The sequence below is a fragment of the Apium graveolens genome, chromosome 2, assembly GCF_009905375.1.
Source record: "Apium graveolens cultivar Ventura chromosome 2, ASM990537v1, whole genome shotgun sequence".
Taxonomy (NCBI): Eukaryota; Viridiplantae; Streptophyta; class Magnoliopsida; order Apiales; family Apiaceae; genus Apium; species Apium graveolens.
Window position 1 is genome coordinate 282,519,077 of NC_133648.1, and position 144,179 is coordinate 282,663,255.

At 36.2% G+C, this 144,179-nt stretch overlaps 1 protein-coding gene and 1 pseudogene across 3 annotated transcripts; one reads left to right on the plus strand and one right to left on the minus strand.

Annotated features, from left to right (window-relative positions):
* Window positions 1-26,388: 26,388 nt before the first annotated feature.
* LOC141701512 (systemin receptor SR160-like) lies at window positions 26,389-64,345 on the plus strand (annotated as a pseudogene).
* Window positions 64,346-64,820: 475 nt separating this feature from the next.
* LOC141708558 (LEC14B protein-like) lies at window positions 64,821-72,121 on the minus strand. 3 transcript variants are annotated; one of them, XM_074512238.1, is made up of 11 exons: window positions 71,956-72,121; window positions 71,408-71,478; window positions 70,731-71,246; window positions 70,374-70,493; window positions 69,853-69,930; window positions 68,704-68,880; window positions 67,928-68,005; window positions 67,537-67,712; window positions 66,044-66,202; window positions 65,600-65,660; window positions 64,821-65,209 (listed from the first exon to the last, which is right to left on the minus strand). In XM_074512238.1, the coding sequence occupies exons 3-11, from the start codon at window positions 71,121-71,123 to the stop codon at window positions 65,027-65,029; spliced, it is 1,425 nt and encodes a 474-aa protein (XP_074368339.1). In that variant the 5' UTR covers window positions 71,124-71,246; window positions 71,408-71,478; window positions 71,956-72,121; the 3' UTR covers window positions 64,821-65,026. The 3 variants fall into 3 exon arrangements, with proteins under 3 accessions (XP_074368339.1, XP_074368338.1, XP_074368340.1); XM_074512237.1 differs by lacking the exon at window positions 71,408-71,478; XM_074512239.1 differs by lacking the exon at window positions 71,408-71,478 and having other exon boundaries at window positions 71,926-72,121.
* Window positions 72,122-144,179: the final 72,058 nt, after the last annotated feature.

Sequence of the window (144,179 nt, forward strand, 5' to 3'; positions counted from 1 at the left end):
TTGCTAAAAAAATCCTTGTGGACTTGACCATAGTAACCGATGAAAAAGTCTCATCATAGTCTATACCATGAATTTGTTTGAAACTTTTTGCCACTAGTCGCGTCTTATAAGTCTGTACTTTACCATCCATGTCAGTTTTCTTTTTGAAAACCCACTTGCACTCTATAGGTTTTACCCCTTCGAGTGGATCAACTAAAGTCAATACTTTATTTTGATACATGGATTCCATCTCGGATTTTATGGCCTCTAGCCATTTCTTGGAGTCTGAACTGTTCATAGCATCTTGGTAGGTGAGAGGCTTATCATTATCCGTAAGCATCATATCACCATCTTGAGTCAAAAGAAATTCATAATTTCTCCCAGGCTCATGGTGAATCCTACTAGATCTACGAATAACCTGTGTTTCTTGGACATGATTACTTTCAACATTTTATTGTACATCCTAATCTTATTCCAACTCTAGTTCAATGTTATCATGTGGTTCTTGATCTTCATCGGGATGTATTATCCTCCCACTGATTTTCTTAAAAAGTAATTCTCCCTCAAGAAATACAGTGGCCCGAGCGGAAGGATTATAAAAAATATACCCTAGTCTCACTTGGGTATCCCACAAAATAGCATCTATCTAATTTTGGTCCAAGCTTGTCAGAGGCTAAACATTTTACAAACGCTACACGTCCCCAAATTTTCATAAATGACATACTATGACATTCATCACTCTATATCTCATACGGAGTATTTTGAACCGCTTTAGTCGGAACTTGTTAAGTGTATATACAGCCGTTTCTAGAACATAACCCTAGAAACTGAATGGAAGATCCGCTTGACTCATCATCGATCGCACTATGTCCAACAAGGTACGATTTCTCCTCTCAGAATCTCTATTCCATTGAGGTGTTCCAGAAGGAGTAAGTTATGATACACTATCACACTCCTTCAAGAAACTTTTGAAATCGAGGTTTAAGTATTCTCCTCCATGACCTGATCATAAAACTTTTATACGTTTCCCTTGTTTTCTTTTCTACTTCGGCCTTATATTCTTTGAACATTTCAAAAGAATCAGATTTGTTCTTCATAAGAACCACATATCCATATTTACTAAAATCATCAGTAAATGTTATGAAGTAGTATAAGCCCCCCCTTGCCATCATACGTATTCGACCATATACATCATTATGTATAAGTCATAATCGTTCGGTGGCCCTTTCACCTGATTAGGTAAAAGAAGCTTTAGTCATTTTTCCAATGAGACAAAGTTCGCATCTTCCGTATGATTCAAAATCAAACTTATACAAGTATCCATCTATATGTAACTCAGTTATGCGTTTCTCATTAATATGGATTAACGATAATGGTATAGGTAATGTTTGATTTGAGTCATCTTAGAACATATAAATTGTTAACTAATTGTGCAACATTAGAGGCCTTATCATTAAAATAGAATAAATAACTATTATTTGTTTAATTAAAATAAAAACCTTTCTTGTCCTGACAAGAAATTGATTTAATGTATCGCTTAAATGCGGCACGTAATAACAATTTATTAAGTTCTCAATCTCGCCTATATGGGCACAATTAGGTATCGAGTTCCTTCAACTAGAGCAAAAACTTTTGCTCTAATTCTAACCCGATACCTGAAGCTTGACCATTGCTAGTCTTCTTCTTTAGATATTCAAAACAAGCTCAACAATTTAACTTCCATTCATCCAGTTATTTCCACAGAAATGACAATCGTCTCCTTTAGCAACACCACTATCAGGCTTTAAAAGCCCTTTGGGATTGGACTTTGGTTTGACACCGAATAAGATCAAATCTTCACCTTGCCTATCCACTTTCCTTTCCCATTTGCATTCCATGTGTACATTATCAATATGGACGTAATTCATGCCTTTACCGTGTTATTTTCAGCATTTCTAAACATGCTTAACAACTCAGTAAGTGTTCTATCTATCTCATTCCTTTTGTTGTTAACAAACTGAGAATAGAAGTTGTTCAAAGATCGTTTGATCAAATCAAGCTGACTCTCTAGACCATTCTTGAAACCCAAAATATCATGGTACATATGCCTATCACCTTTAGAACATGTGATCCAACCGGATATGATTCTCCCATTAATGCAAAATTATGGTGCCTTATTATTGTCAAATCTTTCTGGCGAGCCTATTCTTCAAATATCTTTTGAAGGTGCTCAATCATATCATAAGCATAATTATGTTCTTGTTGCTTCTAAAGCTCCGTACTCATAATTACAAGCATGAGACATGAAACATCAGTTGCATAATTAATTTGCTTCTGGTAAGCATTTTGTTCTGCATATATTTCATTCTCAGCTTGAAGAAAAAAAGGAGGGGTTTGAGTGATATCCTTGAACCCGAGGACAATCCTCAAGTTCCCATGTCAATCGAGGAAATTATTTCATGTCAGCTTGTCCTTCTCAAGGACTATTACATAGAGAAGTTATTTGTGTTATTTGTCATTTGATATCTACAATATTAAAGTGCATAAAATGACTTAGTCTATAGATGATCATTAAATTATGTTCAAGTGATTATTCATATATATATATATACACAATATATATCTCCCACTATTTTTATCAAATCAATAGCCCTAACTATTAATTCAGAAAGAATATCTTCTATATCATTTCTAGTGAGCCAAGATCCATATTTCACCACACGTTAGGTCAGCTTTGGCTTATCTCCTAAAATATAATTATTTAGGTAGACAACATTTGTCAATTATATCAACTATATAACTCTTGGATAGCTTGGTGGAACAATATTTGTTCATATTTATCTAATAAATCTCGCCAAACTCTATGCCTCTAAGTTCACAATCCTATTGTGATAACTTAGTTAAGTCAAACCCAATAGTCAGAAAGTATCAATATACTTCAACACATCTCCCACGATAGATAGGAGTACTTCTCTTTGGCGAACCCACTCCTGGTCGATTTAGGGGTTAACGCATTGGACTCATTGGAAGGCATCTGATCAACTTAATATTAACTTTAAGGTTTTGTTAATTTTAAAACGATCATGATCCCATCATAAAGAGATTTCTAATTTTTCCTTGAATAAAATACTTCAAATCAATATTCGTCAATGGTTTGATTTCCAAGTAGTGAGGGAGTCACAACGGTCTCGTTAAAACCCACAACCTTACAAGTTCAATGAACTCGCTTTTGACAAAATCGCCCCATGTCAGAAATAAAGAAAATTTGTATTTTATTCTGTGTTTCATAAACACGAGAATCTCATAATCGTATGTTCATTTTAAAATCTTGAATCATTACAGATTTTATCTTGTTTAGCAAGCATGGCATGGGTGTCATATCTAATACATACATCATTAATCTAATTAAGCATGCATCTTTATAAACTACTCAACATATACATTCATCATATGCGCATATATATGTAAAGTGCAATAAATAAACGTGTTTGGTTATGGCTTCGTCCTATGTGATCTTTATCAAGCTAATGACAAAGATCTAGGTCAATCTAAGGTGGAAAATAAATACAGGATAACTATTTCATGTCTTCTTTCTTGTATTGCTTCCTTGGATGGTCTCCGTGTGGGATTACCCTTGATCTTCAAATCTTCATGTCTTCATGTACATTACAAGAATGAAATATGAAAACTAATCTAATGAACTTACAAGAAGAACTCGAGTTACAATCGAGATTTAATAATTACAAGATTAAACGACATGCAAGCCGTATTTGAAAAACCAAAACCATTAACCTAAGGTCATAAGCCATAACCATCCACCATGCTCAATTAACACAAAATAACATGTTAAAACACATAATCTGATCTTAAAATATCATACCCATCATGATCTAATCATAAAAACCAAATATTGAAAAAATCAGAAAATTCGAAATTAAATCTGATAACATTAAATCGCAGATTACAGGGCCTAAATGACGTCAAATGCCTTACAGATCAGTCGATGATAGCTTTATCTATCACTTACGTTCAGACGCTCGATTCCATATGAAATAGCGTATTTGTTCGCCAAAATCGGACACCAGACACAGATTTCAGCAAATCCGCTGCATCCGATTTAGAATCGTATCAAATACGATTCTTATAATAAGAAAAAACACAAAATATGTATATATCAGTATATATACAGATTATATAATCATCATATGATTATACAACTCTCATGAATATCATATATTCAAAACATATTTATACATACGCATATATAAGGATAACAACATGTAGAACATACAAAATCGCATACATAACAGTCATGGAATATTGTATACATGTTATCATCATAAAACCAGTAAACACATAAACGAATTAAACACTGTTTGCAAGTAGCTCTAATGTCATTGAAGGGTTTCAAGCAAATAAACACAACAGAAACAGTAATTAAAAATGTGAAAAAGCAAAATTTTCGAAACCCACCGCAGGATCCATGCGAAAAATAGATATTTAATCCGTAGATCAGATTGTTTACCTTAAGAAGCTTTACAAATTGGTTGACTAATGGAGATCCAAAGCTTGTTCATTCACCACGCATCCCGCTCGCGCGATCTACGCTCTATCGGTATCCACACGAATGCTTGAACTTAAGGATTGGATGTGTACTAGCACAAACTCGTTTCTTCTTACTCTCTCCATCTTCTCTCTTGGTGGCTAGGGTTTTTGTAAAAGTCTTGCACCCCCAAAAAATCAGCCACACAAGAGATATTATATAGAGAGTAGAAAAATGAATTATAACTCTTAACTAATTAGGAGTTATTATTAATTCAAAATTCCTATTTGTATTATAATTAAGTTTCGCTTAATTATTTAACAAATAAATTTCATAATTAATATTAGTAAATTCAAATATCAATTTTTATCTAATTAAGTCATACTTAATTAATATCATAAATAATTTGAATTACTTTAATATAATTTAAATCCAATTTAAATTAAATAATCCTTTAAGCATTCTTAGTGTGTAACCCTATAGGTTATTATTACGTTGGCAACGAATTTTAAATCTAATTTAAAATCGTAAATAATGAGCGGCATCTAGTAATACATCATTGCTACCCAAGTAATAATAATTGAATCGGTGATCGATTAAACCTGTTGTGAATAATGTACAATGTCATATAATCCCTTTAACCAAATTTATAGATTAAACTAGAGGCATGTAATGTGTCATCCTCATCATAGTTTAATCCAAGTTTCCTTGATCAATGAGTAGACTATCATATCAAATCAATGAGTAGGCATGTAATGTGTCATCCTCATCATAGTTTAATCCAAGGGAATAATTGATAGAACATAAACATCAATAATCCTAATGTCTTAAACTAAAACATCATAGTGTTGTCTCTAGGGCACAAACACTAACAATAAATTAGGGGAGATTGTTAGGAATATGTTGTGAAATTGATGATAAGTTAAACAAAACACCTTAGTAGATTTAACTTAGTGAATTTTGTAGCTCTCGATGTATGTTCCAATATAGTCCTGACGGATGAACTTTATAGTCCCGGCGGATGACAACTGAACATCCATCGAAAGTGTAGCTTATGTAACAATACGTATTGTAGCACATTTCTGCAAATAACATGTGTTAGTTGAGTAGATGCTGTAGGATTCTGTAAGTCATGATGACTACTAGATTGATGTACATAATAGGTTGGCTAATTGTAAATATATAAGATGTCTTGTAATTATGTACAAGTGAAATAGAGTCAAGTGGCAGAAAGACTCCCAACGGATAATCTACAAAGACTTCTGACGGATGATCACCAAAGTTCCCAACGGATGATCACCAAAGTTCCCAACGGATAATCAACATGACTCCCAAAGGATGACCAACATAGTCCTGACGGATAATCATATTGAAAATAGCTGTTGATAGTGACAACACAGTCACATGCGTCGGGTGTTTGCAAAAGGAATGTGGCAGCCTCTTAAGCATGATATTAGACTAGATTCATTTTGTTTTATTGTCTTGTCTTATTATCATGTAACTTGGTTATATATAAAGCAAGAGTAGCAAGTAGAACAAAGAACTAAGCAAACACATTTTTATAGAGATAGAAAAAGCTACATTTGTTGAGAATTTCTCTATAGTTTGTTTGTTCAACTTGTAAGCAGCTGTGTGATATTCAAAGCATCACAGAGTTCTCAATCTGATATATATATATATATCTCGTGGATACATTCAAATCCACCAGAAAGTTTTAAAGCTTTGTGTTTTATAACTTAGTGTTTTGATTTCTATTATTCTTCCAATCTGCATTACTGCATATCAAACACTGTTAAATATATTAAGTTAGAACATTTTAAAATCTTAAAAAGAAGGCAGAATTACATTCAATCCCCTTTCTGTAATTCTTGTTGTATTGTTTGGGAATAACACACTGTTTCAACATTTTTACGTATCATTTATACTAGATTATTGAAGAAAGAAATCAGATTGATTTAAACTTATCTTATCAGTTTACCTATTTTTAGTTTACAATATAATGCATCGTGGCGATGGTCATCGTAGTGATGAGAAAAGGTTCAATACATCCCTTCAGATTCATAAGCGGGATAGGTTGCATCAGAACGTTAATAATGGTAATTACTTTTCACATATTCATCGGTACCTTTGTTTGTTCTTAATGACATGTATGTTATGATGTTTGGTTATGTTGAACATGTATAATAGCAGTTCCGAAGTATAGTAATTGTGTTCATGGAAATGATCGTTTATTTTTTGATTTTGATATGAATCTTCCTGCCAATTCCATAAATGTTGATTCTCGGCCACATCCCTTTAACAAGAACATTACACAGTCTGGCAAGTGTTTATTTAATGTCTTATGTTTAATTTTTATATATTTGCATACGGTCCTTTAATTTGGTAATTTATGTACAGGTTTTATTTGTCCCAGCCGTGTTTCGGCCATCGACAGGTTTCTACATAATATAATGCTTAACATGCCAAATATGTCCAAGAACAAGGAGAATGTATCTCCAATTGATTGGTGTTCATGTTGGCTTATATATACATTTTGTTTGTATGAAACTCATGTTTGTATGACTTCATTTGTAGGTTCATTGCAGGAAAACCGCAGTAACAATTCATCTCCAAATGTACTCTAACTTAATAAACACAACACCAATACACGGTCTCCATTGCAGTGTGTTTCTAATAGTATGTTTCTCCATAATTGTTTAATCCTAATTATTGTTATAAGTTTTATTTACAGGATTACATTTTTTTTATATTAGACATTATCTCATGGTTTTTACATAATCGAATGTTTAACATGCCAAATATGTCCAAGGACAAAGAGAATGTATCTCCAATTGGTTGGTGTTCATGTTGGATTATATATATTTTTTGTTTGTATGAGTTTTGATGTTTGTATGACTTTATTTGTCCCAGCCGTGTTTCGGCCATCGACAGGTTTTTACATAACATAATGCTTAACCTGCCAAATATGTCCAAGGACAAGGACAATGTATCTCTAATTGATTGGTGTTCATGTTGGCTTATATATACATTTTGTTTGTATGAAACTCATGTTTGTATGACTTCATTTATAGGTTCATTGCAGGAAAACCGCAGTAACAATTCATCTCCAAATGTACTCTAACTTAATAAACACAACACCAATACACAGTCTCCGTTGCCGTGTGTTTAAAATAATATGTTTCTCCATAATTGTTTAATATGTTTCTCCATAATTGTTTAATCCTAATTATTGTTATAAGTTTTATTTACAGGATTATATTTTTTATTATATTAGACACTATCTCATGGTTTTTACATAATCGAATATTTAACATGCCAAATATGTCCAAGGACAAAGAGAATGTATCTCCAATTGGTTGGTGTTCATGTTAGATTATATATATTTTTTGTTTGTATGAGTTTTGATGTTTGTATGACTTTATTTGCAGGTTTATTGCAGGAAAACCGCAGTAACAACACATCTCCTAATGTCCTCCAACTTAATAAACACAACACTAATACACAGTCTCCGTTGTCATGTGTTTCTAATAGTATGTTTATCCACAATTGTTTAATCATAATTATTGTTATAGGTTTATTTACAGTATTACATTTATTTTATATTAGACACCCCGTTATCTCATGATCACGTAATTCGTGAAAATACTGTGCAAGTGGTATGAGTTATACTACATGTATTAAATTTGAAAAAAACTTTATTATGTCTTAAATTGTTTTTATCGGTTTTGATTGTTTAAATCATCCATTAGTAAAATATTTATATATTGCCAATACATTGCAAGTTGCACCAGTAAATAAAAGATGCAGAGTGCTCCGGAATGATACAAGTACACCGCCAAATGGTATTATTTTCTCGATTTTTATATACTATTATTACGTGTTTAAAAATATATTTGGACAATGTTTTTCAGCTCAGTTTAAATGTTTATTATTTTTATGTGTTTCAATGTTGAATTATAGTAAATATATCTAGAAATATTAGATCGAGGAGCCTTCTTTCCGATATATCTAATTCATATGCCAAGAGGTCAAGAGGTCCATCAATGAGTATATTTTTGGAAGATAAAATGAAAAATCTGCCGCAAGTTGGTACAATTGAACTCCCACATCCTATATTTTTAACGTTTTTATGTTTGTTCATCTTTCACAGCTAACGTTTTCATCATTTTACGACAGAAAATGCATCTAGTAATATTCGTTTTTGTAACCCTATTTCTGATTTATCTAATTCATCTGCTGAGAGGACCAGAGGCCCATCAATTAGCAAAATTTTGAAAAAAAAGTAAAGAGTCGACCACAATTAGGTACTCTATGACCAATTTATAAAGACCAAGAAAATTTGAATCGAATTCCATAAAGATATGACAATACATACATGTTATGGATTAAAAACTAATATATATAATTGCTGTATTTAGTACTAAGGAACGTGAGCTTCGAGGCTCGATTTGACTGCTCTTGTGTTTCGTGACTCAATCTGCCTTAACAAGATGCCTACGTACCTTGCTTATTTCCAAGGATCAAGTCAAAAAACGTAGTTCTGATTGGTGGGGGTGAGACCCCTTATATAGATGTTGGGAGTCCTTGAATTGGACTTGGTATAGGAGACTTGGTGGGTAATTCTCATAATTAGAATGGACTTTGGAGTCCTAGATAGTAGGAAACTGATTCCTTATCCTTTTAGGTCCCCTTGAGGCTAATCTATAAGGATTTATATCCTTATCGGGACTCTTCTCAATAGCTGATTTTTCCCTTATTAATTAATTACGAAATTAATTAATAATCAGGGCTTTTGGGCCTTCTTTATTTCATCGGGCCTGATCTGGTCCATCAGGCTTAACCTTTCTGGTCTGAGTATCATATATCTTTTTATTGGGCCTAGCAGCCCACACCTTGCAGTAAATAAATTATACTATCATAATTTATTTATCCCTATCATTTGCCCCCCAACTTTTGGGAAACATTGATTAGGTTTCGCAGAAGTTAAATCTATTCGTTCCCTTACAAGGTTTCGTTTTTCCGTAAAATGTGGAGCGACCTACACATTTACAATTATCTTAATTTCCAGGAATTTTTCCCTTAATTTCTGGGTTTTTCCCTAATTTTCTGGAACTTTTCCTTAATTTTCTGGATTTTTCCCTTAACTTCTGGGATTTATCCTTATTTTTCTGGATTTTTCCCTAATTTCTGGGATTTATCCTTATTTTTATGGATTTATTCCTTATTCCTGAAAATATTAGTATTTTTCATAAATTATTTAAGGAATTTCCTTATTTTTCCTGGATTTATTCCTTATTCCTCAAAATATTAGTATTTTTCAGAAATTATTTAAGGAATTTCCTTATTTTTCCTGGATTTATTCCTTATTCCTCAAAATATTAGTATTTTTCAGAAATTATTTAAGGAATTTCCTTATTTTTCCTGGATTTATTCCTTATTCCTGAAAATATTAGTATTTTTCAGAAATTATTTAAGGAATTTCCTTATTTTTCCTGGATTTATTCCTTATTCCTGAAAATATTAGTATTTTTCAGAAATTATTTAAGGAATTTCCTTATTTTTCCTGGATTTATTCCTTATTCCAGAAAATATTAGTATTTTTCAGAAATTATTTAAGGAATTTCCTTATTTTTCTGTAATTTTCCAAGAATTTTTCCTTCCCTTTTTCTTCTTTTTTCTTCCTTTTTTTTTATACAGATTTCGACCAGGAATTCATTCGACCAGGATCCTGGTCGAATTAACCTTCATATTGCCCTGGTCAACAGGGTTTCGAGCAGGATGTCTTCGACCTCAATTCCTGGTCGAATTTCGGCCATGATTTTCTCCCCCTTTTTCCTTTTTTTTTTTGGTCGACTAGGAATTTTCTCCCCTTTCGGTCAGGACTCTTGCTTTTTGACCAAATTAAGCTTCTTTTGTTGCCCAGGTCGACATAATTTCGACCTCAATGATTTCGATCAGGATTCCTTCGTGTTTCCTGGTCGAATGGGTCTCAATTCTGGTCGAATTAAGCCTCTTTTTCAACCTTGATCGACAGGATTTCGACCTCAGGAGCTTCGATCAGGATTTCTTTGTATTCTCTGGTCGAATTGATCCTGGTCCTAGTCGAATTAAGGCCTTTATTTACCCTGATCGACATGATTTCGAGCTCAAGCCATTCGAACAGGACTTCTTTGTGTTTTCTGGTCGAACAGGTCAGGAATATACACATAGATTTGGGCCCTTAAACCTGGGCTGATCTCTGGGCCTCCCACATCAATTATTTAGGCCCTTTCCTGGGCTTGGTTCTTATTGGGCTAATCTTTGGGCCTAGTACTTTCAACTAGGCTACCCCTTTTTCTTTTGGGCCTCATTCATGCCCCTCTTTTTACCTGGGCTTTTACTTCGGCCATCTTCACTTAGTTGGGCCTTTTTCTAGGCTTGTATTTTGTTCAACTGTGTTTTGTTTTAAGCCCAAGCTCCAAATTCTTCTGCATTTTTCTGGATTCTTCCAGATTCTTCAAAAAAACTCAAGTTTTCTTCTGATTTTTGCTAGAATTCTCTTGAATTTTCCAGGAATTCCCTGGATAATTCCAGAACCTTCCAACTTTTGGGCCCAAATGGGCTTTTTAAGGCCCATTATCCACTTTTTCTTCCTATATATAGGTGGGGGGAGTGTACATTCACTTCACACTCTTCACTCTTCACCCTTCATTTCATCTCAAACTTTCTCCCCTTCCTTTCTTCCCTTAACTTTTAGCATTTCCTTTCTCAAATCCCTTCCCTTAGTTTTCCAGCTTCAGGCTTTTTCTAGCTCATAAATGGCTGACAAGAGTTCCGAGAAGGCGGCAAAGATAGCCTCGGCTTCAAAACGAGGTAAGGATATCGTGATCCGTTCTTCATATATGTCTTTAATCGATATGATTAACACTAGGGGGGATGAATATCCCTCCACTGCACATCTCGATTCCTTTAATCATTGTAATACTTGGCACAACATAGATTTCAATAAACTAAATGCCCGTTATAACGTCCTTCCTCCTCTTAGATTAGTTCCAGTCTCTGGTGGTGACCGTACTTGCCACTGGAGACCCGACACTCTCTTCATTTACACAGATACCCTTAATGTTGGGCTTAGGTTTCCTTTCCACCCTTTTATTCCTCATCTTTTAGCTGATTTACAAATCAACCCGTGTCAGCTTCCTCCAAACGCCTGGAGGAACATTTTATGTTTTATGGTTTGCTGCCTTAGGGAGGGCTTTCCTCTTTCTGTAGCTGTTTTTAGGAAGGTCTTTCAGTGTTACAATAGCTCTTCCAGTATCTGTGGCTGGGTCTATGTCAAGCAAAGGCCCAAAAGTAAACATATCTTTAACAGCGCCTCTATTCCTGATAACAATCAAAATTGGAGGAATAGTTTCGTTGGGTTACGTTGGGAGAATGGTGACTGGGGCACACTTTTCCGATCTTCCTTCGGGAAGGTCAGTGATGGTAGCCTCAAATCCATTCACTTAACTCATGAGGAAACTATTATTTATAATGGTCTTACTCAGGATGATGGCACTACCACCAGCTGGACTCTTTTAGAGGAGTTCTCCCTCATTCACGTGGGACTATCCTCTGTTTCTCAACAGGGTATTTTTCTTCCCTTATCATCTTTATTTCGTTTCATGCATTATTAACATCACTTATTTTGTCTTTTGATTTGTTTTGCAGCTGCTAAGGAGATCAACGAGGACAACGTACCTCTCGTTGAAGAGACTGCTAGGATGAAAAAAGCCCGTCTTGCAGGCCTAGATACCCGAGGGAAGGCCACGGAGCCTAGTTTCTTGAGAAAACACAAGGAGCCTATGGGGGAGGCTTCAGCTGAAGTAGCTGAGGGCCACAACGCTCCCATCACTGCTTCTGTTCCTGCTGCTGCTGCTACAGGCGCCTTCCAGCCTCTCTGGGGATTTCGCCGAGGGGACACTGTGGTTGGATCCACGAAGCATGCATGGGATTGGTGCTACCATAGCGTGACTCCCAAGGACTTTACTGATGTGGTGGCCACCCCTGATCTTGAGAGGATTAAGCTCATGGGAGCTCAGTCTCTGGCTTCGGTATGCCTTCTCTTTTTTGAACTTATCTTTCGTTCTTGTAGCATTTTCTTGCCTTATACTTTGTTAATTGCTTTGTTTCAGTCTAACGCCTACTTTCAAGGCGCTGTGAGGCAAGCCGAGTCATGGAAGCGGGCTTCTGATAAGGCCGATAATGCCCTCAGGAGGCAACAGAAGAAGTATGCTACCCTGGAGAAGAAGCTCAAGCGCAAGGAGGAAGAACTCGGAGAGTCTAACGTCGAGCTGGTGGTACTTCGGGCGGAGAAGGATAAAGCTATAAACAACTATCTGGACTCGGAGGAGTTTGCCCAATCCATGAGGATTAGGGATTATTCAGTCTTTCCCGGGTTTTTTAGGACTGGTTGGGACACGGCCCTTGGGACCGTGAACGAGGCTTGTCCTGATATTAACCCGGCGGACTATGTCTGCCCTGATGACGAGGCTTTGCTGCAGAGGTTTCGTACCCGAGTAGTTGTCTCGGGTCATGTTCCTCAGGATCCACTCCTTCCTCCTCCCGAGTCTTCTTCCAGACCTGCTGATGACGATAGCTCTTCCTCCTCCTCCGAGACGACAGAGACATCCAGCGAGAGCGGAGAGGACGATGATATGGATGCCGAGGGTACTTCAGCTCCTTAGAGCTTTTTCAGCCCTGCGTGGCTTGTTTTATCCTATTTTTGAGACTTTATTTATCGAACTTTTGTAATATCTATCAGATCTATTTTATTTATCACCTTTCATGCTTGCATCCATGCATTTGGTTTTTATTTGTTAGGCCACAAACATACTTTGAAGAACTCATGAATTTCGTAAAATTGTCTGGGATTCGTCCCTTACACAAGTAATAAAACTAAAACATATAAATCCTAAGCAAGAAAAGCTTCAAGGTGCTTTTCAACCTACTCGCCATCCTAACGAGTGAGAATCGTATCTGGCTGCCCTACACATAGTAAACCTTCAGGTTTTGTGCATGCCAAGTTCTCGGGACTTCAAAACCATCCATAGTCTCTAGCTTGTAGGTTCCTCTACCTTGAACACTCTTGACTTTGTACGGCCCTTCCCAATTCGGGGCAAGCTTCCCTTTTTGTCCTACACCAGATGCTTCTATCTTCCTCAAGACTAGATCGCCTTGTTTAAAAAACCTTTCTTTAACCCTTAGGTTGTAGTAGAATGAAGCCTTTTTCTGATATTCTACTATCTTTGCATGTGCCGTATCTCGCACTTCATCGATCAGATCCAGGGCTAACCTCTGCCCTTCCTCATTTTCTTCTGCATTGAAAGCCTGAATCCTTGGAGAGGAATGTGATATCTCTACTGGAACTACTGCTTCTGCCCCATATGCCAACATGAAGGGAGTTGCTCCTGTCGTGACTCTACAGGTAGTCCTATAGGCCCATAATATGGGAAGTATCTCACTTTAATCCATCCAGGATTATTCGATTTGCTACTTCTGCTTGCCCATTAGCTTGTGGGTGAGCCACAGAGGTGAACCGTAACTCAATTTCATTTTCTTCACAATACTTCTTGAATTCCTCGTTGTTGAATTGTGTTCCATTGTCAGTGACGAGGATACGGGGAATTCCATATCGGCACATAATGTTTTCCCACAGGAATTGTACAACCTGCTTAGTTGTGATTTTGGCCAAGGGTTTGGCTTCAATCCACTTGGTGAAATAATCAATGGCTACAATTAGAAACTTCCTTTGTGTCGTGGCCATAGGGAAAGGCTCTAGAACGTCCATCCCCCACATAGCAAAGGGAATAAGCGAGTTGATAGAGGTCAGCATCTCGGGGGGTTGTCTAACAACTGGTGCATGCTTCTGACAGCGATCACACTTCTTCACATATTTTTTGGCATCAGCCATCATTTCTGGCCAATAGAAGCCTAAACGGGTTATCTTATGAGCCAAGGCCCTGCCCCCCAAGTGTTGTCCACAAATACCTTCATGCACTTCTTCAAGAGCCAAGCGTGCCTCATCGGGCCTGAGACACCTCAAGTAAGGAACCACGAAAGATCTTTTATACAGAATCCCATCTATCAAAGAGTACCTTAGTGCTCGAATAGTTAACTTCCGTGCTTCAGTTGCATCGCTTGGCAACCAACCGGTCTGAATGTGAGCCTTGATGGGATCAATCCATGATGTCCCCAAGCCTATGGGAGCCACTAGCTTAACATCTATGCTTCGTGTCTTCAAAACACGGAAGTACACACTTCCTGAACTTTCTTCAATCTCAGACGAAGCAAACTTTGATAACGCATTTGCCTTAACATTTTCTTCCCTTGGAATGTGTTCAATATGGCATTCATTAAATTGGGTCATCACAGCCCTTACTAGGCGTACATACTTAGCCATCGTATCATCCCTTGCCTCAAATTCTCCCTTTACCTGGGATATGATCAGCTTTGATTCTCCACGGACCTTTAAGTTTTTGACTCTAAGTGTCCCAGCTAGACCAAGGCCAGCTATCAGGGCTTCATATTCTGCCTCATTATTTGTGGTTGGAAAGTCTAGCTTCATAGCATACTCAATCAAGAACCCATCAGGGCTTTGCAAAACCAACCCTACTCCACTGGAGTTTGTTTTTGATGCTCCATCAAAATAGAGAACCCAATATTCTTTCTCATCCTTCTATTTGCCCCCATTATCGACTCCCTTGTCTTGAGGTATGGCATCTTCCTGCCCCCTGACTTCTTGGTTGGGTATAGTACATTCCACCATGAAGTCAGCTAGTGCCTGGGCTTTTATTGCCGTACGTGGCTTATACTTGAGATCGAACTCTCCCAGCTCTATTGCCCACTTAATCAATCTCCCACTTGCCTTGGGACTGTGAATGATATTTCTCAGTGGCTGATTTGTCAGCACTTCAATCTGATGAGCCTGAAAGTATGGACCCAGTTTTCTCGAAGCCATTACCAAGGCTAGAGCAAACTTCTCAATAGTTGAATAATTCAATTCAGCATCATGCAAAATTTTGCTGACATAGTATACGGGTTTCTGGACTTTCAGTTCCTCCTTAACCAACATCGCGCTCAAGGCGCTCTCTGAAACAGCCAAGTACAAGAATAAAACTTCACTCAGAACTGGCTTGGCCAACAACGGGGCCTGGCCCATATACTTCTTTAACTCTTCAAATGCCTTCTAATTTTCCTCACTCCATACAAAGTCTTTGATGTTCTTTAGTGACTTGAAGAATGACAAGCACTTATCTCCTGACTTGGAGATGAATCGTCCTAGCGCAGCAACCCTTCCTGTGAGCTTCTGAACATCCTTGATAGTTTTTGGTGGTTCCATGTCCAGGATCGCCTTTATTTTATCGGGGTTAGCCTCAATTCCCCTTTTTGAGACCATCAATCCCAAGAATTTTCCAGATCCTACTCCGAAAGCACACTTCGTAGGATTCAACATCATCTTGTGGTACCTCAGGACCTCAAAAGCTTTCCTCAAATGGGTTATGTGATCAGTCTTTACTAGACTCTTGACTAACATGTCATCAACATAGACTTCCATAGTCTTACCGATAAGATCCTTAAAAATTTTGTTTACCAACCTTTGATAGGTGGCTCCTGCATTCTTGAGACCAAACGCCATAACAAGATAACAATAAACACCAAAGTCAGTGATGAATGATACCTTTGGAATGTCATCCTTATGCATTTTGATCTGGTTGTATCCGCTAAATCCATCCATGAAACTCAGCATCTCATGTCCAGCAGTGGCATCAATCAAAGTATCAATCCTCGGCAACGGAAAACAGTCTTTGGGGCATGCATCATTTAGATCAGTGAAGTCTATACACATCCTCCACTTTCCATTAGCCTTCTTCACCATTACAGGGTTTGCTAACCACTCCGGAAATTGAATCTCCTCAATGAAACCAGGCTCTAAGAGCTTTTCTACTTCCTGTTTTATAGCCTCTTGTCTTTCCGGGGCAAAATTTCTTTTCTTTTGTTTCACTGTCTTCCGGCTTGGATCCACGTTCAACTTATGAGTAATCAGCCCCGAGTCTATGCCTGGCATATCAGCTACTGACCAAGCAAACACATCACTATTTTCTTGCAAAAATTTTACCAACTTCCCTCTAAGGGGCTCTTCCAATGTGGCTCCAATGAAAGTCATCCTTTCAGGATTCTCGGGGTCTAAAGGAACCGAAACCAATTCTTCTGCTGGCCTTCCTCTATTCTCATCATTTTCTTGAACATCCATATCTTCAATAGGAAGAACCTGCCCCCCGACTCCATCTGCCCTCAAAGAGGCCACATAACAGCTTCTAGCCATTTTTTGATCTCCTCTCTCTTCTCCAATCCCGTTTCGGGTGGGAAACTTCATGACTGAATGGTAGGAAGAGGGGACTGCCTTGAAGGCATGTATCCCTGTTCTCCCCATGATAGCATTATAAGTTGAACTAGCCTTTACCACCACGAAATCCAGCATCTGCGTTGCTTGCCTTGGCTCCGTACCTATGGTGGTCGGCAATTTGATTATCCCTTCCACAGGACATTCTACTCCAGCAAATCCATATATCGGCATGTCGGTTGGTGTCAATTGGGAGTCGTTATACCCCATCCTTAGAAAGGTGTCGTGGAGCAAGATATCCACAGAAGCACCATTATCCACAAGGACCCTCTTAACCGGGCTATTTCCTATTATCGGTGTTATGACCAGCGGGTCGTCATGGGGAAACTTCACACCCTCTAGGTCGGAATCATCAAAAGCCAATGTTACTTCTGTCCTGGCCCTCTTCGGGGCTTCTCCAACAATATGCATAACCTCCTTGGTGTATGCCTTTCTGGAATTTTTTGACAATCCAGCAGCAGTTGGACCTCCAAAGATCGTGTTTATCACAGGTCCTCGAGGACGTCGTGGTCCTCCAAAAATTGCATTTATAACCGGCCCTCTAGGTTGGGGATTCCGCCCCTGATCGTCTTAGTCCCTCCTACAATCTTCAAAGTTCTTCCTTCCATTATTGTTTCTGTCCCCTCCATCTCCAGTATACTTGTTCAACCTTCCTTTTCGAATCAAAAACTCAATTTCATCTTTCAATTGCCTACACTCATCGGTGTCATGGCCAACATCCTTGTGAAACCTGCAATACTTGCTCTTATCTAGCTTGGCGGGATCAGCCTTTAAGGGCTTAGGCCAGCGAATATCTCTATCTTTCTCAATCTCCATCAAAATCTGACTTCTAGGAGCACTCAGCTTAGCGTATTCAGTGAACTTTTGCCCAGGTCCTCCCTTCTTGGGGGTTGAATCAGGGTTTTGTTCGGTTCTAGGATATTTGTCCTTAGCGATATACTCCAGATCAGTTTTTTGTTTCTTACCTCCAGTGGGCTCATTACTTACTACGGTCTTCCTCATGCTTTCTTCAACCTTGATATACTTCCCTGCCCTCTCTTGGAGTTGCAACATGTTTTCAGGGGGACGTTTGGCCAAGGACATCTTGAAAAACTCATCCCTAGTTCCTTGTTGCAGTGCTATCATGGCTACCTTATCATCAAGGTCTGGGACTTTTAAAGCCTCCTTTGTAAAACGATTCAGGTAATCTCTCAAGGATTCCTTAGCTCCCTGCACAAGACTCATAAGAGATGCTGAACTTTTTTCATGGACTCTTCCACTGATGAATTGCTTAATAAAAGCCTGACTTAATTCTCTGAACGATCCAATAGAATTTGGGGGCAGGCGACTGTACCATCTTTGAGCCATACCCGACAGGGTTTGAGGGAAGGCCCGACACTTTATAGCATTATTCACGGGTTGCAGCAGCAGTGCATTAGAGAATGTCCTAACATGATTAGCGGGGTCTCCCGTGCCATCATAGGCTTTGATAGTGGGCATCTTGAATTTTCTTGAGATATGGGCATTCATTATCTCTTCTGTGAAGGGTGGAGTTGGATCATCAGGATCTCCAAGGGGAAGGAGATTGCTTGGATCAGTTCTTGGGACAGCAGCCCTTCTTCTTACCGGACCATCCAGGTCTATGACAGGAGGAAGATTTCTCCCCCTAGGAGGTATCTGGAGTCTGGTGGCCTGGTGAGCCTCCAAATCACGCCTCAGCCTTTGGATTTCAGCCTCATGAGCCCTGATCCTTTCCTGCACTTCTTGGGGATTCACCCCTGGGGTGCTTTGGGGGCGTTGCCTTCCATTGGCTATTGGCTCTTTTCCAGGACGCCTCCTTCTCAGGGCCACTTCATCATCCGAAGATTCGGAGTCTCTCTCAGTGTAAGGACCAGAAAATTCCCGATCCTCAGGGATAGGACCCAAACCTCATATATAGGGGGCGACTGCCCTCGTGCTTCGCTTCGCCCAGCATATCCGCTTCCTCCAACCTCAGGGTGAAGGGGCATCCCATAAGGAGGGTTAGTAGTAACAATAGTTGAATATTCATACCCGACGGGTCGAGAATTCACAGGTATATGTACTTGTTGAACTTGAGGATTCGTACCTTGAATAGCCGGGGGAGTTGTCCCTTGTAGCTGAGGTTGAGTTGCCCCTGTCTGGGCTTCCCCCTGAGTAGATGCATAAGTTGAATGGGGAGGAACCTCCACGGTTGACGAAATCACCTGGGTTGTCTCTGATGGTGTTCCTTCCTCTAGAGCTCTAATTGTTCTCCGTATTCTCGTCATGGTTGTTGTTGTGTCTTCCCACAGACGGCGCCAAATGTTATGGATTAAAAACTAATATATATAATTGCTGTATTTAGTACTAAGGAACGTGAGCTTCGAGGCTCGATTTGACTGCTCTTGTGTTTCGTGACTCAATCTGCCTTAACAAGATGCCTACGTACCTTGCTGATTGCCAAGGATCAAGTCAAAAAACATAGTTCTGATTGGTGGGGGTGAGACCCTTTATATAGATGTTGGGAGTCCTTGAATTGGACTTGGTATAGGAGACTTGGTGGGTAAGTCTCATAATTAGAATGGACTTTGGAGTCCTAGATAGTAGGAAACTGATTCCTTATCCTTTTAGGTCCCCTTGAGGCTAATCTATAAGGATTTATATCCTTATCGGGACTCTTCTCAATAGCTGATTTTTCCCTTATTAATTAATTACGAAATTAATTAATAATCAGGGCTTTTGGGCCTTCTTTATTTCATCGGGCCTGATCTGGTCCATCAGGCTTAACCTTTCTGGTCTGAGTATCATATATCTTTTTATTGGGCCTAGCAGCCCACACCTTGCAGTAAATAAATTATACTATCATAATTTATTTATCCCTATCAATACCAATTTACCTTTTATGTAAACACCATATATATTTGGACAAATAAAACAAATATGAACTTCTTTTAAATCCATTTTCTGCAGAAAATATTATCCAATGATTAATCTAACATATAAATATATATGCAACAACAACAACAAACAACTTACATCTTTGAAATTAGGTTTTCACATTGCAATACACAACACTCAAAAGGTGACCAATATGTCAATAAACTATTACAAAGACAATGAAATTATCAGTATTAGTAATAGTAATTAGTTATGTAATTCAACATATGTTTGTTTAGAAGATAGTTTAAAAATATAGGTTTTAATAGAGGCAAACAAGTTACATACTTTTATATTTTTAATTTTAAGTATACTAAAGATAATTTTTCTAATGTGATTAGTACTCATTTTTGTATGTAATATCAATAAATATTCAATTTTAGATGATCCAGTAAAAAGATCCCAAACCACGATTCCCGCTATACCAAATATGGAGCGACTTATGTATAATGTAAAGTAGACGTATATATCGTCCTTCATGCCCAATTTAAAAGTATATAATATAAAATATTAGACCTTTCTCCATTCTATCATATAATTTTTAAATATCAATTTAATTAATTTAGTTTACTGCACCTAATATATTGTCATAAACATTACAATAGTAGATGTTTTTTTGGAATCATAACACCAAATTGAGTAAACAATGACTCAATAATTATCTTGGCCCAATAATAGGTTTACATCTATATTTTGGCCCATTGCCAAATTATACCCCGTATAGATTAGAGACAAAAGACCCATCATATTATTCATCCGTACGCACATCTTTCCCCTTTTTTCTTTGCTATTCCAAAACCCTCATATTTTCAAACTCAACTGCAACATGTCTGGAGGTAAGTTCTTTACATCCATTTCAGGGTTTTAGGTTCTTGAACTTGCATTTATTTACCCGTATTAATTTGATCAATTTGCTAATGTATTTTAAGTTCTAAGTTTGATGTTTTTTGTTTTAATTATATGGCTCCTTATAAGGTCTTTGATATTTTACACACCCTATACATCACAGCGCAATGGCATTAGTTAGTCGCTCCTCTATCATCTATGTCGTTGATTAAGTATTACATATTATTATCATGTAATATATTATTTTTTAAGTATACCAAATCTTAAATTATGTTTTATTATCTCTACATAGATTGTTATGTCATTTGTGTAGTTAAAGATTTTATTGTTGAATATGTTTCTATATAAGTTATTACATTAATATTTTATCGCTATTGTTTGTTTCTTGAATTTGGATATTCTTAGTTACCTTTATTACACAGAGTGCTAATCAAAACTATTAGAATTACCACCAATTTCAGAGTCTTCACACCGTGTCATAGTATATATATTTATGCATTGTGACATTAACACACCATTTCATGTGAGTAGTCATATAAGTGGTTGTTCGAGTTGTATTAATGAATTAGATGGTTATAGATACTTTCTAAATTTCTGGTGTTTTTTCTATACTTTAGTTTTGATGGATATTTCCATTGTCCAAGTTCATTTACACTTTTTTACAATTAACTTATAACACTATCTATTTACATACACACCTAGCTTTTTTGCTTTGTCTCTCGAATCTCGACGTTAACAAGATATATGGTTAGTCCTACTTTTGAATTTTAGTTGTACCAGCAAAACAAGTAACTTGACCCATTTGTATATGTATTGAATTAATATGAAAAAATTACCATCTCACTCTGTCAACAAATACGGAGATCATGTGCTAGAGAACGTTACCCTCCAACTACCAAATGGGTATCAGTACTATGTTCGTTTCAACAGGGGTAGGAAGAGGTTTGATAATGTTGGTCTTTTCTACAGTGACTTTAATTCTGGGGAAGGTTTTCATCCACTAATTTATTATAGAGGTGACAGGTTCTTCACTATATTCATACCTGATCATTCGGGTATGGAGATTGACTATCCATCCGTCAAGAAGCTGCTACTTGCTCCAGTTTTGATAGAAGGTATGCAAGCCATAATACTGTATTACACATATCATTCATTTTTTGTAGAAAATCAATTTATTTACTTATTAAACCTTTGTTAATAAATGTATGCAGATATTATTGATGGGATTGGTAAGAAATTTATTGTTCACACTGGTGAGAGGCAAAAGCGATTCCCCGAAATAGTAAGCTCTAATACAGTGTGTTTATATAATCGTGTAATTGTCAAAGTGCACATTACGACATCTAAGCAAACAAAATAATAAAATATTTTCCAACAAGCCTTGTCTTCACCATTTGTTGATCATTTTTGACACATGATTAGAAGGAACAATTTTCTTACTCTTAACAACGGATATAAGTACAAGTTCACTTTTTCAGCAGCTGGAAAAAAGTTTATAAATCTCAGTAGAATATTTAGGCCCAAATACTGGAAAGCTGGTGAAACTTTCCTGTTTGAGCTCTCTCAGAAGTCTGAATTTTTTGTTTCCATTTTTTCAAGAATAAAAGTTGAAAAATCATTTTCTATGTCCTCTCCTATAAGCAATAAGTTTTGATTATTTAGTTATGTGATTATCGGTTGTTCGAAGGAACTTAAATGGATCTTATACTATTTTTTATTATAGTCAATGCAAGTTTAGGAGTTCATCATGTTGGCAATATGTGTTCTTTTGTTGCCATCCTGATTCCATCTAATATTGATATGAACTCTCACGGAGTAGTACTCTTCTTGAAATTCCAAATTCATAAAATGTAAACAAATTAGTTATATTTCACAATCATAACTCACATATTTATTTTTATAATGTACAGTATATCCACATTGGATTGTTCCAGAGAAACGTACTTGGAAGCATGTCAAGTATTTCATTCTAAAAATGAATAGACGGAAGTGGAAGGTTGGAATTGTCTCATCAACTTCCAAACCAAGATTCTCATCTGGGTGGGATAAGTTTATCAAGGAGAATAATTTTGCTGTGAATGACAAACTATGTTTTTTCATAATAGAGCATGATAACAATATTTCTTTTGTTGTTTAATATAAATGACTTTTTGGCGAAATCAGTTTGCGTCATTTACTTTAAAAACTTTTTCAGTACCATAACTTTGTAATGAACATAATTCTTAAAACCACCAATCTCCTTTTTAAATTATTATTTTTGTGCATATGTTTCTGTATTATTTATTCCAATAATATTATTATTATTCCAATAATTTTTTTTAGTATTTTTTAAAAAGTAGAGCTTTGATAATGTGGTAAAAGTAATATAAAAGCTCTGAAATTATGAAAATTTGAAATTATAAATAAAATAATGAGTTGATTCTCCAAATATTAAATATCGCGTGTATAGCGCGGGCACACGCCCTAGTTTATTTGAATTTGTGCAAATATATAGAATTGAATATAAACTATGCAATTTATAGATTAATTTATTAGTTAAAAATATAGAGGTTTACTTATAAAAAGTTTAAATTTCAATTAACTAATCATATATTTTGTATTTCATCATACTATAAATTTATTATAAATTGAATTCTTTTTTAAACATCAAATATTATTTTTATAAATATTGAATTGATATAGCGATTGTCTTTTGTAGGTATTAATCATTATTAATTAACTAGTTTATTTACTTCTGAATCAAATTAGATTAAAAGAGTAAAATTTTAGAATATACAAATAGTAATCAAATTAAAATTAAATAATTTAAGAATAAAATATAAACGAATAATATGAAAAGGCAAAAAAATTTATGATAATGAGTTAATATTAATAATATTCACTCGGTATGACAAAAGGTGGGAATTAGGAAACCCTCTTTTCCTAGTGTCCTGAAATGGACTTTTATCAGCAAGTCCCAAGTCCAATATATGACTATAAATAATAAAAGTTACTACATTGTGTTACTATACTTATCTTATAAATGCGTAAATGAATAATTAATAATATTTTTTTAAATTTAAAATAGTTATAGTTATAAATACCATATTACTAAATAACTATAAATAACTATAAACTAAATACAGGTTTCTTTACTTTAAATGACTTTGACTCTAAAATAAAATTGGTATTAAAGTTAAAATCTTATTTTAATATCAAAACATGTTTTTATCTCAAATTATAACAATAATTATAATTATCTTAATTTTGGCGTTGGACGTGCTCTTAAGGACATCGAACTCGTTGGAACTTGGTACGTGTATCTTACCAACGGATTTTGGAGGCAATTATATAAATATAATCACGTGATGTTTTTTTAATACGTGAATTTTCACCCCCAATGTTCCCAAAATACCAAAACTCTGCTAATTCGTCACTCCAAACCATCCACGTAGACTCGAACAACCGTTTGGCCCCATACCAATTTCAAATCTATTATATATATAATAAAGTAAGTGGGGCTGTGGGGGTTGAGATGATAATTTGTACTGATTCGATAAATACCTGATCCATACTGATCCAATCGGGTTTTACCGGACCCAAATATTTTGGGCTTGGATTCAGATTTAGGTTTAATTTTTAAACTCAAACCATTTTCGGGTCAGGTTTGGGTTTAAGGCCTACCATTTTGAACCCGACCCAAAAACCCGAAACTCATTCTGTTTCGACCTGAAACCGAAACTGATTCGAACCCGTGTTAATATATAAATAATATTTTATATTTTGAAAGTATTAATATAATATATTACTAATATCAGTACTACAAAATTATACTTTTTACAAACCATTGCATTAAAGTTTAATATTATTCGACTATTATCGTTAAACATATTTTGAGTAGCATGTTCGATACAATTATACTAAAGTCTAAAGGTCAAGATTGTTGTATTATTTCACCAACAATTTTATTCTTAGAAGTATGATTCATAGTCTTCTCTGAACGCTCTTATTAACCCCAAAAATTTCAATATCGCCTATGAGCACTTTACTCAAATCAGATCTTAGTAATTTTTCACTAAAGTTTGTGAAAATTAAGGTGCAATTTTGTAGAGACTATAAACCTGAACCCGAACCGAATCCGAACAAAACCCGATGGGTTCGGGTTTAGTGATTCGGATTTTTTTCGGTTTCGGGTTCGAAAAAAAACGGGTTCGGAATTGGATTTGCTAAACCCGTTTTGATCGACCCGATTGCCATCCTTAGGTGGGGGGTTGAGTGAGAAATTTAATCAAGGTTAAATGACTAGTATATTCTTCAAACTCTAAAATTATACTTAAGTCCTATCGTATTTGTGAAACTCTTATCCTATTTATTTCATATTTAATACTCATAAAAAGTCAAACTTTAAAATAATAATACATATTTATAAACATACATCCACACATATATTTATATATATGTTATTTTAAATTATATGTATCATTTAAAAAGTAATAAAATATAATTAAATATTAGAGATTTTTAAATTATTATAAATATAACATAATTTCGTTATATCAAATTTTTAAATAACATGACACAATTTCATATAAAATTAATTGTGGTTTAAGTAACTGACGAAAAGAAATCATCACTACCTAATTTAAATTACACTTACAAATTAATTTGAGTAATATTTTTTTTAATTATTTAATATGTAATATGACTATTCATGACAATTATGAAATATCAAATACTTGTTTACAAAATACATAATATAATTGTCACATCTTGTTTTAGGAAAAATTTCTTCCAATACAATATAAGAACATACCATACCATGTAATATCAAATATTTAGCGGCAATTTGACAATAATATAATCATATTTACACCATGCACGTATTTTAAACGAAATTCATATGACAGGCTCAAGGAACTTATACAACACAAATAACTTGTTTTGTAGTATTAAATCTTTTACAGTAAGTGGACAATAATATAACCATGCTGAGAAATTTTTTATGAATATTACACAAAAATAAGTTTGTAAGGTCACAATATTTATCACGAACTATAATTTCAAATACTTTAAATAAAAATTGAAATTAATAAAAAAATTATGTAATATTCTAGAGTATGCTCGTGCCTCGCACGTGTTATAGAGCTAATTTCTACTAAACCACCAAAAATAGTGCTAGATACATAAAAATTCATAAAAATATATATAAAATAATGTTATAAATAAGTTGATGTATTTTAATCGATATTATTTAGTAAATATATGGATCCATTTCAATAAAAATCTTATTACACGTCATTTTTGTATAAATTTTTATATTCTATATTGTGAATTCAGTATTTTTCAACCAATAATACAATAATAGTAAATCCTAAATAATGAAGATAGTACTGCTCCAATGCTCCTACACAACATCCCCACAACATAATTAGCAAAAACTCGAATACACGCATTCAACACAAATTCATCCCTTTTCTTACAAGCTACATTCAATACAGATTGCACCGGAAATACACGCATATATTACATAAGCATACAAATCTCATATCTTTGTGATGCTTCCGCTTCACCACCACCATTAAATCTTTCACAGTTTCCATTTACCCTCCACAAGAAACCCATCTTCACCAAATACCTTTACAATTTATATACATCATTCGTCATTTGTGTGTATATATATAAACTATACTTCTTGTTTATTGTACATCATCATCAAGAAACGAGAATGGCCAAACCCATAAACTTATACACATTATGTTTTCTTCTTCAAATATCAACTATATATCCAATGTTAGACCCCATTCATTTTCTTGCACTCCAATCAATCAAAAAAATCTCTACGCGATATTCTCGGCTCAAATTACTTCGCTTCTTGGGACTTCACCGGCAATCCATGTAACTTCGCGGGCGTATATTGTGACGACAACAGGGTCATTTCTCTAAATCTCGGTGACTACGTGCCGGATTGCCGGGACTCACCGGCCATCTTGATCCTGCCATCGAAAAACTCACTTCTCTAGCTAAATTCACAGTCGTTCCCGGAAGAATTGTCGGGATCATACACCCAACTTTTTCGGAGCTGAAGAAACTTCGGTTCCTAGGAGTTAGTTAGAATTTCATCTCTAGTGATATTCCGGCGGGTCTTGGTGAGCTCCGGTTGTTGAGGACTTTCGATTTGAGTTATAGGCTGGTGCACACAACTACAACAGTTTTTTGAAAAAACGCCTTTGGTCTAAAAGCTTCTGTTAGCAAAAGCATGTCCTCCCTTTTGGAAAAGCTGTTCTCAGCTTTTGCAGGATATAACTATCAGTTTCATCATCAAACTTTCTCAAAAAGATTATTTTTATATATTATATCTCAAAATATGCATAAATTAAAAAAATTATCAAACAATCATCTAATTTTCCTGACAGCACTTTTTCAACCAACATTTTTTCTCACAACACAACAATTTTCAACAACACTCCCAAACAGAGCCATAATTAGCTCACCGGAATTATACCCTGGTCGGACAGAAATTTTCCAGCATTGACCCAGTTCCTAGGTGTTACGTCCAGATTCCTTCGGATGGATGAACAGGCTTCGGCCTCCGTAAAACTGCCTTCGGCTGTGACCTGAAAGAGAAGAGAATGTGAGGAATTGTTCCCCCGATTCACCTCCGGTGTGAGAATAAGAATTTGGTTGTAAAGTGGGTGAATAAATACAAGAAAAGTAGAGTGTTCGAGAGAATGAGAATGTTCTTTTATTTCTTACTTTCCAAGGGGTTTTATACCCAGTTCTGTCATTAATGTTCTTCTGTTACTCATTGTTAATGGAGGAGTGAAAAGGGGGCTTTATGCCCCTTCTGTTTCCAACGGTTGGGAGGAGAGATGGGCCTTAGCCTGTGGCACTCCGTGAGCCTTCGGCTCATGAATCTGGTGGACCTTCATCCCAGTAGCATAATTATCATATGGGCTTTCGTTCGGTGGGCCTTATTGGGCCCATATCCATCATGTCCATGTCTTTCGGCTGGGCCTTCGGTCGGGCCGATAGACATCAGTTTTGGCCCATACTGGGGCGAAGAAACCCTAGGGCAACTGCTCCAACTTTGCCTCGATCTTTATTCGTACACGTGGCAAGTTTGTGGGTGCATTAATGTGACTGTTGTTGGCACGTCGTTTCATGGCTCAATCTCAGTCGTTGAATCGTAACCGTTTTAATCGGGGACGTCCATTTCGAAGCTTCCCAAATGTTGCCCATTTTGGCACCTAAATTCATTTTTGGGCGCCTATATAAGAGTCACAGTATATTTCATTTTTTCTTTATCATTTTTCGGCATCCAAACACAAACAACAACGATTCTTGTCGAGTTCTCCAATCACGGGCAGCAATAACTCCACATTCCCAGATCATCCCATTTCAGTCAAACAACATCTTCAAATCAGTAAGTCTCTTTTCCCATTTTTGTGCATTTTACACTTCCATGCAAGTTTAACAGTTTTGTTGTTTTTGCATGTAAGTCCAGAGGATCTTTCCTGGGATTTATATGTGTTTTGGGGTTGTTTCTTGGTCTATGGGATGTTTTCTGGGTAGTTAATAGGAGTTTTCTTGGGTTTTGTTTATTTAGGGGTGCCTAACGGGTTTAAAGATGGCATGTGAGGTGTTCTTTAGTCAAGAACTCTCTTCAGGGGGTTCTTGGCTATAGAACATCCTTCGGGAGCTGACCTAGGGTGTAGGTGTTTTGTCTGGAGTTTAAAGATGGAAGGCGAAGCATTTTTGGGGGCAAGAACTTCGGGAGCCGACTTCAGGCACTTTCTTTGTTCGCTCGGTTGTAGGACATGTACTCGGTCTTTCATCCCTTTTATGTTTCTTTTTGGTTTAATCCGAGTACATGGACTAATGTCTCTCTATTTCCGAATACATGGACATGGACCGAGCGAATCCTCTGATTGAGACTTGGGACCCGAGGTCAAATAGTTTGGCTGGGACATCTTCGATCCGTACAAAGAGGACGGGGCGAGATCTCTATGATTTCGTGGCGAACAACCGATCAGAATTGTCGAAGGAGTGGGTAGGTCAGATGTATTCTGACTTTTTCGTTCCCCGGGGCTTCTTCTGACTTTATGCTGCCAAGGAGAACGAACGGATTTATGACATCCCAGGAGCGCCGAAGGGATACGGCGACTGTGCAGTCGGGGTTTCAAAGGCGGCATTCAAATGCGGCTTCCGAGTACCGGTGTTAAAGATTCTGGGATAGATGGACCCCAACGGGTTCATCCACATTAACTATTTCTAGAATAGGTGCCTTCACGCCAGAATTTGTCCCTGCACTCGGTTATTCTGGTATCACTATGATTTCCGGAAGAATCTGAAGAGCCCAGGTTTCCACACCATCGTTCGTCGGGCTGGGAAAGCGGATTGGACGACCACCAATTCCAGCAACAAGACCACCCACACCCACTGGTGCTTCGTTAGCGGGCCCAATCTGGCTGACATGTCGGTGTGGCATGATGCCAACGCTTCACTTCTCCTTATGTCGAACTTGACGGATGAAGAGAGGGACAACTATACATCTTTGGTGGATGTTAATGTGGGAAAGCTCGGTCCCGAGGAGTTTCGAGACAGAGAATGGCTCATGAGTTTGTGGGGTGGGGGTAACAAACTCTTCCTTCATCTGTTTCCTTCCCTTATAGTTTTATTATACTTTTATCATTTGCATAGTTGTTTTCCTTTGTTCGTTCGTCATCTTATTGCTTCTGTCTTTCTTATTTACTTGGTATACTGTAGTATATGTTGAGACTGACTTTTCTTTTGTCTGTCATTTTTCAGTGTCTTTTAGAGAGGCCCTGATTTAGAGAAAGAAGGTCAGGGCGGCCGAGAAGAGAGCTGCAGAGGAGGCAGCGAAAGAGAAGGCTGTTGGGAAGAAAGCTACTCTGAACTCCTCCGAGGAGACAGAGGAGAGGCTCTAGTCGGAGAGGGTTTCACTGTTTCGTTGGGTCCTTCCTGCTTTGGAGGGCGGTGAGGGGGAGGAGCTGGAGTTTATGGGGGAAGGGGCCCCTCCCAAGAGGACCCGAAGCCTCAATGGGGTCATTCAGACGTACCTCCCTGGGTGGGGCGTTCTGACGTCCGACCTTATTGTCTATCCGGCTAGGCAGTCAACAAAGGAGGTGGCCTCGGACCTGTGCCACGGCCTTCAGCTCCCTGTCGACCTTCCTGCCTTTGCATCGGCCTCTCCGATCGAAGCTTGTACTGAGCTTATGTTCTTTCTTTCCCTAGTACGTAGTTAATTTACATTTATTCGTCTTTATCCTTCTGTTGGTTTCTCTTCTTTCATTTGACACTTTTGCCTTGTGTATTTTTTGCAGGCTGCTCCTTGAGCTGCGGCCGTGGAGGACAAAGTTAGGGACATGGAGACTCGGATGGCCGAGGTGAAGGAGCTGGATAGGAGGGCCACAATGGCCGAGGAGGAACTTGGAAGGGTGAAGACCCAGAACGAGGCGCTAGACGGCCAGGCTAAAGTGTTGAATGGTGACTGGACAAGGCTAGAAGGGGACCTTGACAGGGCGAACAGGAGGATCTCCCATTAAAATATTCAGCTGAAGAAGTCCCGAAAGGAACTCCGAAGATGAAGAAACAGCTTGACAGGATGGAGGAGCACTGCTTCCAGTTCGGAGCTGATTATGTCCTGGAGAAGGCTCATGGCCTGAATTAGGATTATAAGCAGTTGTTGGATGATAGCCTGGAGGATCCCATCGGTCGGCCAACGTTTAAAGCCCCTCATGTCTCCTCCGGAGAAGATGAAGAGATCTCGGATGAAGACCTTCAGTCTTAAGCTTTCAGCCCCAAGGTGCTTGATATGACTGAAGATGATCTTGTGGCGAAGTTTGTTGTTGGTGTTTCCATGGTCATACCCAAATCTTACCGTTGCTTCATACGTTCATCTTTTTTACTTGTAAATTTGTTTTTTGTAATTGATACTCTTGCCTTCGAGCTTTTATAATTTAACTATCCTTCGGGCTTTTATATTTTAATGCGTCTTTCATCTTTTATCAGCATTATTTTTATTGCATCTTAGAAAATTTCTGCACTTTATCGCATCTTCGGCTTAATCTTTTGCCTTAGCAATATTTAGAAATATTAATTTTGTTATCACATCTTCGGCTTAATCTTTTGCCTTAGCGATTTTAGTATTTTTACTCATGGCCTTGCTACTTCTTATATCCTTCTTCGGCCCCAAGTGTTAAAGGCTGAGGTCTAAGTTCGAAGAGAACCTCGGGCTGTTGGCACTACTAAGGGTGTTTGTTGGGTGAAGGAACAAGGATGATGGTCGTCTTCGGATTGCCCCTTGACCAGTGTTCCTTCATTCCTTCGGTCAACATTGGTACTTCACCATTGGTAAAAAGAAAGAAATATTAAGCCAAGAGGAGGATGGGCTTGTCTTCTTCGGGATCGCCCCTAGACAAGACCTTCATCGTTCTTCGGTTGTAAAAAAATATATGCATGATTTGAGGACAAAGGGTCCTGTCTTCTTTGGGATCGCCCCTAGATAGGGTCTGCTTCGTCCTTCTGTAGTATTATTTTTATTTGGATTATAAGGGAAGGACGAAGGAGAAAGTCTTTCTTCGGAATTTCCCCTAGAGATTCTTTATTCATCCTTGCCCGTGTGTTCATTATAAGTTAGATAATAGTATTGGAGTGAAGGAATTTTACTTTCAAGGGATTGCCCCTAGACTTTAATCCATTCACCCTTTATGTTAAATCAGACGTGTTGGCCGAAGGGTTTATCTTCTTCGGGATCGCCCCTAGATAATACTGCTTCGACCACTCAGTTTGAATTTTATTAAAAGAAATATGACAAAGAAGTGCATTTTTATTCATCCTTAAACTTTTACACTTTTCACATAAAGCTCAAAGGGAAGTACAAATTAACAATAACATAAATTTCTTACTGATAAAATTTCCGAAGACGACTGGCGTGCCAAGTGTTTTTGATTGCTTCGCCGATTAGTGATTCTAGTTTGTATGTTCCTGGACGAGCAACTTCGATCACTTTGTACGGTCCTTCACAATTCGGCTGGAGCTTCCCTTATTTTGCTGGCATGGATGCAACCAGCCCTCTTAGGACTAGGTCTCGTACTCTGAACGACCTCTTCTTGATGCTGGAGTCATAGTGTTGGGCTGCCTGTAGCAGATATTTCATGTTCCTTTGGTGGGCAGCCTCCCTTTCTTCTTCTAAGAGGTCCACGTTCGCCCTTAGTCCAAAGTTATTGGCCTCCATATTATATACCTCGGTTCTAGATGATTCCAGGCCAACTTCAACTGGAATCAGGGCATCTGTCCCGTAAGCCATCCTGAAAGGAGTTTCCCCTGTTGAAGACCTAGGGGTCGTGCAGTAAGCCCACAAGATCCAAGGTAGCTCTCCGGACCACCTTCCCTTAGCTTCGCCCAACCTCTTATTTATTCCTTGAAAGATTACTTTGTTCTCTGAATCTCTGTTCGATCCCGAAGTGGTATAGAAACTTTCGGAAGTTGTTTCCAACAAACTCAGTTACATTATTAGAAATGCAAATATTCGGAATCCCAAATCGGAGAATAATCTGCTCCAGGAAGAATTTCTTGGCTGCTTCCTCGGTTATAGCCGACAATGGTCGGGTTTCGATCCACTTGGTCATGTAGTCGATGACAATTATACAGTATTTTGCTTGTTTTGTGCTGGTTGGGAGAATTCCAACCATGTCGACAGCCCACATGGTGAAAGGGATAGGGCTGAGGATAGAAGTCATCTCTTCAGGGGGTTGTTTCGGAACCGTGGCGAAGAACTGACATCGTACGCACTTCTTGGCATATTCACTGGCATCGGCTTTCAAAGTTGGCCAAAAGATCGCTTGAGGAAGGATTTTGAAGGTGAGGGACCAACCAGCCAAATATTCTCTACAAATTCCTTCATGGACTACTTCAAGAGCTTGGTGTTGTTCTTTAGCATTCAAGCATCTGAGGAGGGGTTGGCTGACAGACCGGAGATACATTCTTCCATAAATGATAGTGTATCTTGATGCCCTGTATTTTACTTTTAGGGCTTCTCTTCGGTCTGGAGGTAGGTACCTTTCTCTAGAAAGTTTCTTAATGGAGTTATCCAATCGGCTCCTTAATGAATTTCAAGATATTTTTTCTTCTTGATTGAAGGCGTTTTGGCTTCGGTAAGGTATATAGAACTAGTGAGGCTCTGAGTCTCAGCCGAAGCTAGCCTGGAGAGGGCATCAACCCGTCCATTGTTCTCCCTACCAATCTGACTTAGCTCAAAAGTTTCAAATGACAAAGAAGCATCTTTTACCTTAGTGGCGTAAGCCTTCGTCTGAGGATCCCTTTGCTCGTATTCTCCTGATAAGTGCTTTACTACCAGCATGGAATCACTGAAGGCTCTCAGGTGCTTCGCCTCGAGACTTCGGGCCAACTCCATTCTTGCAAGGAGTGCTTCGTACTCTTATTCATTATTGGTGAGAGGAAAATCAAATCTTATAGCCTGGCATATCTCAAACCCTTTGGGGCTAGAAAGTATTAAGCCTGCCCCATATTTTTTCCTTGCGACTGATCCGTCTACAAAGGATTTCCATTTCCCGGGGGTCTGAATGAGCTGTTCTTCTGGGGTGAGATCTTGCGGCCTCGAAAACGTGTATTCGACCATGAAGTCAGCCAAGGCTTGAGCCTTAATCGTTGTCATGGGGACATATTCAAGATCAAACTCCCCAAGTTCGATGGACCAGGCTACCACTCTTCCTGAGGCTTCTGGCCTTGTCAAAATCTTCTTCAGAGGTTGATTGGTGACAACTTGAATCATTCAGTTTTGGAAGTAATGTCGCAATTTTCGGGAGGCCATAACCAACCCATATGCAATTTTTTTAGCGTTGGGGTATCTTGTTTCAGCATCCTTTAGGACATGAGACATATAGAACACAGGATGTTGATTACCTACATGATTTTTCATGAGAACTGCCCCTAGCATTTTGTCAAACACGGCCAGGTAAAGCTAAAGCGTCTCCTTCGGATCAGGCCTCATTAAGAGTGGTGCCTTAGTGAGGTATTCTTTCATTTCTTCAAACGCCTTTTGACATTCAGGCCCCCACTCAAAATTCTTTGACCCTTAAGTACGACGAAGAAAGGGAGCGCCTTATCGGCTGATCTGGAGATATAACGCCGAAGGGCGGCGAGTCGACCGGTCAGCTTTTGGATGTCTCTGATGCATCTAGGAGCTTCCATGTTAATGACTGCTTTGATCTTCTCAGGGTTCGCCTTTATCCCACGGGCGCTAACCATATAGCCCAGGAATTTGCCACTGGATACTTCGAAGGTACATTTGTTCGGATTGATCCTCATGTTGTTTCTTCGGAGCATCTTGAAGCACTCCTTTAAATCTTCAGCATGTTCTTGGAACAGTGACTTTACAATGAAGTCGTCCATATATGCCTCCATATTCCGACTGATCTATTCTTTAAACAGTTTGTTCACCATTTGTTGAAATGTGGCTCCAGCGTTTTTTAGTCCGAAGGGTATTTTAATATAAACATAAGTCCCTTTTGGAGTTATAAATGCTGTCTTGGGCATATCCTTATCATTTATGGCAATTTGATGATAGCCAGAAAAAGCATCAAGAAAACTAAGTACCTGTTAACCGACCATTGCGTCTATCAGGTTATCGATGCTAGGAAGGGGGTAGTGGTCCTTCGGACATGCCTTATTAAGGTCCGTGTAGTCCACACACATCCTCTACTTCCCGTTTGATTTTTTGACGACCACCACGTTGGCTAACTAGTCCGGGTATTCAATTTCCTCTATGAACTTGGCCTCTAACAGTTTTTCTACTTCGGCCTCTATTACCTTCTATCGTTCGACTACGAATGTTCTCTTCTTTTGTTTTACTGGTTTGGCCTCGGGCTGCACATTCAAGCAGTGCTTAGCCGTCTTGGGATCTAAACCAGGCATGTCTTCCGACCCCTAGGCGAACACATCATGGTACTGCCGAATCACAGCGGTTACCTTTTCCTTCAGATCCGGTTCCATGTTTTTCCCAATCCGAACCATTTTTCCCGAATATCTTGCATACAACTCTACTTCTTCGGTTTATGCCGCGGGCCCGACTATCAGACTTGAAAGATCTGCTCCAAACTTTTCCAACTTAATATTCAGTGTTTCTCAGCTTCCAATGAGCTCTGCTTCGGCCCTTTTTCTCTTTCCGGTTTCGTCCGGCTTCTCATAATCCTGGTCTTTCTCCAGGTCTTCCAACATTATAATTCAGGCAGTTTTTTGATCGCCTCTCATTTCTCCTACCCCTTTCTCAGTTGGAAACTTGAGCGCGAGGTGAGGTATAGACTCCACTGCTTCAAAGGTTGACAGGAATGGTCTTCCAAAAATGGCATTGTATGGGCTCTCAATTTGAACCACATAGAACTTCACAGGCTTTTCCACGGTATAAGGTAATTTACCCAGTAGAACGGGAAGAGTGGTTGTACCCTCCAAAGACTCAAATCCACAGTCAATATTAGACTGTTAAAGTTCCCATACTGAAACCATCTGAATATCCCATATGGAAGGTGAGGATGTCTATGTTTCTGGAAGCTACCGATCCAGAATACCTTGACAAAATCAATGAAAGATCACACAAGCCAACCAAACTCTCTGTTGTAGTTACAAGTGAACCAGCAAAGTCTGTACCAAAGGAGAAGAATGATTATACTGCTGAAGATATCTCATCAATTGCTAAGGATGCTAAGGTATGACACTTGCTGCATAGTGCCATTGATAATGTAATGTCAAATAGGGTAATCAACTGCAAGACTGCAAAGGAGATATGGGATGCCTTGGAGACAAGATGCCAGGGAACTGATTCAATTAAGAAAAACAGGAAGACTATTCACTCAAGAGTATGAACACTTTGACTCAAAGCCCAATGAGTCATTAACTGGTTTATATGACAGATTTGTTAAACTCTTGAATGATTTGTCACTAGTTGACAAGGAATATGATCTTGAAGATTCAAATCTTAAATTCCTGTTAGCTCTTCCTGAATGTTGGGATTTGAAGGCCACCACTATAAGAGACAACTATGCTCTTGAAGAAACAACTCTTGATGAAATTTATGGGATGCTCAAGACACATGAACTTGAGATGGAAAAAGAAGCAAGAGGAATGGAAGAAAGTCAAGGACAGTTGCTCTTAAGGCTGAGGAGGAATCCCCCAAAGCAGCTGCCTCAAGGAAAGGCAAGGGAAAAGCTCTCATCACAAAGTCTGATACTGAATCATCAAGTTCTGATACTAATGATGACTCAGAAACTGAAAGCTTACCTGAGATGGATCTTGATGAAGAGATGATGAAGCTGTGTGCTCTTATGGTGAAAGGAATCACAAGGATTGCATACAGGAAATTCAGAAAGGGAAAGAAGTCTTCCAGGAAAGGTGCAAGTTCTGATAAGAAGAGTTTCAGAAAATCTGAAGGCAAGGGAGGAAAGTATGACAGAGGAGAATACACAAATATCAAATGCTACAATTATGGTGAGAAAGGCCACATATCTCCTGATTGCAAGAAAGTGAGGAGTGACAAAGGCAAGGCTCTTGTCACAAAGAAGAAAAGCTGGACAGACACTTTAGATTCTGAAAGTGAGGTGAACTATGCCTTGATGGTAAATGTTGATAGCAGTTCTGATGCTGCTGAGTTAAAGGTACCTCAAATTACTTATGCCTTTCATACTGATGATATTAATGACTTAGAGAAGATATCTTAAAACCATGTTCATTAGTTATAGAGATCAAACTTTAACATGTGAAATATTAACTTCTGAAAATCTTGCTTATAAAAAGAGGAATCATTATTTAGAAAAAGAGTTAGTCATGTTCCATCAAACTCAAAAAGATAGAGATGATGCTTTCTATGTTAGGGATGAAGTACTTAAAATGAATGAATCTCTAAAAACTGAGTTAGAAAAGGAAAGAGAGATTATCAGGATTTGGACTAACTCTGGTAAAGCAACTCAGGATATTCTTAGTAGTGGAAACTGGAAAGAGAGCATAGGTTATGGAGATGATAAGAATGATAAGGGAACTGTAGAGATTGAGCCTATAGTTGTTAAACAAAAGCCAAAGGTAAATTCTGTTAAGTTTGTAGCTATAAAGTCTGATATTGATAAATCAGAAGTTAAAGAGAAATTAACTTCTGACAAACCAAAACAGGGTAAGCCAATTGAAGTAAACATAGGCTTAATGACAAAGAAGCAGCTTAAGCATAAGCTAAAGGATGTTAAGAATGTAAACAAGGTAAAGCCACCTAGGAAAAATAGGAATGGAAAGGAAGGTGTGAATGAAAGTAAAAATTATAAGCCTGTTCCTAATGCTCCTGAAAAAAATGGTATAACTGTAGAAATTCTAACCATCTGGCTTCTTTTTGCAAGAAAAATAAGAATATAAACTCCTTACCTTCAAAGTCAGGAGTTAAGAGTCAGTATGTTAGATATAGGCCACAAAATCCTTGTTTTTATTGTGGTAGTTTATGGCATTCAATTTATACTTGTAAGGAATATCATAGTTTGTACTATGATTATTATCAAATAAAACCTTCTTTAAAGAAAGTTAGCATTATTCCTTCTAATGTAAGTTCTGATGCAAAGTTTGATACTGTAAATGCTGATAAGAAAATTATTAACATAAATTCTGATGCTAAATCCGCTGCAAATGTTAACAAACTTAATAAGGCCAAAGGATCCAAGCAAGTCTGGGTCCTTAAAACTAATCATTAGTGGTCTATATGATTGCAGGGCAACAGGAAAAATATCCTAGTTTTGGACAGTGGATGTTCAGGACATATGACTGGAAATAAAGCCCTATTATCAGACTTTGTGGAGAAAACTGGCCCAAGTGTTTCTTATGGAGATGGTAACATAGGAAAAACTTTGGCATATGGCAATATCAATCTGGGGAATGTTATCATTGAAAAAGTAGCTCTAGTCTCAGGACTTAAACACAATTTGTTGAGTGTTAGTCAAATCTGTGACAGAAGTTATCATGTGGATTTCTTTGAAGAACACTGTGAAGTTGTAAGCAAATCTACAGGCAAAGTTGTTCTGAAAGGATACAGGCATGGTAACATTTATGAAGCCAAGCTTTCAATAAGTATTGATGGTTCTGCAATCTGTCTGATAAGTAGAGCATCAAATGAAGAAAGCTGGAATTGACACAAAAAACTCTCTCATTTAAATTTTAACAATATAAATGAACTAGTCAAGAAAGATCTTGTGAGAGGTTTTCCAAAATCAGTATTTGCTCCTGATGGCCTTTGTGATTCCTGTCAAAAGGCAAAATAAAGAAAATCTTCATTCAAGAGCAAGACTAAATCTTCAACTCTTGAGCCTTATCACCTACTACATGTTGATCAATTTTGTCCAGTGAATGTCATGTCTATTGCAAAGAAGAAATATGTTATGGTCATAGTGGATGAGTTCACCAGATACACATAGGTGTATTTCTTGCACACAAAAACTAAAACTGTATCTATTTTGATTGATCATGTCAAGAAACTGGATAAATTGGTCAAAGATTCTGTGAAGATCATAAGAAGTGATAATGGCACTGAGTTCAAGAATTTGATCATGGAAGAGTTCTGCAAAGACCAATGAATAAAGCAGGAATTTTCTGCTCTAGAACTCCACAACAAAATAGAGTTGTTGAAAGGAAGAATAGGACTCTTATTGAAGTTGCACGAACTATGCTTGATGAAGCAAAGTTACCAACCTACTTTTGGGCTGAAGCTGTTCAGACTGCTTGTTTTACTCAGAATGCAACACTCATTAACAAGCATGGAAAAACACCATATGAGATGGTGAAGAAAAAGAAGCCAAATCTGAATTATTTTCATGTATTTGGATACAAGTGTTTTGTTCTTAAGACTCATCCTGAACAGCTATCCAAATTTGATCTAAAAGCTGATGAAGGAATTTTTGTTGGATATCCACTTTCCACAAAAGCCTTCAGAGTCTACAATTTAAGAAAAAGGGTTGTCATGGAATCTATCAATGTCTCTTTTGATGATAAGAAGATTACAGGACTTGAAGATTTCAATAATCATGATTAGCTGAGATTTGAGAATGAAGTTTTAAATTCTGATACTATAAATCCTGACAGTCTAAATCCTGATACTGCAAACTCTGATGGATTAAACTCTGATGTTATTGAAAATGTGGTGACTATGCCAAAAGAAGTTGCACCTGTGCGGGGGGAGCATACTGAAGATACAACCACATCTCAAGAAGCATCAGAACCTACAACAGGCTCTTCAAGTTCTGATTCATCAAGTTCTGATGGGCCAAGTTCTGATAATTCTGGAAACTCAAGTGCTGATAATTCTGGAAACTCAAATTCTTAAGGATCCAACTCAGAGAGCATAATTTCAGGGGGAGCATCAGAAAATGTTGATGAAGACAGCATGGATCATGGGGGAGCATCCAGTTCTAGAGAAAATCTTCCATCTGCAAGGAAGTGGACTAAAGCATATACACCTGACTTAATTATTGGAAATTCTGATGCAGGTGTCAAAACTAGAACAGCTACATCAAATGAATGTCTTTATCACTCTTTTCTCTCTCAGACTGAACCAAAGAAAGTGGAAGAAGCTCTTCAAGATGCTGATTGGGTGCAAGCAATGCAGGTTGAGTTAAAAAAATTTGAAAGAAACAAAGTCTGGACCCTAGTGTCAAGACCAAAGAACAGATTTGTTGTTGGTACAAAGTGGGTGTTCAGAAACAAAACTGATAGTGATGGCATAATTACAAGGAATAAAGCAAGGCTGGTTGCAAAAGGATATTCTCAACAGGAGGGAATTGATTATGATGAAACATTTGCACCAGTTGCTAGATTGGAAGCCATAAGGATATTTTTGGCTTATGTTGCTCACAAAAAGTTTACAGTCTTTCAAATGGATATGAAAAGTGCTTTTCTCAATGGAGAATTGGAAGAGGAAGTATATGTTGAACAACCTCCGGGTTTTGTAGATGTAAAATTTCCTAATAATGTCTACAGACTTGACAAAGCACTTTATGGCCTTAAGCAAGCTCCAAGATCATGGTATGAGACACTAGCTCAGTTTCTTCTGGAAAGTGGATTTAACAGAGGGACTATTAATAAAACATTGTTTTATCTCAACCATGGCAAGGACTTACTTTTGGTGCAGATATATGTTAATGATATCAAATGCAGATATACTTTGTAAAAAGTTTGCCAAGCTAATGCAGTCAAGATATCAAATGAGTATGATGGGAGAACTCAGCTATTTTCTGGGCCTTCAAGTCAAGCAGAATGAAGAAGGAACTTTTATTTGTCAATCTAAGTACACCAGAAATTTGTTGAAGAAATTTGGAATGCAAGATTGTTCAAGGGCATCCACTCCTATGGCCACTGCAAAAAAATTGGATACGGATACTGGTACATCAGTAGATATTACTGATTACAGAGGTATGATTGGCTCATTACTCTATCTAACTGCAAGTAGACCTGATATCATGTATGCTACCTATCTTTGTGCAAGATTTCAAGCAGATCCAAGAGAACCTCACTTAACAGCTGTGAAAAGAATTTTCAAGTACCTTAAGGGTACAGCTGACCTGAGATTGTGGTATCCTAGAGAATCAGACTTTAAGCTAATAGGTTACTCAGATGCAGATTTTGCAGGATGCAAAATTGACTGGAAAAGCATAAGTGGAAGCTGCCAATTTCTTGGAGGCAGATTAGTTTCTTGGTTTAGCAAGAAACAGAAGTCAATTTCCACATCAACTGCAGAAGCAGAATACATTGTTGCAGGAAGCTGTTGTGCACAGATTCTTTGGATGAAGAATCAGTTACTGGATTATGGGTTAGAATTTTCTAAAATTCCTATTTACTATGATAATCAAAGTGTTATTGCTATGACAGGTAATCCAGTTCAACACTCACTGACAAAGCACATCAGCATTAGGTACCACTTCATAAGGGAACATGTGGATGAAGATACAGTGGAATTGCATTTTGTTCCAACAGATCAACAACTAGCAGATATCTTCACAAAACCACAGTGTGAAGCTACTTTTACAAGATTGGTAATGAACTTGGAATGGTTTCAGGTTCTTTCTCTAAATCTGCTTAGTTTATGTTCTGATATATCAGACTTTATGATCAGTATTTATAGATATTACTATCTTTGTGTATTTTGTGATTAATTAGAAATTTTCTGAGTGCTAATTATTTTTGATGTGAATTTCTAAACTCTGATAGTGATATGACTGTTTCTATGACTATTCAATCCAATAAGGATAACTGTGCTAGATGTTGACCTAGTAGTCTTTAATATACTAAAGATCCCATGTATGAAGTAGTTGTTTATATGGAAATCTTTTAACACAAGCAAATTCTGATATTGAGCTTAGTTAAAGTTTAATTTGTGTATCTTGTTACTAAGTCAAAAACTAGAATAGTGCTTCTTATCTATTAAGTCCTGATGTTGGTAAATCTGATGGATGTACTAAGTGTTGATAAGCCTCACTTATCAAAAGAAAAAAAAAAGAAATAAAAAAATCAGGTACTCCTTTAAGATCTAGAGTAAAAATGTGGAAGGGAAAACCCAAGTGCATTGCTGGTATAAAGTTATATGCATTAGAAAAGCAAAATAAAATTTTCTTGGTGACTTTTCACAATCTCTGATTACTGGAGAAATACTCTGATAATAGCATAAATTCTGATAAGCAGTCGTGACTCACTTACACTGAGAAGCCACTGTAAAATGGAATTTCAAAAGATGCATAAAATGAGCACAAAACAACTGAGGTGGACTCATGCATGAACTCATTCTATAGTAGACTTCAGAATAATGACATATTTTGAGCAAAGTTCTTAGTTATGCCTTATTTCTAAGATGTACTGAAGTGAATCAGACTTTAATCTTTATCTGATATTTAGCTTACTGCACACACATACACTCCATATGAATGATGACAATTACTGTGGTGATAAATGTTATTTTAGATGAACAGTTTCAGTGTCAGTTGCATAAATTCTGAGGACAAGTTCTGATGATTAAGTTCTGATGACCATATCAGTACTTGTGTGAAGAATTACAGGAATAAAACATTCACTTTTCGAGTTAAGGAGCCATGTTCTGATGACTGTTAAGTTCTGATATAAGTCTAAGTTCTGATATTAAATCCTGATTCTGTACTTGACTTATTTGTGGTTAAATCTGAAACAGTCATATTTAAAATCAGAATATGTTTGGGTGAGATATAAACAGTCAAAATAATTTGGGTTAGTGGTACTCGTATATACACAGTAATTTTTACTTGTTTCGTGTGCTCATTAACTCATGTTTTAAGCTTCTAATGGCTGTCAGAATTACTCATCGGTCTAGGGAGACGAGGCTTTACTTATTTTCGTTTCACATTCCCTACATCCCCTGGTCTTCCCTTGTCTATATAACTGACCGATAATCCTTCAGTAAAAACCAATTCTTTCTTCTCTCAAACAATGACTCAGTTTGGTTGGTTTTACTGCTATGGCTCAGACAAGGTGACTATCTGGAACAATGTAGTTCCAACTCGTTATCCTATCAACAACATTCCTTCTAATCTCTGGATTCAATTTCTAGAAATCATTAAAAATGATTTGTTGACTGTTCAAAGAGATCTTCATCTTCGTTCTCTTAGTCAGTAGGAGAGAATCATTCATCTTGCTATTCTTTTTATTGAAGATAGGAAGAAGAATTAATTGATATCCTCCTGTTTCTCTTCACTGTCAGCTTTGTCAGTCTTTTAGACTAGGACCAAGGCTGTTGATGTTAGGGATTCTAGACTAGGGCAATCTTGTAATTTTCTGCATGTAATTTAAGTTTCATGAAATGTATTCGTTTGACATATTAATGAAATTTTACTTTATTGCAAGATTTTGCCTCTGAGTCATTTCATATTCTGATTACCCTTTACATTCTGATAATAATCAAGTTGTGCTACTCACGTGGTAGTGTTTATTTGCTTGGTTTATTTTTGGTTATTCTTAAATGGGATTATTTTATCAGAAGAATTGTTTAAATGGGATTACTTGATTAATGGGATTACTTGGTTAGTGGGACGGTTTTTCTCCTTGAAAAACTGCATATGATAAGTAATGATTATTGAATACTTGTGCCCATTAATTATTTTTAACTGCTGCATGCCTGACAGGTGTCCAAAGACCTTTCATATTCGTCTTAACGGTTATCTTTTGCCATGTATAAGTAAAAGAGAGAAAAGATTGTAAAATCTTTTATTCACTTTTATACTCAATCTCTCTCTTTTTACTCTTATACTCTCACTATTTTCTGACGATTTATCATACAGGCATTTTCTCGAACACCTTTCAGACACTCAAATTTTTCACTGATTTCTCAATGGCACCTAAAGATATTATCTTCAATGGAGCAAAGTTTGTTCCTAATAACTATGATGCCATTCTTTCCACGTAAGAAGCTCCGTCAGAACTTCACTTTGTTCAGGACTTCTTAGCTAATAGTGAAATCGGATACGCTTTGACTCAACCATCAAGTTTTTCTGGATCACAAGTGCTGACATTCTGGAGAACAGGGGTTTATGATGATGGTGGTAAGCGTGGATCTCCTAGTATTGTCTTTACAGCAAATGAGGAGGATTATGTTGTTACTCCGACAGTGGTTCACAGGGCTCTCCATTTACCAGAAAATGTTCAATTTAGTGTTGTTGTTGAGGAACCACTGCTTCAAGAAATGATGGCTGATTTGGGCTATGACGAAAGTTTAGCAAAAAAGGGTCAACTCAAATGTGCAAACATGCGCCGAGAATGGAGTTTTTTCTTTGACTGCATCACAAAGGCATTTGGTAACAAATGTACAAATTTTGATGCCATTCCAATCTTGTCTCAACAAATTGGGTATGCTCTTCTCCATCAGTCTCATTTTGATTTTGCTAGAACTGTGCTATGCTTTATTGGTGACAGAATGAAAGAGGATAGGAATATTGTCTATTTCGCTAGATTCTGTCAATTAATTTATAGTCACTGTACAGAAGATGCACCTATCTTAGCCAGTGACCTGTTAGAATCCTTTAAGCTAGCCAAAAGGGCTTTTACTGATTTACTAAATGTTGATAACAAAAAGGCAATTTTGAGACCTCTTAGAATTCCCTTAGTTGTCAAACAAGCCCTGGTAAATGCTGATGCTGCCAAATACTCTGTAATTTATCCTGATGTACCACAACCACAACCACACCCTCAACCACAACCATCAGACCCTACTTCTATCCCTCCTCAAACACAAACATCAGAATATGCTCATTATCCATCTGCACATACTACAGTGCAGCCTTCTTCTGCTAGAGCAACAGCATCAAAATCTAAGAAAGTTTCATAGTAGAAAAGAAGGAGGATCATCTTGAGAGATGAATCAGATGATGAGGCACAGGTTCAACCTACAGAACCTGTTGTTCCTGCTGCTGAGAAAGTCTCTTCTCAGAAAGATACAGAGACTGGGAGTTCTAGGTCCCTTAAAAGGCCTAGAACAATTCATTCTGATGATGCAGCTCCTACAGTCTTTTCAAAAGCAAAAAGATTTAAAACATTAGCAAAAAGGCCTGCAGATTCTGGTAAAGGAATGGAAGCAACAGCTAAGGAAGGGGGTCAGGAATCTCTGATCTCACAAGACCCTGTTCAAGCTCACAATTCTCCATGTGCTGATCCAGACCTTCATGCAACTCATCACTCTCCACTTCATGTGTAATAACCCCCAAAATTTTGAACTTTTTGTAACCCTTGTGAATAGTGTTTTAGCTGAATGAGAAAACTTTTCATGCCACACTATGTAGGGGTTCTGATATGGATATTCTGAGATTTTATTAGTACTTTATATGGGATATAAGTGTATGTAAAGATCGTCAGAATCCAAATCCGAACACTTAGATTTTTCCCGAAAATCCAATAGATACGGAAAGAATTGAGTATAAGATAACAGGATAAAAGGATTTAAATTAAAGGATTATAATAGAGGATCATAAAAAGGAATATAATGTATTGAGAAAGGTTAAGGGAACCTAAGTAATGAGATCCCGGGTATGATCCTTCAAACGATAAATGAAAACGAAAGTTAAGCGAACCGTATAACAGATCAGCGGTCATTAGGCAAACAATTAGGAAGTTAATCAAAGGGATTAGAGAGGATGATGTCACCCAACCAATGAGAAGGGGACAAGGAGGGGAGGATGACATCATGAGGATGACACAAGCATGACATGGGAAGGAAGGAGGTGTGGTTGAATGAGAACCACACAAATTCAAGGGCAACAAGGTAATTGACTAAATCAAACACAAAAACAAGCCAACCAAGCCAAGCAAAATCATTTTCATCAAAATCAAAAAGAACCAAGGCTTGTTCTTGAAGAAGCTCTCGGCTTTTTACTATTCAAAAGAGCAAGAAATTCAAAATCAAAGATCCAAGCTTCCTAAATTGGTGAGTTAATTCCCTAATCATCTTCATGCTTAGTTAGGGCTATATCATGAGTTTAAGCCATAAATTCCTTCTCCATCTTCTTCATTTAATCAAAGAAGAAGACTATGAATAGTGTTTTCAAGTTTTTAACTTGAAGTTTTTCTTGTTTTCCTTGAAGATCCAAGCATTCCTAAGACTTCTCAAAGCTTCTTAAGGCTTCCTAGCTCCTCCCACCACTTCAAGGAAGGTATACCATCTCCAAACCCTAGATTCCTATGTATTATAAGATGATTTTGATTAGTAGGATGATATTGTAGCTTGATGTTGTGATTTAGAGTTTGGGATTTGAAATGGTATTGAATTGGAATGGTAAATGTTGTTGTTTTGATTAAAAGAACTTAAGAATGGTTAAAGTTAAGCTTAGGCATAAGTATGAATGTTATAATTGAATTGGTTGGGGTTGTTATGATGTGATAAGGATGGATGTTGGTTGTATGTTGGATTTGAGGTTGAATTGGGTTGGTTTTGAATGGTTTAAAATTGGGAAATCGCGTAAACATAACCGTCGTAACGTCCGATTTTCTTTAGACTGTTTTTGTGCATAACATTAGGACCCGAGAACCCCCTGCTAGATTATGACCATTGCCATGTTTAGATAGCTCATGTTACGAGCTTCGTTTTGATATGTAGTTCGTTCGATTCCGATGCACAGTTTAGGAGAAACGACCGTTTCAAGTAACGGCATTTCGCGAACGAAACTTTTCCCCTCGCCTTACTTTGAAACATAGGTTAAAGACCAAAAAGGGTTAATTAATGCATGAAACATTTATGGTAAGTGTGTTAGGCAATTGGTAAGACACTCGCGAAGGAATCGCCTTAGAACTCGTAAAGGTTAAATTACAAAAAATGGTGGAGCCGAGGGTACTCGAGTGACTTAAGAAAATCAGTAAGCGCAAAACAAGCGTTAGAGTCGAAGTTAGTTAAAGTATAGAGGTACAAGTGACTTTGGTTTAATTCCAACTTACTTGTTGTTTATAGGTTACCAGACTCGTCCCGAGCCATTCGTAACCCCAATTCGCTCAGGCAAGTTTTCTACCCGTTATACTGTTGTTGTGATGTAAATATATGTATATGCATTATCTTGTGATAAGTGCATGATTGTTATTAGCAAATTTTGCGATATATTGGAGCATGCTGATATGGTATATATGCATGTCTATTTCGTAATCTTGATATATATCTGTTGATTCAATTGATTCAGTTGATAATACATATGCTAGAGGATAGCGGTAATTTGCACATACCCTTAGTATAGGGACCCAAAGGTGAAAATATTTTCTAAAACCGGGAGTCGAGGATCCCGAGTAGGTTTTGTATATATGGTTATAAATATATATATATATATATATACTTATATATATATATGGTCATAGTTTTCAAAACTATTAATCGAATAAGGTTTATTCGATAACTTTAGCTTTATTTTATTATTGAATATTATTTCGAATATTATTCGAAGGCGTATGACTCCTTTTATTTTATTATCTGAATATTATTTGAATATTCATTCGAGGGCTTATGACTCAGTTTATATTATTTAATGAATATTATTTGAATATTCATTTGAGGATCTATGACTCCGATTATTTGCTGAGATATATTCTTTATTTTATTACAGAATAAGGTGTCGATAATCAAACTTATTTTTGATTATTCAAATAAAGATAGTACTTTCATATAAGTATATCTTTGGTTATTTAATACTCATTTCAAGTATAAGTTTTAATACTTCTACTTCAATTATTTTATAAAGATTATTCTTTATGGGAATATTATTGAAATAATAATATTCAGACATTTTCTAAATATTCTGGGGACTGATTTACTTCATTAAATCAGCTTCACTCCAAACATTCTTAAAAATGTTTTGCGAGTCTTCAAAATGATTTTTAAAAGTTAGAGCGGATCCCAAAACTCATTTTTTAAGATCCTCCTTTCGAAGGGGATTTAAATACTCGCTCAAAACCTGAGGGATCCGGCTCTGTGGTGTGTTTTATATTCGCAACGAGGTTGCTGTTTTGATAAATGAATTGATTACTTACCCAACACTCGGGAAGTAAAATTCTTGGAACAAGTTAATCCATTAACAGGCATCGCCTGGGAAATATCGGTGAGTTCTCCTTTCCAAATAGATACGACTTCTTGGTGGAGCCGTATCAACAAGTTTCTACTTGGGGAAAGTGGGGACGAGCTTTACGTTTCAGAGTCATGGATTTCATCTGAACTAGGAGTGGCATAAGTGGCCGAGTAGCGCCGGCCCAGCCTTATTATATTGGCCCAAATGGCCTGGAAGTTCCGCTAAGGCGGTCCATTCCTTAGGAGTTCAGTGTTCGGTTGACAAGTAAATCCGACAGGTTCTCCTCTACATGTAGAAAATGGTGGGGTTGTACTACTACGACTGATCATCGTAAGTGGTCTTCCTGGTGCGGCAAACTCCCGTAATGAGTTCATCATCCAACTGGATAATTTCTGCAACACTAACCAGAGCACTTCGATAGAAAGGCTACGGTTGGGCGATTGTTGAGTGTTGGCAGGGTCAAGTTTTCAAAATGATGTTTACATCAAATGAAGTATCTCGTAACTTCATTTTATTTTGATAATATTTTAAAGATTTAATCTATTCCAATCTTGTCTTATAGTCTCATCTATGTGATGAACTTTTGAAGCTAATTATAACTTGAACGGTGGTAGTTCAAGTAGTATTTGGGAAAGATATAAGTATATTGGGGTATCTTGTAACTTCATCTTTTAAACTTATATCTATTTAATAATTGTCTTATGAATGACAAAGATTTCCAGAAAAACGTTGAGACAAGGTTAGATATATGAGATCACCTTGCAACGATATTTTTTTTATATACAGTTTTACACTGGGACTTTGTGTATATTATGCATGGAAGAGGACTTCCAATATTTTGAAAAGTATATATGTATATATATATACTGAATATTTTGCGACTTCATCGCATTAAGATATCAACTTGGTTCATTTCTTTTGACCAAGACTTTCATGAGTACTAAGAGAAGGCTCATATACTATTAATCATTATACATATTATTTTGGTGGGCTTGCTGCTCACCCTTGCTTTCTTCTTTCATCACACAACAACAGATAGAAAGGATGAACAGGACCAAGCTCCCGATTCGCAAGCGATTAGGAGACGTTCCGCAGTTTTCTAGAAGCATTGATGCCGCCGTAGTTGAGGTAGGAGCTACCAATAGGCTAGGCTTTCAACTTCTAATGTACCAGATTATGTATATTTATGAATTGTAATAATGGCAAAGAAATGTAAATTTATTCAAAAAACCTTTTAAGGTGTATTGGCAGATAATTGTGGAATAAAATGACTTGTGGTTATTTTTGGATGTTCATCTCTGAGACTATAACGTGTGGTGTGTGTGTTTATTGTGGGGTCACAGTACAGAGTAGTTGAGTAATTGTTAAGATTGGGTGTTATTAAGGGAAATGGAACTCGTGACAACCCGGATCCCCGACCCCGGATTTGGGGGTGTTACAGAAATGGTATCAGAGCTAAGCGTTATAAACCTCAGAGATGATGTGACATTAAGATAATAAGTTCACTAAGATAATAAGAACTCTTGCCAAGTTCATAGTCGGGCTACCTGACGTAGCACTGACAGTTAAAAAAACCCTTACGGGAACCCTTATAAGTATCGTGATAGTAATATAGTTTGTTCTTCTATAGGGTAGCGGGGCACCAAACCTTGAGGTTCAGGAGCATCAGCATGAGGATGTTTTATTACAAGTTGGAGATCAAATTGTGAATCCGATGGAGTACCCTAATAAGGGACCGGATGAGGTTCAGATAGAGAATGTTGCGGTTGAGGATGCTATTTCGGGAAGGATTGTGGCTAAGGAGGATCTCATGGAGGATCCTGATGAGAATGAAGAAAGGACCGTTGAGGAACAGATGACCGTAGTCAGGGCGACTACCAGAGCAAGAATGGCCACGAGGGTGGCACTAGAGGATGAAGAGTTACCAAGGGCCCAAAGGTTAATGAGGGCAGAAGGAGTGGGGCCTTCCATGACCCCAATTATACCAGTATCAGACCCTCTTCCAGAGGCTCCTGTAGACACCCATGAGGTTCCACCAATTCCTGTTCCCTCCCCTGTACAGAGCCCAGCACATACTGAGGAAATCCCACCTTTATCCCCTGAACCATTGTCACCTGATACCGTGCTTGGTTATCCATTTGGATCTCCTGGGTCTGCACCACCTGCACCCCATGGACTGCTAGATGCTACCACACAGGCTTCTCTCATCGCTGATTATCATATGACTTTGGGTGGCCTGTCAGAGGCCCGGAATGTTAGGAGTGATCTGTTGGATCGACTTACTGCACCAAGGATTGAGGGTGGGATACTTCCGGCAGGATTAGCGTATAGCATGGAAAGGATTGAGGCTACCACCCGTGTTACAGCTAGAGGCCATCTTGAGGGTCAGGTTGATCCAGCTCTACTTGCGACTATCTTAGACCTCATCACCTCTGTGATGGAGCAGGTTAGGGATGTCGTGCGTGCTCGCATCTCTTAATCCATGGTAGTGTGCAGAGCCAGAGCAATCAAGCAAGGGTTTTATGTAGCACCGCTTTTGGAGGATTAGCCTAAGTTATGAATGATTAGTTTTAATGACGAGATGACTATCTATGGTAGTACTTTTGGGATAGGAGCGATAAGTTCATATGATGTAATCCTCTTTAATATGTTCAGTTGTTGTACCCTCGAACAAATGGTTATGTATATATTCGTTAATTTCAGTTCAGATCAGTTTGTTTGTGATAAATCATATTGTTAATTGCTCTATTAACACTTAAGAGAGTGTCATGAAGTTTATCGAACTTAAGAATTCATAATTTGCAATCGTGCAAGGACTAAACGAGGGGAAGACTTAAGCAAAGTAAGTAAGACAAATATCCGGAGATTCTCAAAATTTTCCAAGTAATATGCCCCCACAAGGAATAAGATGAAGGGCAAACCTTGAACGTGATAATCAGGGAGGTCGCAATTAAGATATAAAGAACCCGGAATATAATAAAGTGGAAAATGAAGATTTTAAATTAAAAGATGACTCCAATTATGGGGAGTAGGAAGAGATATTTAGACTAAGAAAGCAAAAGTCGAGCGAGATAAGGAGACCCGAGACGGTACTCCTATACGGAAATTCATGAACCTGTCTAAACAGAACTTATATTTTATTCCCAACCACCACCTTGAGGAAACAATGTGGTGTGAAATTCTTTCATGACCTTTAAATCGCTAAGCTCTCAGAGTTCCAAGGAACAGGCTGACCCATCCGAGACAAGAGCCTGGCTAAAGGAAATATAGGAATCATTTGAGATTCAAAATGATTGATGAACCACAAAAGACCGTTTTTGTCACTTACCCTCCTAAGAGAGAGACCACCCGCTGGTGAAAGACCAAGAAAGGCACGGAGCCAGAGGTTAGAATAAACTGATTTAAGTTCATTCAATTGTTTTCGGGAAAGTAATTCCCAAAGATAAGGAGATAGTGTAAAAGCTTTAGAGCCAGAACAAAGGCAGACGAGTATGATGAATTATGAATCTAAGATGTAAAAGTTGTCAAGATTCGTTCTGAGGACACGAATCCAGAATGACGGGATGGTTGAAATCAATGCTTATGTAGTGTTGGTTCATGTAATGGTTGTAATGGAAACGAAAATAAAAAGAAACTGAAGTGGAAAGGAATATAAAGGTGATAGAGTTGGAGGAATGATAAGGAAGATGGGTATGAGGAAACCCTAAAGACTCGTAGCAATAGAAATAGAAAAGTATGTAATCGTCAGGATGAGGGTGATTTACCATGAGTTAAAATTGATGGTTGAAGGCATAAGAGATACATATATTTTATCCCCTTTAAGTTGGGAGGATTCAAGGAAACCTTTAGATAGTTCGAAGGATAAATAATAAGACGCGGATAGACTAAGGAGACAAGAAAGTAAGAAAGTAGGAAAATTGGATGAAGGAAGTGACCTTCAATAATGTGAAATGTAAGACCGGTGGCTCGATACTCAGAAAGGGAGACGCCAGGTATGAAAGATATCCCAACATTGAGGTAACTGTTGAGATAAACAACAAAAGTAAATAAGGAATTATTAAGAAGAAGTTCACGTTGAACATGACCAATATCTTCCAGAACATCCATGTTATCATTACCAAATCAGGAAAGAAAAGCGGATGACCATTGTTATCTTTTGGAAGCCATATGGATTGACCCCAATTTGAATAAGGATGCTATTATAAGTTAGGCATAGACTATCGAGGTGGAAATGATGAATAAAATAATCTATCAAGGATATATGACTTGGTTTATCCATGGATGGATGCATGTACCTTTTCAAAGGTGGAATTAAGGATAGAACATCGGTAACTTAAAATGAATCCTAGGGGAATGCATAAAGGTTGGCATTTCACCCTTAATAGGGATAGTGTGAGTTTTGACAATATGAATTGGAAAGGATTAAGGTAATAACAACCTTTAAGAATCAGTGGAGAAATTTTTCAGAAGTATATAGACAATGGTTCTAGTAATAGTAAATGGTATTTTAATATGCCCTGTATCTAGAGAATACAGGAGGAACGATTGAAGGATAACCTTAGAGGTTTTACAAGGAGAAAGGTAATATTCAAAATTTTCAAGAATAGAAATGTTGATAAAGGAAATATGACGTACTTATAATGTTGCCAAGTGGGGCACGTGTTAAACCACGAGAAAGTATGGATCGAACCAGTAATGGTCGAAATTATTCAGGGCAATTAGGACTTAAGATAAAAGATGTTCTAATTATGATTGAGAGTCAGTCATGACAGTGATTAACCTCTAAAGACTGAGGCAATAACTTATGGAAAAATGGTGATTTTTTTTTACTCATCAGATTTTAAGGAAAGCATTTTCACATAAGCTGTGATTGAAATAAGGTAGAAAATTTATTTGGAGGTGGTTAAAGTGACATTGACTGTAAGGAAATTTTACTATCAGGAAAGGCCAAAGAGGTGGCCGACACTTTAAAGGTAAGAGGATAATTATAGGCGCTTGTGCCAAAAGAATACAGTGATGATGGTTAAAACTGTGAAGGTTGTATTATGGTTTGGAAGATTGACATTCCTTCTGATGACTGTGCAATACCCAACCGTAATAGTAGTTGGTAAAGGTTTAATTCGTGTAATCGCCATGAACGGGCTATCTATCTTAGAAGGTCCTATCTTGAGATAAGCCAGGACCATGTTTCAAAAAGGACTAGACGAACCTTTGAGTAAGTCTTCTATTTAAGGCATATGATTTAGAATGGTATTAACCTGCTATCGTTGTTTTGATTGAAACTCTTCTGCAATTTTATCTGCTTCATGTCATGTATGTATGTCAGGATCAGGAGTGTTCTTCATGAATCAGAAATGGTGATTATGTTACCGCCCTAGAAGGATTTGATACGACATGTATGGACTCCGTATGGTTAGCTATTAAGACTTCATGGAAAATGAATGACGACAGTAGGTCAGTAGTGGACCATAGTAATGTAGCAATGATTCTGCGAGTAATGAGCTGGTTACAACCGTGAGAGTTGTATTGGAATGGATGTTGAGATTGAATACCACTAATCGGGTAGTGGTAGTGTATAAGTTATCATTGATAGACTAATTAAGTAGAGTATCTACCTATTGAATATTTATTCTTTCTTATCAATAGAGAGCCGTATTATTATATGAGGAAGGTTGCGATGCAAGCATAGAATTCTAGTAACGATGATGTCTAGAATGAGATCCCAGGTTCGATTTTCGACATCGAGGGAGTTTCAAAGGTAATTGTGTATAAGCTAGAGGAAGTGCATGGGTCCATAGAATGATGGACGGAATAGCAAATATTTAAGCATGTGAAATGCGATGCGATAATACTCGATGTTGATATAAATACATATATGTTTTGTTCTCCTATGACAAACCTCTATAGTTCAGAGGTAGATTCCAAGCCAGATATTTTATGGCAATATTTTTACATATATATACAATTCTCTTCAGTTCGCTCTTTTCTCTTCTTTTCATTTCATGTAAGCTGAGAAGAACAACCCTTCCAGAAGGGGAGGTATTGCCGAATGACTATCTATCTTTGTGATAGAAGCCTAGTAGGATACCACATGTTGTTTAATTGCTTGTCAAGTACTAAAGGCTGGCCACCTTCTGTACTAACTATGCGATATAACAAGTGTTCATGATCATAGTGATCTCTCAACAAATTCCTTTACTTCTATTTGATTGATCAAATTTTGGAAAATAGAAACAACTGAAAAAGGAGTAATAAAGTGGTGGTAGTATGCGGAATGGGAACACATTCGTGATACTAAGGTTGACGTGGTTATTAAAAGGTTATAGAACACTAATGAGCAAAAGTATAACCAGTATAATATTAGGAACGGAAGGTGATAGCAATTACGAACTGGAAAAGAATGGGTATTGAGAAGCAAAAGCTCTAATGCTAAAAGCTATAATGAGAGTCTGTGCAATAGACTTGAAAGAATTTGGAATGATCACTTAACGCGGATTAAGTTATATCACGACAATAGATCATATGTCAGTATTGAGATATCGCCTTATGAGATCCTAGAGGGAAGACAATGTTGATCTCCCTTATGTTAGGATGAAGTTGTAGAGCGCAAGATGCTCGGACCCGCAGTAGTCCAAAGGACCAAGGACATGATAAATCTAATCAGAGGATGGCTGGTAGTAGCCCAAGATGGGAACACGAAGTATGTTGATTTAACACGAAAGGACAAGGAATGGGAAATAGGGGACCTAGTAATGTTATAGGTATCCCTTGGAAAAAAAAAGATTGATGAGGTTCGGAAAGAAAGGAAAGCTAAGTCCACGAATTGTTGGACCCTGGGATATACTAAGACGTATTGGGAAGTTAGCATATGAGTTAGCCCTAACCCCGAACATGTAGCAAGTTCATAGCGTGTTCCACGTATCAATGTTAAGGAAGTATAATTTGGATGCCAGATAAATAGGGGCGTATGAGCGCATAGACATGCAACCAGACGTAACCTATATGGAGCAACCAGGAAGGGTTATAGAGTGAAAAGGAACAAGTACTTAGGAAAAGGGTTATCAAACTAGGCGGAGTTTGGTGGTAGGACCGCAATGTGGGAAAATTTACTCGAGAGTTAGAGAGTGCAATGCTAAGAGAGTATCCCTATTTATTTTCAATTTGATTCCGGGACGGAATCCTTTTAAGGAGGGGAGACTGTAATAACCCCCAAAATTTTGAACTTTTTGTAACCCTTGTGAATAGTGTTTTAGCTGAATGAGAAAACTTTTCATGCCACACTATGTAGGGGTTCTGATATGGATATTCTGAGATTTTATTAGTACTTTATATGGGATATAAGTGTATGTAAAGATCGTCAGAATCCAAATCCGAACACTTAGATTTTTCCCGAAAATCCAATAGATACGGAAAGAATTGAGTATAAGATAACAGGATAAAAGGATTTAAATTAAAGGATTATAATAGAGGATCATAAAAAGGAATATAATGTATTGAGAAAGGTTAAGGGAACCTAAGTAATGAGATCCCGGGTATGATCCTTCAAACGATAAATGAAAACGAAAGTTAAGCGAACCGTATAACAGATCAGCGGTCATTAGGCAAACAATTAGGAAGTTAATCAAAGGGATTAGAGAGGATGATGTCACCCAACCAATGAGAAGGGGACAAGGAGGGGAGGATGACATCATGAGGATGACACAAGCATGACATGGGAAGGAAGGAGGTGTGGTTGAATGAGAACCACACAAATTCAAGGGCAACAAGGTAATTGACTAAATCAAACACAAAAACAAGCCAACCAAGCCAAGCAAAATCATTTTCATCAAAATCAAAAAGAACCAAGGCTTGTTCTTGAAGAAGCTCTCGGCTTTTTACTATTCAAAAGAGCAAGAAATTCAAAATCAAAGATCCAAGCTTCCTAAATTGGTGAGTTAATTCCCTAATCATCTTCATGCTTAGTTAGGGCTATATCATGAGTTTAAGCCATCAATTCCTTCTCCATCTTCTTCATTTAATCAAAGAAGAAGACTATGAATAGTGTTTTCAAGTTTTTAACTTGAAGTTTTTCTTGTTTTCCTTGAAGATCCAAGCATTCCTAAGACTTCTCAAAGCTTCTTAAGGCTTCCTAGCTCCTCCCACCACTTCAAGGAAGGTATACCATCTCCAAACCCTAGATTCCTATGTATTATAAGATGATTTTGATTAGTAGGATGATATTGTAGCTTGATGTTGTGATTTAGAGTTTGGGATTTGAAATGGTATTGAATTGGAATGGTAAATGTTGTTGTTTTGATTAAAAGAACTTAAGAATGGTTAAAGTTAAGCTTAGGCATAAGTATGAATGTTAAAATTGAATTGGTTGGGGTTTTTATGATGTGATAAGGATGCATGTTGGTTGTATGTTGGATTTGAGGTTGAATTGGGTTGGTTTTGAATGGTTTAAAATTGGGAAATCGCGTAAACATAGCCGTCGTAACGTCCGATTTTCTTTAGACTGTTTTTGTGCATAACATTAGGACCCGAGAACCCCCTGATAGATTATGACCATTGCCATGTTTAGATAGCTCATGTTACGAGCTTCGTTTTGATATGTAGTTCGTTCGATTCCGATGCACGGTTTAGGAGAAACGACCGTTTCAAGTAACGGCGTTTCGCGAACGAAACTTTTCCCCTCGCCTTACTTTGAAACATAGGTTAAAGACCAAAAAGGGTTAATTAATGCATGAAACATTTATGGTAAGTGTGTTAGGCAATTGGTAAGACACTCGTGAAGGAATCGCCTTAGAACCCGTAAAGGTTAAATTACAAAAAATGGTGGAGCCGAGGGTACTCGAGTGACTTAAGAAAATCAGTAAGCGCAAAACAAGCGTTAGAGTCGAAGTTAGTTAAAGTATAGAGGTACAAGTGACTTTGGTTTAATTCCAACTTACTTGTTGTTTATAGGTTACCAGACTCGTCCCGAGCCATTCGTAACCCCAAGTCGCTCAGGCAAGTTTTCTACCCGTTATACTGTTGTTGTGATGTAAATATATGTATATGCATTATCTTGTGATAAGTGCATGATTGTTATTAGCAAATTTTGCGATATATTGGAGCATGCTGATATGGTATATATGCATGTCTGTTTCGTAATCTTGATATATATCTGTTGATTCAATTGATTCAGTTGATAATACCTATGCTAGAGGATAGCGGTAATTTGCACATACCCTTAGTATAGGGACCCAAAGGTGAACATATTTTCTAAAACCGGGAGTCGAGGATCCCGAGTAGGTTTTGTATATATGGATATAAATATATATATATATACTTATATATATATATGGTCATAGTTTTCAAAACTATTAATCGAATAAGGTTTATTCGATAACTTTAGCTTTATTTTATTATTGAATATTATTTCGAATATTATTCGAAGGCGTATGACTCCTTTTATTTTATTATCTGAATATTATTTGAATATTCATTCGAGGGCTTATGACTCAGTTTATATTATTTAATGAATATTATTTGAATATTCATTTGAGGATCTATGACTCCGATTATTTGCTGAGATATATTCTTTATTTTATTACAGAATAAGGTGTCGATAATCAAACTTATTTTTGATTATTCAAATAAAGGTAGTACTTTCATATAAGTATATCTTTGGTTATTTAATACTCATTTCAAGTATAAGTTTTAATACTTCTACTTCAATTATTTTATAAAGATTATTCTTTATGGGAATATTATTGAAATAATAATATTCAGACATTTTCTAAATATTCTGGGGACTGATTTACTTCATTAAATCAGCTTCACTCCAAACATTCTTAAAAATGTTTTGCGAGTCTTCAAAATGATTTTTAAAAGTTAGAGCGGATCCCAAAACTCATTTTTTAAGATCCTCCTTTCGAAAGGGATTTAAATACTCGCTCAAAACCTGAGGGATCCGGCTCTGTGGTGTGTTTTATATTCGCAACGAGGTTGCTGTTTTGATAAATGAATTGATTACTTACCCAACACTCGGGAAGTAAAATTCTTGGAACAAGTTAATCCATTAACAGGCATCGCCTGGGAAATATCGGTGAGTTCTCCTTTCCAAATAGATACGACTTCTTGGTGGAGCCGTATCAACAAGTTTCTACTTGGGGAAAGTGGGGACGAGCTTTACGTTTCAGAGTCATGGATTTCATCTGAACTAGGAGTGGCGTAAGTGGCCGAGTAGCGCCGGCCCAGCCTTATTATATTGGCCCAAATGGCCTGGAAGTTCCGCTAAGGCGGTCCATTCCTTAGGAGTTCAGTGTTCGGTTGACAAGTAAATCCGACAGGTTCTCCTCTACATGTAGAAAATGGTGGGGTTGTACTACTACGACTGATCATCGTAAGTGGTCTTCCTGGTGCGGCAAACTCCCATAATGAGTTCATCATCCAACTGGATAATTTCTGCAACACTAACCAGAGCACTTCGATAGAAAGGCTACGGTTGGGCGATTGTTGAGTGTTGGCAGGGTCAAGTTTTCAAAATGATGTTTACATCAAATGAAGTATCTCGTAACTTCATTTTATTTTGATAATATTTTAAATATTTAATCTATTCCAATCTTGTCTTATAGTCTCATCTATGTGATGAACTTTTGAAGCTAATTATAACTTGAACGGTGGTAGTTCAAGTAGTATTTGGGAAAGATATAAGTATATTGGGGTATCTTGTAACTTCATCTTTTAAACTTATATCTAATTAATAATTGTCTTATGAATGACAAAGATTTTCAGAAAAACGTTGAGACAAGGTTAGATATATGAGATCACCTTGCAACGATATTTTTTTTTATATACAGTTATACACTGGGACTTTGTGTATATTATGCATGGAAGAGGACTTCCAATATTTTGAAAAGTATATATGTATATATATATATACTGAATATTTTGCGACTTCATCGCATTAAGATATCAACTTGGTTCATTTCTTTTGACCAAGACTTTCATGAGTACTAAGAGAAGGCTCATATACTATTAATCATTATACATATTATTTTGGTGGGCTTGCTGCTCACCCTTGCTTTCTTCTTTCATCACACAACAATAGATAGAAAGGATGAACAGGACCAAGCTCCCGATTCGCAAGCGATTAGGAGACGTTCCGCAGTTTTCTAGAAGCATTGATGCCGCCGTAGTTGAGGTAGGAGCTACCAATAGGCTAGGCTTTCAACTTCTAATGTACCAGATTATGTATATTTATGAATTGTAATAATGGTAAAGAAATGTAAATTTATTCAGAAAACCTTTTAAGGTGTATTGGCAGATAATTGTGGAATAAAATGACTTGTGGTTATTTTTGGATGTTCATCTCTGAGACTATAACGTGTGGTGTGTGTGTTTATTGTGGGGTCACAGTACAGAGTAGTTGAGTAATTGTTAAGATTGGGTGTTAAAAAGGGAAATGGAACTCGTGACAACCCGGATCCCCGACCCCGGATTTGGGGGTGTTACATCATGAGCCAGAAACAACTCATATTCCCACACCTCCAGTATCTCCAGTACATGCTGATAACCAGGGGCTAAGTGATGAAATTGACATCCATAACTTGGAAGTGCCTCAGGTTTTGCATCTGGAAGCTCCACCAACTACACAACTTTCTCAGCACACTCCTCCAGCCACTTCAGTGCTAAATTCTGATGATCATGGAGATGGATCTCCAATTGCTTCTCATATAGTCATTTTATCAGAAGATGATGATAGTGAAGATTCTGCCACTTCTGTTGCACTGCCTGATGCAAACTCTGATGAAGCTGATGTTAATGTAGATGCTGATGCAAATGGTCCTTCTGGACATGCTCCTCTACCACCAGCTGCTAAGGTTGTTTTTATCGAGAAGTTTGTAGAAAGGGCTCCTCCAGTTCCTTGGAGTGAGACTCAAAGAGGGCAAGATTGGATCAAAGACTGGAATAATGTTGAATTTGTCCCTAATGCAGCTGTTCTTTCTGAACATCTAACAAAGGCTGGTGAGATGTTTGCCAATGATTATTTCAAGACACATCTTAGAGTTACAACACTGAGTACAAGGCACCTTCAAGGTCAACACTCAGCAACTCACGACCAGCTAGACAAAATTCGAAATAAATTGCAAGAGGATGCGGAGAAGATTAAAGTAGAGAAGCAGAAGTTTTTCAAGCCTAACTTTGACCGTTTAGCAAATATTGAAAAGTCTCAAGAAAAGAAGCAAGCTCAAATTTCTGATCTTTTACAAAATCAAGCTGCTCAACAAGTTCAGCTTAATGAACTTCAAAATTTTGTGGAATTGCTTGTCTCCCTGCTTCTTCCTGATGATGCCAAAAAGGGGGAGAAAGTAATTAAGTCCAAATGCAAGTCTACTAAATCACAGAAAGAAAAAGATGATGAAAATGAAGATCAGGGAAACTCTGAAAAGGGTGGAGGTCAAAGAAAAAGCAAAGGCTCTTCATTACAGAAAGACAGAACTACAAGTCAAAGGCTAAGTTCTGATGCTGGAAAGAAATCAAGCTCAGGTAAACAAGTTCTAGTCAATCCTGAAGATCTTGATGAAGAGATATCAAAGAAGCTGCTTCTTAAAGAAAATCCAGGGATGGATCTTGAAATACTGGAAGAAGAAGAAGCTAGACTGAAAGCTGCAATTGATAAGTCACAATCTAAGTCTAAAGCTTCTGCAACAGCAAAGAGACCTCCACAGGCTAAAGGCATTGTGATTAAAGAAAGAACAAGTGATGAGGCATCTAAAGCCAAATCAAAAGTGGAGTATGATCCAAAGTTTAAGGGCAGAGGTAAAGTTGATGAACCTGTAAGTGTTTACATGCCAACTATGGATGAACAAATAGATGCTGATGAAGATACTGCTATGATTTTGAAGAAAAAGAATGATTCTCAAACAACCTCTAACAGAGCTCAAGTTGTTCAAAGTCAGGAGTTAGTAAATTCAGATGCTACAAGGAAGCAAGCAACCTCTGACATTGCTCATGTTAAACCTTCAACTACTCTACCAGGATTCACCCAAGCTAAATAATCTGCTCAAACTCTGAAGAGTACATCAAGAGGTTTTCAGAGTAGATTGCTTCTAGGAAAGGAGGCAAGAGATAAAACTGGTTTGGGAAATGCTGATGAAAGAAGAGTAAGCAACACAACTCTAGATCCTACATCTCTGTCTGAACCAGGAATAGGCACAACTCCTGAAAAATTGGATCAATTGGAGTCTGTACAGATGGTTTACCACTCTGCACTGAAAGAACAGGTTATGTTATATTTCATGACAGATGGGAGGGTATTCCAGATTAGGCAGGATGCTTTTAACTTGAAGTACTATGAAGAATTGGAACATGTGCTATATTTGCTTCAAGTAAAGAGCAAGTCTACAGATGATGCTACCAAATTCTTAAGGTCTAATATTGAGAGACAGAAGAAACTTTACAGGATAAAGTCTGACAGCTTATACTATCCTAAGTACAGAGCTCATGATGGAAAAATTGTTAAAATGAAGCCTAACACTGCAAAGATTGTTACTACCTTTCTGGGTTATAGGGCTGTTGAATTCAACATAGAATCAGATAAAGCCTATTATATCATACTTAATGAGGATATAAGAAAGGCAAAGATCAATGATCTCAGAGCTGCTATCTTTCAGATAAGTGAAGATACAGTTGAGCTAAAAGAAGCCAAAAGGAGGATGTTGAATGAACTTGCATATTCTGAGAGATGTCTTTTGAAGAATTATCTCAGGACAACTCCTGATATTAAAGAGATCACATAATGAAGCCAAGTCAGGGACTGCAACTGCTAAATTCTGAAGAACATACAGGCTAAAGCTGATATCAGACTTTAAGGATGGTAAAAGCTACAAGTACTGTAAGTTGTAGTTTCTTAGTCAAATTCTCATGTGCATTTGTACTTAATGTTTTTGACATCATCAAATATATATTGAACTTGTATATTATGCTAATTTACAAGTTGGGGGAGATTGTTAGATATATATAAGATGTCATGTCTAATGTGCTTCATGTTTAGTTTTCAGATCTTAACAAACAGGAAATATCAGTACTTACTGAAATCAGCACTTACCGGAAGTCAGAACTTAAGGATATCAGTACTTAAATTATCAGGAGATAATTATCAGAAGATGAATATCAGAACTTAAGTGCGGGAGGACGAACAGTTAAGGAAAGGCTGATTGAAAGGAAAGAAGATCAAGACTAAATAAAGAAGAGATATGCATGGAGAAGATTTCTATGGAAAACAGAAGACTTGGAAAAGAAGATATCTAATTGATATATTTTAGGATACAGAATCATATTCAATATCAACTAGAGATTATCTTGTAACTGTGTAGTATATAAACACAGACATAGGGTTTACACTATATGTGTTATCATAATCGAAGTTATTATTCATAGTAACCCTATCAGCTCTCGTGATAATTTGTTCATCACTGAGATAGGACAGTTCCATATTGTAACAGAATTTATTGTGTTGAATAAAATCTGTTTTCTGTTACTTGTGTTCTTATATTCGATTTGATTGTGATAAACACTGTATTCAACCCCCTTCTACAGTGTGTGTGACCTAACACTTTGTCACTGTGATAATTGCAGTATTTGTCGGGGTTCCTCTTATGATTTGGGAGCTTCATCTTGGCAGGCCGAACGAACCCAGGATTTCCCTTGATTTCATGGAGAATCATGGAGATTGGCCCATTCAGAGGGGTGAATACGGCCGAATCTCTATCTCGACGTCGTTCGACCCCACTATCTGTCTCATTTCTTCCTTCTTTCCTACCATCCCTCCGGTCAGAACCAGATCTTGAGCTTTCATATCTATCTGCTCGCTTCGATCGGTCCTCCCTTCGAGAGTCTTTATATTCCCCAATGCTTTCCATTTTTCGGCGAATGTTCTCGCCCCTCACATATATATCATTTAGGGACTTGGGGGGAATCGTAAAGAGAGGAGCGATGCTTTTTACCTTTGTAGAGGTCTAGCCCCGCCGTTAAGAATCCCATTGCTTTGACCTTGTCCAAGTTAGTGACCATTCCAGCTTCCTCCTTACACCGAGCCAAATAATCCCCCAACTCTTCATTCGCCCTCTGTCTACAGTGGACCAGGGCTTCAGTGTCCTTCGTCTTCCGACATAAGTGCGAGTAGTACTTCAGGAACTTTCTTTTCAGCTGTTCATATGACCCGATGGACCTGGATTTGAGGGATTTGTACCACATTGATGATGATCCCTTCAGATAGGTCTTGAATATGTTGCAGAGCATGATATCATTATGCCCCATTCCAATCATCAGCAACTCGTACTTTTAGCAATGGTCCTCGGGGTCTCCCTTCCCATTAAACTCACTCATCTTTGGGAACTGCCTTTCCTCTCCGGGAGGGGGTCGATACTGTTCAATTTTTTCCGTCACGATCAACTCTCGTTCGACCCTTATATCACCGAACATGGCCTTTTTTAGGCGTGTGAGCCTGATTCGGGACTCGTCGGGTTCTTCGTCCGAATCAGATGAAAAGGGTTGCTTCGTCCTCTTCCTTCGGGGATGCGAATCAGAGTCAGACTCATCTTCTTCGTCATGCACCCTACGGTCCTTCATGTGCTTATTCGTTCTTTCTGGCTCATCGGATTGCGGTGCCTCACGCAATGCTTTTTCTTGTAGCTCAATTTCTTCTCTCTGGAGCTTTAAGGCTTTCAGCCGTAACGCATCTGCCTCTCTTCGCTTCGCGCAAGCCTCCGCCTCCTTCTCTGCTTGGTCATCTTTGGGCTTTCCCTTCTCCGCAGCTAGCTTTTCCGCTCAGATCTTCAGGAGCAAGGCTTCTTCCTCGGGGGTTAACTTGATGACCCCACCGGCGTCCACCAGGGATGACGTATGCCCCGCATCGTGTGGAGGGAACCCTGGTGGTGGTGAGTGCTCATGAACTATGTTTGTCATTGTCTCGATATCTCATCCCGTGATTCTCGTATTTCCCACAGACGGCGTCAAATGTTACGCCCAGATTCCTTCGGATGGATGAACAGGCTTCGGCCTTCGTGAAACTGCCTTCGGCTGTGACCTGAAAGAGAAGAGAATGCGAGGGATTCTTCCCCTGATTCACCTCCGGTGTGAGAATATGAATCTGGTTGTAAAGTGGGTGAAGAAATACAAGAAAATTAGTGTGTTCGAGAGAATGAGAATATTCTTTTATTTCTTACTTTCCAAGGGGTTTTATACCCAGTTCTGTCATTAATGTTCTTCCGTTACTCATTGTTAATGGAGGAGTGAAAAGGAGGCGTTATGCCTCATCTGTTTCCAACGGTTAGGAGGAGAGATGGGTCTTAGCCTGTAGCACTCCGTGGGCCTTCGATTCATGGATCTGGTGGACATTCGGCCCCGTAGCATATTTGTCAGATGTGCTTTCGTTCAGTGGGTCTTATTGGCCCATAGCCAATACTAGGTTCGGGTCACATGTGCTAGCCCGACTTGATTTGAAAAATAATGAATTATCCGGACCGACCGGGTTGGATTTTTTTCTCCCTCTCTTTAATATCTCTCGTTGTCAAAGAACCGGTTAAGTGGTCCAATTGATCGAGTTTTATGTATGATGATCGGGTTAAATTATTTAGACCCTAGTGAAAACCAGTTTACGGAAAATATTCCTAATTGTTTATTCACATTTCCAATCTCGAATTTATACTTGCAACGAAATTTATTTACCGGGTCGGTTCAACCCAATGATCAGGTCCAAATTTTAACAGTGGATCCTAGTTTTAACTTTTAACCGACTATCGGGTCAAATGTCACCCTTATTCGCAACGGTTCAAACTCTTGAACAACAATCGGTTCATGGGGCAAGTACCGAGTACACTTGTGAACAGATTATTAGATGCTACCATGCAAATTTTGTCCCTACAACATAATTACTTAACCGGGATTGACAATAATCCGACGGTTGAGCTTCCGGTTGATAGTTCGTTGTGTTTGCAATATAACTGCATGGTGCTTCCGGTTCAGACACCTCGCCCTTTAAAAGCTGGGAAGCAGAAGACTAGGCCAACGGGGCAGTGCATTGTATGGAATAAAGGAGTAAATTAGAAATATAATTTAGGAGTTATCTATTTATTTTATTGTTGTGAGAAATTATAGCTTAAGGAGTTTTTCTGAACATTTTTAGTAATTGCAAATTAGCCGAAGCACGTTATTCCTCTTGGAGCTGCAGGATGCTGCTTCCAAAGTTATAGTTGATAAATATATCACTGAAATTTAAAGCAGAAGTTTTGTCATCGATCTAAGTTGCATCGCGAATGCGGGGAAGATCTGATACACGCAATATTATTCTTATTTCTCATAATAACACACAGTTCACGTCGACTTAAAACTTGTGCAGTGATACTGAATTTAATTGTAATAGGCCTGAATTTATCTCATCCTGACCCCCTAGCCCCTAGGCGTTAGAACATGATGAAGTATGTGTTGACAAAGTTGCTCATCAAAAAATGCATCAATTCTTGCACTCTTTCAGATTTGAGAGGTGTCTTTGTAAATTGTATAATGTAAAAAGACCAAAAAATCATTGTAAGTATTCACTGTTATACCAGGCATTACATATAATACTGCACATCGCACGCAGACGAATTTGGGCTTATTTTTATCTACTAATGACTAGTGAGATGTATAATATACATAATACTCCTATTACTTCTGTTTTTCCTCGGCAGAAGAATATAATCACATCCACACTTAAAATTTAAAAGATGCCGTCAAGGTTTTTAATGATCACATCCTTCGGTTCCTTCTCGCGTTTGAAGGGGCTGATGTTTTTTCATCCCCAGGGAACTCCCACTTGACAACATCCCCGTCCCATGCAGAACTCACAAGCATCGGATATTCAGGGTGCCAACTACAATCTCTCACAGTTGATTTATGGTGCTTGAGTTTTGCAACTTGAGTTCCACTCACCTACATGGAAACATTGCCATTGGGAAACCATTGAAGAACAGAAAGGAAGATAAAAGGAAAGATTCTTAAAAATTTACTAGAAATAAGACTTGTTGATCACTTGATGCCCTGTGCAGGTTCAAGTAGCATACTATGTGTGTGTGTGTGTGTGTGTGTGTGTGTGAATGTTCATGGAGGTCCAGAGTTTTTTCTTTTTCTTTCTCCAGGGCGAAAAGAGCTTTCTTGTATGATGATTCATGAATAGGAAAAAGAAATGTTCTATAATTCTAATGCAATAGGTATCATTTGGGCCTAGGAAGTAACAACACAAAGCGGCAAAAAATGCAATAGTAGAGTAGGTGATACCAAATCCGGATAAATTAAACAAGTAATGCTGATCTTGATGCATACCACATCATAGATATAAATGCAAGAATCATGTGATCCTGTGTAGATGTACTTCTGGCCAGTACTGCAAAGATTTATTAGAAGAACGTTAATGTATGAAGGTCTCAATTCTTGCAAGAATAAAAGATACTAACAATAAAGATAGCTGTGCATTTTAGCTTTTATTTTCACAAATAGAGAATATGGCATCATCCTGTTGAAATATATATACCTCGCCCATTGATAATATTCTTACATAAAGTTGTTTGTTAGGCGATCCCACTAGCATATACTACTTGATTAAGCTTGTCATAAAAAAAAGCTGGCAATAGGAATGATTTTTATTAAAGACCATCTTTAAACTGCCGAGGAATTTTATTTCATTTTAATATAGTTTTTGACAAATATACTACTTTTGATATGCAACTCTGAAACAAACTAAAGAGTTCAAGTGAAAGTTAGGAGTACCTATGAGCTGGTGAGAAATAGCAACGAATGAGTGTACGCAAAACTGAATGGCCTTTGTATGTTGCCACTGACTGATCATATGGGTGTTTTATTTCTCTTGCCTGTGGCGGGTAGTCCATCCATCTGTAATCCCACTCGTATTTCCTAAAGATAGGTTTGCTGTCACAAAGATGAAAGAGATTATCAGTAAAACTTTATTAAGCCACTAATGCTAATCATTCTAAATATGATTCGTAACATCAAAGACACTTAAACTTCTTCATATGATCAACTGGAAATATTCTTCTTAATCTATAACTAAGCACAAAAACTTCAAGGCTTCAACAAAATAATATCTTACCGAGATATCTAGCAAAAAGAAATATATACTAATAAAAAATTCACTTTATATGCCCCTTTAGCCCTCCAGGGAATGACAGACCTAAAAACAATATAAGAACTTGCAATAAATAAAAAAAAGAACAATTGCCATTATACTTGCATCAAACCCCACCAATACAAAATTTAAAATTATAGGCAACTATTGAAGAACCAATCACCTTGGTACTGGACAATGGGGTTTAAATTGTTTGCTAGTTTATTACAGGAAACTATCGAACCAATATTCAAGCAGGGTGTCTCTGTGGAAACCGCCTCTCTACTCTCTAAGAGTAGAGGAAAGTCTGCATACATCTTACGTCTCCCAGACCCCATACATTGGGTGTGTTTGGTTTGCTAAGAGCCAATGGTTTAACTTGTTTATCAAATTAAAAGCATCTAGTAAGAGCAAATCACCCTGATCATCAATATAACAGGGTTTAAACAGAAGTTTTTGAATTGTATTACCTGGTCATTTTACTGAATAGCCTTGTTAGTCACTAACTTGCAACTTTTATTACCATTCCGGAACTTAATAAGATCATGGTATTACAATTAGTCAATTAACCTCAAGATGTGCCTTTTACATGGTTCAAGGTTTTAAAATATGCCTGCTTAGTTGTTTATAGGGCTGTACCAAATATTTTCTAATCCTATTAGGAAAAGGTCCTGTACCAAGCAAGATTCATTTTGTAGTTGCTTTGTGTTTGGTGATTTGCAGAGTTTGTTCATGTTTTTTCAAATGAATTTATGATTCAATCTTTTATCAAAAAACCTTAATTTTCGGATGCTGACATCTTAAATAGCGAGAAACACATTCACATAAGTGAATCAATATCCTGACCTTTAAAATTAAGGGCTAAATTTGTAATTATGACACATTGAAGATTATTAAACTTTAGATACTATCTGAAAGGACAGAAATATTGAACCTTAATGCATCCTCTGGGAGATGGAGTAGCCTAATTACTAGTAACACTAAGGCATGTAAATGTAGTATTTTTCAATTAAGTATATCAAGCAAGAATCAACATGGGAACTGGGAACATACTGATACCACTTTCCATTTCTGCAACTTGTGCACAATACTGAGAAAAAGGATCACATCAACTTTCTGGAACTTGAAATTGACATACCATTTAATATTAGAAGACATTTTCCGTATATCCCAAAGTTTGATGGTCTGATCTTTACCATTTGAAATTAAATATCGCCCATCTCCCCGGCTATCAAGATACGTAACACCTTCTAAATGTCCCATAAGGATCCCAGCTGGCTTTCCTTTTGGTTTGAAACAGCGCCTGTCCCAAACCTGTTTACAGAAGCAATTTAGGTTGCAATTGCATCCCCTTGTAAGAAAAGAACAAATCGGGCTAATATTATTTAGTACTCATTAGAACTCAACTGCCTCGGGAAAGTTTCGCCGTACAAATTCAAACTACGACCCTGGAATCCTGAATGACAACTACTTGTACCAACTGTCTCAAGTTTATACAACAGATAATCAAGTAAAAAGAATCTTTTTACCTTGCAAAGATTGTCATCACTCCCCGAATATATAAGGTTCCCGCTTTCATCGGCAAAAGATACAGTGTTAACATCGGCCTGCACCAAGTAAATATGTATTTTTATAGGTTCGAGCAAGTGCATTGTCATCTAATGTTACCGGTGAATTTGTCCTAACATGCTAAACAAGTAAACTGGCAACATCTATGCAAGATTGTGACTTGTCTACTGGATGAAATGCAAGTAAATCTAATTTACTGTTTTCCAAAGGATCTCTTGCCTCATCCGATCCTGAATTTATTATTTATTTATTTTTTAAAAAGCAGGTCTGCGTTCACAAGCCAATTCTGAAGAGAATAAATATGAAGTTTTCTAACATGATGTATCTATTTTTATGCGAACACATCCTTATTCTTTCCGTTCCCTAAAGATAAAATCACTTGATGAACATATACAAGCTTTAAAGCTAGCTTATATTTTTCCCAAGAACATGTAGACACACACACACACACCGGTCCCCCGAGAGCACCTGTTTTTTTTCTCTATACATAAATCTAGTAACAAATTACTCAAGAAGTAAATTTCCTAAAACCAAGTTTGTTCTCTGCAACGTTGCGGTCTTTAATTCAAAAGCAAGAAGCAATAAAATGGCTAAGATCAAAATCTTTATGGTAACATCTCTTTCAGGTCGTGCTAGCTTCCTAAAGAAACTTATTTCTTTCATAAAATAATAGTAAATTAACTGAAGTACTCTACTAGTAAAACATAAGATATGCAAACAAACTTGGTATCCTTACTGTGTGTGCATCAATTCGAAGCGAAAGCTTATTTGCTGCAAGATCATAAACATAAATTGCGTCATCACTGCTTCCAGCAACAAGTTCTCGCCCGTCTATTGAAAATTTTACCGAAAATATTCCAAAAGAGTATCCACCATCATCCTCCCTAGAAAATTCGAGACCATCATGGATTTCCTGAAATATTATATAGGCCAGATATGAATGCATCTAAGATTCTAAATAATAAACTAAGAAATTAGCCACGTCAAGGCTAAGCCTGTTACAAAGTCGTCCCAATAAAATAAGTTACGAATTCAGTATCTCAATTATGACTCTATTCATAAGGTAGGAAAAATCATTAGAAAAAAAAGTATCAAAAATTCATGTAGCGGGGACAACAAACAAATATTACTTGCTAGTTCCTAATAATTTGAACATGATAAGATAAGACAGAGAATGTAACGGAACTCTCATAATCTCCATCAAACGGCCACCTCTATAATCCGCAACAAGCCACACTATAATCAGGACACACACGCATTTTATTATTTATAAATATGACCATTACTGAGTAACTGATAATTAAGCATTATAAATATACACAGTGAAATTTGACGTAAGCTGCCGGAGAAGGTGTAATATTACAAATACTACACTATCACATAGCAAGTTGTTAACTCTACTCATTCCAGCTAGATGACAGCTGGCCCTCCACATCAGCTATTTCAATATAACAGACTGAAAGTTAGTTACAAGATAGATTAAGAGTTAGTTACAATTCCTACTAAATAGTTCCACCGGATAGCTAGCTATATATACATAAGATCGTACTCATTGAGATCGATGTATGAGTTTGTAAATACAGTTATGAACTGAAAGATAAATAAACAATGGTGTTTACCCTGTGTGTTTATTTTGTAAGCATTTTTCAATTTGTGAGTCAGTGAAAATCAACACAAGTGAAAGAAGCGTGTCAAGATATCCTCAATACTGTTATCAATTATGTTGTTGGAAGGGGAGACCTCAGAAGATGACACCAAGTAGCGGGAACTAAGGCAAGAGGAAACATATATTTTGAGAGGTACAAGCTGGAGTAAGTGCATAAAGTGGAAGAACATAATTACTCAATTAATTTTTTATAAAATATATAATATTTGCGGCACATACCGTAATATTTGCCTGAGAATCCCTTGCACCAGATGCTATATTAACAATATGAACTACGGGAGACATAGTGGCATAAACCTGTAACAGAAATATGAACAGTGAACTAAATAAGATTCCTCAAAAGTTATGTTAAAATTTCATGTTTTGTTTAAATATGAGATCAATCCAACAAAGTTGTAATTTACGAAAGAACGCCAGGCAGGTTTAATAAGATGGTTGCTAAAATATATTTTCCAACATCAGAACTACACTAAAGATGTAAAATGCTCAGAAATTCGCTTAGCACAAGATCTTATAAACAGTCGTCAGAAAGGACAAAGTGGGTGAGATCAAGAAGTCCAGAAAATACAATAACAAAATCTTGTGGAGTGTGGACATGCTTTTAAGTAACAACCACCTCCAAAAGCATAAGTTTGATTGCAGGTTAAAGATTGTGCAAAGGATATTGTATATATTTATATAATCAAGAGCCTAGCATCAATTGTATATAAACATAAATACGGAAGGCAGCAAAAGCTCACAAGATTTTGTCGATCTGGTGAAAAAGATGTATCAGTAACTGTCCATCTCAAGCTTTGCGCTATGATGTTCTTGTGAACTTTCCACTCTCTGTCTACGTCATAGATTCTAATGTGGCTTCCCTGTTAATCAAAGAACAAGAACAATATTGGATGAAATTTACAAAAGAGCATCACATGTGATTGGAAATATTGATTATCTAAATTAGATATGATTGGAATTTAAATCATAAAAATTACTGACTTCGCGAAAACAGAGCCCGGCTAGAATTTTAATAAATAATCAAGGGTGAATTTTTTTTTAATATCTTAATATAATATTATAAGAACTCAGCAAGGAGAATGGAATGATGTTTCTACCTGAAATGCAACTACACAAAGGGAACCATCAGCAGAAAATTGTGAGACATAAGCCCGGGTGGTCATTTCATCTATAACAGATGGACTATAAGCTGGTAAATATTTATTAAGAACATGACAACAATCTGCTGATGAAAATCTTCCTCTTCCTGATAAATTACATTCTCGACCAGCAAGCATCTTAACAGTATTAACTGAAAATTCACGCTTTCCTGGAAAAATGTGACTCAACTTTTCATGAGGTGCTGACCCAAGCTTTGTGAGTTGAGCAACTTCATGATCTAAACTATGTGCAGGTTTTCTGGGAGAAGAATTTATATCTGTACCAGAATCGGATGTGTCACTATTGTAATATTCTGATTCCATCTCCATTCTACTTAAAGCGTACCCCATTTTATCAGGTGCGCTTATCTACCCTCTTCAGACTCCACAAAGAAATACTTTAATTAACACACCAGTATTAGACAGTGTCTTGCCTTCATCTCATCCATAAATTGGCCCCAAATTTCATAAACCCTGCAAACAAATAATATTTAATAAAATATTTCAATAAATTCATCCATACATCTCCACAATTATGTACAAGTATCTTCCAGGAAAGTATAGATGGAATTCCAGGTTTATGGTTATTTAAATGTTAAAGATGATTTGATCCAATAATCCCTCCACTAACGCACCTCAAGATTCTGGAAGTGTTGGCATAATTCATAGAAGCTCAGAGGGTCCTTAAGTTGATACCCTCCTAAACCTTGTATTCACAACAAATTATAACATCACGACATGTGTAAAGCATTTTCTTACAAAATGCAACCAATGTCAACATTCTTCGAGCCCTCATAACTAAATCCAATATCTCAAGTACACAACATGATTGATAACCAAACCACATTTTAAAGATATCTCACTAATAACAATTCAAATTCATCTCAACAAAATCATTATCAGACTTATACAAAATCATTCTCATGTGCTATATCCCAAGTTTGCCTACAAATATAGTCAACTTAGTTGCACCTGAATATTAATTTTCCTCAACCAAAAATAAACCCACCTATAATATCTTGATAACTCCATCTCATCAACATAAAAACAAACACATAGGTTGCATAAATAGATTAAAACAGCGCAAATAGCCAAAGAAATATGTGAAATAAAGAAAAATTCAAGTAAAAATAATAAGTTAAAATGCAATAACTGATGAAACTATATGTGAAGAATTTGTTACCTGGGTTGCTGAGATACTGATCTGAAGATACTGCATCGATTTTTTTATATTTGGATATATGATCAAGACAAAATTGAAATGCAGAATGAGAATATTGGGGAAGACTAGACTAGTAAAGTAGGCTTTCCATTTATATGTACTTGGTTTCCTTTTTCTTTGTTGGTATTGTTAAAAACTCAGGTCGTTACGACTTGTGGTTTTCGCTGACTTCACGTGTATGTGCGAGGTTCCGTTTACAAAAACGGCATTCAGGTTCTTTCACACCGTTTTTAAATTTTACCCTTTTTATTTTTAAATGTTTAAAATTTATTTTTAAAAATTTTCAATATAAACATAACGTTATTACAATATTATTTTCATTTTTTATATTTTGTTATAACAAAGATGTATATAGGCTAGTGATCAAAACCAATGTTAAAATACAAATAACAAATCCGTGATTGATATATGGATAATTAGTGATTATAAAAATCAATTTTATATATTTATAACGGTGGCACCAGTCATTTGCTCATCAATATTACGTAGTTTAGTGATTTCCGGTAATTTACTAATTATTTATGTATAATTTAGTGATAACCACTAAATTGTTAAATATAATTTATTTTTTATATTCAATGATTTTTCATATGTAAATTAGTAATTTTGCGGAGATTTCTATTTGTATTTTAATTTAGATTATAAAATTTACGGATGAGAATTCAAATTCTAGCTAAATACAATACAATATTTCATCATATTTTATCAACTATTTTTTTGAAGAAAATCAATTATTGTATCATAATATCAAATTTTGGTGGTATGAATGTAATCTTTTAATATTTATGATTGGTTAAATCTCTAATAATATTCTATTTAGAATTGTATTTGTACATTATATTACAACTGGTGTTTAAATAGTATTAGAACAATGTAATTATTTTTTTATTTATGATTGTATTAAGAATACATTTATTCTAATAAGATATAATCTTAATCGTATATTTTAATTAATCAGATCAACGATTGAGATTATTTGACGGTATATGATCAAAGTTTTGGATAAAAAATTATTTACGCTTATTATATATATTATTATATATAAAGAATATAATTTATATTTTTAATATGGGTGCCCTTCCCCAACCAAGATTGGTTGGAGGAGGTTTGTGAGCCAACAAATCAAAGCCGTTAAAGTTAAAAAAGAATTATTAGGATTAAACCCTTCCGCAATGATTCATTGCGGAAGTATGAAATTACCTTTGTGCCCTTAAATAGTAGGGAAAAACAGGAGACCTTCCACAATGAATTCATTACAAAAGGGAAATTAAATAATTAAAAGAGAAAAAAAATTATTTTTTAAAAATGCCAGAAAAAAATTTCAAGAATAAGAAATTTTGAGAAAATAATTACTGTAATTTTTTTACCGAATTTGTTATTCCCAAGGAACTAATAATGAGATTTACAGAAGGGGGTGGGGGTTGAATGTAAATCTCAAAACTTTTTCAAGTTTTGAGCAGTTTCAAAGGCTAAGTGTTTTGATGAACAATTGTGTGTGAATTGCTTTGAGCAGGTGCAGATAGATATATATTCAAGACACAAATGTAAAGAACACAAAAGCTTCAAAAACTTTTCTGGTGGATTTGTTGTTCCACCAGAGATGTGTATTTCAGAAAATATGTGATTCAAAGAACTGATCACAACTACGTCCTAGTACAAACCAGATGATTTTCTCTCTATATTTTTCTAAATAGCTCTGGAAAATTCATTATCTAATTACTAGCTGCAACTTGGTTTATATATCACCAAGTTTACAAGTGAAGACAAAAATAAAATACAATATTTAAAATAGTTCTTCACATGTTTCTTCTTCATTTCTCTATCCAATGCAATCTAGGATAATCTGTGAATCTTTAAATACTTCCTTGTTTGCACCAGAATGGAAATGCTGCATTTTCTTGATTCCTCCAAGAGGCTACCACATTCCAATTGTCTCTGTCAACCCATGTGCCTCTGTCAGCTTATGAATTGTCACTGTCAACTCCTATTGAACTGAGCATCCGTTGAAACTTTCATCCGTTGATGGCTTTATCCGTTGATGCTTTATCAGTTGAAGCTTTACCCGTTGATGCACTCATCCGTTGATGGATGTTATCCGTTGAAGCTTTGGAGACATTCGTTGAAACTTTGTTTCTCATTCGTTGAAGGCCTTTAATCTATCAGTTGATACTACTTCATTTATACAAAATTACAAGGCATGAAATATTTACAATTAGCCCTCCTATTTGCATATCCACTAGTAGTCAACATGACTTATAATTTCCCACAACTTCTAAGAATTATAACTTAAATACAGAAACTGAAATGTGCTACAATACTAAACTTATTTCTAAGTAAAGTTACTCCATCAACGGATAGCCAGAATGGTCTTATCCGTTGAGGCTACAAACACTAGATTTCTACTTAAGTGTTTTGCTTAACTTATCATCAAACTAATACACATATTCCTAACATAGGCTATTTCGGAAGTAGACTTATTATGTTCACATTTATATCCTTATAAAAGTATTTTTTAAAATTCGTAGAAACATTTTTCTTAATAATAAAATTATATTTTTTTATTAAATAATACTCGTTTTAGTAATACTACTATTAGATAACTTGAAAAATGTATATCCGAGACGGTTTTTGATTTATAAACTTATCATAAACTCATGGTGTACTGAGACCATGAGTTTATGAATAAAAATCATCATGTGTATGAATCAAAAATCATCCAGGGTACGCGTTTTTTGAAATAATCTAAAAAAATCTAGGATATTTATAACATAATTTTATTATTTCATGATACATAATTTTATTAGACCCCCACCAAGTTTTCCTTATGCTGGCAATCCTGTTGAGAATCTCAGTTTTGGCAGTCCTGGTAAAGCCAGAATCCCTTTTGATAGCAGAGTAGACTCTAACCAAGGTAGAATAGCCCTCATTCAGAATTCTTTGAAGAGGCCAAGTCCTTTCCTCACTTCCTTTATACTTGAACACTAGCCTTTCTGGTAGCTGTTTGTAGGCACATATTCCCCTTACTTCCTCTAGCTCATCCAGATAGAGTTCAATATCTGTATACTCCTTTATGTCACAAATGTGAACATAATCATCCTTTGAGGCTTGTGGCTTAGGCTTAGGTTTATGTTTCTGAGTGAATTTACTTGAGGTTAGGGGAGGTGTTGATTTGGATTTTCTTTTCAGTTTCTTTGGTGGTGGAGAGGTAGTTAGGAAGGTAGGCAAGTTGATGGTGTCCCAATCAATAGGTTCATCTTTAGGGATGATTGGTTCACCATGGACATTTATACTGGGATCAACAACAAAAGGTTCAGGAATGGAAGGTAGTGGTTTAGATTTTGATTGGGTTTCCACAGTGTCGTCTCCACTCTTCCTTTTTGCATTGGCCTTCTTTCTGTTCCCTTTCTGCCATTCCTTTCTTTCCTCCCTTCTTTCCTCCACACTCTCATCAGCCACATTCCCCATATCCACATTTCTGCTTTAAATTTTGTCTTCTTCACTCCTGTCTTCTATCTTCTTCTTTTATTCAGTCTGACTTGACTTTAGCTATTTTTCAAGCTTTGCTTGTGCTCTTTTGTCAGCCTTCAGCTTATTAGCTTCTTCCTTTAACCTCATGGTTTCTTCCCTCTTGGCTATTGAGAATTTGGGATGTCCTTGCATCACACAGATGCTCTTTCCCTCTCTATAGATGATAGCCATGTTCATTCTTTCCACTAAATCCTTGGTCTCTTTGTGCTTTATGATGTTACCACCCAAAACTTTGTCTTCATCAGGCTTTGGAAGAGGAAATTCCACTTCTTTTAGTTGAGCAAAGCTTAGAGGGTTCTTTGTAGAGTCCTTGTTGAATCTAGTAGATGGCTTGAGTACCATGGGCTTCAGGTTCCTGAAAGAAGTTTCTCCAACCTTATCCTCCTTACTGGCTTGTGCTCCATTGTGATTGGCTCAACTTTTGTGCTATATTTCACATGTAAGGATTTTGTAGTTGAAGAGCCAAACACTTGTTGCATCCTTTCATCAATTTTTCTCCTTTGCTCTTTCACCTTCATCCCAGCTGCTGCTAGATGGATTAGATCAATTCCATCAAGCTTTCCTTTGATTTGAAGTGTTGGAGAAGTAGTGATGGCAGGAACTAGCACTTTGGATATTTGAATATTTGTAGATGGCTCCCCTCCCCCTTCCACTTTATTCTCCCCCTTTTTGTTATCATCAAGGAGAGGGGTCAACCCTTGTGCTTTAGCCAGTTGCATTAGAAGACTGGTCTGAGACTGTTAATTTTAAAGAATGGTGACCACATAGTTTTCAATAACCTGAACTCTGTCCTCCAATTTGGCCAGCTTCTTTTCAGTATCTGATTCTCTTCTCAGTCTCAGTAACAAGTCATGTATGGTACCATAGGGCATGATTGAGTCCAGCTTCTCAGAATTGTAGGACTTCAAGTCAGCTATATCTTTTTTGAGTTCATCCACACTCAGATTCTGTCTTAATTACTGTAGCTTCATGAGATGTAGAGAATCTAGGTGGGCTTGAAGAATAGCCTTGGTACCAGCATGTGAGGTGTTCTGAATGGCCTTTTGTATAGACATGATTTGTTTGACTAAGGATATATTGAATTGTCCTGGTGTAGACTCCTTTGTCAATGCCCATTCAGGTAAATCTGGAATAGAACTTGGGCCTTCATCTCCCCCTAAGTTCATGCTTCCATCAAATGAAACAGAGTCATCATCATTAGAATTTACTCTAAATTTTTCAGATGGCTCACCAGCTGTAGAAGGCATCAAGTTGACAGCAATTTTATCCATTTGTAGAGATTCTGAAGTATGTACTAGATTTAAAGTGTTCTCTGCCTCCTCATTGCCCTGAGCAGCCAACAGTTGATAGGCTGACACAGGATGAGTAAAAGTGTCAGCATCCAAGGAAATGTTATCAATTACAGCTTTGTAATGCTGCTGAAATTGTCTTTCCTTTTCAGCATCATCCACAATCATTGACTCATGAGCAATGGCTGGATTCACCCTTATACCTTCTGTACCTGCTTTTCTCTCAATTTCTCTCTTTTCTTGCATCAGGGGCTCCCCCTGGCTCACACTCCTCACACCCTCACCTTCACCTACTAAGGTGACACTCCTCTCACTTTCTTTTGCCATGCTGGAAGAACTAGCATGCATATTTAGACTCCCAAGCTCTCCTTTTTCCTGGGAGCAACCGAGCCTCTCACTCAAATTTTCACTCCCTTACCTCAATCCTAGAAGTGATTGTACAGTAACCATGTCTTCTACACTTGGAATTGATTCAGTTGTTTATGTAGAGGCTATTAACGGATAAGGAGTATCCATTGAAGTGGAAACTGATGGTATCAACGGATAACTGCTGTTAAGCTTATCCGTTGAAGAACAACCACTTGTCAACGGATGAGAGATATCCGTTGAAGAAGGAAAAGAAGTAGAAATTGAAAGTGACATAATTATTGAATCTGTGTGGATTGATTTTAATTTAGGTGACACAGGTTCTTCAACTAAGTCTGAAAGAATTGGCTGATGATCCAACAAATCATCTAAAAGATGATGATCACCGGTATTTGAGTGGGGCTCCTCCCTGAGTTGTAAAGAGGGAGAATCAGGAATTGATGTGAATATCATGTCCACATCCGGAGATGGTGATGGAGAGTTTGGTGATTGAGGTGTGTCAATTTTGAGAGAATGGGGCTGTGACTCCACATTTATTGGAGTCACATCAAGCTGAATTTGAGAAGGCATATATACAGGTGGATGTATCTGTGCAGTGTGTGCACCCTGTGTGGAAACTAGGGTTTTGACCCTTTTTCTTCTTGTAAAGGCTTTTACAGGTGAGTGTGTGGCTTCAGTGTCCCTCCCTCTTTTGTTCTGTGTCCCTGGTTGGGGACTATTTTCAATAGTTGCACCCTTTTGGGAGGATGCAACTAGGGATGAGTTTGAATCCTTTTCAACCACCACAGTCTTTTGAGAAACTGTGGCTTGGCTAGCTGGGGTATCACTCACCTCCTACCTTATCCTAGGGGTTTTCTTGATGTTCACCCCTTCCCTCACCACTCACACCCTGTTCACTCCCCTCAGGGTTTATGGTAGTTGTTACAACTGTTGTCTTTTGAGAAACAACAGAGGTGGCTTTCTTTGACTTTGGTTTTGAAACTTTAGGTTTGGTGGCCTTGGTAGGAATCTGTTGGGATAAAGACACAGATTCCATGGCCACACTTGAAGGCAAAGAAATGATGGGGTTGGAGGTAGTAAGAGTTGAAGAAGTATTTACCTCACTTACCTGAGGTGCATTCATGATTGGTAAGTATACCAATGGCACCTGATTGTTGAGGTTAATTCTCAAAAGGTTTGCAAGGACCCTCTTCTCTTTTGCCCAACATTTGAGTTTATTACTCTCATTGGTTATGACCAAACCTTCAGCAACATGGTTAGCCAATAACATAAAGAATCTAGCATAGTAGATGTTTTGAGGTCTATTAGCCTTGTTACCTAACCTAGTATCCAATTCTAGCATAACATAATTGCTAAAATTAAAGTACCTATCAGAAACTAGCATATAGAGCATATTAACAAGAGATGAAGTTATTGCATCAAACTTACTAATTTTCCCAGAGAAAACCTTGATAAAGGCATCACCAAGAAAACTCCATTCTTTCCTAAGGCCTTTTCTCCTAATACTTCCTAAACTAGCAGAATCAAAGGAATAGCCTATGGAATCTAACATGCTAGATACATCATTATCAGTGTGTGGTGTCATGGCATTGTTTTCGGGTAGCTTAAAACATGACTGTATATCATCACAGTTAATACAGTAATCTTTACCTTTGAGAGAGAAAGTGATGGTCATATCAGTGGGGTTGAACTCTGCAGTTGTCCAAATTTCCTCAATTACCTCACAGTAAATCGTTGGGGCTTCCAGTATTGCATAGCTTAGTTTGCAGTTTTTGTTGAAGTCCATCATCTTGTGATAATCTGAGTGGGCTTCGTTCTTTTCCACCAAAGCTACGAAATTGTTTTTCCATAGACAAATCCAGATTGGGACATTATCTTTACTACTGGTGCCATTATAGTGGGTAGAGGTTGCAGAGAAGGATTGAGAGTTTTGGGAGAGAAAGAGAGTAAAAGCTTTTGAAAATTTGCAAGAAAGCGTAAAGTGAAAATAAGAATTCAAAGGAGCTTTTATAATTTCTCAAACTAAAACATACAGAAAATAATTAAACAATATTTTTAAGTAAATTACAGCCGTTTGAGAATAAAGGCAAACTGTATGTATTCTAAAAACTGCCTTTAGTACACATACATACAACTATGTATAGATATATGTATCAACAGTTAAGTAAAAAGAATCAACGGTTGTGACTTACTTAAAATGACTGATGTGACACTTCAACGGATGAGGTAAACATTTATCCGTTGAAGATTAACATAGTTTTATCCGTTGAAGGATAAAATTACCAGAAATGTATTTGTCTTTCAACGGATAATGAACATCCGTTGATAGAACAATTTTGGCTTTCAACGGATAGGGAATATCCATTGATAGAATAGACTTTACTTAAAGCCAACTTTGTTCTTGCAACAAATTCATTTCAGGCTTCAAAACAAATTACAATAAGGACATGAATTTATGAATAATTAAGCATACCTAGCTCACTTACTAATCTTGTGAATGTTGATTCATCATGTGGCTTGGTAAATATGTCTGCAATCTATTTTTCACTTGGAACAAAATAAAGTTCCACTGTACCATTCATCACATGTTCCCTTAGAAGTGGTACTTGATGTCAATGTGCTTGGTTCTTGAGTGCTGCACTGGATTTTCAGTAATGGCAATGGCACTTGTGTTGTCATAGAATATTGGAATTTTATCAACATTTAGCCCATAGTCAAATAATTGATTCCTCATCCATAGTATTTGTGCACAACAACTACCAGAAGCAATGTACTCAGCTTCAGCTGTTGATGTAGAAACATAATTTTGCTTCTTACTGAACCATGACACAAGCTTATTCCCTAGAAATTGACAGGTGCCAGCTATACTTTTCCTGTCTATTTTGCAACCTGCATAATCTGCATCTGAGTAGCCAATTAGATCAAAACCAGACTCTTTAGGGTACCAAATTCCTAGATTTGGAGTCCCTTTGAGATATCTGAAAATTCTTTTAATAGCAACTAAGTGAGATTCTTTAGGGTCAGCTTGAAATCTAGCACAGAGACATGTAGAAAACATTATATCAGGTCTACTAACAGTTAAATATAGAAGTGAACCAACCATGCCTGTAATAACCCCCAAAATTTTCAACTTTTTGTAACCCTTGTGAATAGTGTTTTAGCTGAATGAGAAAACTTTTCATGCCACACTATGTAGGGGTTCTATTATGGATATTCTGAGATTTTATTAGTACTCTATATGGTATATGAGTGTATGTAAAGATCGCCAGAATCCAATTCCGAACACTTTGTTTTTCCCGGAAATCCACTATATACGAAGAGAATTGAGTATAAGGTAACAGGATAAAAAGGATTTAAATTAAAGGATTATAATAGAGGATCATAAAAAGGAATATAATGTATTGAGAAGGGTTAAGGGAACCTAAGTAATAAGATCCCGGGTATGATCCTTCAAACGATAAACGAGAACGAAAGTTAAGCGAACCGTATAACAGATCAGCGGTCATTAGGCAAACAATTAGGAAGTTAATCAAAGGGATTAGAGAGAGTGATGTCACCCAACCAATGAGAACAGGACAAGGAGGGAAAGATGACATCACCACATGACATGGGCATGACATGGGAAGGAAGGAGATGTGGTGGCTTTTTAACCACACAAAATCAAGGGCAACTAGGTAATTTACTAAAACAAACACAAAATCAAACCAACCAAGCCAAGCAAATCATTTTTCATCAAAATCAAAAAAGAAACCAAGGCATTGTTCTTCATGCTCTCAGCTTTTTGACATTTTAAAGGCAAGGAAATTCAAAATCAAAGATCCAAGCCTCCTAAATTGGTAAGATAATTCCCTAATCATCTTTATGCTTAGTTAGGGCTATATCATGAGTTTAAGCCATCAATTCCTTCTCAATCTTCTTCATTTAATCAAAGAAGAAGACAATGAATAGTGTTTTCAAGTTTTTAACTTGAAATTTTTCATGATTTCCTTGAAGATCCAAGCATTCCTAAGACTTCCCAAAGCTTCTTAAGGCTTCCTAGCTCCTCCCACCACTTCAAGGAAGGTATACCATCTCCAAACCCTAGATTCCTATGTATTATAAGATGATTTTGATTAGTAGGGTGATATTGTAGCTTAATGTTTGTGATTTAGAGTTTGGGATTGAAATGGTATTGAAATGGAATGGTAAATGTTGTTGTTTTGGTTAAAAGATTGTAGTATAGTTAAATTCAAGCTTAGGCATAAGTATGAATGTTAAAATTGAATTGGTTGGGGCTGATATGAGGTGATAAGGATGGATGTTGGTTGTATGTTTCATTTGAGGTTGAATTGGGTTGGTTTTGAATGGTTTTAAATTGGGAAATCGCGTAAACATAGCCGTCGTAACGTCCGATTTTCTTTAGACTGTTTTTGTGCATAACATTAGGACCCGAGAACCCCCTGCTAGATTATGACCATTGCCATTTTTAGATAGTTCGTGTTACAAGCTTCGTTTTGATATGTAGTTCGTTCGATTCCGATGCACGGTTTAGGAGAAACGACCGTTTCAAGTAACGGCATTTCGCGAATGAAACTTTTCCCCTCGCCTTACTTTGAAACATAGGTTAAAGACCAAAAAGGGTTAATTAATGTATGAAACATTTATGGTAAGTGTGTTAGGCAGTTGGTAAGACACTCGCGAAGGAATCGCCTTAAAACTCGTAAAGGTTAAATTATTAAAAATGGTGGAGCCGAGGGTACTCGAGTGACTTAAGAGAATCAGTAAGCGCAAAATAAGCGTTAGAGTCTAAGTTAGTTAAAGTATAGATTTACAAGTGACTTTGGTTTAATTCCAACTTACTTGTTGTTTATAGGTTACCAAACTCGTCCCGAGCCTTTTATCACCCCAAGTCGCTCAGGCAAGTTTTCTACCCGTTATAACTGTTGTTGTCATGTATTTGTGTATATGCATGATCTTGCGTTAAATGCATATTTGTTATAGCAAATTCTTGCGATATATTGTAGCATGTTATATGGTATATATGCATGCCTGTTTCGTATTCTTGCTATATATATCTGTTGATTCAGTTGATAATACCTATGCTAGAGGATAGTGGTAACTGGCATATACCCTTAGTATAGGGACCCAAAAGGTGGAAATATTTTCTAAACCGGGAGTCGAGGATCCCGAGTAGATTTTGTATATATGTATATATATATATATATATATATACTTATATATATATGGTTATAGTTTTCAAAACTATTAATCGAATAAGGTTTATTCGATAACTTTATTTTATTAAATTAATATTATTTTGAATATTCATTCGAGGACTTATGACTCCTTTATTTTATTTAATGAATATTATTATGAATATTCATTCGAGGGCTTATGACTTCTTTATTTTATTAAATGAATATTATTTGAATATTCATTCGAGGGCTTATGACTCTTTATATTATTTATTGAATATTATTTCGAATATTATTCGAGGGCTTATGACTCTTTTATATTATTATTGGATATTACTTGGATATTCATTTGAGGATGTATGACTCCTTTATTTTATGAATGTTATTTATAATATTCATTCGAGGTATTATGACTCCGCTTATTACTGCAATATATTCTTTATTTTATTAAAGAATAAGGTGTCAATAATCAAACTTATTTTCGATTATTCAAATAAAGATAGTACTTTCGTATAAGTATATCTTTGGTTATTTAATACTCGTTTCAAGTATAAGTTTTAATACTTCTACTTCAATTATTTTTATAAAGATTATTCTTTATGGGAATATTATTTAAATAATAATATTCAGACATTTTCTAAATATACTGGGGACTGATTTACTTCATTAAATCAGCTTTACTCCAAACACTCTTTAAAGTGTTTTCGAGTCTTCAAAATGATTTTTAAAAGTTAGAGCGGATCCCAAACCTCATTTTTATATTTAAGATCTTCCTTTTTAAGGGGATTCAAATACTCGCTCAAAACCTGAGGGATCCGGCTCTGTGGTGTATTTTATATTCGCAACAAGGTTGCAGTTTTGGTAAATGAATTGATTACTTACCCAACGTTCGGGAAGTAAGTCCATCTATTGAGTCGGCATAAGCAACATGGGCTCAGTGGGCGTCCATGATAGTGTAAGTGGCTCAGTGGGAGTCCATCAAATGCATAAGTGGCTGAGTGGCAGTCCAGCATAAGGTCCTATTGAGACCAGGGTGATGACCAGTGGGGAATTCGTCCATCTACTAGTAGAAAAGGTTACTTATTGGTATCTTTGCCTGATCAGCGAGATACCTGGTTTATGCCAAAAAAATTTTCCTTTCCCAAAATTTATTGGATGTTTCAAACTCTGTTCATACTTTACATGACAGAGGTTTTCAGGAAATGTATAAAGAAGATGTATATGTGGATATATATATATCAGAACTTAATGAAGTATATCATAACTTCATTTCCTTTAATAATATTTCAAAGGTTTAATCTATTCAAATCTTGTCTTGTAGTCTCATCTATGTGATGAACTGGTAAAAGCTCATTATACTTTGAACAGTGGTAGTTCAAGTAGCTTTATAAATGATATAAGTGTAGTGAAGTATTTGGTAACTTCCTCCCTTGTTTTTACTTATATCTAGTAAGTAATTATCTTACACATGATAAAAGATTCTAGTAAGTATCCATTTAGATACTTATATTATTGTTATCACTACATATTATCTTGCGAGCTGTAAGGCTCACTCTTGCTTTATTTCTTCATCACACAACAACAGTTAGGAAAGATGGCCAGACTCCAGCAGACCCAGCGCAAGCGCGTGGGAAGCGTCACGCGTCTTCCCGATGATGTTGTAGCTGCTATAGCTGCAGAGGTAGATCTATTGTAGATCAGACCATCTACTTTTGAGAATCAATTATGTATAATTATAACTTGTGGCAGATAATGGAAATTAACTGTAAATTTATCAAGTAATCATTTTGGGTTGTAATAACTTTTAAATTGTGGATTCACAGACTTGTACTTATTTCAATTTCATCTCTGAGACTATAACGGGTTGTGGTGTGTGTTAGTGTGGGGTCACAGCATAAGGTTATTATTATTAATTAAGTGAAGTGATATTATGGAAAGAAAGACCGTGATGACCCGGATCCCCGACCCCGGATCTGGGGGTGTTATAATGCCTTTATAACTTATAATGTCCACAGACTTTTCAGCCTTGTTTAATTCAAGCTTGGTGGCAGTGGTCATGGGAGTTTTTGCAGATGAACATTCCATTAAGTCAAACTTCTTTAAAAGATCATAAATATATTTAGTTTGACTAATGAAAATTCCACCACTAACTTGTTTAACTTGTAAACCAAGAAAATAAGTTAGCTCTCCCATCATGCTCATTTCATATTTACTTTGCATTAACTTAGCAAACTTTTTACAAAGCTTATCATCTGTAGAACCAAATATAATATCATCTACATAAATTTGAACAAGTATTGTAGAGCCATTAACATTTCTAAAGAAGAGAATTTTGTCAACAGTACCTCTTGTGAAGTAATTATCTAGGAGAAATTTTGACAAAGTCTCATACCAGGCTCTAGGTGCTTGCTTTAGTCCATAGAGTGCTTTCAACAGATAATACACATAGTCTGCAAAATTTGGATCTTCAAATCCTGGAGGTTGGTTCACATAAACTTCTTCCTCCAATTCTCCATTCAGAAATGTACTCTTGACATCCATTTGATAGACTCTGAAATTGGCATGGGCTGCATAGGCTAGAAAAATTCTGATGGCTTCAAGTCTTGCAACTGGAGCAAATATCTCATCAAAATCTATTCCCTCTTGTTGAGAATAGCCCTTGGCAACCAATCTAGCTTTATTTCTTATGACAATGCCATTTTCATCCATCTTGTTTCTGAATACCCATTTTGTGTCAATGGAGCTCTTGTTCTTTGGCTTGGGTACCAGCTTTCATACCTTGTTCCTCTCAAATTGGTTTAGCTCCTCTTGCATTGCTAAAATCCAATCTGGATCCAATAGAGCTTCTTCCACTCTCTTTGGTTCTTCCTTTGATAGAAAACTACTATATAGACATTCATCTTGAGAAGCCCTTCTAGTTTGCACATTAGATGTTGCATCACCAATGATCAATTCAAAAGGATGATTCTTGGTCCATTTCCTTTGAGGTGGTAGATTAGCTCTAGATGAGGTTGCCTCAGTATTGTCATGATGTGAGATAGAGTGTTGATTGGTTGAAACTCCCCTTGAGTTATTGATCCTTTGAAAGGAACTGGGAGATCTATCAACTGATGAAGTAAATTTATTATCCGTTGATAGATTATGATCAACGGATGCTTCATTATGTACTTCAACAGATGATGCACTTTGTCTTTCAATGGATGCTGCATTACTTCTATCAACGGATGCTGAATTATGACTTTCAACTGATGCAACATTTTGTGCATTATCCAGAGGCAGACTTTGAATCCTTTTTGAAGTTTCTTCTCCATCATTTTCGTCTTCAATATCATCACAATATATCTCAATGTTGTCAAATTTGAGTCCTTCATGATGTCCCTCATCTGTTAGTCCATCAATCTTTTTATCATCAAACACAACATGCACAGATTCCATAACAATGTTGGTTCTTAGATTGTAGACCCTATATGATTTTCCTGCAGAATAACCAACAAATATCCCTTCATCAGCCTTTGCATCAAATTTTCCTTTGTGATCAGGTTGGTTCCTTAGAATGTAGCATTTGCAACCAAAAACATGAAGGACGTTTAAGGTTGGTTTTCTTCTCTTGAACAATTGATAGGGAGTCATGCATTTTTCCTGATTGATTAGAGAAATATTCTGAGTGTAACATGCACAGTTAACAGCCTCAACCCAAAAATATGTTGGGAGTTTTGACTCTTCAAGCATTGTTCTTGCAGCTTCAATTAGTAATCTGTTCTTTCTTTCCACCACACCATTTTGTTGTGGAGTCCTTGGAGCTGGGAACTCATGTATGATCCCATTTTCTTCATAGAACAACCTCATGGCAGAATTCCTGAACTCAGTTCCATTGTCACTCCTGATATTTCTTATTTTGAAATCTGGCTGATTGTTGACTTGCTTGATATGATTGATAATGATTTCACTAGCTTCATCCTTTGATCCAAGAAAGTAGGTCCATGAGAACTTTGAGAAATTATCTACAATCATTAGACAATATCTTTTCCTTGAAATTGACAATACATTGACTGGTCCAAAAAGATCCATGTGCAGCAGTTGTAATGGTTCATCAATTGCTGATTCAAGCTTCTTATTGAATGATGCTCTCTTTTGCTTTGCTTTCTGACAAGCATCACACAGTCCATCCCTTGAGAATTCCACTAGAGGCATTCTTCTAACTAAGTCCTTTTTGACTAGATCATTCATTGTCTTGAAATTCAAATGGGACAGCTTCTTGTGCCATAGCCAACTTTCATCTTGACTTGCTTTGCTGAAAAGACAAGTAATTGATTCTGCATCTGTAGAGTTGAAGTCAGCTAAGTATACATTCCCTTTTCTAACTCCAGTTAGAACCACTTTGTTGTCCTTCTTACTTGTGACAATACAGGCTTCAGAATTGAATGACAAAGTATTCCCTCTGTCACATGGTTGACTGATGCTCAATAGATTGTGTTTGAGACCATCAACTAATACAACTTCATCAATGATGACATTTTCTTTTTAAATCAAGCCATATCCCATAGTGAACCCTTTGCTGTCATCTCCAAAGGTTATGCTAGGGCCAGCTCTCTCCTTGAACTCTGTGAGCAGGGTGAAATCTCCTGTCATGTGCCTTGAACAACCACTGTCCAAGTACCATAGATTCCTTCTTTTTCCCTGCACACAACAAAATCAAATCAAGTTGATTTTGGTACCCAAGTTTCCTTGGGTCTAGCCTTGTTAGTCTTTTTCCTAGACTTCATACTTCCTGCACCTTTTGACTTAGGTAACTTTGGGTCAGCCTTGGTCTCAGATGTAGTTGGATGAAGTGTAGGGTTAGTCACAGAATCATTTAGCACATTTGGTTGAATTTGATAAGGCATAGATTGTGCAAACATGTTATTCCACATAGGCATGTTGTATGGCATTTGAGGCATACTAAATGCAGCAAAATAAAGATTATTAACATATGGCATGTTTGCAAAATGTGCATGAGGATTCTGTTGAGACATAACAAGCATAGCATGCAGAGGTGACATAGACATGTTAGGCATGGAAGGAGTTAAAGGCATGGGAGCATTCTTAACAGACTTGCAGTTAGCAGATAGATGATTAACACTTTTACAATGCACATAACTTTTTCTAGGAGCATACTTATCAGGTGTGTAATTGTTGTGCTTGTTAATCTCTACCTTCCCATTTCTATTAGATTTCCTTTTAGTTTCATTTTTATCCTCAACCAACTTAAGCCTATTTTTCAACTGATCTAAAATCATGTGCCCTATGTTTATCTTACTGGCATCTTTGGATGTGCTAGCCTCTTCTTTGAAAAAGTTCTTGGAAGTTGAACCAAACTTATTATTGAGATTTTTCAAATTGTCCTTTTTAGAATCACTTGCCTGTTTTAATTGATGAGCCTTCAACGGATGCTCATTTTCTTCCTTCAACGGATAACTTTCATCATCCGTTGATTCAACATCTGTTGACAATCCATTAATTAATTCTACTTCCTTTTTGTTTTTCTTCCAGGCATTCTCACAGAGTGATTCAATTCCCTGAACCTTGACAATCTGAGCACTAACATTCCTAGATGTTTTCCAGGCCTTGATTACTTCTTGCTCACATTCTAGTTGTTTAGAAAGAATTTCTACTTTCTTAACAGAATCTTCTAATTCACTCTCAACAGATAAGCATTTGATTTTAATCTTTTCAAGCTCAATTACCTTGCCCTCTAACACATCATTCCTATCACTTAAAAACAAATTATTCTCTTTAATTCTTGTGTTCTCTTTAGCTAGTGATTTAAGGGAAAGACGTAAATGATATAATTCATTGGACATATCATTTATAGCTTCATTGCATTCATTTTTAGAAAGCTGAGAGAGGTCAGTAGTAATTACCTTGTTGCTTGATGAACTAGTTTCATTTTCATCAGAATTAGCCATCAGGGCTAGGTTGACATACTCCATATCATCATCTTCATTGGCTCCATCAGCTGCCCAGTAATTTTCCTGAGTCAGAAAAGCTCTTTCCTTTTGTTTGAGCAAATCAAAATATTTCTTTTTGTAATCCACTTGCTCAAATTTCTTTTTTTCAGAAGTTGGCTTTCTGCACTCATTTGCAAAATGTCCACTTATGCCACAGTTATAACATTTGAACTTAGATTTGTCCACCATGTTCTTGTTTGGCTTAGTGAATCTAGTATTTTTCTTGAATTTTATCTTTGCAAACCTTCTGGACAGAAAAGCCAGATGTTCATCAACATCATCAGAGTCATCTTGACTAGAATTGTCTTCAACCTCAGCTACTTGCTCCTTTCCCTTGCTTGATTCTGATTTGCTTGTGCCAATTTTGAGACTTGGCATTGTCTTTTCTTCATTCCTGGCTTCAGTTCTCTCATTGTCAGCTACAAGTGCAACTGATCCACTTTTTCTCTTTCCCTTTTCCAACAACTCATCTTGCTCCATCTCAAGTTCATAGGTCTTCAAAATTCCATATAATCTTTCAAGTGTGAAGTCCTTATAATCTTGAGAATTCCTTAGTGAAACAGTCATAGGTTTCCATTCTTATGGTAAAGACCTCAGAACTTTTAAGTTGGAATCCTTGACTTGGTACACTCTGCCATACTGCTTCAATCCATTCAACAGTTTCTGAAATCTATTGAAGGTATCATTCAGTGATTCTCCTTCTTCAAAATGAAAATATTCATACTGTTGAATGAGAAGCTGCATTTTCTTTTCTCTAACTTGTTCAGTACATTCACAGATAAGTTGCACAGTATCCCAAATTTCCTTAGCAGTTTGGTTGTTAATGACATTATCAAACATATCTTGTTCTAAGCCATTAAACAGAATGTTCATGGCTTTCTTGTCCTTGTGAACCTCTTCAATATCTTCATCAGTCCATTCTGTTTTTGGCTTGGGAATAGACTGTCCAACATCAACTGTGGCAGTGGCAGCTGTGGCCACCTTGTGAGGGATGTGAGGACCATTTTCAATGCAGTTGATGTAGCTTTCATCTTGAGAGAGAAGATGTAGATGCATCTTCACTTTCCAGTGATGATAGTTATCTCTTTCCAGGATTGGAATCTTCACTCCAATATCCTTCTTACTCATGATGTTAGTAGAATAGATCTTTAAACTCTTTGTATGTTAAGAGCTTGCTCTGATACCAATTGTTATTCCCAAGGAACTAACAATGAGATTTACAGAAGGGGGGTTGAATGTAAATCTCAAAACTTTTTCAAGTTTTGAGCAGTTTCAAAGGCTAAGTGTTTTGATGAACACTTATTTTGAAAGGCTTCCGCAATGATTCATTACGGAAGGTGACGTGTCTTCTGCGATGATTAATTGCGGACTGCTTTGAACGGCCCAGATTTGTTGGTTCCATAGTCACGTGGAGCCAACTGTGGTAGTGGAACTTTTGTCTTTTAATATAACATATATCAGTATTTGTATCTAATTTATTAAATCTCACGTCAACCTATCAAATCCCCGTCTTTTCATCACTTTATCGAACTAAATTCATTCAAATTTCAAGTTAATCACCTCAGACCTAATGTTCACTTTCCCTTGACCGATCTAATCCACTTAAATTTAGGTAATCACCTTATAGTCTGCGAAAGTGTAAAGAATTAGAGATAAATATATCATGATAATAATGTTTGATTATTTTTTACGAAAAAATTAAGTGTTTAAGTACTCTAGAATAATTAAATTATTAATAAATAATGAAAATATGTACTAATTAAAGTATTTAAGTGATTAGTAATAATTTATTATTTTGATATATATATAATTTATTCGATCTGAGTCGAGTTACCGAGTTCGAGCCGAGCCCGAGTTAAATGAGCTGAGTCCGAGCCGAACAGATAATAAGATCGGCTCGGCTTGTTTAATCATCCGAGCTCATTTTTATGTTCAAGCTTAGCTCGTTTAAGAAAATGAATGAGCCGAATTCACTTAAACGAGGTGATCCCGAGTTTTGTTCACGAACGACTCTGTTCATTTGCAGCCCAACCTCAGTCCTTAACATTCGTGCTCGCTACATGAACTTTAGAGTCCTTAAGTACTCCCTCCGTCCCAATGAATTCTTAACATTTGAAATATAGTATACGACACGCATTTTAAGGCTTTATCTACTATAGTTATATAAATTATTTTAAAAACTTTTTTCGTTGGAATAAAAAATAAAGCCCGCAAGGGTTGACTCAGTTGGTTGAAGAGAGGATAATTATCCTCTTGGTCACATGTTCGAATCCCATGGGATGACAATTTATGATTATGCCTCCTGAGTCAGGATACAGGATAGAGTGGATCAAAGTATGGAAAGATTTGAGCAGTATTGAAGAAGATCTGAAAAGTTCCAAAGTCTTGAGTTTTCTCCTCTAGGTGCAAAAAGAAGAAAATATTATAAGTCATAAATGTTTTCCCATCTAGGAGCCAGTAGGAGAAATTAATCTAAGTGATGAATGACTTTCCTTCTAGGCGTCAGAAGAGGAATTGTTTCTAAGGCAAATGTTGTTCCCCTCTTGGCGCCAGAAGGTGATATGATTCTAAGTGTTAACCCTTGCACTTTAGGTGCCAATGAAAGATATAAGACTAAGTAATACCTCTTACACTCTAGGCGCAAGTAAAAGTGAAAGTATTCACTCTTGGCACCCGTGCATGCCTTTGGTTAATTCTTTGTTACAGCAACACAGCAAATTAACTTGGCTGTAATGAAGCCACGTAATTGAGTTTATGAAAAGTCTACACTAAAAGGAGAAGATTGAATTTTTAATGATCTTCTTCAGCAACCAACTGCAACAAATACGAGAGCTCATTTAAGGCAATTTATTTTGAAAATCTTGTATCCATATTGTTATACAGTTGACTTTATTGTAGCTAGTCTTAATCGATTAGAATGTATCAATCTCAAGGTTCATATTAATAAAATAATATATTTCTCGAATTTTTTGTGCACTTTTTAATTCCGTACATTAAATGGAGAACTTAAAATGAATCAAAAGAAATTGTAGGTATCGTATACAACCCCTCCCCCCAATGATACTTTGGGATTAAGAATTGGTATCAGAGCTTGTTGATTGAGATACAAATCAAGATCTGTAGAAAGAAATCAAAGCAAACAAGTTCTTCAAAAATTTCTTGAAATTTTAATTTTCAAAATATTCAATATTGAAATTTGTTAATCTTAAATAATTTTATTCCGCCAAGATGTTGAACAACCAAAGGATTGGAAGTATCAAGATTCCCCCATTTGATCGAGAAAATTACAACTTATGTAAGAAAAAGATAATGTTGTTCATGAAAGTTTTGAATCCATTATACATTGAGATATTAATGAATGGTCCTTATAATGGAAGTAGTTCGTGAATCATCAATCACACTTGGTATGAGAATTCCTTCTACATCTACTCCCATGAATCCGTCCAAATATACAGATATTGACAAGGAGTTGATTAATTTGGACACAAGCCTTTAAATCAGAATAGTGGAATCGACTGACAAAGATATGAGTCATCAACTATCAGGAAGTAATAGTGCAAAGCAAATATAGAAAACCATTGAGCTGTTAATGGAAGGTACTTCTGTAGTCAAGGAAAACAGAATGGATATCCTGATGACTCAATTTTAAACGTTTAAATTAGAGTCTTGAGAAAAACGGTCTTCACTCTTTGAGAGATATGCAAGACTGTTAAGTGAATTAAAATTACAGGGCAAAATTTATCTGATGCGTGAGTTAAACAGGAAGTTCAGGCTGACTCTACCAATCCACTTGGAACAGAATAACACATCCATCAGAGAGAGGTTTGATTTTATTATTATGCCCCTGGATGTAATTTATGGAAAATTGAGAACCCGTGAATTGGAACAAGTGCAGAGAGCCATAATTAAGGTCTTGGTTCTATAGACAGCAAGAGTACGGCACTTGCAAAGACCACTACACTTGTTGCTTATGAACCTGAAATTGCTCAAAGTGAGCCGAAAGATGAAAGTGAGTTTTATATATTTGAGGAACTGGAAGAGTTGGAAGACAAATCAATGGCTTACATGTCTTCAAAATTCAGTCATGTTAGATTCAGAAGTAAGCCCAACTACAAGTCTAGGGGTTCATCTGGCAGATTTCAGAAAGGTAGCTACTCATCAAGGTCTAGTTCTAGAGGAGGGCTCGAGTCAAACTGGGTGGATAAAAGCAAAATAAGATGCTGCAACTGCAATGAATTGGGGCACTTTGCATTTGAATGCAGAAATCCCAACACAGCAAGATGAAAGTATTCCTGTGAAAGAAAAAAACTTACGAAGATCTGAAGAAACAAAATGAGAAGCTGAAACAGGAGCTGAATGCATATGTGGTCAAGGAGAAAGGAAGAGCATATATTGCTGAAGGAAAAAACTGGGATGATATTGATTCAGATGAAGAGTAAGTAGATCTCGCTCTTATGACAGACTTTGCAGAGGAATCACAACAATCATCTCAGGTTATTTATCTTACCACCATTGACATGTCTGAATCTGAATACAAATCTACTATGCATGAACTTACTTTGAAATTGTATAATATTCATACAAGCATGCTTGTATATAAACTTGAAAATTGTAAGCTAGTTCTTAAGATTGAGAATCTGACCTTAAGAAATGAAGGACTAGAATTGCTTGTAGTTGCCTTAGATGGCCTTAAACAGAAGAATGAATATTTGGAGAATAAGGTTAAGTACAACACAGACATAGAGGCCATTCTTAGAACCCTAAGTTGCTAACCTAGAAAAGAAGTTATAAGCCTTTAGGAATGCAACTCTGACTCAAAAAGAGATAAGAGATAGTCAAGGGTTTAAGTCGAAGACAATCATATGACTTCATTATTCTAAGTTAAAAGGTAAGAAACATGTTGGTGCATCAGAGGCAAATGAATTTGTCCCTGAAAAAGTACCATATATTATTAGGGATGTTGTATCTACGTTGTTCACTGAACTTGTTTTAAAACCTTTAGATGAAGTGAGTTTGTTAATCAATAGGGAATTGATTGTTGAGGATAAGGAGAAGATGAAGGTAGGAATACCCTAGAACCCCTATTATTTTAGTTAAAAATGAGAAATCCAAAATTGACCATGGTAACAAGGTGGATAAACAAGGATTAGACACACTTAAGAAATCAGAAACCATACATGACTCTAAGACTGATGAGTGTGTTAAGCTTAAATCTAAGAAGAACATGAATAGCAAGGTATGAGTGAATAAGAAATCTAATTTTGCATCTTCTTCATCTGCATCTAAAAAGTTGTGTAATAACTATAACTCTGTTGCACACCTTACACATGTATGTACTAAGGTTAAAGTAGAATCTGTTGCATTTTCTAGTATGCCTGACATGCCTAGGATGCCTAGTTTTCATGGGCCCTGTGGGGTAGCTGGTTGTATCCATGTGTATTTGTTACCATGTCTATTTTAAAGCTTCTCATGCAACTACTAGCACTTGCACTGATACTAAGACAAACATGAGTAATGTGCACATACAGGCAAAAACTGTAGTACCTCCTAAAGTTGGGAAGGTTACACTTGTCTCTAAGTCTGACAACATAGATGTCAAGACTAACACTAAGAACAAAACATTCAGTGAATGTTAAGCATGTTTATGTTACCTCGGATGTTGATCCTATTTTTACCTAAACCTTCAGGACCCAAACAAGTTAAGTTTGGGTACCAAAGTCTTCTTAATAAATTTGTGTTTTCAGGGAAAGGTACGAAAGGAGAAGATCATGTAAATTCTGGGCATCGGGTGTTCTAGACACATGACAGGAGAAAAGTCCCTGCTCACAGGTGTGGTTGAGAAAGTCGTCTCTATAATTACTTGAAGATGACATCAAAGGATTTACTATAGGATATGGAAATTTAGAAATTGGGATTGTTGTCATTGAAAACATGTCTCTTGTTGAAGGATTGAAATATAATCTTTTGAGCATCAGTCAATTTTGTGATAAGGGATACAATATTGACTTCAGAAAAGAAAGGTGTTTGATCTCAAACAGGAAAGATGGGAAGCTTGTTTTACATGATTAAGAAAAGGTAATATGTTCGTAGCTGCCTTGAGTTTTACCTGTGATGGGGTGATGAGGTGTTTCTACAGAACAGCTTCATCAACAAAATTGGTTATGGCACAAGAATCTCTCACAATTGAATTTCAAGACAATGAACTTACTGGAAAAAAGGGAGTTGATAAGAGGTCTACCACAGATGGAATTATGTGAAGAAGGACTCTGTGAAGTATGTGAAAAAAGGATGTCAAAGAAACCATCACACAAAAACAAAAAAATGACAAGTATCATTGAACCTTTTTAGCTAATCCATATGAATTTATTTGGTCCACTAAATGTTCTGTCACTATTAAAAAAAGATATACTTTAGTGATAGTCGATGACTACTCATAATACACATGGGTGTTGTTCTTACAATCAAAAGATGAAGCACCACAGGTAATTGTTGATCATATAAGGAAAATTAAGTTGGAAGCTAAACGACCTGTTAGGAAGATCAGATCAGATAATGGAACAGAATTCAAGAATGCATTTCTTAATAATTTTTTTACAGAGTAAGGTATTTCGAGACAGTATTCACCACCAAAAACTCCACAACAAAATTGAGTAGTGGAAAGGTAGAATCATACCTTGGTTGAAGCAGTATGGACTATGCTAAATGAATTAAGGCTTTCTACCTACTTTTGGGCTGAAGCAGTTAACATGTCATGTTATAATTAGAATCTTATCATGATTAATAAAGATCATGATAAGACTTCATATGAGATCATGGCTGACAAGAGACCAATACTGAAATACTTTCATGTGTTTGGAGCTAAATGATTTTTGCTTAAAGAAGAAAATGAGCATATGGGAAAGTTTGATGCTAAAGCAGAAGAAGGCATATTTCTTGGTTACTCTATGGAATCTAAAGCATACAGGGTTTATATGACTGCTGATCAGAAGGTGAGTGAAAGCCTAAATGTAACATTCGACGACACCAAGTTAGCAAGCCTGCAAAGAGAAAAGTAATTTAAATCTCTATAATTTAAGAATCTTTCAGATGATCCTTTACATGATGACAAACCTGAAGTTGCTTATGTTATTCATACCATTAACAACAATAATGATCCTGATTCAAGTGGTGATAGTGGTGGTAATGCAGATAAGATAGGAAGCCCTACTAGAACCACTAATCAAAGAACATAATCATCAGGCCATGGAGTCATTAACTCAGGGGGAGCAGGAAGAGGATCTACAGTTCACACTCAATATAATGTTGGACAAAAGGAAACATCAAGATCTTATCTAGAAAGAAAGTGGGTTTGGAACAGAGATCATCCTTTTGAATTGATCATTGGCGATCATGACACGGGAGTGACAACTAGACGTGCCACACAATATATAAATATCACTTTTCAGGGTTTCTTTCAGAAATGGAGCCTAAGAAAGTGGATGAGGCACTAGAAGATATAGAATGGGTTATTGCAATGCAAGAAGAACTCAATCAGTTTGAAAGGCAGAAAGTTTAGAACTGGTACCCTGGCCTAAAGGCAAAATAGTAATTGATATTAAGTGGGTATTCAGAAACAAATTGGATGAAGATGACATTTTAACGAGAAACAAAGTCAGAATGGTAGGAAAAGGTTATTCCTAAGAAGAGGGAATAGATTATGATGAAAACTACGCTCCAGTAGCTAGGCGCAAGTGTCTACTTAGAAACTTTTATAAGTAGAAGCACTATAGGCGCAAGTGCTTTGCTTATAATAGTTTCTAAGTATTTTCACTGTAGGCCCAACCCCTGTGTACCCTGTAGGCGCTAAATTTGTTCTAAATACATCTCAGTTACACAGGAGGCGCGAGTGAGAACTATCTCTTTCCTATATGCACAAGTACTAAATTAACTTAGACTTATTTTTTGATTGTGCATATACACGCACGAGCCTTTACACTATTATACATACAAATACACAAGGCGTAATTCGATTTTTGAGATTGAATTTTTCAGCGGATCCATAACATAACTGTAATAACCCCAATTTTTTTTGCAACTATTTGAAATCCTGATGAATAGTAACTTTGCTGATTGTGAAATATTATCAGACGACCATATATAGAAGTTCTTTTATGAAAATTTTGAGTTCATATTAGTGTTCAGTGATGAATATGAGTGTATGTAAAAGTCGTCGAAAACGAGCACTTTAATTTTTCCCGAGAATCCAGCAGACACAGAAAGAATTAAGTATAAAGCATTAAGATTGAAGGACTTAAATCCATAGATTATAAATGAGGATTAATGAAGGAATAAAAGATACCGAGGAGGTTTAGTAGACCCCTAACAATAAGACCGCAGATATATTCCCTTAAACGATCAACGAGATTGAGCGATAAATGAGTCATAAAATAATTAAATGATCAAGGACGAACACATGCAAGTATCATGGGTAGGAAGCTTCTAAGAGAAGCTAAAATAAGTGGCTAGGAGCTATGACACTTTTACACCATAAGCTAGTGACACTTGGCAAGGAAATGATGTCATGAAGGTGATGTAATCACTTTTTAGCAAGATACGATGCATCTATCAAAAAATATCTAGATAATTAATCACCTTATCACCTTATATTTTTCAAGAATCCAAAAAAAGTTCTCCCCCATTTCCTTTTCAAGAAACCCGAGAGGAAAAATAAATGGAAAATGAGGAGGAGGAAGAAATGCTTGTATCTTGAGTTCCTCATGGTCATTTTGCGCGTTCTACTAGTCAAATCGAAGCTCTCACGAAGATCTACACATATTTTAAATTTTTTATAGTTCAGCGTGAATAGTGATTTCAAGAATTAACTTTGTGGTCTTGATTTTTCTTGGAGGTTTTGATCATTATAAGGATAGCTAAGGACTCCCTAAGGCTTCCTAGTAATTATATACTCTCAAAGGAAGGTATAAAGCTCCAAATCCTTTAGTATAAGTTTGAGTTTAGAGATGTTATATGGATGTTTGGATGGTTGTTGATGAATGAGATGTTTTAAAGCATATTTAGATCCATGTATGTTAAGTTGTTGTTGTTGATTGTTGATCCATGATTAGTACTTGTTGGGTTTGATGTTCTTAAAGAGATTTTGACTTAGTTTAGTTGTAAAATATGAGACCTTGAGTTTTTGTTGGATTGATGATGATTTGGGTTGTGTAATTTTTGGAAATCATTAGTTTATAGTTATCGTAATGCACGATTTTATAATGCCTTATTTTGTGTCTAACTTTTGGGCTCAAAACCTTCACTGTTAAACCTCACAACTTCCATGATTAGCTAAATTATGTTTTAAGCTTCATTTTGCTGTATATATCATGTTAAACGGATTTACGGTTTAGGAGAAATGGTCGTTGTAATAAACGATATTTAGCGAAACCAACCCTTATATTTTGTATGCAACTTTGAGGCTATTTTTTTAATCCCTTAAACGACTTGGTAAAATATGAAACTTTTATGTAAAATAGTGAAGATATTTAGGAAGGCCCTCGTGAAGGTTTCATGTTAAAATGATTATTTTTTGATTTTATAAAAATATTGGAGTAAGTGGTATTCGAGGAAAACCTTAAGTGTAACGGCGAAAAACGTGGAGGGATGTAATTGAGTTAGAGCTTGGATTCCCTAAGTCCTAGGATGCAACGTGAGTATAAATAACATGCTTATATGTCATTTAATATATGTGTAGCATCGGCCAGTGGGAATGGGAAATGTATATAATAGTTATACATTGGATTATATGTGATAGATTAAGTGGTATAGGTTAGCACTAGTTGCTAACCCTAATTTGTTTCAATAATATAGCACCTCGACATATCCCAAGACCCTCGCAATCGCATTCTCATTTGCAGTCATATTTGCATTCGCATCACTGAGGCAACACTTCTCTCCTTAAACTGTCAACTTCTTGACCTTATGATTGAAAGGAATATGTCCTAAGTCCAATCATGTATTAGGATTTAGGAATAACTTTTTATGTAATCTGTTTTGATTTCATTGATATTAATAAAAGACTTTTTTTGTTTTTATTACGGGCTTTATCTATTTAAGTGTTTAAATAAGATATACCATAGTTTAGAGTAAAGCTTTTTATGGATTATGATGAGATCATAATAGCGAGACCTAAAAAGATGATAACTCTAAACTTAAATAGTTCCTGGTCATAGGATTACTAACTGGTAATTAATAATCCGCAAAGATCGGTACATACTATGCTTGCTTCATTATGAAGGATGTCTGTTCTCATAGACATTTGTGTGGTGACACTATAGCTAGTATGTAGGTGCTTATTATAGAATAAGTTTACTGAACATGACTCGCACAGCTGAACAACTGATGGAGTTCACTCACGTGTCAGCAGTTGTTCACATAGTGATAGTTGTACAAGTATCCTTAGACTTGAGGTCATCATAGTCATCTTGTGTATACTGAACTATGCTTTGGTTTAGTTCTTAGTCTCCAGGGACAATTATTAGGGCTCTACTGGGTATAGGAATTTGTACACGAAGATAGTGTATGATCAATAAAGGATCTACCCCTTCCAGTGAAGGAAGCGAATGTTCAAGGCTGATCCACTTATGCTAGTTCAGGAATCTCTGGCCAGAGTGAATGAAATTAGAAAGGAGTTTCTAATATGCATAGAAATACGCATAGTAATTGGTAAGTAAGTGATTAAATTAGATAGGCTTGACACGAGATCCATGCCTTGTATTTAATCGGGACATTGTAGGGTAGAAGGAGTTTATTGTATGGTAACTATTCACTGAATAGGTTCTTAGTATTCTAAGCAGTGAATTCATATTATCCGGATAGTCGCGATATGCTGAGAAGTATCCCTCACGATGTAGAATAAATGTGATTAATTAATTAATCATATTTAATAAATTAGAGAATTTATATAAATAATGATAAAATAATTTTATTATTATTTATTTCTACTACCGGCTTAATATTGAACCTACAGGGTCACACCATAAAAAGAGAATGATTTAATGGTGGAGGAATTAATTAATAATGGCTAATAATTATTTATTTGTGAAATAAATAATTAATTGGCAAATTTAATAATTAATTAAATGAGATTTAATTGATTATAAATTAATTAAGAAAAGTTCTTAATATTATTAATTAAGAATTTAATTTTTGGAAATTAAATCAAGAGAGAGAATTATTTCTAAAGTGTTTAGAAAAATAATTAATAATTAAAAGGTGTTTTAATTATTAATGAGAATAATAAATGGGATAATAATAATAATATTTATGGGAAAATTTCAGCTAAAAATTTTGCTTATAAATACACTATTATAGACCCTATTTTTATTTGAACCACAAAAACCCAAAAAATTTGGAAAACCCAATTCTCTCCACCTCCTTCCTCCTCCTTAACATCGTTTTCTTGGTGGATACCGGTGGAGTGCTTCACACTTGAGGAGCAACTGCTAAGGATCTCTGATCGTTGTCTCCGAATTATTTTAAAGGTTAGATCCAATCCCTCGAATTTTTATTCATGATCTGTATGCTTTTATTTGGATTTTATATGTGTAAAAGTGTTTTTCCATGCCCCGCTGCGATTAAAATTCAACATTGGTATCAGAGCATAGGTTGTATGCATATAGATCTGTGGTAAAAATTTCAGAATTTTATGTGCTTGTATGAATTAATTATGATTTTTACAAGTTATATCATGGATTAATTTTTTCTGATGAGAAATCGTTTCTCAGAATTATTTTGAATGTTGATCTGGGTTCTACAAGTGTTGTAGATCGTCTGGGTATTTTTTTCATAATTTTATGATGTATAGATTTTTTATTATGAATTTTTGAAGTTCTTACAATTAAATTCGTAATTAAATTAATCATATATATATATTATTTGTTAGTATGTATATGTATATCTGTATTGCTGCTGTTACTTGTCTGAGTCTGTGATGCAAGCAAGAAGACAGACACGGCAGATAGAATGTCAGGCATGCACGGCAACCGAGGAGAGAAGCTGTCGGCTGCTACAACAAAAAAAAGGGGTGTCACGCATTCCGAGAATGCGTTACACACCTGTGGCGCATTCACGGAATGCGTTACACCTTTTAATTGGTTAAAAGGGTTGTAACGCATCACCGGAATGCGTTACAGGGCTTGTAACGCGTTCCTGTAATGCGTTACAGCCCAACTGTCCATATTAAAATTGATTTTCTGGGAGTTTCGTAACTCCGTTTTGGGCGTGCAATATACCGTTGGATTCGTTTTTCCGAGACGGATCTAATAGAGTGATTAATTTTAGTTTATATAAAAGTTTTGAACTGTTTATATTTCCGGAAGTGTTTTAAAGTTGTTTTTAACTGTTTTAACTGCTTTTAAATGCTTCATGTGATACATAGAGATGTATAATGCTTAGACTAATGTGCTAGATGATATAACATGCCTACCTTGATGTTTATTCATGTTTATATATGTGATATATGCTTAGTTTATCATGCGATGATAGATTTAGGTGAACTTAAATGAACATAAGGCGTTTGTTAGACAACCTAGTATAGTGAAATTGTTTCATAACCTTAATAATAATATTATGAATACAATCATGAGATTCTTGTGTTTATGAAACACGTAATTGAATATGAATTTTCGATATGAGAGAAAGGATGATTCTGTCAACAACAGATTTCTATCTGTAAGAAAGGGTTATTAAGTGACGGCTCTTGACAATGCTCCACCCGATCTGGGAATCATCTGATTATTGATTATTAATTTGAAATATTTAATTTAAAAGGAAGAATCTCTTTATAATATGATTATAATTGTAACGTAATATAATCCCTCTAAAATTAAATAATATCAAGTAGTAATTGGCCAATGACACAACGAGCTTGTGTCGGTCATAGCCTTCCAACATGATAGAAAAATAGTTCTTATTTTTGAATCATTGTCGTTTCGTGCCACAGCCGAGGGCTTTGATTTTGAAATAAGAAATACTTGTCTATTACATAGAGATGTGTACATTGAATAAGAATCTAAAGGTCGTTATGTGCCACAGCCGTGGGCCTTTGGGGACTGATTCAATTGTACGGAATGTTGGGCTAGACTTGACTTAGAATATTGAGTTTGTCGTGCCACAGCCGTGACTCAATTATTCAAGAGGCTAAAGTTTGATTAGGGAATAACATTAGATGTAATTGACAAGAGTTGTCTGCCTATTGAACATTACATGGCGTTTCGTGCCACAGCCGGGGTTGTGTAATGGAATGTAGGATCCCTATTCCCACTAGCATTATGAATGCTTAATTTTTCACGTAGGGGGTTGAATAAATTAGATAAACTAGTGGGAGCCACTTATGAATAAAGACCCGATTCATATAGTGTTTTAAAATGAAATCGAATATTTGCTAAGTGTTGTTATGTGTTTGTCATTTACAGATTTACAATATACATTATGTCTTCTGCACTATCACTCAGGAGCATACTGGATGCTCACAAATTGACTGGTCCTAATTATGCTGACTGGCTTCGAAACTTGAGAATTGTTCTCAGGATTGAGAAGCTGGAATATGTGATTGACTCACCTAAGCCTACTGAACCTGCTAGTGATGCACATAATGATGAACATGTTGTGTATCGTAAGTGGATAGATGATGCAAATGTTGCTCAATGCATCATGCTAGCTTCCATGAACATTGAGCTACAGAAACAACATGAGCATATGGATGCTCACACTATCCTAATGCATCTACAAGAGTTGTATGATGTGGCGGGGAGGACAGCTCGATATGAGATATCGAAGGAGTTGTTTGGTTGTAGGATGTCTGAGGGATCATCTGTGAATGACCATGTACTTAAGATGATCAATTTGATTGAACGTCTTGGATAACTTGGTTTTGCCATGGATGGGGTGCTGAGCCAAGACTTGGTCTTGCAATCGCTTCCGAGTTCGTTCTCGCAGTTTGTTGTGAATTTTCACATGAATAAGTTGGATGTCAGCCTGCCTGAACTCCACAACATGTTGAAGACTGCGAAATCGAATTTTTCCCCTAAGAAGAGTTCTGTTCTTCTAATTGGTGAAGGTTCCAATCCTAAGAAAAGGAAGAGGAACTCTTCTAAGAAGAAGAAAGTAGGTGAGAAAACGCCGGTTCCACCAAAAGCTGAAGACCCCAAGAGCAAAGTTGTTTGCTTTCACTGTAACAAGGTGGGGCACTGGAAGAGGAACTGCAAGGTTTACCTTGCAGAATTGAAGATGAAGAAGGGTAGTGAGACTACCGCTTCTGATTCAGGTATGTTCATGATAGAAGTGAATATGTCATTAAATCAAATTTCTACTTGGGTATTAGATACCGCCTGTGGTTCTCAAATCTGCAATTTGTTGCAGGGACCAAGGAGAAGTAGGACTCTTGAGGAAGAGGAGGTGATTCTACTGATGGGAAATGGAGCAAGAGTTACTACTGAAGATGTAGAATCATTTCATTTACATATTCCTACAGGCAAGACTATTGTTTTAAATAATTGTTATTTTGTTCCCTCGATTGTGAGGAATATTATTCCCATGTTAGACTTGGCTGGATTTTCATTTATTATTGAGAATAATGAATGTTCTATTCTTAGAGATAATATTCTTTATGGACGTGGTACTTTAAATAATGGTCTGTATATATGTGACATAATTTACTTCAGATTGAACAAACTAATAAAAGAAAAGGGATGATGAAAATCTCACTTTATAGCGGCACTGTAGTCTCCATTTAGTAGACATGGAGAGAGGACTGCAAATTTGCTAGGAATGGTACACACAGATGTATGTGGACCAATGTCTAAGCAAGCCATGGGTGGATTTTCATACTTCATTACTTTCATAGATGATAGATCTAGATTCGGATATGTGTTTGATGAAACACAAGTCTGAAGCCTTTGAAAAGTTCAAAGAATATAAGTATGAAGTGGAGAAACAAACCAAACATAGTATTATAATTCTTCGATTAGATCGAGGTGGTGAATACTTGAATGGAGAGTTTCTGGATTATCTCAAAGTAAATGGTATAGTCTCCCAGTGGACGCCTCCAGATTGGTATCTGAAAGGAGAAATCGAACTTTGTTAGACATAGTTCGGTCCATGATGAGCTATGCAAATCTTCCAGTATTTCTATGGGGTTATGCATTGGAAACCTCAGCATATTTACTGAATAAGGTGCTTTCCAAATCTGTTCCTCAAACTCCGTATGAGATATGGAAAGAAAGGAAACCGAGTCTTAAACACGTTAAGATTTGGGGATGTCCAGCTTATGTCAAGAAAGTTGACCCAGATAAGCTGGAATATCGATCCGTAAAATGTAGTTTTGTGGGATATCCTAAAGATACTTTAGGGTATTACTTTTACATCGATCATCGGGTGTTTGTCTCCAGATATGCTACCTTCTTGGAAAAGGAGTTTATCCTTGAAGGAAACAATGGGAGCAAAATTGAACTTGATGAAGTTCAAGAAGCACAAACTACTACGGTTCAAGTGGAAACACCTGTTCTGACTGAACAACCTTTTGTGGAACAGCCCATTCATATAACAGGGAGAGTGTCTCGCCAACCTGAGAGGTAATATGGCCTTGTCATTGAGAATGATAATGAGTTGTCGATCATTGATGATGACGACCCTGTGACCTATAATGAGGCTATGAGTAGTGTTGACTCAGAGAAATGACATAGTGCCATGAAATCCAGAATGGAATCTATGTATACGGTATACAAAAGATAGATTATAGCAGATGGCCAGGTGGAGACCTATAAGGCCAGGCTTATGGCAAAAGGATTCAAACAAAGGCAATGGATTGACTTTGATGAAACCTTTTACCTGTAGCCCTGTTAAAATCAGTTCAGATTTTGCTTGCGATTGCTACTTACTACGACTATGAGATCTGGCAATTAGCCAGATGATTTTCTTTCCAAGAGAAATGAAAACCTAGTGTGTAAGCTGCTGCGAACCATATGTGGTTTAAAGCAGGCTTCTCGAAAGATGGAACATTCATTTTGATGAGACAATCAAAGAGTTTGATTTTATCAAAAACGTAGATGAACCATGCGTCTACGAAAGGGTTAGTGGGAGCGCAGTAACATTTCTTATATTGTATTGAATTAGAGTTGACACACATAACAACATAGCAGACCCACTCACAAAGCTACTTTCTGAAAGTCACTTTGATCGTCATAAAGACTAGATGGGTATTAGATACCAGAGTGATTGGCTTTAGTACAAGTGGGAGATTGAAAGGAATATGTCCTAAGTCCAATCATGTATTAGGATTTAGGAATAACTTTTTATGTAATCTGTTTTGATTTCATTGATATTAATAAAAGACTTGTTTTGTTTTTATTACGGGATTTATCTATTTAAGTGTTTAAATAAGATATACCATAGTTTAGAGTAAAGCTTTTTATGGATTATGATGAGATCATAATAGCGAGACCTAAAAAGATGATAACTCTAAACTTAAATAGTTCCTGGTCATAGGATTACTAACTGGTAATTAATAATCCGCAAAGATCGGTACATACTATGCTTGCTTCATTATGAAGGATGTCTGTTCTCATAGACATTTGTGTGGTGACACTATAGCTAGTATGTAGGTGCTTATTATAGAATAAGTTCACTGAACATGACTCGCACAGCTGAACAATTGATGGAGTTCACTCACGTGTCAGCAGTTGTTCACATAGTGATAGTTGTACAAGTATCCTTAGACTTGAGGTCATCATAGTCATCTTGTGTACACTGAACTATGCTTTGGTTTAGTTCTTAGTCTCCAGGGACAATTATTAGGGCTCTACTGGGTATAGGAATTTGTACACGAAGATAGTGTATGATCAATAAAGGATCTACCCCTTCCAGTGAAGGAAGCGAATGTTCAAGGCTGATCCAATTATGCTAGTTCAGGAATCTCTGGCCAGAGTGAATGAAATTAGAAAGGAGTTTCTAATTTGCATAGAACTACGCATAGTAATTGGTAAGCAAGTGATTAAATTAGATAGGCTTGACACGAGATCCATGCCTTGTATTTAATCGGGACATTGTAGGGTAGAAGGAGTTTATTGTACGGTAACTATTCACTGAATAGGTTCTTGGTATTCTAAGCAGTGAATTCATATTATCCGAATTATTTTAAAGGTTAGATCTGATCCCTCAAATTTTTATTCATGATCTGTATGCTTTTATTTGGATTTTATATGTGTAAAAGTGCTTTGCCATGCCCCGCTGCGATTAAAATCCAACAATGATATTGTTCATTATAAAGTGTACATATATATATATATGCATAGACTAGATATGAATTGAGAATTATTTTGAGGTATAAATTATGTTATTCCCAAACAATCTAAACAAGAATTACAGAAGGGGGTTGAATGTAATTCTGGCTTCTTTTTGTATTTTAAGAATGATTCTTCTACAAATAAATAACTATGTTTGATTTGAAATAGTGCGAAATAAGAATATAACAGAAATCAAATCACAAAGCAATTAAATACAAGTATTTAAAAACTTTCTGGTGGATTGAACTTTTCCACCAGAGATATATATTAGGTAGAGAACTCTGTGATACAAATAGTACACATCTGCTTACAAGTTAAACAACAAGAACTACAGAGAAATTCTTTACAGATTTTGCTTTATCTATTTCTCTAGTTTTTGCTTACTAACTTGGATACAATTCAACTTGATACACTTGGTTTATATATCACCAATATACATGATAAAAATACAAGATAATAAGACAAACTATATCTAGTCTAACTTCATGCTGCTACACTTCTCTTTCCAGCATCTTTGAATATCATCTGTTTAGCTTAGAAATGGAAATACTTCTTTGTTCTCTAAATCCTTCAAACAGGCTGCCACATTCCATTTGCATACAACCAACGCATGTGACTGTCAAGTCACTATCAACTGCTCTTTTGAATTTGAACATCCGTTGAAACTCAAATTGATCATCCGTTGGAACTTTGTCTGATCATCCGTTGAAACTCTGTTTGATCATTCGTCGAGACTTATGTTGATCATCCGTTGAAGCTTTGTAAATCATCCGTTAAGACCGTCTTCTTGATAGTTAACTCTACTTCATTTACACAAGATTACAAGGCATCTAATATTTACAAAACCATCATATCTTGCATATCAATCTAGTAGTTAACATGACTTGAACAATCTACAACATCTAGTTCACTAAGATATCCAAGTATGCAGAAATGTGCTACTAGTCCTATTGTTACATAAGCTACTCTTTCAACGGATGTTGAAATGATCACCCGTTGAAAGCTACAAAATCACTTAACTAAAATCTACTAATTTTTTTGTTCAAGTTATCATCAAGTACACAACATATTCCTAACAATCACCCCCAATTTATATCTACTAGAGTTGTAGCCATAAATTAAGAAAAACTTGATGATAACAAAACACTTTATGAATACAGAATGAAATATAGTAGATTAAAATTTCAAGTGCTGCATTATATTGAAAATTCTCACAAAAAAGATTTGTAGAGTGTCTCACAGATCATTTTCAAGGTGCTCCTCTAGACTGAGCAAATTAAGATCATTTTCTTGATTGCCTCGGCTTCTTTTCCAGCTTCACATCATTCTCTTCAATCTGACATTGGAGTTGTCTGAAAAATTCTGATTCATCCTCATTTGTTAGATCCATCCTTTCTTGCATTTCTCTGAGAGTTTCATTGCTAGCAATCTTTAACTAATATTCCAATCTAAAGAATCTTCTAATGTTATTTTCATCCTTGAACTCCATTATCCAGTATGGCCTCAAATGCACTCTATCTTCAGTGAAGGGAATAGTCAATACTCTTGGGAGTGCATTTGGTCCTCTCCAGCTATTTCTTATCTCCTCAATCTTATTTGGTACCATTTTCTTGGCTACTATGTTGAATCCAAAGTTTTTCTTGATTGAGGAGAAGAAAGTCACCAAAGTTGAATAGCTTTTATTGAGAATTCTGAGAAGTGGCCAAGTAATTTCCTTACCACCCTTGTACCTGAAGATTAGTCTCTATGGAAGGTGCTTGTAGGCATCAATAGATCTGACTTCTTCAAGCTCATCCAGATAGAGATTTATGTCTGAAAATTCTTTGATATCACATATGAAGAGTTGATCTCCTTTGTTGACAGTAGGTTTGGGTTTGGCCACTTGCTTGGATTTGAGCTTGGTAGGCTTGACTGTTTTGACTACTCTTTCTTTTTTCTTTATTTGTTTGGCAAAGATGGGAAAGTTAGATCATGAAGAGGAAAGATGTCCCAATCTATAGGTTCATCCTTGGGAAAAACAGGATCACCATAAAAGGTGATGTTAGGATCAACCCTGAATTCAGCTTCCTTCACAGTAGGTATGGCTGATTGGCTTGAGGTTGTAGACTAGGATGGCATGTAGTCTTCCTTGTCTTCATCAAAATTTATCTTCCTATTTGCATGCATCTTGTATCTAAACTTCTTTTTATCTGCTTTGGTTCTTCTTTCTTTCCTTCACCCAGATTCTCAGTTGGCCAAACAATTTCTGTGATTGCAGGCTTCTTAGCTTAGTTCTTGGCTTCTAAAGCAGCTTGCTTTTGTTGTTGTTTGAGCCTCACCTTTTCCTCTTTCTTAGCCTCTGCAAATTGTGGATGTCCAACCACTACACAGATAAGTTTACCATTTTTGTAGATTTTAGCAATCCTTTTATTTAAAACTGAGTCTTTAGGGTCCTTGAAGAAAGCTATAGACCTTCCAAGCAGCTTCTTTTCATCTGGTCTAGGGGTTTCATATGATGGGTCCAGTGGATTTTTGTCTGAGGTTTTTGGATAATTTCGTTTTGGCTTAAAAATCCCACTGGCCTTTGGAGACTTGATTGTTGAGGGTTGATCCCTTTCTAAGTTCCCTAGGATCATCTCATCAGCTGAAATTTGTCTCAATTGAGAGAAGTGAGAAAAGACCTTGTCTTTCTTTTCAATTTGACCAAACTTCTTTTGAATTTCTTCATCAATATTCTTCCATTTGTCATCCAGTTCTTTCTCAACTGCTGCAACATCAAGCCTTTTAGATTTCTCATTTGATTTCAACTTACAAGCTGCTATCTTGATTAGATCAATGTTATCCAAGGCTGGTGGCTTTGGAAAAGTAACTACTGGAACAATTACTTTGCTTACTTGAATTTTGAGCACTTGCTCCCCCTCACCTATTGACTCCCCTTGGCTAACTGGAATAATATCTTTCTCCCCCTTTTTGTTAGAATCAAGTTGAGTGGAGGTTGAGGTCTGTGCAGCCACCAGTTTATGAAGTAGTAGAGTTTGTTGGGCTTGATGAAGATGAATTTTAGTAATGGAAGTTTCCAGGGTTTTGGGCCTTTTGTCTAAGGAATCCACCTTGCTGGTTAGATCTGAATTTTCCTTAGTTGTCTGTTGATGTCTAGCATAGTTGTCCTAGGAAACTTGGCATCCAATCTCTCTGTAACATCCTTTTTGATTTGATCAATCTCAGTCTTCATTTCAGTGACATCCTGATTTTGTTTAAGAGATTGAATTTGATGCAGTTGAAGAGAGTGCATATGTGCTTATAGAAGGCTCTTGGTGTTCGCATTTGTAGTAGCTTGAAGGGCTGTCTGAGTTTGCTGAATGATATGAGAAAGGGTGGACTTGTAATGATGCTCATCACATGCTTTGGAAAACACCCAAGATGGCATGTTTGAGCTAGAGCTAGGGCCTGTATCTCCCCCTATGTCCATGGAATCTCCTTCATCATCATCTTTATCCCCAAATAGATCCTCAGAACCACCAGTTCCATAATCAATGTCATCACTAGCTGTGGGTGGCATGGTTGTGATGGCATCTTTAGCTCTTTGCAAGGAGGTAGTAGTATGCACCAAATTGAGCATTATTTCAGCAGCCACATTGTCCTGTTCAGCCAAAACTTGATAAGCTAAAACATGGTGAATAAATGCCTCAGCTTCATAAGAAACAGAATCTAAGACAACTTGCTAAATTAGTTGTTTCTTTTCAGCCTCATTGACATCCATTAACTCACTTTCAATGGGCTTTTCCCATCCTTCTGTACCTATTTTTCTCTCATTTTCTCTCTTTTCTTGCATCAAGGGCTCCCCTTGGCTTCCCACCCTCATACCCTCACCTTCACCTACTAAGGTGGGACTCCACTCACTCTGTCTTGGTAAGCTGGAAGAAATAGCTTTCAGTTTTCACTCTTTTCCTCTCCTTTTGCCTGAGAGCAACTCAGCCTCACACTCAATTCACTCCCTTCCCTCAGTCCTAAGAGTGATTGTACAACTACTAGATCATCTGCACTTGTAACATTTGTTGAAGTTTGAAGTGGTGCAGTGATATTCAACGGATGAGGAACATCCGTCAAAATAGTAGTTGAGAGTTTCAATGGATGACTGCTATTAAACACATCCATCGAGATATAATCACTTGTCAACGGATGAAAAATATCCGTTGAGATAGTGGAAATGAAAGAGTTTGGAGTAGAGACCACTGTTGAATCTGTGGTGATTGATTTGAGATGTTGCACAAATGTTTCAGTAGACTCGGAAAGAAATGGCAAGTGCGCCAATAAATCATCTAAAAGATGATGCTCACTTGCTTGGATATTTAGCTCCTCCACGAGAGTTAGAGATGGAGAATCAGGAATTGATGTATGAATCATATCAACATCCAGTGAATGTGTGGGTGAGTTTGGTGTGTTAGGTTCTTCAATTATTAAAAATTTTGGCTGTGACTCCACATTTATTGGAGTCACATCAACCTAACTTTGAGAAGGTGCATGTACGGAGTCTTTGATTGCAGTAGGCACAGTGTGTGCACCCTGTGTATCCCCAATGGTTTTGGATTTATTCTTTCTGGCATAATTTTGGGGTGAGCTTGTGTCCCTTACCCTTTTGGCTTGTGCTCTTGGCTGAGAGCTTTGTTCAATAGTCATATCCTTTTGGGAGGATGCAACTAGCAATGAGCTAATGTCCTTATTAATCACTACAGTTTGTTGGGAAACTACAGTGTGGCTAGGCTGGGATTCACTCACCTCTCTAACCTTATTCTTAGGGCTTCTTTGATGTTCACCCTATCCCTCACCAATCTCACTTCCCTTCACACTCCCCTCTTGGTTTTTAGTGGATTTTACAACTAGCTTCTGTTGAGAGAAACTAGAGGGGGCTTTCTTTGACCTTTTTGGTTTTGTGGCTTGGGTAGGCATCTGTTTTGTAATAACCCCCTGTTTTGTAATAACCCCAATTTTTGGAATTTTTGAAACACTGATGAATAGTAACTTTTTGCTGATGATGCTGATTAAGGAAAATTATCAGATCACGCTATATAGGAGTACTGTTATGGAAATTCTAAAATCGTATTAGTATTCCATAAAGTAAATGAGTGTATGTAAAGATCGTCGGAATCAAAATTCAAACACTTTATTTTTTTCCGAAAATCCACCAGATACCGAAAGAATTGAGTATAAGGTAACATGATTAAAAGGATTTAAATTCAAGGATTATAAGAGAGGATCATAAAAGAAATATAAAATATTGAGAAACGTTTAGGGGAACCCAAGTAATAAGATCCCGGATATGATCCCTCAAACGATGAACGAGAACGAAAGTTACGCGAACCGTAAAACAAATACGCAACCAAGAGATAAGCTTGTACAAGAATCCAAGGTATTATGACATCATCAAACCACAAGACAAAGACATGTGGCAAATAGATGACACAAGCAGAATGACATAAGCATGATAAGGGGTTTTATTTTGTTGGTTGATTTTGGGCCATGTAAAATTTACCATGGTAAAAAGCTAAAACATTTGCCAAGACAAAAAGGAGAAGAAACCAAGCAAATATCATAAAACAAAAAACTTAGAAGTTGACTTTTGCTTCAAAGAACAAAAGCTCTCGGTCAAAATAATACCAGCAACTTCAAACTGTCATATCTCCTTCAATACTCACTCAAATGTTGTATTCTATAGCTCGTTGGAAATGTATTGAGATGGCCTACAACTCTTGTTCACAAGCTCGTCCAAATAGGCATGGTAAGACCCTCATTTTTACAGTTCTTTCAATCGGACTTTTAGAAACTTCAAAACCTAACTTTGTGTTCTTGATTTCTTTGGAAAGATCAAGCTTGTAGGAGGTTAGATTAAGCCTCCCTAAGGCTTCCTAGCAACTTAACACCTACCAAGGAAGGTATAAACTTCAAACCCTAGCCTTTACTTTATTTTTTAGTAAGTTTAATGGTTGGTTTTGTGAAATGAGAAGCATGGATTGTGATTATTAGTAGTTTGGTTTGATTTGGAAGTATTTTGGTAATTGAAGCTTGATTATAGTTCATAGGTCTTGATTGTGGTTGTTTGAGTTGAAAAACTTGGAGTTTATGGACTGATGTGGTATGTTTTAGGTGAAGTTTTTTTGTATTGATGGTTATGAGTTGGTTGGTGGTTAATTGGAGTAGTTTAAATATTGGTAATCGCGTAAACATAGCCGTCGTAATGCCCGTTTTTATTCAACTTCTTGTTCTTAGTGTTCAGGATAGAAAAATCAACAACCAATCTGTAATATTGCCATGTTTAGCTAGAGCGTGTCGTAAGCTTCGTTTTGATATATGGATCGCCTGGTTCCGATGTACGGTTTAGGAGAAATGACTGTTTTAAGTAACGGCATTTCACGAACGAACCTTTACCCCTCGCTTTACTTTGAGACCTTGTTTAAGGCCCTTAAAAGACTAATTGTATTACGAAACAATTATGTAAGGTGGTTTAGGAAGTTGGTAGAGTATTCGCGAAAGAGTCGTCTTAAAATTCGTAACGGTTAATTTATTAAAATTGGTAGAGCCGAGGGTACGCAAGTGATTAACGTAAATCATTAATCGTGTAAGCGACCGTTAGGGTATGAGTAAGTTTTGACTAGTTTCTTAAGCGATTGTGGTCTAATTCCGGATTATGTTGTTCATAGGTTACCGAATCCACTCTAAGCTTAAGTCTATCCCGGAACACTCAGGCAAGTTTTCTACCCGTATAACTGTTGTTGTGATGTATATATATATGCATTATCTTGTGATAAGTGCATGATTATTATTAGCAAAGTCTTGTGATATATTGGAGCATGTTGATATAATATATATATATATATGTGCATGCCTGTTTCGTAATCTTGATATCTTATTATCGATTCAATTGTTTATAAACTGCATTATACATATGCTAGAGATAAGCAGTACTTGCGTATACCCTTAGTATATGGGACCCAGAGTTGAACATTTTCCTAAACCGGGAGGCGGTGTTCCCGAGTATATTATATATATATATAGTTTTCAAAACTATTAAACGAATAATGTTTATTCGATAGTTTTAGATTATAAATGAATATTATTTTGAATATTCATTCGAGGACTTATGACTCCGCTTATTTTATTTAATGAATATTATTTTGAATATTCAGTCGAGGACTTATGACACCGCTTATTTATTTAATGAATATTATTTTGGATATTCATTCGAGGACTTATGACTCCGCTTATTTTATTAAATAATATTCTTTATTTTTTTAAAGAATAATGTTTCGATATTTGCCAAGTATTCGGAAAATAATGGATACTATCAAATCATTCTTACTTTAATTTTTTCCAGAGATTATTTTCAAACTTTATCAAAACTATTTTTGGAAGGTTAGAATGGATCCCAAAACTCATTTTCAAATTTAAGATCTTCCTTTCGAAGGGGATTTAAATACTCACTCAAAAATCTGAGGGATTCGGCTCCGTGATGTATTTTTATATTCGCAACAAGGTTGTTGTTTTGATAAAAGAGTTTTTGATTACTTACCCAACACTCGGGAAGTAAAATTCTTGGAATAAGTTAATCCTTTAATAGGCATCGCCTGGAAAATATCGGTGAGTATTCCTTTCTAACTAGATACAACTTCTTGGTGAAGCCGTATCAACAAGTTTCTACTTGGGGAAAGGGGGGACGAGCTTTACGTTTCAGAGTCATGGATTTAATCTGAACTAAAAGTGGCGTAAGTGGTCAAGTGGCACCGTCCCAGCCTTATTATATTGGCCCAAATGGCCCGAAAGTTCCGCTAAGATGGTCCATTCCTTAAGAGTCCAGTGTTCGGTTGACAAGTAAATCCGAATGTTCTCCTCTACATGTAGAAAATGGTGGGGTTGCACTACTGCGACTGATCATCGTGTGTGGTCTTTCTGGCGCGGAAAACTCCCATAATGAGTTCATAATCCAGTTGGATATTTCTGTAATACTACCAAGAACACTTCGATAGAAAGGCTATGGTTGGGCGATTGTTTAGTGTTGGTAGGGTCGAGTTTTCAAAATGATGTTTTCATCAAATGAAGTATCTCGTAACTTCATTTTATTTTGATGATATTTCAGAGATTGACTCTATACAAGTTTTGTCTTGTAACTTCATCTGTGGGATGAACTATTTATACCTTGAACAGTGGTAGTTCAAGTAGTATTCGAAAAAGATATAAGTATATTGGAGTATCTTGTAACTTTATCTTTTCAACTTATATCTAGTAAATGATTATCTTATGCATGACAAAGATTTTTAGAAAAACATTGAGACAAGGTTAGATATATGAGATCACCTTGCAACGATATCTTTATACAGTTATAAATTGGAACTCTGTGTATATTATACAAGTCAGAGGATTTCAAAGATTTATAGAAGTATATATGTATATATATACTGAATATTTTACGACTTCGTTGCATTAAGATATCAAACTTGGTTCATTTCTGCTTGACCAAGACTTTCATGAGTACTATGAAGATGCTCATATATTCATATATTCTTTTTTATTATACATATTATTTCGGTGGCCATGTTGCTCACCCTTGCTTTCTTCTTTCAACACATAACAACTGATAGACAAGATGAACAAGACCAAGCTCCCAATGTGCGAGCGGATAGGAAACGTTCCGCAGTTTCCTGTAGGCGTTGATGCCGATGTAGCCGAAGTACGAACTACCAATAGGCTAGGCTTTCAATTGTTGATGTACTAGACTTATGTATATTATGAATTGTAATAATGGCAAAGAATATATAAATTTATACAGAAACCCTTTTGAGGTGTAATGACTTATAATTGTGGAATATAATGACTTGTGTTATTTTTGGTATTCATCTCTAAGACTATAACTTGTGGTGGGTGTGTGTATATTTTGGGGTCACAGTACGCAGTAGTTGGTTGTTTATTAAGATTAAGTGTTATGAAGGGAAATGGAACTCGTGACAACCCGGATCCCCGACCCCGGATTTGGGGGTGTTACAGAAATGGTATTAGAGCTAAGAGTTATAAACCTCAGAGATGATGCGTCGTAAAATGATAAGTTCACTAAGATAATAAGAACTCTTGCCAAGTTCATAGTCGGACTACCTAACATAGTACTGACAATTAAAACCCTTACGGGAACCCTTATAAATATCATAATAGAAGCGTAGTTCGTTATCATATATGGTAGTGGGACTGCGAACCCAGAAGTTCAAGAACCATAATACGATGATTTTTACTATATATTGGGGATCAGATTGTGGATCCAATGGAGCACCCTAACGAGAGACCAAATGTTGTTCATATTAAGGATATAGCAATTAAGGATGTTATCCCAAAAGGGATTGTTGCTGAGAAAGGATCCCATGGAGGATCCTGACAAGAATGAAAAAAGGACAGCTAAGGAATTGACGACCGTGGTTAGGGCGACTACCAGAGGTAGGATTTGCCGGTTATTACCGTAGGTTCGTTCAAGTTTGCAAAGGTAGCAGCCCCTTTAACGCGACTTACTCGTAAGACTGAGAAGTTCAAATGGACAGAGAAATGTGAGAATAGCTTTCAAGAACTGAAGCAAAGATTGGTGACGACCCCTATGTTGGCGTTGCCGGACGGAAAAGGAGATCTTGTGATTTGTACTGACGCTTCGCATAAGAATTAGGGTGCTTCTTATACAGCACGGCAAGGTAATTATGTACGTGTCAAGACAATTAAGGGAATAAAAATTTGATATCCCCACCCATGAGCTTGGGCTCGTGGCAATAGTTTTTCCCTAAAGATTGGAGGCACTACTTGTATGGAGAGAAGAGCGAGATTTACACAAACCATAGGAGCTCTAATACATTTTCACGCAGAAAGAGCTCAACATGTGTCAGAGGAGGTGGTTAGAGCTAATTAAGGATTATGATTGTAGATTCTTTATCATCCAGGGAAAGCCAATGTGGTGGCTGACGCCCTTAGTAGAAAGGAGAGACTCAAGATGATAATGTCTTCGAGAGAGTTGATAAGAGATTTTGAGAAAATGGAAATAGAAGTAAAGGTAACCGGAGCCGGTACTGAAAAGCTGTTGAGATTGCAATGCAGCCCAAATTACTGGAAAATATTGTATGGTACCAAGAAAAAGTGATGAATGAAGGCAGAGAGCCAATGACTAGAGAAGAAATCAATACCGAGAAAGATGATAAGGGAATAATGAGGTATTCCTACAGAAATTGGGTTTCAATGTTCAAGAGCTTAAAGATGAGACCTTAGATGAAAGCCATAGTTTGAGGAATAAGATTTAGGGCAAACCCTGAATGTGATAGTCAGGGAGGTCACCATCAAGAAAGGAGGAAACCATAACATAATAAAGTGGAAATCAAGGATTTTAACGTATAAAATAACCCCGATTATGGGAGAAGGATGAAATATTTCATAATGAGAAAACAGAAGTCGAGCAAGATAGGAAGAACCAGGATGGTACTCCTATTGGGCAATCCATGGACCTGCCTAAATAAAACTTTTACTTTTATCCCCAACCACCACCTTGAGGAAACAATGCGGTGGGAAATTCTTTCAGGACCTTTAAGTCGCTAAGCTCTCAGAGTTCCAAGGAACAAATTGACCCAGTCGAGGCAAGATCCTGGCTAAAGGAAATAGAGGAGCATTTGAGATTCCAAATGATTGACGAAGTGCAAAAGACTATTTTTGCCACTTACCTTCCTAAGAGAGAGGCCACCCGCTGGTGGAAGGCTAAGAAAGATAGAGAGATAGTGTAGAAGTTTTAAAACCAGGCCAGAGGTGGACAAGTATGATGAATCATGAATCTAGGTTGTGAAAGTCGTCAAGGTTCGTCTGAAGGACACGGATCCAGAATGACGGGATGTTTGAAACCAATGCTTATGTTGTGTTGGTTCATGAAATGGTTGTAATAGAAACGAAAATAAAAGACTGAATGGGGAAGGAGTATAAAGGGATATAAAGGAAATAGAGTTCAGAAGTGATAAGGGAGTTAGATATGTGAAACCCTAAGAAACCCTAGCAATAAATATATAGAGAAGTGTGTCATCATCAACGCGATGGTGACTGATCATGAGATAAAGTCAAGGTTTGAAGGCGTAAGCGATACGTATAATTAATCTCCTTAAGTTGAGAGTATTCGATGAAACTTTGAGATAGACCGATGGATTAATAAGGAAACATGGATGGACTGAGGAGACATGATAACAAGAAATTAAGAAAATGGGATGAAGGAAGTGACCTTCAAGAATGTGAAGTATATGTAAGACCTGTGACTTGATGCCCAAAAGGGGGACTCCAAGTATAGAAGATATCTCAACATTGAGATGACTCTTGAGATCAACAACAAAAGTAAATGAGGATTTAGTAAAAAGAAGTTCACGTTGAACACGACCAATATCTTCCAGAACATCCATGTCATCATTATCAAATCAGGCAAAAAAAAGTGTGGATAACTATTGTTATCTTTTGAAGGTCATATGGATTGACCGCAGTTTGAATAAGGATGCTATTGTGAAATTAGGTATAGACTATCGAGGTGGGAATGATTGAATAAGATACCCTTATCAGGGTTATATGACTTGATTTATCCATGGAAGGATGTAAGTACCTTTTTATAGGTGGAATTAAGGATAGAACCTCGATAAATTGAGATGAACCATGGGAGGAATGCATAAAGGTTGGCATTTCACCCTTAATGGGGATATTATGAGTTTGGGTGGTACGAAATGAAGGACTAAGGCAACAACAACCTTTAAAGATTAGTGGAGAAAGTTTTCAGAACTATATATACAATGGTTCTAGCATTAGTAAATCGTATCTTGATATGCCATGTACCTAGGGAGTACAGGATGAATGATTTAAGGATAACCTTAGAGGTTTTACAAGGAGAAAGGTAATATTCAAAGTTCTCAAGAATATAAATTTTGATGAAGGAAATATGACGTAATAATAATAATGCCAAGTGGGGCACATGTTAAACCATGAGAAAGTATAGATTGAACCAATGAAGGTCAAGATTGGTAAAAATATGGACCCAAGATCAGAGACGTCCTAAGTATGATCGAGAGTCAATTGTGACAATTTTGACATCTAAAGACTAAGGCAATGACTTATGAAAAAATGGTGATACTTTTTTTTCTCACCAGGACTTAAGAAAAGCATTCTCACATAAGCAGTGATTTGAAATGAGGTAGAAAATTTAGTTGAAGGTGGTTAAAATGATATTGATTTTAAGGAAATATTACTATCAGGAAAGGACAAAGAGGTGGCCGACACTTTAAGTATAAGAGGACAATTATAGGCACTCGTACTAGAGGAATACAATGATGATGGTTAAATCCGTGAAGGTTGTATTATGGTGTGAAAGATTGACATTCCTTCTGATGATTGTGCGTTACTCAACCATAATAGTAGTTTGGTAAAGATTTAATTCATGTTATCGCCGTGAGCGGGCTACCTATCTTAGAAGGTCCTATCTTGAGATAAGCCAGGGCCATGTTACGAAAGGACTAAATGAACCTTTGAGCTTCATGTCTCCTAATAAAGACATATGGTTAATAATGGTATTAACCTGCTATCATTGCTTTATTGAAACTCTTCTGTAATTTTATTTGCTTCATGTCATATGTATGTCAAGTTCAGGAGTGTTCTCTATAAATCATGAATGGTGATTATGTTGCCTCTCTAGAAGATTTTGATACGGCAGGTATGCACTCCGTATGATTAGCTATTAAGATTCCAAGGAAAATGAATGACTATAGTAGGTCAGCGGTGGACCATAGTAATGCAGCAATGATTCTGCGAGTAATGAGCCGATTACAACCGTGAGAGTTTATTGGAATGGATGTTGAGATTGAGTACAACTAATCGGGTCGTGGTGATGTATAAGTTATTAACGATAGACCAACTAAGCCGAACATTTACCTATGATATATTTATTCCTTCTTATCGATAAAGAGTAGTGTTACTATACGAAGAAGGTTACGGTGCAAGCATAGAATTCTTGTAACGATGATGTCTAGAATGAAATCCCAGATTTGATTTTCGATGTCGAGGTGGTTTCAAAGGTGATTCTGTATAAGCTCGAGAAAGAGCATGGGTTCATAGAATGATGGACGGAATAGTAAATATTCAGGCACGTGAATTGTGATGTGATAATACTTGATGTTGAGATATATACATATATTGGTTTATTCTCCTGTGATAAACCTATATAGTTCAGAGGTAGACTCCAAGGCAGATGTTTTGTGGCAATATTTTTGTATAATTCTCTTAAATTCTTTCTTCTCTCTTCTTTTCATTTTCGTGTAAACAGAGAAGAACAACCCTTCCAGAAGGGGGTATTGCCGAATAACTATCTATCTATGTGATAGAAGCCTAGTAGGATACCACATGTTATTTAATTGCTTGTCAAGTACTGAAGGCTGGCGACCTTCTGTACTAACTATGTAACAGAACAAGTGTTCATGATCATAGTGATCTCTCAATAAATTCCTTTACTTCTATATGATTGATCAAGCTTCCAAATATAGAAGCATCTAGAAAATGAGTACTATAAGTGCGTTGTCTTCGAAATCGAAATGTGTTCCTGGTACTAAGGTCGACGAAATAAATAGAAGGATATAGACGCTAGAGAGTAACAGTATAGCCAGAATGGTATTATGAACGAAAGATAGTAACGCTTACGAACAAGAAAAGAAGGAGTATTGAGAAGAAAAAGCTATAGTGCTAGAAGCTATGATGAGAGTCTGTGCAATAGACTTGAAATAATTTGGAATGATCATTTATCGCGGATTGAGTTTTCTTACGACAATAGATCATATGTCAGTATCGAGATGTCGCCTTATGAGATCCTTGAGGGAAGACAATGTCGATCTCCCTTATGTTAGGATGAAGTTGTAGAGCGCAAGATGCTCGGACCAGCAGTAGTCCAAAGGACCAAGGATATAATAGATCTAATCAGAGGACGACTGGTAGTAGGCCAAGATGGACATAAGAAGTATGTTGATTTGACAACAAAAGGACAAGGAGTATGAAGTAGGGGACCTAGTATTGTGAAAGGTATCCCTTTGGAAAGCCTTGAATATGATTGATGAGGTTCGGAAAGAAAGGAAAGCTTAATCCACGATTTGTTGGACCCCTGAAGATATTAAGACGTATTAGGAAGTTAGCATATGAGCTAGCCCTACCCCCGAACCTATAGCAAGTTCATAACGTGTTCCACATATCAATGTTAAGGAAGTGTAATCCGAATGCCAGACAAATAGGGGCATATGAGCGCATAGACATACAATTAGACGTAACCTATATGGAGCAACCAGGAAGGGTTATAGATCGAAAAGGAACAAGTGCTTAGGAGAAGGGTTATCAAACTAATCAGAGTTTGGTGGTAGAACCATAATGTGGTAAAATTTACTTGAGAGTTAGAAAGTGCAATGCTAAGAGAGTATCCCTATTCATTTTCTATCTGATTCCGGGACGAAATCCTTTTAAGGAGGGGAGACTGTAATAACCCCAATTTTTGAAATTTTTGAAACACTGATGAATAGTAACTTTTTGCTGATGATGCTGATTAAGGAAAATTATCAGACCACGCTATAAAGGAGTACTGTTATGGAAATTCTAAAATCGTATTATTATTCCATAAAGTAAATTAGTGTATGTTAATATCGTCAGAATCAAAATTCGAACACTTTGATTTTTCCCGAAAATCCACATGATACCGAAAAAATTGAGTATAAGGTAACATGATTAAAAGGATTTAAATTCAAGGATTATAAGAGAAGATCATAAAAGAATTTTAAAATATTGAAAAAGGTTTAGGGGAACCCAAGTAATAAGATCCCAGATATGATCCCTCAAACGACGAACGAGAACGAAAGTTACGCGAACCGTAAAACAAATAGGCAACCAAGAGATAAGATTGTACAAGAATCCAAGGTATTATGACATCAACAAACCACAAGAAAAATACATGTGGCAAATAGATGACACAAGCAGGATGACATAAGCATGACAAGGGGTTTTATTTTGTTGGTTGATTTTGGGCCATGTAAAATTTACCATGGTAAAAAGCTAAAACATTTTCCAAGATAAAAAGGAGAAGAAACCAAGCAAATATCATAAAACACAAAAATTAGAAATTGACTTTTGCTTCCAAGAACAAAAGCTCTCGGCCAAAATAATACCAACAACTTCAAACTGCCATATCTCCTTCAATACTCACTCAAATGTTGTATTTTATAGCTCGTTGGAAATGTATTGAGATGACCTACAACTCTTGTTCACAAGCTCGTCCAAATAAGCATGGTAAGACCCTCATTTTTACAGTTCTTTCAATCGGACTTTTAGAACCTTCAAAACCTAACTTTGTGTTCTTGATTTCTTTGGAAAGATCAAGCTTGTAGGAGGTTAGATTAAGGCTCCCTAAGGCTTCCTAGCAACTTAACACCCACCAAGGAAGGTATAAACTTCAAACCCTAGCCTTTACTTTATTTGTTAGTAAGTTTAAGGGTTGGTTTTGTGAAATGAGAAGTATGGATTGTGATTATTAGTAGTTTGGTTTGATTTGGAAGTATTTTGGTAATTGAAGCTTAATTATAGTTCATAGGTCTTGATTGTGGTTGTTTGAGTTGAAAAACTTAGAGGTTATGGACTGATGTGGTATGGTTTAGGTGAAGTTTTTTTGTATTGATGGTTATGAGTTGGTTGGTGGTTAATTGGAGTAGTTTAAACATTGGTAATCGCGTAAACATAGCCGTCGTAATGCCCATTTTTATTCAACTGCTTGTTCTTAGTGTTCAGGACAGAAAACTCAACAACCAATCTGTAACATTTCCATGTTTAGCTTGAGCGTGTCGTAAGCTTCATTTTGATATGTGGATCGCTTGGTTCCGATATACGGTTTAGGAGAAACGACCATTTTAAGTAACGGCAATTCGCGAACGAAGCTTTACCTCTCGCTTTACTTTGAGACCTTGTTTAAGGCCCTTAAAAGACTAATTGGATTACGAAACAATTATGTAAGGTGGGTTAGGAAGTTGGTAGAGTATTCACGAAAGAGTCGTCTTAAAATTCGTAACGGTTAATTTATTAAAATTGGTGGAGCCGAGGGTACGCAAGCGATTAACGCATATCGTTAAGCGTGTAAGCGACCGTAAGCGACCGTTAGGGTATGAGTGAGTTTTGACTAGTTTCTTAAGCGATCGTAGTCTAATTCCGGATTATTTTGTTGTTTATAGGTTACCGGACCCACTCTAAGCTTAAGTCTATACCGGAACACTAAGGCAAGTTTTCTACCTGTATAACTGTTGTTGTGATGTATATATATATATATATGCATTATCTTGTGATAAATGCATGATTATTATTAGCAAAGTCTTGCAATATATTGGAGCATTTTGATATGATATATATATATATGCATGCCTATTTCGAGAGATTATTTTCAAACTTTATCAAAACTATTTTTGGAAGGTTAGAGCGGATCTCAAAACTCGTTTTCAAATTTAAGATCTTCCTTTCGAAGGGGATTTAAATACTCGCTAAAAAATCTGAGGGATCCGGCTCTGTGATGTATTTTTATATTCGCAACAAGGTTGCTGTTTTGATAAAAGAGTTTTTGATTACTTACCCAACACTCGGGAAGTAAAATTCTTGGAATAAGTTAATCCATTAACAGGCATCGCTTGGGAAATATCGGTGAGTTTTCCTTTCCAACTAGATACGACTTCTTGGTGTAGTCGTATCAACAAGTTTCTACTTGGGGAAAGGGGGGACGAGCTTTACGTTTCAGAGTCATGGATTTCATCTGAACTAGGAGTGGCATAAGTGGTCGAGTGGTGCGATCCCAGCCTTATTATATTGGCCCAAATAGCCCGGAAGTTCCTCTAAGACGGTCCATTCCTTAGGAGTCCTGTGTTCAGTTGACAAGTAAATCCGACTGTTCTCCTCTACATGTAGAAAATGGTGGGGTTGCACTACTACAACTGATCATCGTGTGTGGTCTTCCTGGCACGGCAAACTCCCGTAATGAGTTCATCATCCAGTTGGATTATCCTGCAACACTACCCAGAGCACTTCGATAGAAAGGCTACGGTTGGGCGATTGTCGAGTGTTGGTAGGGTCGAGTTTTCAAAATGATGTTTTCATCAAATGAAGTATCTCGTAACTTCATTTCATTTTGATGATATTTCAGAAATTGACTCTATACAAGTTTTGTCTTGTAACTTCATCTGTGGGATGAACTATTTATACCTTGAACGGTGGTAGTTCAAGTAGTATTCGAAAAAGATATAAGTATATTGGAGTATCTTGTAACTTCATCTTTTTAACTTATATCTAGTAAATGATTATCTTATGCATGACAAAGATTTTTAGAAAAATGTTGAGACAAGGTCAGATATATGAGATCACCTTGCAATGATATCTTTATACAGTTATATATTGGAACTCTGTGTATATTATACATGTCATCGGATTTCAAAGATTTTGAGCAGTAAATATGTATATATATACTAAATATTTTGCGACTTCGTCGCATTAAGATATCAAACTTGGTTCATTTCTGCTTCACCAAGACTTTCATGAGTACTATGAAGATGCTCATATATTGTTTTTTATTATATATATTATTTTGGTTGGCATGTTGCTCACCCTTGCTTTCTTGTTTAATCACACAATAACAGATAGACAAGATGAACAGGACCAAGCTCCCAATTCGCGAGCCGACATGAAACGTTCCCCAGTTTCCTGTAGGCGTTGATGCCGCTGTAGCCGAGTTAGGAACTACCAATAGGCTATGCTTTCAACTGTTGATGTACCAGACTTATGTATATTATGAATTGTAATAATGGCAAAGAATATATAAATTTATTCAGAAACCCTTTTGAGGTGTAATGACTTATAATTGTGGAATAAAATGACTTGAATTATTTTTGGTATTCATCTCTGAGACTATAACTTGTGGTGGGTATGTGTATATTATGGGGTCACAGTACGCAGTAGTTGGTTGTTTATTAAGATTAAGTGTTATTAAGGGAAATGGAACTCGTGACAACACGGATCCCCGACCCCGGATTTGGGGGTGTTACTTGTTTGGTCACAGTCACAGATGTCATTGCCACAATTGATGGCAAAGAAATAGGTGGTTGAGAAATAGTGGTAGAGACAGATATATTTACCTCACTTACGTGAGGCAACTCCATGATTGTCATGTACACAAGTGTAACATCCTTGTGATGATTTTCCCTGTTCAAGGCAGCAATAATTATTCTCTCTTGGACCCAACAAGCTAACTTGTTTGTTGGGTTCTCAATGATGAGATTCTCAGAAATAAAATTAGCTAGCATCATGAAAATTCTAGCATAATAGATATTCTTAGACCTCTTCTTAATATCCCCTAATTTACTCCCTATCTCATAAATGACAGAAGTGCTAAAATTGAAATACTTAATACTAAGAAGCATGTAAAGCATATGAACAAGTGAGTAAGATACAACATCAAAATTACTTATTTTACCAGAAAACACCATGATAAATGAATCACACAGAAAACTCCATTCTTTTCCAAGACCTAGTATCCTAAAATCACCTAATTTAGTGGCATCAAGAGCATAACCCATAGAAACTAGCATGTTACTCACATCAGTGTCTGTGTGTGCAGCAAGTGTGTTATTTTCAGGCAATTTAGAACACTTTTCAATTGCATCACAGTTAACATAGTGTTCATTACCTTTGAGAGTGAAGGTAATAGTCTTCTCCTTTGAGTTGAACACAGCTGTAGTCCAAATTTCCTCGACAACCTCACAGTAAATGGTTGGGGACTCAAGCATGGCATAACTTAATTTACAGTTTAGTATGAAGTCCATCATCTTGTGATAGTCATCAGATGCCGGAATTTACTTGTTCACTAAAGCCGCAAATTATTCTTTTCACAAACAAACCCAGTTGAGGACATTATTTTGACTACGGATGTCATTGTTGTGATTGAGATTAGTTGCAGAGAGAGTTTTTGCTTTTGGGAAGATGACGTTGAAGAAATCGCTTTAAGAAAGATAAAAACAAAGAATAGAAATGTAATTGGCTTTTATACTTTCTCGGAAATAAACTATCAAAAAGTAAAAAGTAAAATAAAGTGACCAATATTAACCCAAAATAGCCGTTTAAAAATAAGAAAAATTGTCAAAATTTTAAGATTATCCGTTGAAATATACATACAGGCTGTAAGTAAATTCGACGGATGATGCTAAAAATTAACGGCTAAGATCGAGTATATAACGACTCGTGTATTTTCAATTATTTTTAAAATTTTAATAGTGTAATAATTGAATAATAATTAAATAAAATATGTGTATTGGTTTGGCAGTAATGTGTTGATTTTTGTTAGCTTATCTGTGATTTATTGATGCATAGTATTGGAATGTGTAATTAAAAATAGAGTTATATTGTTTTATTACGCTTTTAAAAGTGATTTTATTGCATTTTTATTCCAATAAATATTTGGATTGCCTCTAAAATTGGTTTTATAATTTTATAATTTCAAAAATTATTTTTAGGATTTTATAAAATTGAGAAATCAATATTTCATTAATTATTTATCTTTAAATGATTTTCTGACGTGTTTATTTATAAAATCCATATTTAAATACAGTATTCTTCAAAAATCACGAAACTCATATTCTATAAAGTTTATAATATTCTGAGAATTTTAAAATTATTTTGGAAATTTTCGGGATTAATTTCACCCGCGCGTTATTTCGTTTAATTGTTTAAAGCAGGTATAAATTGCATTTCAAAAATCGTTTTAAAATTACGAAGCTTATGTTTTTATAAACTTCGGGATGTTTCTAATACTTTAAGACTATTTTGATGATTTTTTTCCAAACTATTTTAAAGACGACTCGGTTCTTTAAATTCAGATTTCGAGGCGAATTTTTGGTTCCCGGATATGTCGGGGATACGTTCAATATATTATAAATGAAATTGACACGTATCCAATTAATTCGATACATGTCAACAACCCACAAACACACACTTGCAACATCACACGCGGTCTCTCTCCCCCTCTTTTCTCTCACGCTCTCTCCATGTTCTCTCTCTGTTTTCTCTCTTTATTTTCTTTATTCTCTCTTATTTTGTAACGCCCTCAAACCCGGGGTCAGAGGATTTGGTCGTCACTATAAAACTTCAATCCAAATTAACCTGTTAAATCAATAAATAAATGCCAGCGGAAAATAATTATCATAAATGACACCAACTAATCCAAGATCTTTTAAGGTTACAGTTCTAGAAACAAGAATTTCAAATTCCACAAATAATTTTTTTTTCCTTTTAAAACTCTTTTCAATAATTCTCAATATTCAAACTTAACCCGCTAGTATAACTTCAAAATAAAGTATACTAGGCCCAACTATAAAATACACAACTATAATATAATATAATATAAACAACTTTACACAATAAAACTTACACTAGCCCGCAAACCCTGGACCAACCACCTTCCAAGAGCTTCTTCTTTGCTTCCTTGAATTACGCAGCTAAACAACGCAAGCTAATCCTCACTGGAGGTTAAATTTAAAAACAGGCAAGTATGAGCTAAAGAAATGCTCAGCAAGTTCATTATAATATATATAGGGTTGTTTTGATATAAAACCGACATCTGCATTAGAGCAGAACATTTAAAATCATAGTTGCTGAATCATAAAATTTTAGTTGAGGAATCCCAGATTTAATTCCTTAATTATATTCAAAACCATTTTGATATTTTTGAGCGAAATGCTTCAGCAATACTTTGAATCTTGACGAGAGCAAAGCTCGTAAAATAGTGTTTACGGAAATATCATAAACCACAATAACATGAAACAATGATTATGGAATGAATCATAAACTTTACTCAAAACCGAAATCTTGAAATTGATAAATATATTGCTGTCATATCAAATTAGATATCAGTGCGAACTTTGATGCTCACAATATCCCATACTGAAGTCAACATCAATCATCTATACTAATACCACCTTTGATATTTAACAACAAACTAAGTATCCATATGAATCAGAATCTGAATCAAAACCACATTTTATTTTTAATCCAAAACGTAAACAGTTGATAAATCATTTGTTCTATGATTATCAAAATAATTTAGCAAACCATAATTTAGATTGGAACCAATAACATTTCATGTTGTTCCCGATGATCAGTCGCGAAACAACACCGGTATCCCGCAGCCATACCGTAAATATAGGTACTACCCGTATCCCGAAGATATACGGTACCTATAGGGCGCCAGAAAAGGCATAACTAGCCTTGAAAGATATTACAGCTGGACCGATATCTCGATCACCTACGCTGTAACCAATAACCAGTAACCAGTAACCATTCCAATCTTAAAAACCTTTTAATTGAAAAAGGAGCCGAATCCTTCGACATCCTAAATAATTTTTATTCCCCCAATCACTTGGGCAGGAATTCTCGGAACAAAATCATCTTTCTCAAAATCCAAAATATTTATAAATTCAGTAATTTGATAAGTAAAACATTTAACTATTCTGAACATAGAATAACAGAGGGTACTTGCATAAACAGAATTATTTAATTCAGCAATATGTAAAACATTTATCTATCTTGAACTGAATAGGGAAAGCAATACTTGCATGATAAGATTCAAAATAAATATCACTTGAATAATAAGTGATGATAGAAATACTTGCATAATTAATTCGAAATAAACATCACTTGAACGATAAGTGAAGTCAGGAGCACTTGCCTTTGGATTTTAGTAGTTAGTCACACTCGCAAAGACGCATCTATTATGACATTCTGTCTCAAAATATCATCGTCCTTCTTTTCAACACTTTACTGATATATTGCTCCTGCGATTGCTAGAAGCCAGATATCCAAATGCCATTCCATCTCATTCTTTATCCAACGTCTTGTCCTGATCAACTCGAATGATCCGCATCTATAATTAAAAGATATAACTTTAATCGCCTAATTGATAATCACTCGACGAACTGCGCGTCAAAAGCCTATCGTCTACCCATACGATAGCACACATATAAATATAACAGACAAACACAGGACCCTTGATCCACACACACACATAATTCATATAGCATATAAGCACATAACTCATATATCACATAATTCGTATCACATATGACTCGGTTCACCAAAAGGTGCGACTCAATACATTTTAAAACAGAAATCGGGTCAAAATATGATTTATCGATCAATGATTAACTCAGAATGACTCGTAAAATAAGAGACCTTTCGAAATAAAAGGATTTGGGTCTCGAAATTATTTTTAATGAAAGCGGAATATTTTTCTGAGTCTGTACGCGTTCATTTCATATTAAACGGACGAACGGTTGATTTATTATGAATTTTTGAACATTTTTCGGAATTAAAACGCGTCTCCGAATCATTTAATAATAAAATACTAGGGTTCGAACACCCTAAAATAATTTTATAAAAATTATCGAGCTTGAAAAATAACTTAAAATAATATTTTAAAGCTCGAACTATTTTTCGGAATTTTTAAATCAATTTTAAATAATTAAATCTAATTAAATAATCAATTAGAATTAATTAATAACTAATTAAATTAATTAATCAATTAATATTTAAATAATTGACTAATTAAATAATTAATTACCAACTAAAATTAATTAATTAAATAATTAAAATTTATTTAGTAATTAAAATAATTTTTGGAATAATTAAATAAGGAGTTTTGGAAATTAAAAATGATTTAAAAAATGAATTTTGATTTAAAATAAAAAAAGAAAACTCAGAAACACTTTCAGGATTTCAGGTTTTGGATTTTTCAGATCAAACCCGGGTCAGACAGTCGGGTCAACGGGTCGGGGAAACGGGTCAACAAGTACTCCCACCGGAAAACGAAGAAGATGACCGGAAAATAATCCGGCCACCGCCCGCCGCCCCGGCGTCTCCCTCTGGGTCAAAACGGGGTTATTCTTCCCGGTTTTTCATCCGAAATTACCCTAAATCATCTCTAGAGTCCAGAAACAGTCACAAACACAACCAACGATCGGTTGTCTGTGATTTCCGATCAAAAACCCGAACATCACGTTCGTGATTCCGGCGAAGGTCGATACAACAGAAAGCTGAACCAAATTCAACGATTAATATCTTAAAACGAAGCTTGTAACACGTATAATCTAACACAATCAATTATACAAGCAAACAATCAGCAAATTAAAAACCCCTAAATCCGAATAAGAATCCTAAAAATCGATTTTATAATTTACTCATCCTCTAATAATTTTGATGAGCGAATAGGAAAGAGGATGTTGAGAGCTTCAAAACGGATATTCATACTTGTGATTTGGTATTCAATAACACCTTCAAAATTGGCTTTGATTTTCAGAATTCTCCAAGAACACCAAGAACACATATTCAAGAAATTTTCAGAAAATCAAACCTTAATTTCTATATGAAATTGCACTCTATTTTTGAAGTATAATATACCAAATCGACTAGAAAAACATGCTTAACAACATGGAAGCATCAAATCACATCAACAACATCAAGAACAAAAATTCATAATTTAATTATTAAATAATTCGAATATAAATAAATAATTAAGAAAATTACCATAATTTCTGGGCAGAAACTGATGATTGATTCAGAAAGAAGATTTCGAGAGCTTCGTTTTGATATGCTGCACGCCCGAATCGGAGTTCGATAACGCCTTCGTTCTTGTGTTTGATTCTCGGGAACGTATCGGTTTTCTCGGGTTTTCTCTGTATTTACGGTATTTTAACTGGTTGCAAATGAATAAACGGAATAAACGAAATAAGAAATAGGCTATTTATATTTATGGAATATTGGATCGTTTTGGATCGTTAAATTAGTTGCTTAGCCGCTAAGTAACTATAAAAACGATACAATTCAATACCAGAATTGGATAATTATCAAAACCGAGCTTTTTATAAAACACTATATACAAAAATAACGTAAAAATATCCCGTCTCTCGAGAATACGGGTTTTTGTTGATTACCGAAATAACTATCGTATCGAAAATATTGCGCCGGGCCACGCACGGGTCAAACCGTAATCCGGATCGAAAAAGTCAAAACACGGAAAATGTCTGGAATTACCAGATTAGGTTAGGAAGGAGTTTTCGGAAGAGTTTCGGGTTGTAAAAACGTAAAAACGGTTGAAGTTGGACGATTCCCGGCTTTATAAAATAATTTTGGTAATTATTCAAAAAATAATTAATAATTCATAACTCAATATTAAATCATCTAACAGTCCAAAAATTACCAGAAAAATATCACAATTATCTAAATTTTATTCTGGACATATATTATTTCAAATACTCAAATAATATCACATATAAACATCCAAACATCAATTCCAATTACCAGATAATTCAGAAAAATTCACATAAAATTCACATAAATAATTCCAAATGATTATAATAATAATATTTGAAAATATGGGATATTACAATCTACCCCCCTTATAAGGATTCCGTCCTCGGAATCAGCAGAAGAAAGCATTAGGGATCTTATCACAAATTTTCCATTTCCAAATAATCTCAATTTTCCATAATCTCAAACAAATCTTGTATTCCTTGTATAATAAAACTCTTACAGGAACTTCACTCCACACCATTGTTCCTTCCACAACCTTTGACCAATTCTTCAATAGAATTACTTTTTACTGATCGCGAGAAAGAAGAAAAGAAAGAAAGATAGAGAGAAGAAAAGAAAGATAGATAAAGAGAGAAATAAAAGAAACAGATTGACTTCGCTATATGCGAGTGATAGTTTAATCGCATTGCACTCCACTATCGTCCTTCATAATTTCATCAGATCGCCTTACTTTGACTTGGCCAAGATACTCAGCTTAACTTGATTGGCATACCTTCGAATATTTGGAATGATAAAATCATGGAATTTTAAAAAGAAAAGAATCTGATGTCATAACGGGACCAAAATCTGAATTTGAGAAAAAGTATTGTTGAAATAAGAGAATAACTGAGAGATTAATATGATCAAACGAACTTGGTATTGCGTGCCCAAATTAAGACACTACTAAAGGTGGTTAACCTTCATGTATTCACAACACACAAGTGATGGCGTCCCATCCAACTCCTATCACACAGACAGGTATACCTTGTGTCCCCTACAGTTAGGGTTGTTCATCTCAGTCGGAATAAAAATATCAAAGAATTCAAAATCAAATGAATAAAACTGAAAAGATTTCAAAGCTGATATTTCTGAAGGAAATGAAGTCCAGAGAATAAAAATTCTGGCACAAAATGAATAAACTGGTCTTAGGGATTATGTCTTCTAACTGATATTTCTTTTTGAGAGAAGTCAAAAGAATTTATTGAAAAAGAAGGTATTGCCAAAGTCTTAATATTTATCTCCAATTTGAACTCTCTAGTTGACTCGCCATCTGATTATAGACACTTCTTCACGTTCCAAAGATATCGATAATCTTCATCGTCGTCGAATCGTAGTGGCCTCGAAAGATTTCACCATAGAAGTTTGGAGCTTCCCGGAGTTCCATCCAGCTCAACACAACCATCTCGAACGAATGCGCCTATCTTAACTTACTCGTTGGCACTATATCCGATAGTCCAACAGGAACTCGATATGAGCTCAAACGTCCTCACATAGCTATACACACTCCTACACACTCTCATTTCTAGTTTACTATAACCTCAGCTCTGATACCAACCTGTAACGCCCTCAAATCCGGGGTCAGAGGATTTGGTCGTCACTATAAAACTTCAATCCAAATTAACCTGTTAAATCAATAAATAAATGCCAGCGGAAGATAATTATCATAAATGACCCCAACTAATCCAAGATCTTTTAAGGTTACAGTTCTAGAAACAAGAATTCCAAATTCCACAAATAATTTTTTTTTCCTTTTAAAACTCTTTTCAATAATTCTCAATATTCAAACTTAACCCGCTAGTATAACTTCAAAATGAAGTATACTAGGCCCAACTATAAAATACATAACTATAATATAATATAATATAATATAAACAACTTTACACAATAAAACTTACACTAGCCCGCAAACCCTGGACCAACCACCTTCCAAGAGCTTCTTCTTTGCTTCCTTGAATTACACAGCTAAACAGCGCAAGCTACTCCTCACTGGAGGTTAAATTTAAAAACAGGCAAGTATGAGCGAAAGAAATGCTCAGCAAGTTCATTATAATATATATAGGGTCGTTTTGATATAAAACCGACATCTGCATTAGAGTAGAACATTTAAAATCATAGTTGCTGAATCATAAAATTTTAGTTGAGGAATCCCAGATTTAATTCCTTAATTATATTCAAAACCATTTTGATATTTTTGAGAGAAATGCTTCAGCAATACTTTGAATCTTGACGAGAGCAAAGCTCGTAAAACAGTGTTTACGGAAATATCGTAAACCATAATAACATGAAACAATGATTATGGAATGAATCATAAACTTTACTCAAAACCGAAATCTTGAAATTGATACTTATATTGCTGTCATATCAAATTAGATATCAATGCGAACTTTGATGCTCACAACATCCCATACTGAAGTCAACATCAATCATCTATACTAATACCACCTTTGATATTTAACAACAAACTAAGTATCCATATGAATCAGAATCTGAATCAAAACCACATTTTATTTTTAATCCAAAACGTAAACAGTTTATAAATCATTTGTTCTATGATTATCAAAATAATTTAGCAACCCATAATTTAGATTGAAACCAATAACATTTCATGTTGTTCCCGATGATCAGTCGCGAAACAACACCGGTATCCCGCAGCCATACCATAAATATAGGTACTACCCGTATCCCGAAGACATACGGTACCTATAGGGCGCCAGAATAGGCATAACTAGCCTTGAAAGATATTACAGCTAGACCGATATCTCGATCACCTACGCTGTAACCAATAACCAGTAACCAGTAACCATTCCAATCTTAAAAACCTTTTTATTAAAAAAGGAGCCGAATCCTTCGACATCCTAAATGATTTTTATTCCCCCAATCACTTGGGCAGGAATTCTCGCAACAAAATCATCTTTCTCAAAATCCAAAATATTTATAAATCCAGTAATTTGATAAGTAAAATATTTAACTATTCTGAACTTAGAATAGCAGAGGGTACTTGCATAAATAGAATTATTTAATTCAGCAATATGTAAAACATTTATCTATCTTGAACTGAATAAGGAAAGCAATACTTGCATGATAAGATTCAAAATAAATATCACTTGAACAATAAATGATGATAGAAATACTTGCATAATTAATTCGAAATAAACATCACTTGAACGATAAGTGAAGTCAGGAGTACTTGCCTTTGGGTTTTAGCAGTTAGTCACACTCGCAAATACGCATCTATTATGACATTCTGTCTCAAAATATCATCGTCCTTCTTTTCAACACTTTACTGATATGTTGCTCCTGCGATTGCTAGAAGCCAGATATCCAAATGCCATTCCATCTCATTCTTTATCCAACGTCTTGTCCTGATCAACTCGAATGATCCACATCTATAATTAAAAGATATAACTTTAATCGCTTAATTGATAATCACTCGACGAACTGCGCGTCAAAAACCTATCGTCTACCCATACGATAGCCCACACATAAATATAACAGACAAACACAGGACCCTTGATCCACACACACACATAATTCACATAGCATATAAGCACATAACTCATATATCACATAATTCGTATCACATATGACTCGGTTCACCAAAAGGTGCGACTCAATATGTTTTACAACTGAAATCGGGTCAAAAAATGATTTATCGATCAATAATTAACTCAGAATGACTCGTAAAACAAGCGATCTTTCGAAACAAAAGGATTTGGGTCTCGAAAGTATTTTTAATGAAAGCGTAATATTTTTCTGAGTCTGTACGCGTTCGTTTCGTATTAAACGGACGAACGGTTGATTTATTATGAATTTTTGAACATTTTTCGGAATTAAAACGCGTCTCTGAATCATTTAATAATAAAATACTAGGGTTCGAACACCCTAAAATAATTTTATAAAAATAATCGAGCTTGGAAAATAACTTAAAATAATATTTTAAAGCTCGAACTATTTTTCGGAATTTTTAAATCAATTTTAAATAGTTAAATCTAATTAAATAATCAATTAGAATTAATTAATAACTAATTAAATTAATTAATCAATTAATATTTAAATTAATTGACTAATTAAATAATTAATTACCAACTAAAATTAATTAATTAAATAATTAAGATTTATTTAGTAATTAAAATAATTTTCGGAATAATTAAATAAGGAGTTTTGAAAATTAAAAATGATTTAAAAAATGAATTTTGATTTAAAATAAAAAAAGAAAACTCAGAAACACTTTCAGGATTTCAGGTTTTGGATTTTTCAGATCAAACCCGGGTCAGACAGTCGGGTCAACGGGTCGGGGAAACGGGTCAACAAGAACTCCCACCGAAAAACGAAGAAGATGACCGAAAAATAATCCGGCCACCGCCCGCCGCCCCGGCGTCTCCCTCTGGGGTCAAAATGGGGTTATTCTTCCCGGTTTTTCATCCGAAATTACCCTAAATCATCTCTAGAGTCCAGAAACAGTCACAAACACAACCAACGATCGGTTGTCTGTGATTTCTGATCAAAAACCCGAACATCACGTTCGTGATTCCGGCGAGGTCGATACAACAGAAAGCTGAACCAAATTCAACGATTAATATCTTAAAACGAAGCTTGTAACACGTATAATCTAACACAATCAATTATACAAGCAAACAATCAGCAAATTAAAAACCCCTAAATCCGAATAAGAACCCTAAAAATCGATTTTATAATTTACTAATCCTCTAATAATTTTGATGAGCAAATAGGAAAGAGGATGTTGAGAGCTTCAAAACGGATATTCATACTTGTGATTTGGTGTTCAATAACACCTTCAAAATTGGCTTTGATTTTCAGAATTCTCCAAAACACCAAGAACACATATTCAAGAAATTTTCAGAAAATCAAACCTTAATTTCTATATGATATTGCACTCTATTTTTGAAGTATAATATACCAAATCGACCAGAAAAACATGCTTAACAACATGGAAGCATCAAATGACATCAATGACATCAAGAACAAAAATTCATAATTTAATTATTAAATAATTTGAATATAAATAAATAATTAAGAAAATTACCATAATTTCTGGGCAGAAACTGATGATTGATTCAGAAAGAAGATTTCGAGAGCTTCGTTTTGATATGCTGCACGCCCGAATCGGAGTTCGATAACGCCTTCGTTCTTGTGTTTGATTCTCGGGAACGTATCGGTTTTCTCGGGTTTTCTCTGCATTTACGGTATTTTAACTGGTTGCAAATGAATAAACGGAATAAACGAAATAAGAAATAGGCTATTTATATTTATGGAATATTGGATCGTTCTGGATCGTTTTGGATCGTTAAATTAGTTGTTTAGCCGCTAAGTAACTATAAAAACGATACAATTCAATACCAGAATTGGATAATTATCAAAACCGAGCTTTTTATAAAACACTATATACGAAAATAACGTAAAAATATCCTGTCTCTCGAGAATACGGGTTTTTGTTGATTACCGAAATAACTATCGTATCGAAAATATTGCGCCGGGCCACGCACGGGTCAAACCGTAATCCGGATCGAAAAAGTCAAAACACGAAAAATGTCCGGAATTACCAGATTAGGTTAGGAAGGAGTTTTCGGAAGAGTTTCGGGTTGTATAAACGAAAAAACGGTTGAAGTTGGACGATTCCCGGCTTTATAAAATAATTTTGGTAATTATTCAGAAAATAATTAATAATTCATAACTCAATATAAAATCATCTAACAATACAAAAATTACCAGAAAAATATCACAATTATCTAAATTTTATTCTGGACATATATTATTTTAAATACTCAAATAATATCACATATAAACATCCAAACATCAATTCCAATTACCAGACAATTCACAAAAAAATGGTAAAGTTGCTGCCAAAATTTTTCTAAAAAAATTTATTTTAAATACGAGAAACATACTTTATTATATTAAACATTTTATCCTTATTTGAATACGGGCTTTGAGATTACGTGATTATATATAATACGAGTTGGGTTATCGAATGGAGTTAATTAGGATTGAGGATATCAAGCATGTCGGTAAAATTGATTAAGGTATTCTATTATTGTAGATCTCAATCAAGTCTCGCAAGGACCGAAGTCAGTATAATAGCTACTTAGAGTTTCTGAAAGCGTTGCAAGGCAAGTACCCCTGACCATTCTTTTATGGTTCAGTATGTATGAATAAATTGTTATTTTAATCTCGTAACGGAACAGAAATGTTTTAAGTTACATATCCCCTGTAGTTATAAATCATTATTTTAAAACCTCTTTTGGGGAATTGTAACTTCGAAAGGTACCTATCTCGAACGAAAATGATTTGTGAACCAGTTTTTCGTGTGCTGTTAAAATGAATGGTTTTGAAACGAGATAGATACAAGTGATTTTTGAAAACTGGATATAACAATCAGATATGGGATACATATGGGCCAAAGTAGGCCTATTGAGATGGCGTAAGAGGCTAATTCGGTTGCGCGCAAATTTATAACCGATTAGTCCAACAGGTTAGAGGCATAGCTAGTCTCTGAGTTCCGGAACAGGTAAATGGGATGGCAGTTATAGTCGTCTGGTGTTGATGACCTGATCAGCTGTCTTCACATATCCGTTACGTATCTGATTTAGCTTTGTGATTCCCGTAAAGATATGAGTAATTGATACAGTGAATTTCTAAATGTGAATAGCATGCTAAAATTGGACTCTGGTACTTATGCAGCACACAACTACGTTTATTTTGTTAAGAGCATGTTAGTCAGTGATATCCAGTTATCTCAGCTTTCCTTTATATACTGTTGTTCGAAATGACTTATAGATTACGGATTTCAGGTTGATTATAGTTCTGTTCCTATAACTGTTACATTACTGTTTTTATCTTGATATTTATATGTCGGTACTGCTGAGCGATTATGCTCACCTTTGCAACATGTTATATATATATATTGCAGATGCCTAGAAGAACTATCAGACCTTGGAAGAACCGTGTCTCCTTCCCTTCTGGACCCGACTCCTCAGAGGTGGTTAGTATCAGACCACGTGTGGTCTGTTGAGTTGCTGAATAAATCAGTTTGTGTCAGACTTTTGAATAAATGGTTTGTAATAATGTGTAGCCTGGATCATACTTGAACCTGGATCGGATCTTGGTTCAGGGTCGAGTTAGTATATATTAATAATAATATTGTTGTTTATATTTCTAGTTATTGTGTTTAGTGACGTCAACTCCTGACCCCGGGGTTGAGGCCGTCACAGAGTACAATTCGACGGATGATGACAAAATTACCCAGAGTAATAATTGATACTTCTACGAATAATAAAGTTCAACGGATATTTATTTTCAACGGATAATGAACATCCATCGAGATAAAAATTTTGACTTAGCCAAAATTTACATTACTGACAAGAAATATCAAATATTATTTTGGCTGTAGTTCAATTTGCTTAGACATCAAAGTAGATTAGGAGTAATTAAGCATACCTAACTCACTTACCAACCTATTGAAGGTGGATTCTTCAAGTGGTTTGGTAAAGATGTCTGGAAGTTGCTTTTCACTTGGAACAAAATGAAGTGCCACAGTACTATTCATAACATTCTCTCTAATGAAGTGGTACTTGATGTCAATGTTCTTTGTCCTTGAATGTTGTACTGGATTCTCAGTGATGGCAATAGCACTTGTGTTGTCACGGAAAATAGGAATCTTATTCACTTGTAGACCATAGTCTAACAGTTGATTTTTAATCCATAAAATTTGTGCACAGCAACTACCAGAAGCAATATATTCAGCTTCAGCTCTAGATGTGGAAACTGAATTTTGCTTTTTACTGAACCAGGATACTAGCTTGTTTTCTAGAAATTGACAGGTTCATGTAGTACTTTTTCTATCAATTTTATAACCTGCATAATCTACATCTAAATAACCAGTTTGATCAAAGCCAGAATCTCCAGGGTACCAAATGCCAAGTTTTGGTGTTCCCTTGAGATATTTGAAAATTCTCTTAATAGCTATTAAATGAGATTCTCTAGGATCAGCCTGAAATCTAGCAGAGGGACAGGTAGCAAACATTATATTTAGCCTAATAGCTATTAAACATTATATTTGGTTTGACTAATGAATATTCCATCACTAACTTGCTTAACTTGTAAACCAAGAAAGTAAGTTAGTTATCCCAGCATGCTCATTTCATATTTACTTTGCATCAATTTGGAAAACTTTTTACAAAGTTTTTCATCTGTAGAGCCAAATATAATACCATCTACATAAGTTTGAACAAGTATACCAGAGCTATTAACATTTCTAAAGAATAAGGTTTTGTCAACAGTACCTCTAGTGAAGTGATTTTCTAAGAGAAATGTTGATAAAGTATCATACCAGGCTCTAGGTGCTTGCTTCAATCCATAAAGTGCTTTCAAAAGATAGTAGACATATTCTGGAAATTTGGGTCTTCAAAACCAGGAGGCTGACTGACATAGACTTCCTCCTCCAAATCTCCATTTAGAAAAGCACTTTTGACATCCATTTGATAGACTTTGAAATTGGCATGGGCTGCATAGGCTAAGAAAATTCTGATGAATTCAAGTCTTGCAACAGGGGAAAAAGTTTCATCAAAATCTATTCCTTCTTGTTGACAGTATCCCTTAGCAACCAATCTAGCTTTGTTCCTTACTGTTGGGAACCACGGACTTAGGGTGTTACTACGTTTTACGATAAAGATTACGAAAAGTGGATTTCCTTGTTAATGATTGATTCCACGCTCTTCTATTGTATTCCCAAATTCCCTTGAGCGAAGTGTGGCCTCCGTCTTCTCAAGTTATCCTCTCTTCTTGCTCCTTGGTGGCTACAATATGTTTTCACACAATTCCAAGCAAGAAGAGAATAAGAATATATATAGGCTACAATAGGGACCATGGATAATTAGGTTGGGCCTTCTAATTACATCTTGAGCCTAGCCCAATGTAATTAAATATTAATTCAATCCACTAAAGAATTAATATTTGCACTACCTTTCCTAATACCGTAATTTAATTAATTCGGTTCCAATATTATTTGCTTATTAAATTCCCCATGTTTAAACTATCATATGTCCATTAATTAAATAAATTACTGATAATTTATTTAATTAATATCTTTTATCCTTGATCTTCCACTCAACCTTTATTTAATTATGCCAGAATAAATTCCACCTGCAGGGTTTCACATAATTAAATCTTTTTGAGCTTTCAAGGAGACATCATTAACCCGAATATTATCAGGACATAGATTCCTTCAATAAATAATATCCACCATATATATAATTCCATCACCCAAAATATAATGATATAATTCAAAAGAATTATTTCATATATAAATCAAAGCATGTAAATAATATACACGTGTCAATTACTATTTCCGGATTAAAAACCTAAGCATTAATAATAACATATAATCTTAGTTCTCCTTCTTAATCAGTATTAAGGGAACAATTCTAAATTTGATCCTGTTCAATATACACAAAGTATACTAGTATTATTCATTAGTCAATATAAACTAATCTAAATAATACTACAGCCATACCAGTGGATTGTCCAACACCACCTGTGCTGTAAACCTTATTATATTATATAACCGTATTTAACAATCTAATATTATGTATCCCATTTGATACTAGATTGTTCACAATATATAATATTAGACAACATGTAAACATTCAAATGATTCTCAAATAAACTGGCCAGAAATAAATGTACATACTTTAAATAAATATATTCAGTATACACTAACAATCTCCCACTTATACTCAAAATATTCTATGTGTACATCAGTGTTTATTTAATCCACTATTATATAAAAATCTATGTGTCCATCCATCTGACTCCTATCGCTTCCACATGCTTGTCAAAAACCTTGGTTGGCAAGCTCTTTGTGAAAGGATCTGCTCGGTTGTCTTCTGATGATATGTGAGCCACAACTATATCCCATCGCTTTACGATTCCTCGTATGAGATGATACTTACGTTCAATATGTTTAGCTGCTTTGTGGTCTCGCGGTTCCTTTGAATTTGCCACAGCACCAGTGTTATCACAATACACCGTCAAGCTCCTAGGCAAATTAGGTACCACATCTAAGTCCAAAAGGAAGTTACTGAACCATACAGCCTCCTTGGCAGCCTCAGAGGCCGCCACGTACTCGGCCTCCATGGTGGAGTCTGCAATGCATTTCTGCTTTACACTCCTCCATATAACGGCTCCACCTCCCAAAGTAAAAACATATCCCGAGGTTGATTTCCTCTTATCCCTATCTGATTGGAAATCTGAATCAGTATATCCCAAAGGAAATAGATCTGAGGCCTTGTAAATTAACATATACTCCTTAGTCCTTCACAGGTACTTGAGTATAGTTTTTACTGCACTTCAATGTTCCTGACCTGGGTTCGACTGATATCTACTAACCATGCCTACAGCAAAGCAGGCGTCAGGCCTCGTACATAACATAGCATACATTAAGCTTCCACATGCTGAAGCATAAGGAACTGCTTTCATGCTCTCTATATCCTTAGGTGTCGAAGGACACTGCTTCTTAGATAGAGCAACTCCATGCTTAAAAGGTAGAAAACCTTTCTTGGAGTTCTGCATGTTAAAACGAGCTAATACTTCATCAATGTAGGGCTCTTGAGATAAAGCCAACATCATTTTCTTGCGATCCCTTATAACTTTGATCCCAAGGATGTATGCCGCTTCACCTAAGTCCTTCATGTCAAATTGTTTGAACAACCATGCCTTTACTGATGACAACATCTCAACATTGTTTCCAATGAGTAAAATATCATCTACATATACTAGTAGAAAAACCACTGCATTACCTTCACTTCTCTTATACACGCACGATTCGCTTGGACTTTGATCAAATCCATATGACTGGACTGCCTGATCAAAACGAATATTCCAGTCTCTAGAAGCTTGTTTAAGTCCATAAATAGACCTCTTAAGCTTACATACCAGATGCTCTTGGTGTGACGACCTCAATCTCGGGGTTAGGAAATGAGGACTCACACACCTCTAATCTACTAATTAAATATGCATAAACCCCGATTAACTACTAACAGGATCAACAGGATAAAGTAAGAGACAAGATTACAACTACCAATCACCAAATATAACTTACAAACCCAAAATATTATTAAATAATCAATATCGATTCCGGCTGGGAACCGACAGATAACCCATTGTATCTTTAAACACCTCTTTACTAGGCGCGAGCTCACTCATAACCTGTACTACCTGCTCTGGCAACTGGAAGCCCTCAACACGGTAGGGACCACCAGGTACGCTCTTACAAGCAGTGCGCCTAAGCCTGGCCATCTTCTTGCTTAACTGCCATGGTTAGATTAAGACAAAACAATGAGTATAAAACTCAGCAAGTAACTAAATAGCAGTTCTACAATAACAATTCTCAATATGCTTTGAACAAACTAGGGCATTCTATTTTAGCTAAACTAGGTGGCAGATTTCCGTATATTCATTTTTTTTTTTTGCTTTCTTTGAGATAAGGAAAGGTATCTGAAGAATAACTGGGCTTTCAAGAAACAAGGCTCAAAACAGGATGAAAGCCGACATTCAACACAAATCATTATAGGATCAAAATAGATCTTTCGGTAGAGGAAAGCAACAGTATTTCAAGATATAGAATCATTCATATGATCAACAATTTCAGGAATCAGGGTTCTGAGCTCTAAGCTCCACAATAACATAATCAACTCTTTTCAAAACAGTATAAACCATTTTCATTTCCAAAAATCAATTTACTAAATAAAAATTTCAGTTCCTTTTCTTAAATAATCATTTAGAACCCTTGATTGGATCACTTATCTTTCCATTTCATTATATACGGGTGATCAGCCCGTATCGACCTCCATTCCGGTCTTTAAGGTACCATTCGGCATAATTTCAGCCTTAAATTGGACTAGTCCCACTAGCCTCTTACGTCTCAATCCAATCCATCAGGAATTCATTTGGAAAACCTTGAGTGGGAAAACAATAGGTTTTCTAAAATTCATTTTATCATTACCAAGCCTTTGAAATCATTCGGACTCTTTCAAGTCGAAACTCATTCTTAATCCAGATTTTTAAAGAAACAAAGTTCAGGGAGTGAATCAAAGATACGCAAGGAACAATTCTCAAGAATTCTGTATCAAGGGTAATAAGGTACTAAATTTGAAGGATCAGAAATAACTTAGGGATCATTAGGGCGATCAAGAGAAACAGGGTATCATTAAACAGAGTTAACCAAGATAATTAAAGGTTCAATATGATCATGGCATTATAGGAAACTTGAACAGAAAGGCAGATTATCAACGGGTGAAATCAATAGGATTATCAATAACAGGTTATCAAGAACAAAGGGTACTTCAAATCAATATCAGGGTTTCATAAAGCAAGGGTTTCATACTTTAACAGTTCAATACTCTACATGGTATGAACAACATTTCCTTTATAATCATTTACACAAGTAATCAGAGTTACTTGCCTGAAATTGCTTTCCTGAGGGTTGAACTACTGCTACCTAATATACTTTTCCCTTTCCTAGCCCGAATGCCCTCACGCTCCGAATCTACAATAAAACCAGAAATCTTAATTAGATTTCCAACTCTCGTTCCCGGAACGATCACTCTATACGATAATTCGATTATATTCTTGACTCAAACTATACGAGTATAGCTTATACAAATAAGCACACAGCACATAGCACATAGCACAATTCTTTCTCGTAGTTTTTATATCCTTATATACCTAGCAATCAAAGCGTACTCGCTTGACCTAGGCTATTTCTCAAATCACACTAACACTACTCTTTTACGAGTACTAGACACATTTACAACCAAACATTTACGTGCATACTATCACTTTTATCAATCGACTTAATTCCCTTTTCTTTTATTCCTTAATTCGAATCAAAACATCAAGCAAAATCAAAGATTTTCACCTATAACACTCAATCATTCTTTCAATTACCAAAATCAAGTTTTGACCTTTATTTCTTATGGCCTATTCGGCCTTATTGCACATACCCACCATAAAATCAATCAAATACTCACTTTAATTCACATAAACACGTATCTCAATTAACAACCTTTAAAGAACCACACTCCTTTCTTTTAATCATAGAAATCCGAACCATAATTATACATATACAATCAAATTTCTCAAAATTACACCAAACAACTTTAGTTCTAACATGATTCCACATTTAAACTAGCACCATTTTCTTGATCAACAACCATTCAAACCAAAACATACATACATGCTCACATACAATTCAATATTAACTTAGCACAATATCAAACACTTTATCTTTATCACGTAAGCCAACTAAGTTCCTTAACACAATTGATTTTTATCTAAATTACAACATACATCCATTCATTCATCAAATTAATCTATTTTAACTCAATTTCATTCGGCAATAACTCAAATTCACATCCCAAGGACAAATCATTGACATGCACATCTTGATCCTTTTTAAAACTAACATGCAATCACTTTTAGTCCATTTATACTTAGTGTTTACCAAGATTATCCAACAAAAATCAATTTCCTTTCTTATTAACACAAAAATTCGAACCTAAACTTAGCATGCAACAATATTTTCATTCCTTTTTAATCTAATAACAATCCCTCATCATTTTAAACAAGTTAATTCAAATCAAACAACCTTAAAGATTAAAACCATTCGGCCTTTTTTTCAAAAACAATCATGCAACTTGATATTCTTAATTCTTGAATCACAAATCCACCTATATTTCAACATCAAATCAATGACTCATGGATTTCAATATAATCAACTTGATTTCCTTAAAATATTAAGGGCCATTCGGCCTTTTAATCAAAACACCACATGCAAACATAAATAAGTGATCTTAAGGTTCTAGAGCTCAGCTTTTAACATCATAACTCACCACCGGTTCATCGGAGTTCATCACCGATGGCGGTGGCTTCACGGTGGTGCCCTCATTCGAGGGTGTCCAACCACGAAACCCCCGATTTCTCAAAAGAAATGCATCAACACCACATGCAAACTGATTTCAGCACAATAATCATAGGATACGAACTAATCAAGCAAGCCCTCAGTTCTTGGCTTGAAACCGAACCCAAAATACACACACTTCGGCATGCAAGCATCAATACACACATGCACATACTTCTACCTACACATAAGTGTTTATCATGAAGAATTAAGGATGATTGATAAGTTTGATCAAGGAAAAAGGAGGTATACCGAGAGAAATTGAAGAGAGAGCCGAGAGAGAGTTGTTCGAGTGAGAGAGAGAGTGAAAGAAAAAGAGGAGAGAAAAGAGTGAGTGCACGGAAAAGAAAGAAGAAAATGGGGAGGAAGGAGTA

What these genes read in the sequence shown, in the direction of transcription:
- LOC141708558 (XM_074512237.1), bottom strand. Translation starts at nt 71,123, where the DNA reads ATGGGGTACGCTTTAAGTAGAATGGAGATGGAATCAGAATATTACAAT. An exon ending in TTTGTGTAGTTGCATTTCAG is followed by an intron (nt 70,494 to 70,730) that starts GTAGAAACATCA and finishes TTTGATTAACAG; the next exon opens with GGAAGCCACATTAGAATCTA. An exon ending in GCATTTATATCTATGATGTG is followed by an intron (nt 65,210 to 65,599) that starts GTATGCATCAAG and finishes GTTTCCATGTAG; the next exon opens with GTGAGTGGAACTCAAGTTGC.